Source organism: Triturus cristatus, chromosome 5_1 (genome assembly GCF_964204655.1).
Source record: "Triturus cristatus chromosome 5_1, aTriCri1.1, whole genome shotgun sequence".
Classification (NCBI taxonomy): Eukaryota; Metazoa; Chordata; class Amphibia; order Caudata; family Salamandridae; genus Triturus; species Triturus cristatus.
The window spans coordinates 596717129-596861307 of NC_140587.1; positions in this window are offsets into that span (position 1 = coordinate 596717129).

Consider the following 144179-nt stretch of genomic DNA (forward strand, 5'->3'; position numbering starts at 1 on the left):
TGCATCCGACAATGTGAAGAACAAGGCACATTCTGACACATAATCTGGCAATGAGTAGAAATTGCTACATACTGGAAAGCAATCACGCACACAATTTCTCAGGTCACAGGTATAACGGTTGCGCCGGAGCCGAAAAGGTGTATACTCAACATCTAGGAACTGACAGATCTCAATCATGAGGCACAAACCTGGGTAGCGCTTGGTATGGCCTTAGCGAAAAGAAATATAGCACAACTATGGGGAGCCAGACAGACCCCCACAGAGAGTAGATGGTGTCGAGATATGGACGAATTAATGGTAGCTGAAAAATCAGTGTACATACATAGGAGATGCCCAAAAAAATGGACATGGGTGTGGGGAAAGTGGAATGAGTATCGTGGAAACATCTGTGATCCCCCACTGGAAGAATCACTATCAGAAGATACCGATTAGCTGAGGTGTAAATAGAAGGTGTTAATATATTGCATATTAATGTGGGCAAAGATGCGGTTGCACAAAAAACCTGACTTGTATACGGAGAAATCCTTGAAGTTCGTGGTTTGGTTACAGTTTGTTAATGTGATATATGCAACACCGAAACCGTATGGTACTGCAGATATGGTTGTAACTAAAAATGTCAATAAAAAATTGTTAAATAAAAATGAAAACATTGTTATTTAAGCAGAACAACATCATATCTAGGAGCATACGTGTATGACCAAGGAGACTTAATGATCGTGTTTTTAGAAAGCCATTATATCTTCAGTTTTCCATGGTTTACCACCAATTCAATTCAGAAAGTCGAAAGAGTTTCGTATACAGGACATTAAGCGAGCCACATAAGGAATAAGAAAAATATCCACACTCTGGATGTATTCTCGAACAGTGAGCCACAAGAGCTCACAATGGGGCATCCCGGGGATTCTTAAGATATTTATGCACTTTTGGGAGAACATATATTGTTGGAACAATGGGATGTTGAGTCTTAAGGTATTGCAGTTCATCATCGTCCAGCAGTCCTTGTTCATGCCAAGTATCCAGTTTACTGTGGAAAATTTCTGTAATCTGTTGGGTTGGGTATCCCCTAAGTCTCTAATAACTGTTGGAGTCATTTTGCTGTCTTTTTACTTCCTGATGATATGTGTGGCAATCTATTACTACAATATTGCCAACCTTATCTGATAGCTTTATGATGATATTTTCATCATAGCGTAGATCCTTTAGGGCCCACCAATCCCCAGCACTCACATTTTGTTTCATAGACTGACTGGATTTCCCCTCTCTTGCCAAAATGTCATGAAGATCTTCAATCATGAGCTCAAGGAAAATGTCCACTCTATTGCCTAGCGGATGTTGAGGGCAAAATTTAGACTTGAGATTACATTTACTCTTAACCGATTTATTAGTTTCAATGCCCATCAAATAACAGCATTCCTCATCTGTCATTTCTTCCACTGTCCCCATTGCTTCTTGATTATCGTTTTCCATATTTAGGCTATGGAGTGTTCTAATAGGAATTATGTCTTCACCTGCTAGTGATGAAATTTCTTGTTGTTCAATTTTCTTCTTTTCTATTGGGTGCTTGTGTTGCATAGTACTTTTTAAGTTTAATTTCAAAACTAATGGCCCGCTCAGGTCAGCTCCTGTTTTGAAAGTTTCAGGGTGATTCGTCAAGCGGGGGCCAAGAAAAAAGGGTGGGTCCCAAAACGCATTTTCTCCATTTGGCAGAAAGGTAGCTCTTGGTGCAGAGTGCACTCTTTTTGTTAAATGGTGTAAATCCGTTTGGTGGTTCCTGAGTAATTGATATATTTAAAAATATTAGTATCTGGTAAACGCGGTGGATCCGTGAACCCACCCGAGCACGAGCTTGACTCTGATTGGCTGCCAACACTTCAAACTAGGAAGTGTTAGCAGCCCTCTTGTGACTTGGTTGAACCGAGTCACAAGAAAAAAAAGTGAAAAAAGAAGAAAAGGGGCAGGGTAGAAACACCCTGACCCCCTTGGCCTGCTCAGGGGGTCCCACAGGGACCTCGAGGGCCCAAATAAGCATGTTTTTAAAGAAGTTTGGCGAGATTCACATAGGGACCGAGAATCCCACCAATGTTTTTTTTAAATGATGCGCAGGCTCCCGTGCTTCATTTAATTAAGCCCTCGGGTGGGCCAGATCCTGGGGGCATTGCTGTACTGTGATGCGGGTTCCCTGTGGGACCCCCGCAGCCCCACAGGGACCGCCACTTCCCCGGGGCAAATTAAATATATGTGGGGGGCAGGTAGCCCCTCCGCAGCCCAGGGAAGGTCACCTCCCTGAGACTTTCATTAATTAAGGGTAGGGGGCCTTGCTTCCCCCGCAAGCCCCAGGGACTGCCACCTCCCCAGGGCTTTAATTTATATAATAAAGTGTGGGAGCTCTTGCCCACCACACTTCCCCGGGAATACCACCTCCCCAGGGCATTTATTAATTAAATGGTTGGGGGTCCCACACAAGCCCCCACAAGCCCCAGGGACTGCCACTAAATTGGCCTCAGGAGGGGGCCCCCTCCAAAGTAAAAAATAAATAAAAAGGCAGGGCAGGCCCCGGGGGATGGGGTCCCAGTGCCAAAAGTGGCCGAGGGAAGGGGGGCCACACTTCCATAAAACAAGATTTTGAAGAGCACTAAGGCATGGGGTCCCCAGCACCGAAATCAGCCTGGGGAGTGGGGCCACATGCCCCCTCCCTTTTCAATATATATACATTTTTTAAATGGATCATATCTCAGGGGATGGAGTCCCCAGGGCCCAAAAGGTTCTAGGGAAGGGGGGCCACACAGCCTCCTTCCTAAAATAAAAAAATAGACTGGCAACTCACTGGATGCTCCCTCTCCTCCCTGTACCACTCTCCAAATGCGCCTCCTGGCATGTTCTGGGTTGGGAAATGAAGTCCCCTTTGCTGGTGAGTGTCCTTAGGGGCCAACTAGCCCACCAGGTACCTCCAGTAAGCCCCACACGGTGGGATTGCTGAGAGGTGGTCTGAGGCCACGCCCAGTTTTACAACACTCTGCTAACTTGCCTCTTGGTGCACTGCTGGAGGGTCAATGAGGTCCGCTTGCGCACTGAAGACTTCAGGACTAATGTGGACTATATTCCCCAAGCAGCAGTGTGCCAGGAGGTATGTTTGCAGAGTGGTGGAGAAAGGGGGCGTGGCCTATGTCCACCTCTCAGCAATCCCACTGTGCAGCACTTACTGGAGGTAACAGGTAGGCTAGTTGGCCCCTAAGGTCCCCCAGTAGCGAGGGGACTTCAAACCCCATCCAAGAGTGCACCAGGGAGAACGATTGCAGAGTGGTGGGCAAGAGGGCCTGGCTTGTTTGAGAACTTAGCAGTCCTGCTGAGTTGGACATACTGGAAGTAATAGGAGGGGTACTTGGCCCTCAAATGATGTCCTTGGGGCCAACTCCCCCTCCTGTTACCTCTAGTAAGTCCCAGACAGTGGGATTGCTAAGAGGTCTTCGGAGGTCATGCCCCCTTTTCTCCACCACTCTGCATACACACCTACTGGCACACTACTGGTTGGGGGTTTTAAATTGGTATTAATGGTGTGCAAACCACTCTTGCTTCTTTCTGCACCTCTCTTGCCTCTTTTTGCATTTCTCCTGCTTCTTTCTGCACCTTTCTTTCTTTTTCTGCACTTCTCTTGTCTCTTTCTGCACACCTCTTCTACTTTCTGCACCTCCCTTCATTCTGCAACTCTCGTGTTTCTTTCTGCACCTCTCTTGCTTCTTTCTTCTGCACCTCTCTTGCCTCTTTCTGCACCTCTATTGCTTATTTCTGTACTTCTCTTACCTCTTTCTGCACTTCTCTTGCTTCTTTCTGCACCTCTCTTGCCTCTTTCTGCAACTCTGCTGCCTCTTTCTGCACCCCACTTGCCTCATTCTGCATTTCTGTTGCTTCTTTCTGCACCCCTCTTCTCTCTTACTGCACCTCTGTTGCTTCTTTTTGCACTTCTCTTGCCTCTTTCTGCACCCCTCTTGCCTCTTTCCTCACCACTGTTGCTACTTTCTGCACTTCCATTGCTTATTTAAGCCCTTCTCTTGCCTCTTTCTGCACCCCTCTTGCCTCTTTTTGTACCCTTCTTTCCTCTTTGTGCACCTCTCCTTCTTCTTTCTGCACCCCTCTTGTCTCTTTCTGCACCTCCGTTGGTTCTTTCTGCACTGCTCTTGCTTCTTTCTGCACATCTCTTTTAAATCTCTGCACCCGTCTACCCTCTTTCTGCACCTCTCTTGCCTCTGTCTGCACTCCTGTTCCCTCTTTCTGCACCTTGTTTGCCTGTTTCTGCTACTCTCTTGCCTCTTTCTGCAGTTCTCTTACCTCTTTCTGCACCTCTGTTGCTTCTTTCTGCACACATTTTACCTCTTTCTGTACCTCTCGTGCCTCTTTCTGCACCTCTCTTGCTTCTTTCTGCACCCCTGTTGCTTCGTTCAGCTCTCATCTTGCCTCTTTCTGCACTTCCCTTGCCTCTTTCGGCACCCCTCTTGCCTATGTCTGCACCAGTTGCTTCTTTCTGCACTTCTCTTGCTACTTTCTGCAACCCCCTCTTGCCTCTTTCTGTACCTCTTTTGTTTCTTTCTGCACTTCTCTTCCCTCTTTCTGCATCCCTTTGGCCTCATTCTACACCTCTGTTGGTTCTTTCTGCACTGCTCTTGCTTCTTTCTGCACCTCTAAAGCTAATTTCTGTACCCCTCTTGCCTCTTTCCGCACCCCTCTTCCTTCTTTTTGCATCTCTTACCTCTGTCTGCACCCCTGTTCCCTCTTTCTGCAACTCCTTTGCCTGTTTCTGTATCTCTCTTGCCTCTTTCTGCAGTTTTCTTGCCTCCTTCTGCAACTCATTTGCTTCTTTCTGTACTTCTCCTGCCTCTTTCTGCACTCCTCTTGCCTCTTACTGCACCCCTGTTGCTTCAGTCTACACTTATTTTCCTTCTTTATGTACCTCTCTTGCTTCTTTCTGCACCTCTCTTTCCACTTTCTGCCTCCCTCTTCCCTCTTTCTGCACCTCTCTTGGCTCTTTCTGCACTTCTCTTGCCTTTTTCTGCACTTCTCTTGCCTCTTTCTGCATCTTTTTTACTTCTTTCTGCACATCTCTTCTTGCTTCTTTCTGCACCTCTCTTGCTTCTTTCTGCACCCCTGTTGTCTCTTTCTGCACACATCTTCCCTCTTCTGCACCTCTATTGTCTCTTTGTGCACCTCTCTCGCCTCTTTCTGCCCTTCTGTTGCCTCTTTCTGCACCTCTGTTGTTTCTTTCTGTACTGTTTTGCCTCTTTCTGCATTTCTGTTGCTTCTTTCTGTATTTCACTTGCCTCTTTCTGAACCTCTGTTGTTTCTTTCCACACTTCTCTTGCCTCTTTCTGCATTCCTCTTGCCTCTTTCTGCATCTCTGTTGCTTCTTTCTCTACTTCACTTGCTTCTTTCTGTACCTCTCTTGCTTTTTTGGCACCCCTCTTGCCTTTTTCTGAACCCCTCATCCTTCTTTCTGCACCTCTCTTGCCTCTTTCTGCATCCCTGTTCCCTTTTTCTACAACTGTCTTGCCTCTTTCTGCAGTTCTCTAGCCGCTTTCTGCACTTCTATTGCTTCTTTCTGTAAATCTCTTGTCTCTTTCTGTACCTCTCTTGCCTTTTTCTGCACTTCTGTTGCTTCTTTCTGTACTTCTCTTTCCTCTTTCAGCACCCCTCTTGACTCTTTATGTACCTCTGTTGCTTCTTTCTGCACTACTATTGCTTCTTTCTGCATCCCTTGCGCCTGTTTCTCCACCTTACTTGCTTTTTTCTGTACCTCTCTTTCTTCTTTCTGAACCTCTCTTGCCTCTTTCTGCACCACACTTGCCTTTTTCTGCACTTCTCTTGCTTTGTTCTGCACCTCTCTTGTTTATTCTGAAACTCTCTTGTCTCTTTTGTCACTCCTCTTGCTTCTTTCTACAACTCTGTTGCTTCTTTCAGCACTTCTCTTGCCTCTTTCTGCTCTTCTGTTGCCTGTTTCTGTACCTCTCTTGCCTCTTTCCGCACATCTGTTGCCTCTTTCTGCACCTCTTTTGCTTATTTCTGTACTTCTCTTGCCTTGTTCTGCACCCCATTTGGCTCCTTCTGCACTACTCTTGCTTTTTTCTGCACTTTTGTGTTTCTTTCTGAAATTCTCTTGTGTCTTTCATCACTTCGCTTGCTTCTTTCTGTACCTTTGCTGCTTATATCAGCGATTCTCTCACCTCTTTCTGCACTTCTCTTGTTTGTTTCTGCAGCTCTCTTGCCTCTTTCTGCACCACTCCGGCCTCTTTCTGCACCCCTCGTACCTCTATCTGCACCTCTCTTGCCTCTTTCTACACCCCTGTTCCCTCTTTCTGCCCCTCTCTTGCCTGTTTCTACACCTCTCTTCCCTCTTTCTGTACCTCTCTTGCCTCTTTCTTCATCCCAGTTCCTTCTTTATGTAGATCTCTTACCTCTTTCTGCAGTTCTCTTGCCTCATTCTGCACCTCTGTTGCTTCTTTCTGCACTTCTCGTGCCTCTTCCTGCACCCCTGTTCCCTCGTTCTGTACCTCTCTTGCCTATTTCTACACCTCTCTTCCCTCTTTCTGTACCTCTCATGCCTCTTTCTTTATCCCTGTTCCTTCTTTATGTAGATCTCATCTCTTTCTGCTGTTCTCTTGCCTCCTTCTGCACCTATGTTGCTTCTTTCTGTACCTCTCTTGCCTCTTTCTGCACCCCTCTTGGCTCTTTCTACACTTCTGTTGGTTCAGCTGCACTGCATTTGTTTCTTTCTGTACCTCACTAGCAAATTAATGCACTCCTCTTGCCTCTTACTGCACCCCTGTTGCTTCAGTCTACACTTCTTTTCCTTCTTTATGTACCTCTCTTGCTTCTTTCTGCACCTCTCTTTCCACTTTCTGCCTCCCTCTTCCCTCTTTCTGCACCTCTCTTGGCTCTTTCTGCACTTCTCTTGCCTCTTTCTGCACTTCTCTTGCCTTTTTCTGCACTTCTCTTGCCTCTTTCTGCATCTTTTTTGCTTCTTTCTGCACATCTCTTCTTGCTTCTTTCTGCACCTCTCTTGCTTCTTTCTGCACCCCTGTTGTCTCTTTCTGCACTCATATTCCCTCTTTCTGCACCTCTATTGTCTCTTTGTGCACCTCTCTTGCCTCTTTCTGCCCTTCTGTTGCCTCTTTCTGCACCTCTGTTGTTTCTTTCTGTACTTTTTTGCCTCTTTCTGCATTTCTGTTGCTTCTTTCTGTATTTCACTTGCCTCTTTCTGAACCTCTGTTGTTTCTTTCCACACTTCTCTTGCCTCTTTCTGCATTCCTCTTGCCTCTTTCTGCATCTCTGTTGCTTCTTTCTGTACTTCACTTGCTTCTTTCTGTACCTCTCTTGCTTTTTTTGGCACCCCTCTTGCCTTTTTCTGAACCCCTCATCCTTCTTTCTGCACCTCTCTTGCCTCTTTATGCATCCCTGTTCCCTTTTTCTACAACTGTCTTGCCTCTTTCTGCAGTTATCTAGCCGCTTTCTGCACTTCTATTGCTTCTTTCTGTAAATCTCTTGTCTCTTTCTGTACCTCTCTTGCCTTTTTCTGCACTTCTGTTGCTTCTTTCTGTACTTCTCTTTCCTCTTTCAGCACCCCTCTTGACTCTTTATGTACCTCTGTCGCTTCTTTCTGCACTACTATTGCTTCTTTCTGCATCCCTCTCGCCTGTTTCTCCACCTTACTTGCTTTTTTCTGTACCTCTCTTTCTTCTTTCTGAACCTCTCTTGCCTCTTTCTGCACCACACTTGCCTTTTTCTGCACTTCTCTTGCTTTGTTCTGCACCTCTCTTGTTTATTCTGAAACTCTCTTGTCTCTTTTGTCACTCCTCTTGCTTCTTTCTACAACTCTGTTGCTTCTTTCAGCACTTCTCTTGCCTCTTTCTGCTCTTCTGTTGCCTGTTTCTGTACCTCTCTTGCCTCTTTCCGCACATCTGTTGCCTCTTTCTGCACCTCTTTTGCTTATTTCTGTACTTCTCTTGCCTTGTTCTGCACCCCATTTGGCTCCTTCTGCACTACTCTTGCTTTTTTCTGCACTTTTGTGTTTCTTTCTGAAATTCTCTTGTGTCTTTCATCACTTCTCTTGCTTCTTTCTGTACCTTTGCTGCTTATATCAGCGATTTTCTCACCTCTTTCTGCACTTCTCTTGTTTGTTTCTGCAGCTCTCTTGCCTTTCTGCACCACTCCGGCCTCTTTCTGCACCCCTCGTACCTCTATCTGCACCTCTCTTGCCTCTTTCTATACCCCTGTTCCCTCTTTCTGCCCCTCTCTTGCCTGTTTCTACACCTCTCTTCCCTCTTTCTGTACCTCTCTTGCCTCTTTCTTCATCCCTGTTCCTTCTTTATGTAGATCTCTTACCTCTTTCTGCAGTTCTCTTGCCTCAATCTGCACCTCTGTTGCTTCTTTCTGCACTTCTCGTGCCTCTTCCTGCACCCCTGTTCCCTCATTCTGTACCTCTCTTGCCTATTTCTACACCTCTCTTCCCTCTTTCTGTACCTCTCCTGCCTCTTTCTTTATCCCTGTTCCTTCTTTATGTAGATCTCATCTCTTTCTGCTGTTCTCTTGCCTCCTTCTGCACCTCTGTTGCTTCTTTCTGCACCTCTCTTGCCTCTTTCTGCACCCCTCTTGGCTCTTTCTACACTTCTGTTGGTTCAGCTGCACTGCATTTGTTTCTTTCTGTACCTCACTAGCAAATTTCTGCACCCCTCTTGCCTCTTTCTGCACCCCTCCTCCCTCTTTCTGCACCTCTCTTGCCTCTGTCTGTACCCCTTTTCCCTCTTTCTGGATCTCTTTTGCCTGTTACTGCAACTATCTTGCCTCTTTCTGCACTTCTCTTGCCTCTTTCTGCACCTCTGTTGCTACATTTTGAACTTCTCTTGCCTATTTCTGTACCCCTCTTGCCTCTTTCTGTACTTCTGTTGCTTCTTTCTGTACTCCTCTTGCTTTTTTCTGCACCTCCCTTGCTTCTTTCTACACTTCTATTGCCTCTTTCTGCACCCTTCCTTCCTATTTGTGCACCTATCCTGCCTTTTCCTGTACCTCTCTAGCCTCTTTCTACACCCCGCTTGCCTTTTTCTGTAACTCTGTTGCTTCTTTCAGCACTTCTTTTGCCTCTTCCTTTAACCTTCTTCCCTCTTTCTGCACCTCTCTTGCTTCTTTCTACACCCCTGTTCCCTCTTTCCACTCCTATCCTGCCTCTTTCTGCACCTTTCTTGCCTCTTTTTGCAGCTTTGTGTGTTCCTTCTGTGCTGTTCTTTCTTCTTTCTGCACCTCTTTTCCCTCTTTCTGCATCTGTTTTACTTCTGTCCGCACCCCTGTTGCCTCTTTCTGGATCTCTTTTGCCTGTTACTGCAACTCTCTTGCCTCTTTCTGCACTTTTCTTGCCTCTTTCTGCACCTCTGATGCCACTTTTTAAACTTCCCTTGCCTCTTTCTGTACCCCTCTTGCCTCTTTCTGCACTTCTGTTGCTTCTTTCTGCACTCCTCCTGCTTCTTTCTGCACCTCTCTTGCTTCTTTCTACACTTCTATTGCCTCTTTCTGCACCCTTCCTTCCTATTTGTGCACCTATCCTGCCTCTTTCTGTACCTCTCTTGCCTCTTTCTGCACCCCTCTTGCCTCTTTCTGCAACTCTGTTGCTTCTTTCAGCACTTCTTTTGCCTCTTCCTGTAACCTACTTCCCTCTTTCTACACTTCTCTTGCTTCTTTCTACACCCTTGTTCCCTCTTTCTGCTCCTATCCTGCCTCTTTCTGAACCTCTCTTGCCTCTTTCTGCACCCCTCTTGCCTCTTTCTGCAGCTCTGTTTGTTCCTTCTGTGCTGCTCTTTCTTCTTTCTGTACCTCTCTTGTAAATTTCTGTACCCCTCTAGCTTCCTTCTGCACCCCTCTTCCCTCTTTCTGCATCTGTTTTGCCTCTGTCTGCACCCCTGTTGCCTCTTTCTGCACCTCTCTTGCCTCTTTATGTAATTTTCTTGTCTCTTTCTGCATCCCATTCCTCTTTCTGCACCTCTTTTGCTTCTTTCTGCACTTCTTTTGCCTCTTTCTGTACCCTTCTTCCCACTTTCTGCACCTCTCTTGCCTCTTTATAAACCTCTCTTGCCTCTTTCTACACCTCTCTTGCCTCTTTATGTACCTCCTTTGCTTCTTTATGCACTTCTCTTGCCTCTTTCTACACCCTCCAGCCTCTTTCTGCAACCCTGTTACTTCTTTCTGCCCTTCCCTTGCTTCTTTCTGTATCTCTCTTGCTCCTTTCTTTACCACTCTTGCCACTTTCTGCACCCTTTTCCCTCTATTTGCACTTCTCTTTTTCTGTCTGCACCCTGGTTCCATCTTTATGTACCATTCCTGCCTCTTTCTGCAACCTTCCCTCTTTTTGCACTTCTCTTCCCTCTTTCTGTACCTTATTTGCCTCTGTCTGTACCCCTGTTCCCTCTTTCTGTACTTCTCTTGCCTCTTTCTGCATCCTTTTCCTCTTTCTGCACCTCTGTTTCTTGTTTCTGCACTTCTCTTGCTTCTTTCTCTACCTCTATTGCTTCTTTCTGCAACCCTCTTGTCTCTTTCTGCACCCTTATTCCCTCTTTCTGTACCTCTCTAGCCTCTTTCTGTACCTCTCTTGCCTCTTTCTACACCCTTCTTGTCTTTTTCTGCACCTATTTTGCTTCTTTCTGCACTTCTCTTGCCTCTTTCTGCACCCTCTAGCCTCTTCCTGCACCCCTGTCGCTTCTTTCTGCACTTCTCTTGCTCCTTTCTGTACCTCTCTTGCTTCTTTCTGCTGCTCTCTTGCCTCTTTCTGTACTTCACTTACCTCTTTCTACACTTCTCTTGCTTCTTTCTCAACTTCTCTAGCCTCTTTCTGCACATTTCTCCCACTTTCTGCACCTCTCTTGCTTTTTTTCTGCTATTCTCTTGCTTATTTGCGTACTTCTTTAGCCTGTATCTGTATTCAAATGAGAAGTGCAAGCTGTCAAGTTTAAAGGTCTGCGTGCTCTCGTGACTGAGGAATATGTCTACTTGTACATGTCTTCTCAAATGTGTTATGCATCTGAAGATGGTAGCTTAAAAAGCAGGTAGCTTCTCCTATAGGTGGTCAATACTTCTTAGCTCTGCTCTGTCATTCCGTTGCATAGGCAGACATGTTGTATGCATATAGGTGTTATAGAGCCTCTCAAATATACTGTTGAATACCCATGTTCCCTGTATTAAGAGCAGAAAGAAATACATACACCTTTTTGTACACAAATTTACAGAGTATGCTGTTTGAAACACAGGTATTCTAGTATTTGTATGTTTATTTTTATGTAACATGTCACTACGTAAAAGCAGAGATACACTCATGCACACCTTCACAATCTTGGTCAGACTTACAACAGTGATATGGTTAGTATTGCTGTTTTACATTTGGTATGCCTAACATTCTGAGTAGTCAATGAATAGTGAACCTTCAAGAGAAAAGTGAGGTTTAAGACATCATGGGAGAAGGCTTAGTGATTAGGCGACTTTGTATGAGTCTGTGGAAAGGTAGAGTCAAAATAGGCCTCTTTCAGCACCTCTGTTGCTTCTTTCTGCACCTCTCTTGCAAATTTCTACACCCCTCTTGCCTCTTTCTGGACCCCTCTTCCCGAACCTCTTTTGCCTCTGTCTACACCCCTGTTCCCTCTTTCTGCACCTCCCTTGCTTCTTTCTACACTTCTATTGCCTCTTTCTGCACCCTTCCTTCCTATTTGTGCACCTATCCTGCCTTTTCCTGTACCTCTCTAGCCTCTTTCTACACCCCGCTTGCCTTTTTCTGCAACTCTGTTGCTTCTTTCAGCACTTCTTTTGCCTCTTCCTTTAACCTTCTTCCCTCTTTCTGCACCTCTCTTGCTTCTTTCTACACCCCTGTTCCCTCTTTCCACTCCTATCCTGCCTCTTTCTGCACCTTTCTTGCCTCTTTTTGCAGCTTTGTGTGTTCCTTCTGTGCTGTTCTTTCTTCTTTCTGCACCTCTTTTCCCTCTTTCTGCATCTATTTTACCTCTGTCTGCACCCCTGTTGCCTCTTTCTGGATCTCTTTTGCCTGTTACTGCAACTCTCTTGCCTCTTTCTGCACTTCTCTTGCCTCTTTCTGCACCTCTGTTGCCACTTTTTAAACTTCCCTTGCCTCTTTCTGTACCCCTCTTGCCTCTTTCTGCACTTCTGTTGCTTCTTTCTGCACTCCTCCTGCTTCTTTCTGCACCTCTCTTGCTTCTTTCTACACTTCTATTGCCTCTTTCTGCACCCTTCCTTCCTATTTGTGCACCTATCCTGCCTCTTTCTGTACCTCTCTTGCCTCTTTCTGCACCCCTCTTGCCTCTTTCTGCAACTCTGTTGCTTCTTTCAGCACTTCTTTTGCCTCTTCCTGTAACCTACTTCCCTCTTTCTGCACTTCTCTTGCTTCTTTCTACACCCTTGTTCCCTCTTTCTGCTCCTATCCTGCCTCTTTCTGTACCTCTCTTGCCTCTTTCTGCACCCCTCTTGCCTCTTTCTGCAGCTCTGTTTGTTCCTACTGTGCTGCTCTTTCTTCTTTCTGTACCTCTCTTGTAAATTTCTGTACCCCTCTAGCTTCCTTCTGCACCCCTCTTCCCTCTTTCTGCATCTGTTTTGCCTCTGTCTGCACCCCTGTTGCCTCTTTCTGCACCTCTCTTGCCTCTTTATGTAATTTTCTTGTCTCTTTCTGCATCCCATTCCTCTTTCTGCACCTCTTTTGCTTCTTTCTGCACTTCTCTTGCCTCTTTCAGTACCCTTCTTCCCTCTTTCTGCACCTCTCTTGCCTCTTTCTATACCTCTCTTGCCTCTTTCTACACCTCTCTTGCCTCTTTATGTACCTCCTTTGCTTCTTTCTGCACTTCTCTTGCCTCTTTCTACACCCTCCAGCCTCTTTCTGCAACCCTGTTACTGCTTTCTGCCCTTCCCTTGCTTCTTTCTGTATCTCTCTTGCTCCTTTCTTTACCACTCTTGCCACTTTCTGAACCCTTTTCCCTCTTTTTGCACTTCTCTTTTTCAGTCTGCACCCTGGTTCCATCTTTTTGTACCACTCCTGCCTCTTTCTGCAACCTTTTCACCCTTTTTGCACTTCTCTTCCCTCTTTCTGTACCTTATTTGCCTCTGTCTGTACCCCTGTTCTCTCTTTCTGTACTTCTCTTGCCTCTTTCTGCACCCTTTTCCTCTTTCTGCACCTCTGTTTCTTGTTTCTGCACTTCTCTTGCTTCTTTCTGTACCTCTATTGCTTCTTTCTGCAACCCTCTTGTCTCTTTCTGCACCCTTCTTCCCTCTTTCTGTACCTCTCTAGCCTCTTTCTGTACCTCTCTTGCCTCTTTCTACACCCTTCTTGTCTTTTTCAGCACCTATTTTGCTTCTTTCTGCACTTCTCTTGCCTCTTTCTGCACCCTCTAGCCTCTTTCTGCACCCCTGCCGCTTCTTTCTGCACTTCTCTTGCCTCTTTCTGTACCTCTCTTGCTTCTTTCTGCTGCTCTCTTGCCTCTTTCTGCACTTCTCTTACCTCTTTCTACACTTCTCTTGCTTCTTTCTCAACTTCTCTAGCCTCTTTCTGCACATTTCTCACACTTTCTGCACCTCTCTTGCTTTTTTTCTGCTATTCTCTTGCTTATTTGTGTACTTCTTTAGCCTGTATCTGTATTCAAATGAGAAGTGCAAGCTGTCAAGTTTAAAGGTCTGCGTGCTCTCGTGACTGAGGAATATGTCTACTTGTACATGTCTTCTCAAATGTGTTATGCATCTGAAGATGGTAGCTTAAAAAGCAGGTAGCTTCTCCTATAGGTGGTCAATACTTCTTAGCTCTGCTCTGTCATTCCGTTGCATAGGCAGACATGTTGTATGCATATAGGTGTTATAGAGCCTCTCAAATATACTGTTGAATACCCATGTTCCCTGTATTAAGAGCAGAAAGAAATACATACACCTTTTTGTACACAAATTTACAGAGTATGCTGTTTGAAACACATGTATTCTAGTATTTGTATGTTTATTTTTATGTAACATGTCACTACGTAAAAGCAGAGATACACTCATGCACACCTTCACAATCTTGGTCAGACTTACAACAGTGATATGGTTAGTATTGCTGTTTTACATTTGGTATGCCTAACATTCTGAGTAGTCAATGAATAGTGAACCTTCAAGAGAAAAGTGAGGTTTAAGACATCATGGGAGAAGGCTTAGTGATTAGGCGACTTTGTATGAGTCTGTGGAAAGGTAGAGTCAAAATAGGCCTCTTTCAGCACCTCTGTTGCTTCTTTCTGCACCTCTCTTGCAAATTTCTACACCCCTCTTGCCTCTTTCTGGACCCCTCTTCCCGAACCTCTTTTGCCTCTGTCTACACCCCTGTTCCCTCTTTCTGCACCTCCCTTGCTTCTTTCTACACTTCTATTGCCTCTTTCTGCACCCTTCCTTCCTATTTGTGCACCTATCCTGCCTTTTCCTGTACCTCTCTAGCCTCTTTCTACACCCCGCTTGCCTTTTTCTGCAACTCTGTTGCTTCTTTCAGCACTTCTTTTGCCTCTTCCTTTAACCTTCTTCCCTCTTTCTGCACCTCTCTTGCTTCTTTCTACACCCCTGTTCCCTCTTTCCACTCCTATCCTGCCTCTTTCTGCACCTTTCTTGCCTCTTTTTGCAGCTTTGTGTGTTCCTTCTGTGCTGTTCTTTCTTCTTTCTGCACCTCTTTTCCCTCTTTCTGCATCTATTTTACCTCTGTCTGCACCCCTGTTGCCTCTTTCTGGATCTCTTTTGCCTGTTACTGCAACTCTCTTGCCTCTTTCTGCACTTCTCTTGCCTCTTTCTGCACCTCTGTTGCCACTTTTTAAACTTCCCTTGCCTCTTTCTGTACCCCTCTTGCCTCTTTCTGCACTTCTGTTGCTTCTTTCTGCACTCCTCCTGCTTCTTTCTGCACCTCTCTTGCTTCTTTCTACACTTCTATTGCCTCTTTCTGCACCCTTCCTTCCTATTTGTGCACCTATCCTGCCTCTTTCTGTACCTCTCTTGCCTCTTTCTGCACCCCTCTTGCCTCTTTCTGCAACTCTGTTGCTTCTTTCAGCACTTCTTTTGCCTCTTCCTGTAACCTACTTCCCTCTTTCTGCACTTCTCTTGCTTCTTTCTACACCCTTGTTCCCTCTTTCTGCTCCTATCCTGCCTCTTTCTGTACCTCTCTTGCCTCTTTCTGCACCCCTCTTGCCTCTTTCTGCAGCTCTGTTTGTTCCTTCTGTGCTGCTCTTTCTTCTTTCTGTACCTCTCTTGTAAATTTCTGTACCCCTCTAGCTTCCTTCTGCACCCCTCTTCCCTCTTTCTGCATCTGTTTTGCCTCTGTCTGCACCCCTGTTGCCTCTTTCTGCACCTCTCTTGCCTCTTTATGTAATTTTCTTGTCTCTTTCTGCATCCCATTCCTCTTTCTGCACCTCTTTTGCTTCTTTCTGCACTTCTCTTGCCTCTTTCTGCACCTCTTTTGCTTCTTTCTGCACTTCTCTTGCCTCTTTCAGTACCCTTCTTCCCTCTTTCTGCACCTCTCTTGCCTCTTTCTATACCTCTCTTGCCTCTTTCTACACCTCTCTTGCCTCTTTATGTACCTCCTTTGCTTCTTTCTGCACTTCTCTTGCCTCTTTCTACACCCTCCAGCCTCTTTCTGCAACCCTGTTACTGCTTTCTGCCCTTCCCTTGCTTCTTTCTGTATCTCTCTTGCTCCTTTCTTTTCCACTCTTGCCACTTTCTGAACCCTTTTCCCTCTTTTTGCACTTCTCTTTTTCAGTCTGCACCCTGGTTCCATCTTTTTGTACCACTCCTGCCTCTTTCTGCAACCTTTTCACCCTTTTTGCACTTCTCTTCCCTCTTTCTGTACCTTATTTGCCTCTGTCTGTACCCCTGTTCTCTCTTTCTGTACTTCTCTTGCCTCTTTCTGCACCGTTTTCCTCTTTCTGCACCTCTGTTTCTTGTTTCTGCACTTCTCTTGCTTCTTTCTGTACCTCTATTGCTTCTTTCTGCAACCCTCTTGTCTCTTTCTGCACCCTTCTTCCCTCTTTCTGTACCTCTCTAGCCTCTTTCTGTACCTCTCTTGCCTCTTTCTACACCCTTCTTGTCTTTTTCAGCACCTATTTTGCTTCTTTCTGCACTTCTCTTGCCTTTTTCTGCACCCTCTAGCCTCTTTCTGCACCCCTGCCGCTTCTTTCTGCACTTCTCTTGCCCCTTTCTGTACCTCTCTTGCTTCTTTCTGCTGCTCTCTTGCCTCTTTCTGCACTTCTCTTACCTCTTTCTACACTTCTCTTGCTTCTTTCTCAACTTCTCTAGCCTCTTTCTGCACATTTCTCACACTTTCTGCACCTCTCTTGCTTTTTTTCTGCTATTCTCTTGCTTATTTGTGTACTTCTTTAGCCTGTATCTGTATTCAAATGAGAAGTGCAAGCTGTCAAGTTTAAAGGTCTGCGTGCTCTCGTGACTGAGGAATATGTCTACTTGTATATGTCTTCTCAAATGTGTTATGCATCTGAAGATGGTAGCTTAAAAAACAGGTAGCTTCTCCTATAGGTGGTCAATACATCTTAGCTCTGCTCTGTCATTCCGTTGCATAGGCAGACATGTTGTATGTATATAGGTGTTATAGAGCCCCTCAAATATACTGTTGAATACCCATGATCCCTGTATTAAGAGCAGAAAGAAATACATACACCTTTTTGTACACAAATTTACAGAGTATGCTGTTTGAAACACAGGTATTCTAGTATGTGTATGTTTTTTTTTATGTAATATGTCACTACGTAAAAGCAGCGATACACTCATGCACACCTTCACAATCTTGGTCAGACTTACAACAGTGATATGGTTAGTATTGCTGTTTTACATTTGGTATGCCTAACATTCTGAGTAGTCAATGAATAGTGAACTTTCAAGAGAAAAGTGAGGTTTAAGACATCATGGGAGAAGGCTTAGTGATTAGGCTACTTTGTATGAGTCTGTGGAAAGGTAGAGTCAAAATAGGCCTCTTTCAGCACCTCTGTTGCTTCTTTCTGCACCTCTCTTGCAAATTTCTACACCCCTCTTGCCTCTTTCTGGACCCCTCTTCCCGAACCTCTTTTGCCTCTGTCTACACCCCTGTTCCATCTTTTTGCATCTTTCTTGCCTCTTTCTGTACTTCTCTTGCCTCTTTCTGCATCCCTTTCCTCTTTCTGCACCTATGTTGCTTGTTTCTGCACTTCTCTTGCTTCTTTTTGTACCCCTCTTGCCTCTTTCTGTACCCTTCTTCCCTCTTTCTCCACCTCTATTCCCTCTTTTTATACCTCTCTTGCCTTATTCTGCTCCTCTCTTGCCTCTTTCTGCACTTCTCTTGCCTCTTTCTACACTTCTTTTGCCTCTTTCTCAACTTCTCATGCCTCTTTCTGCAAGTTTCTCACTCTTTCTGCACCTCTCTTGCTTTTTTCTGCAATTCTCTGGCTTCTTTCTGCACTTCTTTTGCCTGTTTCTGTATTCAAATAGGAAGTGCAATCTGTCAATGGTAGCTTAAAAAGCAGGTAGATTCTCCTATAGGTGGTTAAATCTTCTTAGCTCTGTCCTGTCATTCCGTTGCACAGGCAGACATGTCTTATGTATATAGGTGTTATACAGCCCCTCAAATATACTATTGAATACCCATGTGCCCTGTCGTGTAAGCAGAAAGAAATACATACACCTTTTTGTACTCAAATATACAGAGTATGCAGTTTGAAACACAGGTATTCAAGTATTTGTATGTTTATTTTTATGTAACATGTCACTAGGTAAAAGCAGAGACACACTTATGCACACTTTCACAGACTTGGTCAGACTTACAACAGTGATATGGTTAGTATGGCTGTTTTACAATTGGTAGGCCTAACATTCTGAGCAGTTGATGAACAGTGAACCTTCAAGAGAAAAGTGATTTTTAAGACATCATGGAAGAAGAATTAGTGATTAGGCTACTTTGTATGAGTCTATGGAATGGTACAGTCAAAAAAGGCCTCTTTCTGCATCTCTGTTGCTTCTTTCTGTACTTCTCCTGTTTTTTACACCTTTCTTCCTCTTTCAGGATTTCTGTTGACTCTTTCTGCATTTTTCTTGCTTCTTTCTGCACTTTTTATCGTTCTGCACCTTTCTTCCCTCTTTCTGCACTTCCCTTGCTTCTTTCTGCACCTTTAATCCTCCTTCTATACCTGTTCTACTATTTAGGCATAGTTAGAAATTAGCATTCAAAAAACTTTAGAAATTCACTGAAAAAAACACAGGTTTGAGGGAAGTTATAGTTAGGAATTAGCATTTAAAAGCCTTAGATATTCACTGAAAAAAACACAGGTTTCAGGGATGTTATAGTTAGGCTGACATTTCACTTGTCCAAAACCAGAGAAATTCAGCCGTTATAGTTAGCTGAGCTAACTATAACTTATGCCCCCGCAATTCACTTCTGATGATGTCACATTTTACATCATTCATGACATGGTCAGTGGCATTACTGATGACATAACTGAAGACATCTCAATTGACATCACCAATTACATCATCCACTTAATATATGATGCATCTCCTCACACCCTAATATAACCTTTCATATACCCACTCTAGAATACAGACTACCATTTTTGATACCATAGACACACCAATACCAGTTAGTACATACCCACTCACTGATTCATAGGTCTACACACACATCCACTCACTCACCCATGCAGCTACTCATACACACAGTCACTCATCAATACAGCCACTGACACATGCACTCATATACCCATACAGATACTCACTCACTGCCACTCACCCATAGAGTTACTCACACACCTAGTCAGTCACCCAAAGAATCAAACATACTGCCATTTATTTACCTATACAGCTGTACACACACCACCTCACTTATTCATACAGATAGACACCCATGCACTCTCTTCTACAATCACTGATACAAGCACACACTCATCCATACAGCCACTCTCACCATGGTCACTTATATACTCCAACACTCACATATACTGCCTTTCACATATGAGGTTACTCACACATGTACCACTGAGACATCCATTAACTTACCAACACAGCCATACGCACACTCACTCACCCATACAGCCCCTCGTTGATACAATCATGAACCCATACACCCAGTGAATCACCCAGTCACATATCCATGCAGGGAATGACCCCCCACCCACCCTCACAGACCCACATAGGTACTCAGGCAACCAGTCATTAACCCATATAGACACTCAAATAGCTACTCTCCAACCCATGCATCCACTTATACACCAACTGACAGATTGATACAAACATTCATCCAAATTAGTCATTCACCCATGCATTCACTAACTCACTCACTTATACAGTCAGTCACACACCCACTAAAGTATCCATTCAGACCCTCATACACCAACTCATTCTTCAATACAACTTGGTATATATATATATATATATATATATATATATATATATATATATATATATATATATATAAGCAGAAAGTGTTCGCACAACGAATAGGACGCACTTGCAGAGGAACAGTAACGAGCAGAGATGGCTCTGCGATGAAGCACGTCTCAGCAATCCTGACACGTTTCGGGCCAACGCCCTTTGTCAAAGGTAAGCTGCTGGGAAATGATAGCAAGGGACCTCCAATATTTTTCCTCTTTTTATTTAGCAGATTCAACTCAGGTGAGCATTCACGCACAGCATTATGGGATTGGAAGTCCTTATCATTAAGCCCATGTGGGCTGTAGTCATTTCCGTGACCAAATGTTCTCCAATTATGCCACCCACCAACAGTAGTCCTCCCCAGTGCAAACACCCTCACCTCTGCTCTGCATAATGCTGTGTGTGAATGCTCACTTGAGTTGAATCTGCAAAATAAAAAGAGGAAAAATATTGGAGGTCCCTTGCTTGTTACTGTTCCTCTGCAAGTGCGTCCTATTCGTTGGGCAAACCCTTTCTTCTCATTTATGGCGGCCGTGCCCTCTCGCGGGATGCACTACCGCTTCAAAGTGGGTCTGTTACAGCTGATGGCAGGCTGTGTTATGCAGAGCAGAGGTGAGGGTCGATCTGATCTGCCGCCAGCAAGAAAGTCACATTTGCTATTTTTTTTTATTTTTTTTTTATTGCTCCCTGAAGTTCATTGTTTGGTATCTCCTGGTTTTTTTTTGTTTGTTTGTTTTGCAGAAAAACCCCAAAAAATTAAAAATTGTTCAGAAAACCCAAAAAAATTATAAAAGAAGAAAGAAGAAAAAAAAAGTTCTTGTAAGAACTAACTTTCCTGGTTTAAAAAAAGAGCTACATTTCTTTGTTAGTGTTAGTTTAGATGAATGTATGTGTAGTATGTAATTGACTGAATGAATGCATTAGTAGCGTATGGTGAATGTTTAAGTGCAGATCTATGAGGAAGTGCTGCAGCATCACACAGTAACCTCTTTAACTGCAGTGTGCTGTAGTACTTCCGAAGCACAGGGATGCAACATATGTACATAAATATGTTGCAAATCTATGCTTCTCTCTGCACGGCTGCTTAAACTGCAGCCATGTGGTGACACAGGCACCCTTGCACCATAGTGCAAGGATATCTGTGTCATGTGCTGTTTGTTTTTCTGCAGGAAGACACACCTTCCTGCACAAAAACAATGAGAAAATGCATTTTTCTTCTTCAATGTATGTTGAACATTTCAGCATGCATTGAAGATATAAAAATGTGGAGAAATTAAAACATTTCTCCTTGTTGTGCTTTCCTCCACCAATTTTAGAATGGTGCAGCATTCACACACATATCGAGATTTATGATTTCTGATAAATCTAGACATGTGTCTTGTTCTATGAGTATTAAGTGCAATCATGCACAACAACACTTATAGAACACCCTTTCAACACAAAGTGGTGTGCATGATGAGGTTATATTTACATGGAGTATAAAAAGTGCACAGAGTGCCTTTTCCTCTCTTTGTAAATATAAAAGAGTATCTTGCACAATAACTATGTTACAAAAAGTGACATATTTCCGTTTTTAAATTTCCTTGCGAATGATAGAAGGTAAGCACAGAGTTTTGTCTGCAAAGATGTTCAAAGAAGAATGATTGAAATGATTGCGGTCCTTCAACAGCTAAAAAGGTGAAATATTATGAACCCCTCAAGTATCTTTTTTTGCAGGTCACATGATATCTGATTATGGTCAGATTTCAAAACTACATAAACAGAGTGTTTTTAGAAACGTGTTTCAACTTTGTAGCTTCTTGCAGGCCTCTTCATTCTGCATATTGAGACTTAGTTAAACTTACCTTCACAATAATAGGAATAAAAAATGGTATACATTTTTTTCTGTTTTTCATTCAAATATAAATTCATATAAATTGCTTATTTTAAAATTTGGATCTGTGAAAGAAATGGAAAAAAATATATAACATGTAATAATACATTTTATACAACACAGCATAATATTTTTGCCTTTTTTGCTGTTCTCAGAATATATTAAATTTCACTAAAATAGTGATTTCAATCATACTCATCACTTAACAGCGGGCAAAAAAAACACAATCTCAAAGATTGTTAAAAAAAAAAGCATGCCATTCTCAAAATACAAATCACAGAAATCTAAAATGCACACAGCTAACACATTTTTTTAACTTTAACTTACAAAAACTGTAAATGATGTTGCTATAAAATATTCACCAAATCTAAAGTTGAATTGTTAAAGGATGCACCACGCCCACAACGTTTTCCTTCAGTGATGTGGAAATTTTCTACTTTTCTCAAGGGGTAAACAAAGACCAATACCACCTTTCTCATGCACAAGATTTTCAAAAGAGTTCTGTTACGAGGGGATCCTAACAAAAAATACTCATGCGGCACAGCAAGTATGATGAAACACCTAAGGACCCTTCATACAAACAATCTTCCACGAGAAGAGTGCAAACAGATGAGAAACACTCCTGTTCTGTATCTGTAAAAAAGATTCACAAATAAATGTATATTAATAACTTTCAAAATTATACTATTCCATTACTGTACAAACACATTTTATATAAATACTGACTAAGAAACTATGTCCCTGAACCACAAGAGTGACGATGGTTAAAACACTGCATGCATAGTGCACACTACTTTGAAGCAGTTCATGCCCTAAAGCCTACCTCACTAAAACTCTACATGCTAACTGACTAAATGATTACAGTACTATAAGGAGACACACTGGGTGAGCGACAGGGTGTTTGCTAGAAGAGTATGAATACAAACTAGGGAATTGAAGGTGTGAAACACAACTGTGTAGGTGATTAGAGGACTGCATCCATACTGCATAGGCATTTAAATCAGTCCTTGTACTAAGGCCTGGCTCACTGCATGACTACTTGGGTACTGAATGAATGATTGGAGTACAGCAAGGTGAGTGCCTAGGTGAATTTATAAGTGCTAAGCTTTTCACACAGGGAATGGATTAGTACTTGGTACTGAATGGGTCACTAGAGGAGTGCAAAGGCAGTGACAAGATGTTTGCTGGACTGTATGGATACTGACTAGGAAATTGAAAGTGTGAAAGACAAGTGTCTAGGTGGTTAGAAGACTGCATGCATAGTGCATAGGGGTTTCAAGCAGTCCATGTGCTAAGGCCTGGCTCAGTGCATGAATACTTAGGCACTGACTGAATGATTAGAGTACTGCAAAGATACTATCTTGGTGAATTTATAAGTGTTTGAGTTTTTGCACAGTGAATGGATTAGTACATGATGCTGAATGGGTCACTAGAAGACTGCAAAGGGAGTGACAGGGTGTTTCCTGGAAGTGTATGGATACTGACAAGGGAATTGAAGGTGTGAAAGACAATTGTGTAGGTGGTTAGAGGACTGCATGCATAGTGGATAGGGGTTTGAAGCAGTCCATATACTAAGGCCTGGGTCACTGGATGAGTACTTGGGTACTGACTGAATGATTAGAGTACTGCAAGGAGAGTGCCTGGGTGAATTTATTAGGGTTTGGCGCAGTGACTGGATTAGTACATGATGCTGAATGGATCACTAGAGGAGTGCAACGGGAGTGACAGGGTGTTTGCTGGAAGTGAATGGATACTGACTGGGGAACTGAAGCTGTGAAAGACAAGTGTGTAGGTGGTTAGAGGACTGCATGCATAGTGGATAGGGGTTTGAAGAAGTCCATGTGCAAAGACCTGGCTCAGTGCATGAATACTTAGGCAGTGACTGAATCATTAGAGTACTGGGAAGAGAGTGTCTTGGTGAATTTATAAGTGTTTGGGTTTTGGCACAGTGAATGGATTAGTACATGCTGTTGAATGGGTCTCTAGAGGACTGCAAAGGGAGTGACAGGTGTTTCCTGGAAGTGTATGGATACTGACTAGGAAATTGAAGGTGTAAAAGACAATTGTATAGTATATTAGAACACTACAGGCATACTGCATAGATATTTGAAGCAATCTATTTGCTACTTAGAAACTGACTAAATAATCAGACTACTTCTCGGACAGTGCCTAGGTAAAACTTTTAAATTTTCAGTTCTGCCACAGTGAACAGAATAGTACATGGTACTGCACCTTAGTGTCAAACCCTGACTCATTTTATCAATGCATAAGCAAAGACTAGCTGCTAATGCTACTAAAACTTGACAACATGACAGGTTTTGAAAGAGTTATCTGCTAAAAAATACACGATGTTACCAAATGCTTCTCTCACAGTGGTTCCCAAATGCACACAGACTCACAGTGTGATTCTAGACAACAACCACTATACCTAGGAGTTTACCAACAATCATTCACTACTGTGGAAGTGGTAAGGGAACTGCACAGAATCTTCATATTTCAGGACTGCACTTTTGTGTCAAAGCCTGACTCATTTACTCAAAGCATAAGCAAAGACTGGCTTCCAATGCTACTAAAACTTGACAACATGACCGGTTTTAAAACAGTTATCTGTCAGCAAATACACGATGTTACCAAATGCTTCTCTCACAATCCTTACCCAAATGCACACAGACTCACAGTGTGATTTTAGACAATCAACACTATCCTAGGAGTTTACCAAAACTCATTCACTAGTCTAGAAGAGTTAATGGTACGGAACACAATCTACATATTTAAGTACAGCACATCAGTGTCAAAGCATGACTCATTTAATCAACGCATAAGCAAAGACTGGATTCTAATGCTACTAAAACTTCACAACATGACAGTTTTAAAAAAAGTTATCTGTCAGCAAATACATGATGTCACCAAATGCTTCTCTCACACTGATCCTAAATACACACTAACTCACACTGTGATTCTAGACAAGCACCACTATCCCTAGGAGTTTACCAAAACTCATTCACTACAGTGCAAGTGGTAAGGGAACTGCACACAATCTCCATATTTCAGGACTGCACTTTTCTGTCAAAGCCTGACTCATTTAATCAAATCATAAGCCTTAACTGTCTTCTAATGCTACTAAAACTTCACAACATGACAGGTTAAAACAGTTATCTGCCAGCAAATACACGATGTTACCAAATGCTTCTCTCACAGTGGTTCCCAAATGCACATAGACTCACTGTGTGATTCTAGACAAACAACACTATCCCTTGCACTATACCAAAACACATTTCTTCATCTAGAAGTAGAACTACATTTTAGTCTAGAAACATAACATAACTCATTTCAAAAATTCATAAACAATGACTGCTTTCTAATTCTACCAAAATATAAAAACAGCACAGTTATCTGTCTGCAAACACATGAAAAACACAAATGCTTATCACAGAATGGTTTCTACATGCACACACACTGTCAATAAGATTGTAGAGAAAAAAAGTACTCCCTACACTTTAGCAGGAGAAATACATTAGTCTGATTAAATTCAAAATAGTCTACATACATCCCCTCACAATTAAATAACTCATCTTTCAAGTTCTTTTGTAGATTAAGAAGTATATCAGTCACTCACCATATTTTCTTTTACAGAATCTCTGCACTGTGCACCTCTCAGCAAAAACAAAGAATGGAAAAGTTTCCCTTTCATTTTCCACACATATACATGTAAACATCAAATCACAATCCTTCACACATAAACTCAAAAGCAAACACACATTTCTATTGGTTAAACATTTCAACCCTTTCCAACTGAAAGACATTTCAACCCTTCCCCCAATCTGCCTTCTGCCTGTTACCATAGAAACAGGTCATGGAACACTGCACTAAGTACACAGGTCAGAAGTTCAGCACACAATGTTCCTACACAAGAGAGGAAGTGTGCTTCACTTTTCAACATATCAGCTAATCATATATAATGTTCCTTACAATCTGTTTTTGTTAACCAATAAGTATCATACCTTTAAAAAACAGAAATATGCACCCTACCTTTCAGTGTACAAAGTAGTCATACAACCAATGATTTCTTGTCTTTTTAAAAAAAAAATCCATGGATCTGCGCACCCAACGCGATAGGATGCGCGCACCGTGCGCACATTTCGCCGTTTAAAAAAAAAAAATGGGGCCCCAGGTGGTCCTTCTGGGACCCCCTAAGCACCTCTAGAGGGTCAGAGTATTTCCACTCCACCCCCCCTTTATATGTTTTACACACTTATTCCCCTTGCTTCTTCAGCCTCGCTTCTACCGAGGCAGAAAATGGCCACCAACAGTTCCTGGTTTTGAATGTAGAGAGACACTCGACTGCCAATTAGCATTCAGCGCGCAATCGGGAGGGTGCGCGCTCGGTTCGGGGAGGACGCGTGTACGGTGCGTGAACTGTCCGCAGATCCTCCGCGGCCATAGATATTTATGTACATTTAACTCTAATTTTCTCAGGAACTACTGAACGGATAAACACCATTTATGCAAAAGGCTCGAGTCTGAACTGAGGACTAACTCTTTGCCAAATTTGGTGTCATTCCGTTCAGCGGTTCGGGCTGTAGCTGTGACAACAGATCGTATGGGAAATTGCATGGGGAAAACGCGTTTTGGGACCCTCCTTTTTTCTCGGCCCCTGCTTGACGAATCAATACAAACCTTTCAGGGTAGGAGCGGTGTGGAGCTGGCCAAAAGTTTGGAAAATTTCGCAAGGATTCGTCAAGCGGCGCCAGACTTATTGGGAATAGAATGTTGCAGGTTTCCTATGGAAAATAGGTCCTAACTATAACTACCTACTGGCCAGTAGGTAATATATATATATATATATATATATATATATATATATATATATATATATAAATATATATATATATATATATATATATTCACTGAAAAAACCATAGGTTTCACACACGTTATAGTTAGGAAATAGCATTTAAAAAACCTTGCTAATTCACTGAAAAAACCATAGGTTTCACACATGTTATAGTTAGCTGGACATTTTACTGATAAAAAACCAATGAAATTCCCCCGTTATAGTTACTGTAGGCAACTATAACTCACGCGACCGCAATCCTCTGCTGATGCTAATACTGTATTTAGACACTTATTTGCCCATATCTTCTTCCATTAAATTTTAGCTATACATATATTACAAATATTTTTTTTTCATAAAGACACATATGTCATCAGCAGAGGATTACGGTCGCGTGAGTTATAGTTGCCTACAGTAACTATAACGGGGGAATTTCATTGGTTTTTTATCAGTAAAATGTCCAGCTAACTATAACATGTGTGAAACCTATGGTTTTTTCAGTGAATTAGCAAGGTTTTTTAAATGCTATTTCCTAACTATAACGTGTGTGAAACCTATGGTTTTTTCAGTGAATTTGTACGGTTTTTTAAATGCTAAGTTACTTTACGCCATTTGTGGCGTGCGCGCCCACTTAACGCAGTTCGTTCCGTGCACGGTTTTTATCAACTTTAATAAGCCCTGTACATTTGGTGGCCTTCGGCCACCAAAAGCACAGGGGGTGAGGTCAATGTGGATAGTGTTTTTTTTATTTCGATTTTATAATTTCATGTTGCCAAAATTACGTTTTTTTTCTCTATTAATAAGCCCTGCACATTTGGTGGCCTGCGGCCACCAAAAGCACAGGGGGTGGGGTAAGTGTGGATAGTGTTTTTTTTATTTTTATTTTTTTACCGTAAGCGTACGGTAAGCTTACGGTAAGCGTACGGTAAGCGTACGGTAAGCGTACCCCGCGAAATTGCCGAAAAAAAAAAAAAACGTTTTTGCTCTTGGGGGATGTTTGGGGACTCCCTCAACATGACTATGTGGGAGGGAGTTGTCAAAACAGCCCCGTAACATGTTTTTGGCCATCATGTTTGATAAACAACACTCAGTGCGAGAGACAAAATGGCGGACGCCGCTTCCTGGTTTCGGCCGATTCGAATGTTTACTAAGATCTAAGAGCCAATCAGAATCGCGCTCGCGCACGCCACCGTAAGCTTACGGTAAGCGTACGGTAAGCGTACGGTAAGCGTACCGTAAGCGGGCTCAGATATATATATTGATTTAAAGGCTATTTTCTCAGAATCTACTGAACAGATTTACACCAAACCTACAAAAGGCACTTCCTTGACCTAGGGACTACCTCTCTGCCAAATTTCTAGTAATTCTGTTCAGCCGTTCGGGCTGTAGCTCGTTCTAAAGGTCCTATGGAAAAATGCATGGGAAAAACGCGTTTTGGGACCCCCCTTTTATCTCAGCCCCCGCTTGACGAATCCCCCCGAGACTTTCAGGGTAGGAGCGGAGCGTAGCGCCCCACCTATTTTGAGAAATTCGCGAGGATTCGTCGACCGGCGCCAAAGTTATTCAAAATAGAATGTTGAGGTTTTCCTATGGAAACGTGGTCCTAACTATAACTACCTACTGGCGACCGCCAGTAGGTAATTTATCTATATATATCTATATGTATATACAACATTCTTAAACATTTTGGAAACACTCACACTCACAAGATGATGTCATCAGTGATGTCATGAGTGATGTCACTTACCATGTCACGGGTGATGTAATATGTGACGTTATCAGCAGTGCTTGCGGTGCTAACTATAACAGCTGAATTTCTCTGGTTTTGTACGAGTGAAATGTCTGCCTAACTATAACGTCCCGGAAACCTCTGATTGTTTCAGTGAATACATATTTTATTTTTTGGGGGGACACCCTTTTTAACTTGGGGGAACCCCTTTTTAACTTACCCCTAATCACCTTTCATCTCTAACCACTACCAAACCCTAAAAATATCCTTACCACCTTTAAACCCTAAACATTACCCTTACCAACCTTTACAGCTACCCACCCCAAAACCCTAAATTTACCCTCCCCACCCTTTACCACTACCCAACCCTAATCCTAAAAACTACCCCAAGCACCCTTTACCACTAACCACCTATGAACCCTCGAATTACTCTTACCACCATTCCCCTCTACCCTACCATAAACTCTAAAACACATTGTCTGGTATAGACAGTGTTCTAAAGGCTGTTTCCAATTGATCAGAAAACATATATCATTCAGAGCTCGAACTATGACAGCAGAACTGTCATGTGATTGACGAAGATATTTCAAATATTTGGTTTTAACGCATAGTTATCGCTGTAGGAAGGTGGAATCTGACTATATGGTTGCCCCCACTTTTTTCCTGGTGTTTTACTGGTTTATGACTTAGTTGGACTGGGATCCTGCTATTCAGGGCACCAGTCTATCTGCTTTCTCTGTAAAATGCTTTGCATGTACATTAGGTGCATATCTAATTGGATCCTGGAGTGCTTTATAAGCCCCTAGTATATGGTATGCTATGTACTTAGGGCATAGGTACCTCAGAGGCCTACCAGGGACTGCAGCATGTATTGTGCCACCCTTGGAAAGCACTCCAAAATGACACCACAGGTCTGCTACTGCAGCCTGGGTAGAGGTGTGCTTGCACCCCTTACTGTGGTATAGGCTACCTATATCACTACCTTATACAGACACATATAAACCTATAAGCCACTCCTATGGCAGGCCTTGACAATCCTGAAGGCACAGTGCTTGGTTTTATGCTAGAGGGTGCCCAAGGATGAGCTGAGCCTCTCTGCAGCATTCTGAAATACACTCCTTATGGCTGTTCTGTGATACAGTCATATCATATACTCTTAAAGTGCATTTTAACCTCGCGGTAAATGCTAACTTTGGAATGGCTGCATCAAAACATGTCGTGTTTGGTGTCAAACATCCTGCAATACTACCCCCTGCCAGTTCTGGCGGCGGGGGTAGCATTTCACCCTTCTAGAGGGAGAGACATGTTCACACTGGCTAAACACGGTAGGAGTTTCCTGAGCCCTGACATCACAACATGGATGCCTCTGCCACAGACACAGGTCTGGCCTCCTGCTGCTGACCGAAACTCCGGCAGGGGAGGCCTGGACAATAGGGTTCCTGTCGAGGGGAGGTGTCCCCACCTCCCCAGACAGGCTGATATGAATTGGGGCTGGGCGGGAGCACTCTCTGGTGCTTGAAGTCCTCCACTGGGGGCACATTTGGTGACCCTGTGCATACTCCAGGTCAAACCGGTTGCTGGGGCTACCTGCCCCTGCTGTGGCATGAAACTGGACAAAGGAAATGAGTGTAACCACCCCTCTTTCCTGGCCCCCCCATAGGTGGGGCCTTAGAGTTAGTCCATCCCCTAAACTTAGTATAAGTATAGGAATCTAGTCCCTAGGACTTTAGATTACCCTGGACGAAACTCTGCAATGTACATCCTGGACCTTTGATGTTTTATCCTGACTAGAAAACTGAAGAAATCTCCCTTGGGGTCAAGGAGTGACTCCCCTGCTTGGCAGGCACTAAAGAAGCAACTGACCAGTCTGCAATTCTGAAGCTCCCGCTGGATGCCAAAGTCTATGCCTCCCCAGAGGTAGATTTCCATACTTGCCCGGGGCTACCCTGAGTCCACAGCAAAGCTAAGGCCCGTGGCTATCGTGAGTTTTCTGATTGGGCTTCCCTGGTTGCTCCAGATGTGCCCTGACTTACCCTCACTGGGTAAGTCCCCCAGATCTTGCTGGTCTGCACCGCAGTCCTTTCTCTGAATTCCAGTGACTTGCCATTGCCAAGGCTTGTTGGGTCCATTCTGGTCGCCGACACTGCAGCACTCGACAGACTTTGCGGAGCAGCTCGAATCCGGCTCGTGGACTTCATCAACGCCTCCTGGACCTCGTGGCTGAAGAGTCAAGACACCCATCAACTCACCTGAAGCACCCGACATCTGTGGGCATTGGTCCATCCTGCCCTCGGTCACTGGCTAGTGACCCAGACTCTGTCCCCTCTTCTGTCAGGTTCCTTACATCCTAGATCCAGGCTTGGATCTCTTTGGACACTTCTTCTCTTCCCGGCAGCAGCAGTTCTTTGCAGGCTTCCATTGAAATCGACGACGCAACCCGACACCAAAAGACACCTATGGACCCGGCTTCCCTGGGTGAGGTAACTCGAGTACTCCGGTGCTCTCGTGGGTGCTAGCCCTAGAACTTCTTAAATCCAAAAGGGTTTGGTCCAGACTCGATTAGACGTGTCCCTAATCTTTAAATTTCCAACCTCGACATTGCTCGTAGAAGATAATAGGAACCCACGGTTGTGTTTTCACACTGCATACAGCTCCCGTGGGTCCCCTGTGTCACTACCTTGGGTGGTTCCTTGGGGTCCAAGCGATTCTAGAGGCAGTAGGCCTAGTGCCTATTCCAGTCGTGGTTCTTATACCATTTTTTTGGTATATGGTTTGGTACGCCCCTAGGGCCCAAACGTGTATTTGTGCTTTTACTGATGATTGATCACTTGTAACTAAAGTACTTCGAACTCCAGTGTCATAAAGAGACTAGAGGGGTGTGTGTTAACCTAAATACATATATTTTAAATATATACCTCGTGTGGTTGTCTTTTCATTCGATCATTCGAGAGATTATAGACTGGTAAAACAAGCTGCTTTACATTCCTTCAAAACTTAGCCGGAAGGCCGCTCTCCATAGCTACCACTAGGATAGCTTTCATATAAGGTTGTCTTTAACCATTCACCATAAGGGTTTGTTTGGACTGATACAGGGTGCCCACTAGAACTAGTGGGCAGCATATATCAGGCCACCTTTTCGCATTGGTGTTAGTGGTGGGATTACAGCTTGCTATTGTTTTACCAGATAATCTCAATTGAATTGATCAACTGAAAACCACTAAAGGTACCTGAGGTACATATAATATCAAGTTTAGCTACAGTAAGTTCTGCTGAGCTTAGGGTTGTGTGTTAAGGGATAGCACACCCTTTCTACAACTCAAGAGAGTTTAGTAAGGCCACACTAGTGTAGGTAGTGCAATACACCACGCCACATTAGTAATGTCTAACCAGCCAGGAACCGGTGGGTCCCTAACAGGAACCAGCGAGCTCCTTCCCTATAAATATGAGGATCTCTCCTTTGCACAGCTTAGGTCCTTATGTACCATTAGGAAGCTGAAGACAGGCAAACGTCCATCCACCCAGCATCTCATAAAGATACTGAAACTAGATGACATCACAGGTCCTAGTGGGCCTGATGAGGTAGACAGTGTGGGTGGGGCAGCACCTGAGGGTGGGTCCAGGGGTGGCAACTCCCCTGACCCTAACTCTAATGCTGACTAGACTGGTGACAATGACCAGACTCTGGTGAACACAGACCACCAGGATGAGGATGAGGAGGATGACAATGATGCCACTTCCTTTATTCCTCCTGGTAGGCCTGACAACAGGGCTAGAAGGGATAGAACTCTGTCAAGGGGATCTATCCAGTCTAACTCCTCTATTGGAACCTCTGTTTCTTCTCACAGAGGGAGGGAAACCTCCCAGGAGAGGCGTGAGAGACTGCTGAAGTATGAGCAAGACAAGTTCAACCTCAGAAAGCAGCAGATGGCCTTAGATAGGGAAGCCCTGGAGCTCTACAGAGCTAGTAAACAGGATGGACTAGAGTCCATTGGTGGCAGCAATTTCCCTAGAGATAGGGAGAGGTCTTATGACAATAGAAACCTAAGTAAGATTGTCCCTCCCTACCAGAGTGTGGATGACATCCACAAATGGATAACTACCTTGGAGAGGGCTTGTAAAGTACAGAAGGTCCCTCAAGGTCAGTGGGCAGCAATCTTATGGCTCTCATTTGCAGACAAAGATAGAGACAAGCTCCTCACTGTAAGAGAAGAGGATGCTGATGATTACAAGGTCTTGAAGAGTGCTCTGATTGATGGGTTTGGCCTAACCACTGAACAGTATAGGTTGAAGTTCAGAGACACCCAAAAAGCTCAGACTCAAGACTGGGTAGACTTTGTTGATTGTGCTACTAAGGCTCTGGAAGGTTGGATACATGGCAGCAAAGTGCACGACTTTTCAGGATTGTACAATTTGATTGCCATAGTCAATATCAGCTGGGGAGGGGTCACAGGCCCAAAAGGAATGGCAGTGTCCCCAAACTTGCCTGTAGATTGCCTGATGGGCAATGATCTGGAAATTTCACCCTGGGCTGAAGTTGAATACCAAACTCATCTAATAATGCTGGGCATCCCTGAAAGAGTTAGTGAGGCTGTGATGACCACAGCCCAAACCCAGAAAATGTTTGGAGTGATGGAGCCTGAAATAATGGCCCACTCTTCTCCACAAGAGAGCACAAGGGTTGAAGAAAAGTTTTCTTCCCCCAGACAATAGATAAGGGTCAGCCTCCTCAGGGAGCTGATCCTACCCCTTGTGAAGGAACTGCCCCAGAGGTAGTCAGGCCTGGCCTTGCAATACCCCTGATGGCAGTGGAACATTCCAAGGTGGTACCCAGCCTGGAGCAGGTAACTTGCCCCTCTCTACCCTGCCTCAGTCAGCCCAGGGCTGTAGAGGTCAGGAAGGTCAGTGGACACCACAGGGCCCCCTCTCCAGAGGAACCCCCCCCATTAGCAGATTATGGGTACCCAGTCTAGTAGCCCTAGCCAGGTGAAAATTCCTCAACACACTGAGGGATCCCCATTACCATTGTGTAGGGACCTCCCCCAGCAGGGCTCTGTTGGGCAAGGGCAAACATGGGACTTAAAGGTTCCAAACCTGCCCAGCCCCTCCAGTGTTCCATCCAAAGGGACCCAACCCCCAGCTGTAGGCAGCCAGAGGTTGACCCTTAGAGCAAAGTACAACTCAGTCATGGAAAGTAAGGCATCCATGGTGACAAGTGATCTGAGGAAGCAGAGGCCAACTTTACTAGGGCCTCACTTCTCTACTCAGACACCTCACCAGCCTTCTACTTTGCCCAAAACACACCACAGGTCGTAATTCCCCATGGTGGAGATCCTCTAATGCCCTTAGGGTGAAGAATAGCTTAGTGGACCATAAGACAGGGGGCAACCATGCTAGTGCAGGTGCTTCCTTATATGGCCACTTAGTCAATAAAGGCTCAACTGGCCAAGGTTAGCCTTATCTCCTTTAGTTTGGGGGGGTTATGTAGGAAGGTGGAATCTGACTATATGGTTGCCCCCACTTTTTCCTGGTGTTTTGCTGGTTTATGACTTATCTGGACTGAGATCCTGCTATTCAGGGCCCCAGTCTATCTGCTTTCTCTGTAAAATAATTTGCATGTACATTAGGTACATATCTAATTGGATCCTGGAGTGCCTTATAAGCCCCTAGTATATGGTATACTATGTACATAGGGCATAGGTACCCCAGAGGCCTACCAGGGGCTGCAGCATGTATTATGCCACCCATGGGAAGCACTCCAAAATGACACCACAGGTCTGCTACTGCAGCCTGGGTAAGGGTGTGCTTGCACCCCTTACTGTGGTATAGGCTACCTATATCACTACCTTATACAGACACATATAAACCTATAAGCCACTCCTATGGGAGGTCTTGACAATCCTGAAGCCAGAGTGCTTGGTTGTATGTGAGAGGGTGCCCAAGCATGAGCTGAGCCTCTCTGCAGCATTCGGAAATACTTCCTTATGGCTGTTCTGTGATACAGCCATACCATATACTCTTAAAGTGCATTATAACCTTGCGGTAAATGCTAACTTTGGAATGGCTGCATCAAAACATGTTGTGTTTGGTGTCAAACATCTTGGAATACTACCCCCCGCCAGTTCTGTTGGCGGGGGTAGCATTCCACCCTTCTAGAGGGAGAGACATGCTCACACTGGCTAAACCCGGTAGGACTTTCCTGAGCCCTGGCATCACAAAATGGATGCCTCTGCCACAGACACAGGTCTGGCCTCCTGCTGCTGACCGAAGCTCCGGCAGGGGAGGCCTGGCAATAGGGTTCCTGTCGAGGGGAGGTGTCCCCACCTCCCCAGACAGCCTGATGTGTATTGGGGCTGGGCGGGAGCACTCTTTGGTGCTTGAAGTCCTCCACTGGGGTGCACATTTGGTGTCCCTGTGCATTCTCCAGTTCAAACCGGTTGCAGGGGCTACCTGCCCCTGCTCTGGCACGAAACTGGACAAAGGAAATGGGTGTAACCACCCCTCTTTCCTGGCCCATCCATAGGTGGGGTCTTAGAGTTAGTCCATCCCCTAAACTTAGTATAAGTATAGGAATCCAGTCCCCAGGACTTTAGATTACCCTGGACGAAACTCTGCAATGTACATCCTGGACCTTCAACATTCTATCCTGACTAGAAGACTGAAGAAATCTCCCTTGGGGTCAAGGAGTGACTCCCCTGCTTGGCAGGCACCAAAGAAACAACTGACCTGTCTGCAATTCTGAAGCTCCCGCCAGACGCCAAAGTCTCTGCACCCCCAGCGGTAGATTTCCAGACTTACCCGAGGCTACCCTGAGTCCACAGCAAAGCTGAGGCCCGTGGCTATCGTGGGTGATGTGGAACTGTGACCCCTGGACACCGTGAACTTTTGCAGCAACACTATCTTCCTGGTCCTCCTCGAAGTTGTGCTTTGGGCTCCAAGTAGCCCCAGCGTTGAGAACCTCCTGCGCCGAAGATTGTTGGCCTCCACTCCACGAGTGACCCGTGGGCCAGCTTCAAGTGCGAACGCTCAAGGCTCCTTTGTGATCACTAGCCCATTGGCTAGCAGGTCCCCACGAAGGTGACTCCTTTTCTGATTGGGCTTACCTGGTTTCCCCAGATGTGCCCTGACTTACCTTTGCTGAGTGAGTCCCCCAGACCTTGCTGGTCTGCACCACAGTCCTTTCTCTGAATTCCAGTGACTTGCCGTTGCCAAGGCTTGTTGGGTCCATTCTAGTCGCCGACAACACAGCACTCAACAGACTTCATGGGACAGCTCGAATCCGGCTCGTGGACTTCATCGACGCCTCCTGGACCTCGTGGGCGAAGAGTCAAGACACCCATCAACTCACCTGAAGCACCAGACATCTGTGGGCATTGGTCCATCCTGACCTCGGTCACTGGCTAGTGACCCAGACTCTGTCCCCTCTGCTATCAGGTTCCTTACATCCTAGATCCAGGCTTGGATCTCTTTGGACACTTCTTCTCTTCCCGGCAGCAGCAGTTCTTTGCAAGCTTCCATTGAAATCGACGACGCGACCCGACACCAAAAGACACCTATGCACCCGGCTTCCCTGGGTGAGGTAACTCGAGTACTCCGGTGCTCTCGTGGGTGCTTCTTAAGTCCAAAAGGGATTTGGTCCAGACTCGATTAGAACTGTCCCTAATCTTTAAATTTCCAACCGCAACATTGCCCATAGAAGATAACAGGAACCCGCGGTTGTGTAATCACATTGCATACAGCTCCCGTGGGTCCCCTGTGTCACTACCTTGGGTGGTTCCAGCGATTCTAGAGGCAATAGGCCTAGTGCCTATCCCAGTCGTGGTTCTTATACCATTTTTTTGGTATATTTTTTTGGTATATGGTTTGGTACGCCCCTAGTGCCCAAACCTGTATTTGTGCTTTTACTGATGATTGATCACTTGTAACTAAAGTACTTCGAACTCCAGTCTCATAGAGGGGTGTGTTTTAACCTAAATACATATATTTTAAATATATACCTAGCGTGGTTGTCTTTTAATTTGATCAATCAAGAGATTATAGACTGGTAAAACAAGCTGCTTTTCATTCCTTCAAGACTTAGCCTGAAGGCTGCTCTCCATATCTACCACTAAGATAGCTTTCATATAAGGTTGTCTTTAACCATTCACCATAAGGGGTTGTTTGGACTGATACAGGGTGCCCACTAGAACTAGTGGACAGCATATATCAGGCCACCTTGTCACAATCCCTTAGAATATACTTGGACATTCTAAGATCAGATCTCAGAAAGGAGGAGTATCCAATGGGCTACAAAGCAATTGCTTCCCAATTTCTCAGACAGGAGAGCTATCCCACATGTTACATAGATATCATGGGCCCAGGATTGGGCAGAGCTGTCCTTCAGGTTACATGGATCTTGCAGGCTAAGTGTAAAGAAGACAGTGTTTTAGATATACATTTTATGTCTTTGGCCAATTCAATTATACCTACGTTTACATCTAAGAATATCTTGAGACATTGTTTCTCATATTGAACTATTCACAGGTTATAATATCTACCACATACATTAGCAGGGCTAGCACTTTTGTAATGGGAGAGAATATGGTGTTAAGCCAGAGCTGTCAACATTGGACCTGGGGAACAAGGTTCACATCTCAGCACTGCTCAACATCCTGTAATAATGGGCAGTTCATTTAATCTTCCAGTGCTAAAAAAAAGAATGTGACCTTGTGTAATGTAATTGTTAATGTAACACACCCTAATACCTTTGAGTTGAGTTTGTGCTTTATAAAACTCAATCAAAAAAGAGGTGAAATAAGGCAGAAGTGTTCATGTGTCATCTATTGATTGTGTCAAATAAATACAAAAGGCCTGTAGACAACCTTTTTTTCCATTTATGGTTGCTCATGTAGACAAATGGCATTATGCCGGGAGCATTGGAAATTTTAGCAATATGTTCCTGCACCCAGGCTTCAGCAGAGATTTAATTTCACCCAGGTTTCATACATTTACTGATGGAAGTGATAGAACTGTCTAGTGAGCCCTAAACAATACATTAGTGTACATGGGTCTTATAGCTTGAAAAAGAAAACTTGGGGCCTGATTAAATTCTTGGTGATAAGGATACTCTGTCTCAATGGTGATGGAGTAGCCTTACTGCCAAGAATGTGGTGCGCCCACCAACTTTAGATGCAGGCGGACCTTAGGGTTAATCACAGGGGAAACTACTCCATCTCTGCCGTGATTAACCCCCTTTGATGGCCCTGAGGAGTAAGGGCTGTCGGAGGCTGACCTATCATTTCACCCACCTAATTTAGATGGGCGATATTACGGGTCAGTTTTCACTGCCCTTCGCTGCCAGTAAAACCCTAAGCAGTAAGGGGCAGTGAAAGCTACTAAATGCTCCCCTCGCCATGGAAGAGAACTCCCATGGCAAAGGGAACATTGCATCTTTCATTTTCAAAAAGAAAATATTGCTATAAAGAAACAAACCTGTTTGGTGCAAGGTTCTGTCCCCCTGATGTAGCCCCATACCAAACAGAAAAATGTATTGACAGGAACTGCTGTGATGGCAGTTCCTGCCAATGCATTATAAATTACCACCATCTTGAGTAGTCTCCACTTGGCAGATGTGAAGTCCTCCACCAGACCAATGTAGATTACTTCATCTACCAAAATCAAAAGTGGGTCCTTAATTTTTAATTTACAAATCTTGGGTGTTTAGATTTCAAAGTTATCCCTCAAGTTACATGCAGCATGTCAGGCCACCACCAACTGCTTCAAGCAGAGAGTACGGCCAAGGTACAAATTGCTCCATAGATATTTTGAAATCAATCTTATTTTGCCAAGTGTCAGGTTTTGTTTGTAATAGGATTAGACAGAAGCATCAAAAACAATCAACAATATATCAATTTAAGGATTTATAAACAAGCGAACACTTCTTAATTAGAGCGTACAGTGGTGACATAACCAAAACTTGGATGTCAGAGTATCCTATCTGATAGAGACATTTTTTTCTTACTGAGCATCTTTCATTGTACAGAAGTCCAAAATGATTATGGCACTGACAAGTAAAGTGACAACAGGAGTGAGACCACATTCAATAAAGACCTCATACTTGAGCTGTGCTGCAGAACTCTTTTTCAAAGAATGCCAGTCAATGAGGACACATGCAAAGTGAGAGGAAGCAAGCAACAGTTATACTGACATCACTATCAGTGCTTAATTTGAACCAGTGGTTGCCAGTGAGGGCCCAGTTCTCATTTTTGGTGCCTGGCACTTATTTTTCCTGATCGGACATATTCCGAGAGCAAGTGTGAGAAAAAAATATAAAGGGGAAAAACAAGTCGAAGAAAAAGATGGAAACGCCATCATAAAAAGAGAAAGAAGAACCCTGCAAAAGTGAGATAAAGGAGAAGGAGGTGACTGGTAGTGGATTCAAGAGACGTGAGGGGGATTGCAGATTATGCAGCCTTGGTATTTGGTGCGCTGACATTTAACAGCTCTGGTCTCGGGCTTTTAAGCAGAGCTTTGGACCTCAGCTCTCTTTGCTTTACACATTAAGCACTGGGTATTGGCGACTATAAGCATTTATATGATTAATTTATTGTTACGAAGGAAAGGCATGCTCTCCTTTTCATCCATTTATTGTTTCCGTCCCTCTAACATTTCTGGAAAGTAAAAACTAGAGAGGCACTTCTAACTCTTTTAGTACTTTGCCAATGGTGTACATCTTCTTTCCCTGATACCAGATATGCGCTTTTTCCATATTGCAACACTTTTGCATTACATACTGTAGTCAGGAGGAAAACAAATCCAATGACTTTTATCAGATTTTTTGTGGATAAAGTTATTTTATCTAAAATGAATCTAAATGTTATTGTATAACCAATTTTAATATGAACATGCTTTTAACTTCTGTCTCTGCTTAGTGTCATTTTAAAGCGCATAACTATTTGTTTCTGTAATGTGTTTGTTGCACAGAAATGTTGAGAGAATGTAAAAACAAAAAAAATCTCTCAGTGATAACGGGGTACCTTTCATTGCACTCTGTGGAACAGGACAGCAACAAACACAGCTGATCATACCTTCAGGTCACAGAGAGCACCTTCATGGATGTGAAAAATAAACATGCACTTATTTTGTTTTGTAGGTTGTATTCTGTTAGACTTGGCTTTTTTAGCGGGTCGGCCCCCTGTTTTTTTACACTTTTTTGTTGGTTTTAGGACTCTGGGCACTTTACCACAGCTATTCAGTGCCAAAGTGCATATAGTCTCCTGGTAAATTACGTAAATGGATTAGTGTTTCCATGTTTGGCTTATTTGATTTACTAATAAGTCCCTAAAGAGTGCACTGTGTGTGCCCAGGGCCTGTAAATCAAATACTGCTAATGGGCCTGCAGCAACTATTGTGCCACCCACACAAGCAGCCTTTCAGTGGGTTCTCAGACCTGTCACTGCAATGTCTGCGTGCAGTTGTGACTGCCATGTCGGCTTGGCAAGTGCACCCACTTGCCAGTCCATAACCTTCCCTTTTCTTACATGTAAGACACCCCTAAGGTAGGCCCAAGGTTACCCCCGTGGGCAGGGTGCTGTGTATGTGAAAGGAAGGACATGTACTGGTGCGTATGACATGTCCTGATAGTGAAAAACAGTGTATTTAGTTTTTCACTATTGAAAGGCTATCTGTCCCTTAGGATAGAATGGGAAATACTTTGTAACATCTTACAAGTTTAAGTTCCCATGGGGACAAGATAGAAAGATGGAGTTTAGTATGCCCAAACTCAGAATATAGAAATGCATCTTTTAGTAAAGATGGTCTTTATATTGTGTGTTTGAAAATACCACTTTTAGAAACTGAGTAATTTCTTGCTTAGTCATCCTCTGTGCCTCTGCTGGTTTGTGGATTGACTGTCTGGCTTTGGAGTGACATGGGCTGGGGATGTGCATTCACTGTAGACTGCCACGGGGGGGGGTGGTTTGAGGTGTGTCCTGCCTTTCCTGGATGAGTCAGGACTGGGCTAAATAGACATTCATAGTAGTGGTAGGAGTTTCACTAGCACCTGAATAGGCCTGGTCTGCATTTAGAGTGGTAGGAGGAGATTTCCCTTGCACCTGAATAGGCCCTGTCTCCCTTGCACAATGCTGTCTCCACCTCCTGCTGGGAAGCTGGGCCAGAGAGGACAAAACAGGTTTGGACTGAGATTAAAGACATTTGACACCAGAGAACAAAGGGAAATGTGGTATAAATATTGGGGCTCAGACCCCTGAACTTTAGATTACTGCTGAACTAAGGAATCTGTCAGGAAGAAGATCTGGAAAAGCTGCCAGGAGGAACTTTCACTTTGCTGCGTGCTCTGCTGTGTTGGCCTGCTGCTTGCTGCTTCTGTCTTGGGAAGGGAAAGGATTGGATTGTACGTTCATCGTCCTGCTGCTAAAGTTTTTGCCAAGGGCTTGAAGTAGAGGATGCCTCCTTTTGGAAGTCTCAGGGAGACAAAAGACTTCAGGGAACTCACTTGAATCAAGGAACTTGCCAAGAAGAAGTTCTGGAAGAACTGCCAAGAGGAGTACTGCTGCTTTGCTGTGTTGTTGCTTTGCTGGGTTGGCCTGCAGTTGCTGCTTCTGCCTTGGGCAGTGAAAGGACTAGACTGAACTTTCTTTACTTGTTGCTGAGTATCTCCATGGGCTTGAAATAGAGCTTGCCTCCTGTTCATGAAGTCTCAGGGACTGCCACTGTTACTGGCACATAGGAAGAGGGTGGCAAGCAAATGCTATGCCTTTGCCCATTTCCCTCATTTGGTTGGTGCCATTGACATCATTCACGTAAGCTACGCACACCTCCCCACACACCGCACCTTTTCCCCAACAGACACTGCTGGAACTCTATCAACATGCAAACTGTCTGCAATGCCAGGGACTGCTTCAATGATGACTACGCTGACTTTGCTGGAAGCACACTTGACAGCTAGATCTTCTGTCAGTCACCTGTTACATGTTGCTTGGTTGCTGGGGATTTTGGTGACATGTGGCTAATTAGTAAGTAACATCTCAAATGGGGGTTACATGCACATCACATCTGGGGGTGACATCTCAAACATATTCATTAACTTCTACAACACAAAACAGACATTACCTTGATACTCACTGCATGTACATAGACATGATATGTTACATTAAAAATAGAGACCCCTTTTAATACATTTTGCATGGGGAGATCTGGTATGCTCTTTCTCCCCATTTCCTCACACCCGATGGTCTAACAACACTGCCTGAACAGAGGTACAATAGGGCACAAATACGTACCTGAGCTCTTATTGAACCCTCTTTTGGTATCCTTAAGTCGCATTTCAGATGTCTTGACCATACTGGGGTGCTTGTGTACTCCTCTGAAGTTGTGTGAAAGTTTGCTGTGCCTGTTATATGTTGCACAACATTGAATACGACAGGTCTTATATATTGCTATGAACCTGATGTATGTCACCATCCAGGTACCTGGAATGGGACACAACATTGATGTGAGGGTATACCTGTGTTAAATCGAATAGTTAACTCCTTTTTTGGAGCTGCTAGTTTGATTGGGAATTTATGTAGATCAACACTCTTTTCAATGATGAATGGTGGACTACCACACTCTCTGTTTATACAATCTGTCATGTGGTCCCATTAGGCCCAAGCAGGAACACTAGGGGTGGGCGGAATTTGCGAAAGCGACTGTTGCAAATTTTCGCGAAAATGTTAAAAATCTCCGCAAACACGCGGAAATATCGCGAAGATGCGGAAGTTTTTTTCCCGCCCGTTCACGGTATTTTCAGCGTGGTCGCGGCTCGCCAACTTACCCATGCGGTTGCTCGCGGGCGCGGCCATCTTGTTTTCACTCTTCTCGCGGTGCATGATCGCGAGAAGAAAGACGTGATAGCGCAACGCATGACGTTACTGCGGGCGCGAACTGTCGCGAGACAGCGCAAATTGCTACCAACAATCCAACATCTCGTGGAGAACGCGACCGGATCGGGAAAACTTGTCGGCGAACGCGGGGATTCAGGTAAGGCGATCGCGCACGCGAGAATGTATTATTTTACACCGCGAGCAAGAAACAAATTATCGCTAAGCTGCGGAATGTGGAAATTTTGACATTTTCGCGCTCTCTGCGGAATGCGAAAATGTCCAATTATCGCAATTTCCACGAGCGGAACGGAAATTTAGCCCAGACCTAAGGAACTCCACCATTTTCCGTGCTCATATTTCAAATGGACATCTTTTCTTTAACGTTGACATTTGAGACACATTTGCTTGTATGCTTGTATGGATAATGTACCATGAAATAACTTTGCTTACCTTTGCACATCTTCATAGGCATAATATCAGAGCCTTGAATATTCTGTATGAAAGGTAAAGTTTACCGTGCAAAATGATGTTGTTTATTATGATTGCTCTGCTACAGCTTTGTCATGATAGAATCGATAATCACAGCCTGACTGAGACTTCGACATCTCGACATAGGTGAAGCTTATTATATAAACAACATCACTCCTTTGCCTAGTTAGGGGAGCACTTGGCTGACACCATTGAGGTTTGGCCCCATGCCGGATTTTCAGCCTAGATGATTTCCGTTTACCTCCTTAGAAGGATGGTGCCCAGCTCTACACCAAGACGGCTCCCAGATTAAACATACCCACAGGTAACTGGGGAGTTAGATCACCCTGAAGGGGTTCTGGCAAATGTACCAACCATAGGCACACTAGCATAGGGAGCACTGAGTAGGAGCATGACTTTCACTGTACTTATATGCGATCATATATTCTATGTAACAGCACAATGGCTGAATTGTTCATTTCCTTTACCATTCTCATGATGCTGAATACTCTGTTTTGTTTCCTTCTATTGATTACTGCAGAACACATATTTTAAACAAGAATCTTATTGCTTCAATAAATATTTAAATGCCAATTTGAGTACTTCTTGTGTCTCCCTTCTAGATACTTTTCCATGATTTCCTTGGGGAGTCAGTGTTGTCATGTTCTAAGGTTGCACATACCATCTGATTACTTGCTAGGTTAGGGGTACAGATGGTGCACTGTGAGCTAACCAGAACTCAGGTCAACATTTCCCAATGGTGTGTGTAGAATCAGTCTTGCACAGTTTCGACGTTTATGTTGTCCAACAAATGCACATTTTTACTGATAACGTATGAACTGTATGACACATCCTGAGACATCTCTTTTTAATTTCCATAATATCATCAACAAACAAGCATCATTCATTTAAAACAAATTGCAACTTCATTTCCTGTAACATTCAAACACTTTTAGTTAATTACACTTAAGTACAAGCTTTCACATAGTACACTTATGCTTAGGGATGGGAGTAATTTGATGGAGTGTAATTGGAGGAAATTGCAGAAAAATAACATGAGATTATGTGGAATTGTGCGAGGAGTGTAATCCTGAATTTAATGCCATTAGTGCTAATGCTCCCTCACAACTAAAATTGACCCAAGGATGCATTTTGCACTAAGAAAATAGCACTAACTGCAACAGAACACAAATAGCTGCAGCCAACTGCACCTCGTTATTTGCTACTGTACTCTTACGGTAGGCATTTTTTCCCAAATTACTCTAATTACATAGGCACGCATAATAGAGAAACCTTCTGTCATTTTGCATCACTAGAGCAATGTGAAATTGCTGAAATTACTCTGACTACTCCAGTGTAATAAGAATGTTGCCCAGGCCTACTCAGAGCATACATACTCAAAAATGCACTTTTAAGACATAAACAACACACAGCAACAATCTCTATTATACTTGTTTGGATCCTCTAAATGTTTTTGGGTTTCTCTGAATGCAGAGGGCTTTCTCCTACATGCAGAGGTTTCTCTCACACGTTCAGTTGTGTCCATTCTGCAATCGTCCCACGTGTACAATCCCCACCATGCATGTGAGGTACCGATCAGAGTGTAGGGGCCCGATTCACAGAACAAACTTAAGACAAAATCCTAAACTTAGTACCATTTTGGTATTCACAGAATGCACTTACTACTTCTGGTATTCACAGAATGAACTTACTACTTTTGCGATTCACAGAATAAACTTACTACTTTTGCTATTCACAGAATGGATTTACGACTACTAACTTTACGTCCGCACTCGGGCCGGAAATTCCGGCCGGGAGGCGGAGCTTACGGCCGGGAGGCGGGGCTTCCGGGCCGGAGGCGGAGCTTCCGGCCCAGAGGTGGAGATTTTAAATCTCCGCCACTGGCCGGAATCCCCACCTCCGGGCCGGAAGCTCCGCCTCTGGCCCGGAAGCCCCGCCTCCGGGCCGGAAGCCCCGCTTTCAGGCCGGAAGCCCCGCCTCCGGGCCGGAATTTCCGGCCCGAGTGCGGACGTAAAGTTAGTAGTCTTAAATCCATTCTGTGAATAGCAAAAGTAGTAAGTTTATTCTGTGAATCGCAAAAGTAGTAAGTTCATTCTGTGAATACCAGAAGTAGTAAGTGCATTCTGTGAATACCAAAATGGTACTAAGTTTAGGATTTTGTCTTAAGTTTGTTCTGTGAATCGGGCCCTAGATCTCTCACTACCACAACAACCAGGAAACTACATACAGAAAGTGGAAACCATTCTGAGTTATCCTTTCACCGCAACAGTATCCTCCTCAGTTCTGCTTTTCCTGTAGAAAACCAAATCCCCCCAAACTTTTTTCCTCATTCTTTTCAGTGGCCCGAGCTGGCCAACCATCAGCATAGCAGGAACTATGGCATAGAAGAAGATTCTCAACTGGAAGGGGGGCACAGCAGCTGCTTGCCACCAGCGAGGAAGAGGAAGCACACACAAGCAGGAAACATGCACCTGCCCAGAGACAAACAAGATCAGGTACCAGATGACTCTGGGCAGAGGCTGTAGAGTCAACTGTTGAGGTAGGATATGTGGAAGCCTCTAGACAGGTAGAGACTCCCCCTTACCATGAGGAGGACCAACCAGTGCAGTCTGAAGAGCAGGTCCACCACCATTGGAGTCTCCAGCTGTATCTCTTGCCCAGCCTTCACCTTCACCAGATACACCAGGTCTATAAACACTAGACCTATGATTGATGGCCCTAACAATTTTGAAGCCCGCACGTCATCAGACGCAGTATTTATGCGAGGGTCGGTCAGCCCTCCCTTTCCTAATATGGCCTCCACATCTCACGTTGACTTCACCAAACATCAGATACTCATGTGTTAGACTACTACACTCAATGATGATGGCCGACATGCATTTGACCCGCATGCCTCTGTGCGCGTCGTTCAAATCAGGTTACAACCCCCTCTGTCCCCATAGGGCAATCATGCTCATGACGTTACCACGTCACTGAGCGCTTCTCCATATACCGCCCACAACCCCTTTGGCCTTCCGTGTTGCTACCACAGGGCATGTACAAATAGACTAGACAATACTGATCCCCGTTTACAGGCTATGGAGTAGCTATGGTCAGGTAATAATTTGCTTTACGGGGAGAGGGCAAGTGAATATTTTCCTTCTGGATCTCAGCCCTGCACCAGGTAATACCACTTATAAATTATAAGTGGTATTACCTGGTGCAGGGCTGAGATCCAGAAGGAATACCGCTAATGATGCGAGCATCAGATAATCCTGTCAAATGTTATACATAATCCACACACACACTTGGCAATGAGTGCACATAAATGTTGAAAAACAAATAATTTGAATATATCATACCCCACCAATCATGAAGGCTGGCTTCATCGGCGTGCATAGCAAAACGTGGCACAAGGATATCTATCAGTGTCATAATGGGCCACAAGTCAAAGCACGTCAATTATAAGTTACCCCCACGATGATCAAAACCCGATGATGAAGTATGACACCTGCGAGGGTGTGTGAGGGCACTTCTTCTAAAAGGAGGAATCTCCCCCGTGTTTCCTGTATCTTTTCAAAAGAAATTCCTATCTATTCAAAGAGATTTTTTCTGAAAGAACCAGAGAAGCAACTACATTTGGCCGACTTATTCTATTCATAGGAACTGCTACCCCCTAGAGTTTACTGCTTTGTCATAAATCCCTACAAGAGCATAAGACGTTATGCTTCACACTCTGCGGGTGTGTGTAAGCTGCAGGTGTGTGTAAGCCACTGCATGTGCCCTCATCTGTTTGGAGACTGAATATTTATTATGTGTTATTGGTGCATGAACCCCTCTTAATCTCTCACAGCAGCCTATCACATGAACTAAAACATTGCACTCACAAAAATGGGACCAGTGATGTGCAATCTGTCATTGGTGAGGGCAATGTGTTCAAAACCTCTTTTCTTGTTAAATGATATGATACACTTAACACATTTACGCGTTTCCATCTCCACACCTTTGTTCAAAGCGCCAAGGCTCTGCATCCACCACTGAATTGTGTAGTGCCAAAGTACAGTCCAATGTCAAAGTTATAATGTGCAGTTAATGAGACTGTTGGCCTCTATTGGTCAGTGACAAGGGGCAATAAACGCATTTTAATATTGCACAACATATTAGTCATTCATTCATTTAAATCTTTATTTCGACGCATTTGTGTCATAAAAGAGCAATAGAAACATTTGTTATCTTACATTTTGACATTTGCTAGCACAAAAAAAAAATAAGAAAAGCAGTAAATAAAAAGTCAAATAAGCTAACCTATTCGTGTATATCCATAGCATCCGTGTATACAATATCTAATTTCATAATCTTTGTCAAACACATTTTACCCGGGCGGAAAATTTACAAAGTTAAAAATACAATTTAACAATAAATATAATTTAAAAACTATTAAAATAGTATTAAATCAGTAACCGCTAGGACATTTTTTATATAAAAAGAATTCTTAAAAATTCGTATGAAATTCATAAAAAGCAACAACCACATATACCTAGTTGGAAAATAAAGCAGCAATTACATGTTTTAATATCATGGTCTTTTTGAGAATATCAAATAATGCATCGCCTCGATTTATCTTTTTCTTTAAAAATGTAGACCCAACTTTATTCTAATAAAATTAGCAGCGAGAAGAAACCTACTAACTCCAAAAACTATCACCTGGCTGGTGTCAGTTTTTAAAATTCTGCCAGCCTCCTTGTATGATCTAGAGCCTATTTTATGGCAGAGTGGTGCTATCCACTTTTTCCTTGGTATTACATAGCTGGAGCAGAATAGAAGTATGTGTAAATCATCTTCCTTAGTACCATGAGTACATGAGATACAGAGATCACTTCCTGATTTCGCCCAGCTTTTTTCAAAGGCCTTAGTTCTAAGGGTACCATATCTAAATTTTAGGTACAAGGTTTTTGATAAAGGCGGATGGATCTCGTCTAAAAATGGTTCAAAAGATGCGACATCCTTAAACAATAGGAACTTTTCAGTTAGCGGTCCATGAATTCTTGCATATACTAATTCGTTGCTCACGTATGACCAGAAAGATGATTTAACAATTTTCTTGGAGCACGAATTCATAGCCTCAGGATCATTCCAAAAATGGGCCAATCCAATTGTACCTAACCAAATTCTTACATGCTTGAACCAATAAACTTTGTTACAATTGTCAAGATCCATGACTTCTTTCAGGCCGTTCTTGTAATTGAGTAGTTCTGGGGTCGTCCACAATCTAACCCACAGCAATAATGGTCTCAATATTGCGTGTTGATCTGTTCGTTTCAGGTTTAGATCCAAGAGAAGTGGTGTTAAAGGGGTATTTGTAGGTATTTTTATCAGCCCCCTAAGAAACTTGTTCTCAAGGTTTTCAAATGTATGTCTACATACAGGACCCCATAATTCCGCCCCATATAATACTGCTGATTGGACTTTATACTTGAAAATCTCTATCGCAGGGGTCACTGCCTTATTCAAGCATTCTTTGTGTCTCTTAAGAATTGGTAAACAGTTTTGTTTGAAGATGATCTTATTCTTTTCTAGCTGCGGTCTCCAAGCTAAGGAAGAGTCTATAGAGACACCTAAATATATAAAATTCTGCACATAATCAAGCTTCTGGCCATTTAACATTAAATTTTTCTTGAAGTTCCTATGTGGGCTCAGTGCCATGTATTTCGTTTTTTTTGTATTAATTTCTAGGCCCTTCAAGGAACAGTACGACTGGAATCTATTTAACAAATTTTGAAGGCCCCGTGGTGTTTGGGAAATGAGAATGGTGTCATCTGCAAACAAAAGGGAAGAAACCCGTTCACCCCCTAGTCTTGGAGCGTCGTTATCACTACACTCCATATAAGATGGTATATCGTTAACAAACAGGGAGAATAGGGTTGGCGCCAGTACACACCCCTGGCGTACTCCTCTTTTTATGGGGATAGCTTTTGTGAGTTCCCCAGTAGGACCCCACCTCACCTTTGCATAGTTGTCCATATGTAGTCCAATAACCAATTTTAGTAGACCTAGCGGGATCCCCTGGGATTTCAAAGATACCCATAAAAGGTCTCGCGGTATAAGGTCAAATGCGGCCCGTAAATCTACGAATGCCACATACAAATGACCTTTACGAATAACGACGTATTTCCAATACAAACAACAGAGCCTTAGGACTTGGTCAATGGTTCCTGTTTTTACTCTGAAACCTGCCTGATATTTCGTTAAAATTTGTTCTTCTTCCAACCAGGTATTTATGCGGTTTAGTATATGCCTAGCATAAATTTTTTGGGTAATATCTAAAAGACTTATGGGACGATAGTTAGCAGGATTGCTTCTATCGCCCTTTTTAAAAATAGTAATAATTTCCGCCCCGTTCCATGTGTCCGGAATTGTCTCCCCAGCAGCAACAATGTTGCACAGATGATTAAGGTAGGGAACCCAGACATCTAGTTCATGCTTGAACAGATCACCTGGTACTTTGTCCAGCCCAGGAGCTTTCCCATATTTGACAGAGTTGATAGCTATTTTTGTTTCCACCAAATCAAAAACTATATGTGTAGATTCAACCTCTGTAAGCAACACAGCATGATCTTCCTGCACTGCATTAGCAGTCCCTTGGGCGGCGTACAGGTTCGTAAAATGGTCTATCCAGGTTGCTTCATTAAGATAAACTTCTCTCGAACCTTTCTCTCTTTGATTACCCTTAGCCACTGTTTCCCAAAATAGCTTTTGGTCCTTCATTTTAGCTGCCATCAGCAAACCGGACCATAATTCCTCATCCCATGAACGCTTTGCATTGGTCAGCACCTTATTATATAATTTCCTATTTTCTTTAATTACCATAGTATTTTTACTTTTGACCGAATCTATCAAAGCTGATTTTGCTGTTCGGCATTCTTTGTTGAACCATGGTTTACCTGTAGGCTGCAGCTTCACAGCACCCATTCTTTTTTTTGGTCTTCTAGTCATGAGTTCTAATAGTTCATTAAAGAACTCTTTATGTAATTTAAGAAATAAACCGGGTTCGCTTTCGGAGGGATTATAGATGTCAAATACATTAGTAAGGCAATTATAAATATTTGCCACTAAATCTTCTTGTCCCAGTATGTATGCCCATTTAACGGACCGACGATTATTACTTAATATAACATTATCTGGGACAGGTTGGTGTCCTCCCTCATCTACTTCCTGACCCAGTATTAAGCTCTTTGCAAAGCTGACTTCCAAGGAATGGTGATCACTATCAAATCTATCTTTGACCATCAAGTCTTTTGTATATGGCCACAAGTCCATGGAAATAATAACATAATCAATTAAACTTTGGCAATTACGTCTCGTGAAAGTGGGTACCTTGGGACTGTCAGAAGGAAAACGCCCGTTACATGCCCTCAGTCCATGGCTTACCAGTACCCTTGTAATTTGGAAAGCTAGGGTAGAACCTGCAACTGTCCCATTACTAGATAAGGATGGTATGCCATTAGCATTATCTTCATCCTCATACAATTTATTCATTCCGGCAATGGGTTCAAAGTTGCAGTTCATATCCCCACATATTATCGTGCTTGCTTCCGGGTCCAACGTATCCAGTATTGATTCTAATTTGTCAATACATGGTGACTCCTTATATGATGGGCATGGTCGATTATATATATTAAAAAGATGGATCATCCGATTATCAATGGTAACCATTTTTAGACCGAGTATATCTAAGGAATCGGTTCTTAATTGCTGTATGGCTATATTAATGGACACACTAACCCATATTATTAGCCCTCCTGATGGACGCCCTCTTACTGATGGAACTGCTTCCAACTGATACGTTCTATATCCAACCCTATGCCTAGCTGTCGTAGCCCATGTTTCTTGTAGAACGCATATTTCAAAGGAGTTTATATAAAGGTTCCATTCGGGGTCACTTGTTTTTGAACCCACTCCTGCAACGTTCCATGAAACAATCCTGGCCATAGAAGGGCCTTGATTTGAGCTGCAGCTAGCAGCCGATGAAGATTTACCTAATCTTCTCGGTATGTCTGATCTATTGCTATTAGGATCGTTTGCCTCTTGATGCTTTGTTTGTTCCACTTTGAGTGTGGGTTCAGGAGCTTCCAAGGGTTTTTTTTTAGATATAGTGTTTCCCCCCTGTATACCAGTTGATAGTAATTGAAATGAACCATTTGAATAATCAGGCGTCCTAAGGGGACTTATTAAAGCCACGGGTGAATTTACGGGTAAAACAAATGTACAGAGTGTGGATTTGTGTCCTTCCCCATGTACTTGGAGTCAATCAATGCCCTCCAGTCCACTAAACCTATTGTAACAAGAAATTAAAGGTTGAGTGTACTGTGGGCCCATCCATTCTCTGTGATACTGAGAGTTGGCATGTTGGGGCCTCCCTGCCCTACGTTGTATTAAAGTCCAGCCATCATCCCCCTCCCTTCCCCATCTTTTAGGATATGTGTTCCCGAAAAATTCACACCCAATTCCACCCCTATCTGGATTTGAGTCCCTTAACCAGCTCCATGCATTATCTTGGTGTTCCATTGGTGGATAAAAATAAGCCAGGGGTCTTGCTACAATCAGTGAACCATTATTCCTTGGGACTCCCGAACAGATATGTCCTACTGACCGAGGGTCCTCAAATGATACAATCACACAGTCCCCTTGTATTTTTTTCCTATTATGGCCTACCCAGGGGACCCTCTCTACCATTAAGATATTGCTTCTTATTGTTGGTGGTAGTGGATGATTGTTATTCAGCCAATGTGACACTTTGTTTTTGAGCGCCACATAAGGTTCGAAGACTGATGAGCCTAATTCCGGAACCCCAGTTAGAATAACTACATAATCACATGCTTCAGGAGGTAAATTAATATTCCTGCGCTTTTCTGTGTGCGTGATGACGTTATTGTTTGTAGAGATACTACAAGGAGTCAACTTTTTAGCTGTTTCACATGACGTTATGGACTTTGCACTATTTTCATCTACGTCAATAATGATAGGATTGTTGATAGAGACCTTTAGGGCTGTATTCCTTTCCTTTTCTATGTCATTGTTAAGTATTTTTGGTACCTGTGCATTGATAATAGGGGCTGGAACCTGAGTTACCTTTTTTTGATTGCTAGTATATTCATCTTTTTTCTCTTTCCTCAGTTCTATAAGTTGTTTTTCTATCCCGATTAGTCTTTCTTCTATAGGAATGAGCAAGGTCTTGAATATTTTTGACAAGGTCAATATAAGGGAATCTTCGTTCCCTATGTTTATGCCTATACTTTCAGCTGATAGATTAACAGATAAAATGTCAGCTAAGGAGTTATCTAAAAATCTGTCATCTACAATATTCATGGGTAGTGTCTTAGGGGCAACTCCTCCTTTCCCCGGTTCTTGGCCCTTGCCTTCCCTTGACCCTCTTGCATTAGATATATTATTTTCTTTGCACTTTCCTGACTTAGAAGCCTTAATAGATTTAGTAGCGGGATATTTTTTATTTAATCGTCTACTTGTTATTTTTTTGGGAATTGCTCCCTCCCTTATCCCTTTTCTTGAGATATTATTGTTTGCTGTCTGGTTTTCTGTCTGAGGGGCTAGCGAGATGCTTTCTATAATAGCCAAACCCTGTGGATCAGGAGTATTACAATCTTGAGTATCGGAGAGTGCCATTGTAATACCGTGAACCTCTGCATTAATATGCCGTGTGTTAGAATTGGTAGTAATATTCTCAAGGGTTCGCGTTGGGGTGCGAGCTGTAGCAATATGGCCCATTGATGACCTTTTTGCTTGGGCAAGATCTTGGGAGACCCTCCTTTCCATAAGGACAATACCCTGATCTATCAGTGTATTTGTACGAACTATAAAATCATCTAAGGTTCCAGTTAATTTGGAACTACCTGACATAGCTTTACTACTTCTGGTTTCACGTGACATTTTATCAATATGGTCTAGGTAGCTACGCACAAATGGATAATGACGAATTTTTTTATACTTGTTTAACTAATTACCATAGCATTTATAATAGTTAGTCAATAAAATTCCTATTACGGCAATGGATGGGGGATAATAACATCTATTGTGTATGTAAAATTAACCCACATATACATATAACACTATTGCCTAACTGTCCGAATAATAATAATAAGTATTAACAATGGTGTGCTTACAATGTCCTGAAGTTTATCCGACGAAACGACCAACGTCCCTGGCCCAGTCCAGTCTCCTCAGGCCTCTGAGGGCCTAAGAGGGCCCGCCCTTTGCCCGGGCTTAGCCCGGCTGCGCCCGCGCGCGTCCCGCGTCGCGGGGGTGGTCCGAGAATAAATGCGCCTCCAGGCGCTGGCGTGGATGGTGCTGGCGGGCTTCCGGCGCGAAGGAGCTTGGGGGATGTAGTTGTCTCCTCCTCCCCTCCCCTCTGCACACTGCGGCCGCTCCTGAAATCAGCTGTGGCGGCGGCGGCAGGGAGGATTCGCGTTCCCTCGATCAGGTAGGCAGCCTGAAAGTGTCTTTCTGGCTTTGGACGGACACCCGCTCTGCCGGGGTGGTCCGAGAATAAATGCGCCTCCAGGCGCTGGCGTGGATGGTGCTGGCGGGCTTCCGGCGCGAAGGAGCTTGGGGGATGTAGTTGTCTCCTCCTCCCCTCCCCTCTGCACACTGCGGCCGCTCCTGAAATCAGCTGTGGCGGCGGCGGCAGGGAGGATTCGCGTTCCCTCGATCAGGTAGGCAGCCTGAAAGTGTCTTTCTGGCTTTGGACGGACAACCGCTCTGCCGGGGTGGTCCGAGAATAAATGCGCCTCCAGGCGCTGGCGTGGATGGTGCTGGCGGGCTTCCGGCGCGAAGGAGCTTGGGGGATGTAGTTGTCTCCTCCTCCCCTCCCCTCTGCACACTGCGGCCGCTCCTGAAATCAGCTGTGGCGGCGGCGGCAGGGAGGATTCGCGTTCCCTCGATCAGGTAGGCAGCCTGAAAGTGTCTTTCTGGCTTTGGACGATATGGTCTCCAAATCCAAAGCAAGAAACCAATGTACCATTGCTTCTGGATATAGGCTAGAAAATACTCTGGTCTTCAGAGTTGCGAAATGTATTCCTCCCTATTTCATGAATTTATGATCATAGTCAAAGTTTTCAATCCCATTCCTAATGTCATGAAATTGTTCAGTAAAGCTAGGGAGATGCCATCTGACATCATTCATAGATTTAGAATGACTGTTGAAACTGATGTTTGAAGTTTGTTTTTCTCATCTGGGCAACAGGATCATCATGGACACTGGGCAGTTTATTTGTTTGTGATAACCTCCCACACAGGCTTCATCTGTGATTTCACTCTATTCCTCAGGTTTAGGAGAATGCTCCATGGACATGTAATGAATGGAACAGATTTATCTTCTTCATAGGCTGTTGAGAGCAGCAGGTCTTCCTCCAGAGTCATAGCCTTGTTACCAGACTCTTCCTGGCCAGATGTTTTGCTGTGGGGGTGCACCTCACCTTCTCCAAAGGTGCAAATGAATACAACCTACTGACTTAAAGAGGGCAATGTTCATCTAAAAAGTAGGAGCCAATTATTTTGCTTTGCCAGTCTAAAATATCTTAACAATAGCCAAACACAGTCAAGAACATATAGGCAGGCATTCAACCTGAGCTTTGTAAAGGGTTGTGATGGGCTGGTGCCAACGGGTTATAAATATGGCTTCCCAGGGAAGGAGATCATACTCCCTGAAAAATGTGTCAGATATTTCCAATTTTCAAAAAACCTATGCCAGAATACCCTGGTGGGAGGCCACAGAAAGCCACAAAATGTGGATGTGGCCCCACACAAGCCAGTGACTGCGACCAAGGGACAGCAATCTCCAGGCAGAGCAGTCACGGAGCCCCACTGGTTTTGTTTTTAGGCAATGCTTTGCCTGAATTGGCCACACATTCTGAAACTGGTAAGGGATTACACCGCTATGGGGTCTCTGAAGTACATACCCAGGGGCATTTCCTGGTAGTATGGGATCAGAATGGCCATACAGTCCTCAGGGAGCCACCATAGTAATGCATTACATTGGTGTATTATGCTTCCTAGTCCAGTGCATTGTGTTCTGAACCTATTATAACACAAGCAACAATTAAGTTTCTCATTTATTTGACTTCAAGAACTGGCTGAATATATCAGTACATATTATGGTATGTATTGTTTCTTTCAAAATGTCACTATAAATAGGAATTTGTATTTTTTGTGAGTTAAGTGACTTGCTCGACAGACTGTGTGTGGGTTTTTACAGGCACCTCTAGAGAAGTTTGTGTTTTCATAATTTCATAGATGTTATTGTTTTAAATGTTGGCTTCAAAGGAACGCAAGCGGAGAAATTTTAATTTAAATGCCAAAAAATCATTCACAAACATATGTGCAAAATAGAAAGTGCTAATATTGGCTTTTGGGAAGAAAGTTCCAATTCTCGTAGTTATTTCGAATGAGACCAGATGCCAACTTGCAGAATAGCCTGCTGCTGTGATTTCAAAGTTGCTGTGTTTTTAAAGTTGCCGTGTTTGATTATTGTAAAAATACACCGTGGCTTCACAATTCAAGTGCCTGATTCACGAAGCTGATCTTAAAAAGTAAGATTGACTGCCTGTGTTTGGAATAGGTCTCCAAATCTAGGGGGTTCACTGGATTCCCAAAGAGTACTCTTGGAACTTTACCAAAGTCAAAGATGTCAGACAGTACTGTTTTGCCTCTTCACTTGGTGGAAAGATTGTCCACTAGGAGGACTATATATTTTATGTGCATAGTTAACTTTTTACACATTTCCTTTTGCACATTTTCCCCCTACACAAAGGTTAAAATTAGGAGGAGTTGTTGTAAACCATTCTCATCTAGGAATCACAATGAACCCGATATTTTTGAGAGGACCTTTCCAAGTGTTTATCGGGTAGGACTGGTCATGGAAAATGACTAAGAATTAACACAAATTCAGACTGTGCATTTTGCTTGGCAACCCTCAATGACACTCACACTTTTACACCGATGACCCTAAATGTGACTGACAAGATAAGCATTTTTGTATAAACACTAGGGGGCAGATTTACAAGCCTCTTGCTTCACTTTTGCGCCGCCGTTTTGTCACTTTTTGAGATGCAGCGGAGGCGTAAACAACGTGCCACGTTGCGGTCCATTTACAATAAGGGCGGGCGTAATGTGCGTAAGGGACCTACGCGGAGAGGCACGGAGATGGAACCAATCTCCGCACTCTCCATATAGATCCGTTACGCACATCCCGCAAGCCGCCTGCCTCCCGCCCGCCTCCCGCCCGCAGTATTAAATACTTTAAAAAAGCAATTTTTAAATAACCTTACCTTATCGGTGGCATCCCTGGGCTTCCATCCTCCTCCAGCACGTCTTCTTCTGGGAACTGCGCCAACTATCGTTGTGCCTGAGTGTGCGGAGATTTGCCCTGTTTCTCCACCTATTATCGCGGAAGGTGGTAGGGTAAATCTCCGCACATTCCGTGGGCGGAACGGAGTTGTCCGCCCACCCTTAATTTACAACGCGACACATCTAGGGAGATGCGTCACTTTGTAAAGCCTTGCGCCACATTATACCTGTGTCAGGTATAATGTATGCATGGTGGGCATTCCCACGCAGGAAAGCCTCGTAGAAGTGACGCAGTGAAATCTAAAAATAATTCTACAAAATGTCACTGCGCCACTTCTATGATGCCACTGCGTCAAATCCAGGCGTAAGGAGTGACGCAGCACAATAAGAATAGGCCTCCTCATGCATTGCTAGAGTTGCGTCGTGCTTGCGACACAACTCCAGCAATGCGTGACTTTTTCACCAAAAGATGCGTCAGAATTTCTGATTCATCTGTCAATTCTTGGCCATGATGCGGTGTATTGTAAATACGACACATCTATGGTGGTGCAAGGGTTTTGCACGCAGGCGCAGGGAAACTGATGCATCTCTGCTCTAACGCAGAGATGCGTCAGTTTCTTGTAAATCTGCCCCTAAATTCTCAGGGCCTTATTTATAAGCCTCCCTGCGCCGTCAGAACATCACTTTTTGTGACGTTCTGTGGTGCAGGAGTCTGCTCCATATTTACGAGGCAGCACTAAACCACTTTTTTGGGCTTAATGCTGCCTTCTAAATATTGTCCCCCTTTAATGCAGTTGAAATGTGTACACATGTGGGAGTCCATCACACCACAGATGTGTGTACATGCACAACAATTTCATAAGTGACATGTGAGTGAGTACATGCCTGTAATCGTATGCACTGACATGGCATGTGTAATCATCAGTGTGCTAAATATCACACTAGAATTGCTTAGCACTATCTGGTGGCATGATTCATGTATCTACTGTACACTGTTTTGAACTGGCCATTGACACTGCCACTGCATGATGTGTCCATAGGTGCCATAATCGTGCACCGCCACCACAATCACGGCCATGAGCACCAATCTCAAGCGACCAAATTAAAGTAGCGACCGCCTGGCTCCTGCAGTGTGTCACCGCCAATGCCCACCGCAATCGCGGTAGTGATATACACATTGTAAAATAGCAGTTGGTGTGGTCCGCCAACACAATCACGGCCATGGGCACCAATATCAAGCAGCCAAATCACGGTAGCGACCGCCTGGCCCCTGCGGTGTGTCACCGCCAATGCCCATGCCCTTAAAGACAATGGGAAACGCAATCGCGGTAGCCAAATGCATTATTGAAAATAGCAGTAGGCGTGCTCCACTACTGCGGGGCCGGTCATTGGATGCAATTATAAGATGCACGATCACAGTAACAACTGCCTGGCCCCTGCGCTGTGTCACCGCCAATGCCCATGCTCTTACAGCCAATGGGAAACGCAATCACGGTAGCCAAGTGCATTTGTGAGAATAGTGGTAGGCGTGCTCCCCTGCCACTGGGCTGGCCATTGGATGCAACTGTAAGATGCACAATCGCGGTAGCAACCGCCTGGCCCCTGTGGTGTTTTACTGCCAATGCCCATGCCCTTACAGCCAATGACAAACACAATCATGGTAGCCAAATGCAATTATGAATATAGAAGTAGGCATGCTCCGCTACTGCGGGCTGGTTATTGGATGCATTTCAAAAAAGCTGACCTGGAACACCAATTGCAGCAGCTTAGTACCACTGAAACAACCCCAGGGGGTTATATATGTGTAAGAGAGAGACGCACATTTCCACTGCTTCCAGACACTGCTGACTCACACCCTTCACCACCAACTGCTGCTGTTCCTGTCTCCTGGAACCAGTGATGGCGGGGACTGAGAACAACAGAGCCCGTCCCTTCACCATGGAGGAGCTGGAGGTCCTGATGGACGAGGTGCTCATACAGTATGGGAGGCTATATGGTGCTCCTGATGTCATAGTAAGTGTTTCAAAGTGAAAGTAGGGGAGTGCACGGAGTGCATGAATGAAGTTGATCTGCAGCAGTATGTGCCTGAGAGTGAGGGTATGTGTTATACACTGCCTATCATGCTGACTTCAGAGGAAAGGGGTTTGTAGCCTATTGTACACGTTTCCCTGGCTGCATATCAGGATGGGAGGGACATGCAGTGTTTTTGCAGCCATACAGTGACACTGCAAGTTTGGTGAGTGGGAGTCAGGACAGAAATTGCCTGTGCTAATGGATGTTTGGGTCCATGAGGTTCTTCACAGGCTCATCTGTGACATTACAATGGGTTTCACTCCAGAGGGTACTGATGGAAGTGTGTTTGACTTAATATTGCCACCATGGATATGTCAGCAGTTTGCAAAAGTGTGAAATGCCAGAGGGTGACACTCTTGGTGGAAATTCACCTATGAAACTGCAGATTGTTGTACTTTTGAAACGTTCCCCTCCCATTTTCATCATATTGTGTACTGACTCGCATGTGTAGGCACTGTTTGCCCTCTCATATTGTACATGCATGGGACAGCTCTGATGGCCCACGTTAGGCCGCAGTGTGAGACCCCCTGGCCTGCACAGTTACTGCAAAATTTGTAAGGGACCCATCACTGAATGGACAGAGTGAGACATATGGGTTGTCTGCTACCCTATTCCTCAATGAGCTATCTTAGGTATGTGTATTGCACATGACAGACTTTGGGAAAAGGGTGTGAGATTGTAAAATCGTCCCCATATGTGACCACCATGACACAGGTAGCCATTCACAGGCCAAGGACATTGAGGGGTGTGCAGTGTTGGACACAGTGAGTGTGCCCCAAAACATCCTTTGCAATGTAATGTATATCTTGCTCCCTCACATAGTGCATTGCAGATCTGGGCCATTTTCACCTTGTTTTCTGTGCTGGCATTCTGCTTGTGTATGAGATGGCCATCCTCATACCTGCATGCATCTATGTATGATTATCTCATGCATGTATTCCAACCCTGAGCCAGTGTTGAGCTTTGTGATGTTGCCAGTGTGATGCAATGGCTTATAAGTGGCCTCTGTGTTGGGTGCAGCTGTCATGTTTTTTCGCTACATGTACTTTTTCATGTCATTGATGTAATGGCCCTTGACCTTGCATTCTGAGTTGTGACCTTATGGCATCAGTTGCATTAGGGAAGTCAGGGAAATCTCATGGCAGTAAACTACAGTGTACCTCATCTGAGGGTGCTTTCGTCAATGTGTGCAGTGCATGAGGTCTAAATCGTGAGAACTACACATCTGACACCAATGTGCAACTGTAGTTGTCCACAAAAGCATGACATGGTGGATGGCAGGAGCTCATGGCCATTGCTAAATGACACTTTGGAGTCTGTATCTGTGTTGTCCCCTTATATTGACTCCATATGTGACTGTGACAACATGTTGGGATGTGCATATTTTTCACCCACAGGGACCTAGGTATGCTCAAAGTGATCTGTATGTCAGGTTACATGAGGCATGGGCAAGCTATTTGGTTGTGTGGACATCACATGGGTCAATAATGCCAAGTATGCATGCTACCAGGCACCTTTTGAGTTTTGAATTAAGGTTGCACAATGTTACTGCACAGGGTGTTGTGCAACTTGGGGGTATCATCATCTTGTTTTGTGCTTTGCTTGCATATGATGTTTGTGTGTATGGCACTAAACTGAATCTACGTCTCTGTCTCTTGCAGCATCTACCAAGGGCCCAGAAGGACATGGGACAGACACCAGCGGCGAGGCATTTTGCATGACTGCTACACATGATCTCACTGACACTGATGTGACCAGCGCCTTGGAGGGGGACAGGAGTGTCCTTGAGGAATTACGCCCAGAAACACCATCCTCTATGTCATCTGACACCAGCCATGAATCCTCGATGTTGGCGGGCACAGGGAGTGGGAAATCTGCCTCCTCTTCAACCACACATCGTCCAGTGCCCACCCTCCCAGCTACTTCCACTAGTGCTGCACGTGCTTGCACCAGTAAGAAGTGAAGAGTGTCCTTCCCCCCCCAGGCACCGTTGCCCCTGCCCCTGTCTCCCCTTGCTGCCCTCAGTGTTGAGGCAGTGGACCTTTTGCATCAAATGTGTGTGGGCCAGACAACTTCCTGAATGCCTTCCAAGACCATGACAGGAAGTTGGCACAGGTAGTTGCCTTCATGGAGGGAATTCATTCAGACATGGGTGGGCTACACAGAACTCTCCAGTCTTTGTCCTCTACAGTGACGGCAGCCATTCAGCTGTCACAGGCTCAGAGTGCAGCTCCAGTCCCTTTGACAACCCCCCTGCCAGTGGCTACATCTGATGAGAGTGACCACACACCACAGCCTACAGGCTCCAGGTACATCACACAGCAGCACACAACAGCTGCAGCCCAAGTGGGCCAGAGCACAGACACCATCCCCCAAACAAACTAAAGTGACACAGGAGCGCGAAGGCAAAATCCCTTCAGGTGACACTCAAGGGCATCAAGCCAAGAAGCAGGCTCCAGGCTCACATGCCTCAAAATCAGCCCCATCCAAGGACACTCCCATCCCAAAAGTGTCTCCCAAAGACAGGCAGACAGTTGCCGTGCCGGCTGTGAAGCTGGTGCCTGCCAAGAGTCCGCAAAAAAAAGCCCTCTAAGGCAGATTCACCCACAACCTCAACTCCCACCCACACCCCCATGAAGCTGGGAAAGGAGGGCACTGTAGGGCGTTCACCTGGTCAACAGGGGATGGAGGGGAAAAGGCAAGGCCAGGCCAAGCGTACCGGCCGATCCAGCAGATCCCCAGAGGGAGCACACCACCTGCACCTGATGCACCTGTGGTGGAGATTGAGTCTGTTGTGCCCGCCACAATTCCTACTCCATCGGAGACACTCATTACCTATTGAATCCCCAAGAAGTGGAAAGGCACCCCTCAACAATCTCCCTCCCACACTGTGTCTCACGGCAGCATGTCTCCATCTCCACGTGCCACCACACCACCCGGTCCAAGCAGCACTCCGGCTCACAAAGCCACTGATGCCTCTACCTCAGGTGGTCCTCTCTCTCCCAGGTCCAGTCCTCCAACTGTCCCTGACGGTCAACTACCTCCCCGTCTGACTGACAGCCAAGTATGAGGCTGAGTCCCCCTCCCACCCCTACTCTCCCACAGTGGTGCCTGGACTGCCCATTGTTATCCCCCTACCTGTGTTGCTTCCCATGGCAGTGTAAAGTGTCACCCATTTCCTGTGCATCTTCTCATGTACACATCAGCCTACTTTGAACTATGGACTGGCCACTGGCCTTGCTGTTTGTCACTTTGTTTGCCCATACCCTGTGCAGCTTCTCATGCATCCATGTGCCTACTTTGAACTATGGACTGGCCTTGCTGTTTTTCACTTTGTTTGCCCATTCCCTGAGCCTCTTCTCATGCACACATGTGCCTACTTTGAACTATGGACTGGCCACTGGCCTTGCTGTTTGTCATGTTGTTTGCCCATTCCCTGTGCAGCTTCTCATGCACACGTGCCTACTTTGAACTATGGACTGGCCACTGGCCTTCCTGTTGTCTGCTTTTGATGCCTATCTGGGTAATATGTAATAAAGACAGTTCCTCCTGTTGTCGGCTTTGTCAGTGTCCTTGATTAATAAAATCTTTTCTGTATGGGTATGATTTCATGTGACACATGCTCAGTATGCCACTTTCTTTGCCAATTGCTTCTTTTACTTTTTCAGGGTTTGCCAGTGGTGAGGGGCCCTTTAGTTCTTCTTCATTCTGATGTTTGAGGGTGCAATGATGTGTGTTTGTGATGATCTACTATTATCATACTCATCATATGGTCAGGTTTGCTAAATTGTACACGTCATGTTAGGGTGCACTACTAGCACAGAGGGGAATTCTATCCACAGGATTGCAGGCAGGCTGGCCAGGGTCCATCATGTCTGTGTTATCTTTCTTGATGTGTGAACAGCAGTGTTGATGTATGGTTATCTTGTGATGGCCTGTCTTCCTAGTCACATGGGTATATTTGAATGTGTGCACTTCAGTGGTCATGAAGTGTGAAGGGGGTGACTTGGTCAGTAGTGTTGATGTGTGTGTGCCCCTGCAATGCCAACTGCACACATGTATGACCCAGGAGCTGAGTGCCTGTTTGTTTGATTTGTCAGCCCTGTGCTTGTGATAGTGTGCACATGTAGGAGTTGTAGGTTGTGCACTGTGTAGTGTGTTGGTGTGTCCTTGCCCTCCAGGGGGATACCTACTTGTTGTTGCTGCCAGTTGTGACTATACAGAGTGTGTGTCAGCCAAGTATGTGTTGTGTTTTGTTGATCAGCCATGTGTCTTGTTACTGTTTGTGCTCACTGTGCAGACCTGCTCAGCCACACTGACATTGTTGGTGAGTTTTCCCATGCATTGCTGTCACTTGAGCTATTTTTGGTTCCAGTATGATAGTGGGATGTGGAGTCATACCATCCCCTACCTTTGCTTCTGATGCCTACCCATTGTGAGTGACTCCTCCATGTATTTGTGTACAGTACACTCCTGACCTGTCCACTACTGACGCACACACCACTTCACTCTCATGTCACCTATCCCCTTGGGTTGCCAGTGTGTGAGCCTCCCCGCCGCTTCATTTGTTACACTATGCTTTGTGGTGCTGATCTGTGCACAGGACCAATGTGGCACACAGGACAGTTTCTCAATTAGTTATGTGTGATTTGCTTGTACTGGTTTGCAGTCATGGTTGCTCATGTGCAGTGCAAATGTTTGTGCTGCACAGTCCTCCGGTCATGTTGTTTGCACCTGGGTGTCCCTGAGTTGTGCATCTGTGAGTGTTAGGTTAGCTGTAGGTGCGTTTGCTGAGGTACTGCTACCCTTCCTGAGTGTGATGTTGTCTGTGTGCTGTGCTGATTTGTGTTGTGGGAGTACATGGTGTGACACTGAGATGTGTGTGCTACTGATTTGATTGGTGTGCACACACTATTTGGCCTGCATGCAGTTCTGTCAGTGTATGTTGCCTTGTACTTGCCTGGTGTGCATCCCCTGATGTCCAGCTGAGTTTTCAATGTGATGGATTGGCATGTGCAACTGTTGTGTTTTTGTTGTGGATGTATGCAGTGTTTGGCCTGTGTTGGCTGTGTGTGATCTTCTATTTGCATGACATTGCGTGTAAGTAGTTTGTGCATTGTGATACATTCTGATGTGTGTTGCAAGTGTGGTGTGCATTACATGTGTGGGTGTCACATGCAGCAAGGTGTGTTCTGGTTACTGGCCTTGTTTTGAGGGCACACTAGTGCTATGTTTTCCTATATTTGGCCTGTCACTTGTAAGGATTGTGCATGTGCATGCATGTGGTACACCATGTTGACTTGATGGGTGGTGTGGTGTGACTGTCTGTGTTAGCTTATTGTCCCATTGATCCCAGTTTGTGTTCATGATTGTTTTGAGATGATGCACTTCTTTTTTTTTTTTTATAAGAAACCTTTATTACACATTAAAAAAGATACAAACAAGGGCCTACAACCACAAGGGCCGGCCGCTAGAAAGCCCGGGAGCCAGCAAGGCAACGCCATACATTCAAATGAGCCAGAAGCAAAAGCTCCCGAAAGTTCGTAAGCACATATAACAGGCCGCGGCCACAGTCCAAGGGCGATCAAAAAGGACGGTTTCATATTTTCTATTAAAAAACAAACAATAACACACAAACAAGGCAATGAGAGTCCGAAATAGCAGCGTGCGCTCCCCAGGATGGGGGAAGACCCATGTTATCTGGAATAACTCTTGACAGGAGGTGGTAGTGGGGGGCAGCGGAGAAAATTGACAAAGCATACACAATTGCGTAGAATGTGCGGCTAGGGGGACAAAGCGACGTCGACCTCCCGCGGCAGAGGCGGAGCGCAGATATTTCCACGGTAGGAATTCCATGGACCCCACACCTTAGTCCACCTCCCAGGCTTGCCTCTCGCCACATACACCGTCTTTTCCCTGAACATACACCAATCCATATTCTCCTTCCATACCGAAATCGTAGGCGGCCTCGGGGAACCCCACAACTGTACGATATTGCGCTTAGCCACCATGTACCCCAAAGTCACCCACTGCGTCTGCGCCGCATTATAGTCATTTGGTTCCCAGGATGATGCACTTCTTGTTTGTGTTGGGGTATGGTGTCTGTGCATTGGTCCTGAGTGACAATGTTGTGCACTCTTGTTCTGTCTGGGGTCCCATTGCCATTCCACTGTTTGGCTGGCCATACGTGGGCTTATTGGACTTCTGTGTATGTTGTTTGAGAGGTTTGTGTTTGGCTATCGTTTTTGTGTCAGTATTGGTTCAGGCATCCCTGAATGTGTGTGTGATGTTTATAGATGCACCCCAGGGAGTGTGATTGGTTGTCAGTGTACTCAAAGAACATCATTTGCACCATTCTGTGTGTTTAACACTGCTGTTGAGTGGTGCGGGTGTGAGGTGGGTAGAGGAGAGGTCTGTATGAAGGATCCAACTTGTGTTTGACAGTCAGGGAGTGTGACAATTAGCCATGTGTGTTGTGCTGATGACATGCACATGTCACGTAAGTTGAGAAAGGTGTGTGGCTGATCACTGTTTGACTTCAGACACTTCCTATCATTCCCGTGCCTATGCATGGCTTGCCTTGATGTCTCCCTGAGTTGTTGCACAGAGGTCACGTTGGTTCAATTCCACTCACTGTGCCACCCATGTCTGATTTGATGGCCTAAGGATGGTGTGATATGTTCCTTCTCTTGCATGTGATGTGCACATGCTTTGTGGCTTGCTCCATGGCTTTCCAGCACTGTCCACTTTACTTTTGGCTAGCCTATTTATTGTCCTCCATTGCTGCTAACATCTGGTATGTGTATGTGGCTGTGTGTCAATGTGGTGTGTGTCTGAGTGACTTGACAGGCAGTATGTACAGTTAAGTGGTTGTTCATATGCAGTATGATTGTTCATTTTGTGATTGGACTCAGTTTGCTTGACATGAGTGGAGAGTAGGCGTGAGGAGGAGGAATGCCCTTCGCCTGAGCTTCTGTGCAGGGTGTTCCTCTTCACCCCCACCTTCTGAGACAGGCTCCCTGGTTGTTTGGTGTGTGTGGTGCAGGGTCTGGGTACACCTGGCTGGTTAAATGTGCAGGGGGGGGCACTGGAGGAGCACAAAGCATGTCCCCAAATGGGTGTGGGGGCGTAGTGTGTGAAAGGTGGAGGTGGGGCCCTGTTACTCTTTGTGGACTGCCCATGTCTGGCGCTGGCCCTGCCTACTACATTTTGCGCAGGTTTTCCCGTGTCTGCACCACTGATGGGACCGGGACACTGCTGTGATTTTGCCGTTGAATGGTGACCCGGATGCGGAGGGGTGATTTTGTGACAGGTAGGACATGTGTGGGTACACTTGAGGATGTGTTCCTGTCCCCACCAGAGTGTTTGATGTGCACAGGAACCGTATGTCAGCCCAGGAGTTGTGTGCTGTGGTTGTGTGCAGAGTTGTGTGATTGTGTACCTGCGGCGTTGTCCGCTATGGTCTATTATTTGCTGGTAGTGGATCAGGTACAGCACCAGAAAGGCTTGTAGAGCTGGATCCATTGCGGGCCGGGTTGAGGGGACCGGGAGACTGGTTTTCGCTTCACTGTCGTGCTTCCGCCGTCTCCGATTGGGTGGTTTCTCTGCTGCGGTGTGCCGGGCTATTTGGGGCATCCTGCTTTGTATGGCAGACGGGACGTCATTCGTGGATCTCTATTGGCTCCCACCGCCAAGGACGTGGGTGCATTTTTATGGCGGTTCACATCGCACCGCGGCGGACGGGAAATGGGCTATGTTTGCCCATCATAATATGGCGGGCATGAGGACCGCTGCTGGCGTGTGGAAAATTACATTTTCTGCCAGCACCGCGGAGGTGCCTCCTCCCGCCATCCTAATGAGCCCCTAAGGGTACTGCTAACTATTGGTTTTTAAAGTCATTTTATCTTTTAGAGCGCTTTTACCATAAAACATAAAAAATATATTCTCTGGTTTCTGTAAACCTCTTTTAAAGCACTTGGTATGTTTTTACTCATCTCTATTTTCTTCAGTGGTTTGGAAATGTTATTATGTTGTGTTCTTTACTTTAAAATTGTTGCCACTGCATCAACTTAATACATATTTCTCTGAGGATTGCATGCTATTTGTGCCATAGCTACTGGAGGTTGAGCAGAGATTTTCTTAGAGCTGTGTTTTGACTTAACCAGAATCATTGAGGTTTTGGAGGTCAGTCAGTCAAAAATACCTTATTTGGTTACTTAAAACGATAAAACCACACATATACATTCTTAAAAATAATTCATATTATATTTTCACTAAACAAAATATTTTACAAACATAGACATAAATAAAACTGTTCTGAATCAGCTACATATCACAGACAGTAAACATCAGCATAATATTTCACTGAGTTGCCTCTTCTTAAATCTAAGGGCTCCTACTAAAAAACCTGCGACATTAAATCATAGTAGAGGACTTGAGAGCATTTGTAAATACACCAAAGCTGGTCTTATATACTGGAAGTGTTTCCGTCTTAACAAAGGTATTCTGTTAGCCTAGAGAGGATCACTCTACCTATGACCTTAGCCGTTGCATCTATAAGGGAGATAGGTCATTAAAATTTTGGGTCTGATCTAGAACCCTTCTTAAAAATGGGGATGATTATGGACATTTACCAAGAGGATGGAGGCCCTTTTATAGATGCATCAGTAAACACACGGTTTAGAATTTTGAGGGATTGCCTGTTTTGATTTATATATATATATATCCACCAGGACCCCATCAGGGCCAGGTGCTTGATCTTTTGACATAGTTGCAATTGCCTTTTATATCTCCTCCTCAGAGAAAGTGAAGACATAGTCTCCTCTAGGGGATTTCACATCAGGAGTCTGTAGCTCTTCTGATACATTACCATAGATACTTTGAAAGTCTGAGCCGAATGTGCTGGGGCAATGGTGCAATCTATCACACTATAACTCGACCCTGAACAAAAAAGGCTGATTAATTATCTCCCAAAATTTACCACTGTTATTCGCCTGGAGGAGATCCTCCCATGCCCTCACTTTAATTTCTTTCTTACAGGCTTTCTTGGCTTGTTTATATATTTTCCTCATCAAGGTTATCTCACCCCTATCTCTGAGCTTTTGCTTTAATGCTGTCATCAAATTCTGGTGGGACTTTGAACATTTGAGATCGAACCATCTCTTCCCTACTTGATTACTATTTTACAGGGGCCTGAGAAGGTTATTTGCAACCTACCTGCATATCTGATTAAAACATCCATATCATTACTGGCATCACCTAAACAGGTACCGATGTCATAACCACATTCAGTATAATTTTTTTTGAGGTATTCAACTCCCAAAATAATTTCCTCATTCCTGACTATGTATACAACGGATGCATTTGAAAATGTTGTAAATCGTTTTATAGCTGAGATAACATACACAATTACCCTTACCGCTTTAAAAGAGATGAGTGTGAATGTGGTGTTATTTATTGATTTGAGATTGTCTTATAGTGTAATTGCATTTTGTTTTTAATTGTTTCTATTTATTGATATGAACATTGTGAGGTCATAAGCATTGCATTTTGGGTACGAGTTATTTTTGCGTGGCTAGTGTGTGTGTTATAGTCAGTGGTCTTAAACATAACTTGCTAATGTTAGTGGTCTGTTGGTTTTAATTCATAGCCATATCTGCAGTTCAACTATGTCTATGTGATTTTCTGTTTTTAAGAGAATTATAGCTTTTTTTAAACATATGGTAATGTGTTCTAACCCACACTAACCATAACTTCACTTTAACATTTGATTTTTTCAGCAATTATTTAGATTTCTTTTATCATATATCATGTGCAGCAGTTCTCTGCTTCCACCCAATCATGAGCAGTCATTTTCCATCAGAAAAAGTACCTCTTTTTGCATGTTCACTCCTACATTTTTGTACGGATGCTGCTGGTTTTTCGGCACTGAGAGTGCACTGAGGCCTGCTAGCCAGACCGCAGGGCCAGTGTTCTTACCCTATACAAAGGATATGTTGAATTGGATGCACCCAATTGGCAAGTACTGTTTACTTATAAGTCCCTAGTATATGGTACCCAGAGCATGTAAGGCAGAGTGTTTACCCAGGGTGGCTTCAGCACTGTTTGTGCCACTCTAAATGTGACAAGGACGGAATGGACCACAGCCTGCCACTGCAGACTGAAAGGGTAGTGTTTACACTGCTAGTTTGACTTTGCCATTACAAATAATGGCAAAGCCCCCACTTCCCTTGATGTTATATGTAAGTCTCTCTAAAGAAGGCCTATGGAGCCCTATGGCAGGGAGCTATATAATATTAAGCAGGACATATATATATATTTCCTATGCCTTAACAGCATCACTTCCAAATTGTACTTATTCTGTGGAAAGGTTAGTAGCTCCATTTGTTAACACAGGATTGCTGACTGGCATCCCAGTCTGGCTAACCTCTGAATGGGACTACTTAATTGGGTCAAGTAAGGTATCAAATGAATCATTGCATTAAACCCACCCTGATGCGAAGTCAAATTTAATAGCAAACACAACAAGATGATGGACGGAAAGCAGAAACTTTTCAACCACTCACCCCCAGTCAAGAGATCTGGGTTTATTCCTTTGTTCTTTTGCTCACTAGGCCACCCCAGTTTGGATCCAGCCATATGCAAATCAGTCATGACCCTGCTCCTCATGGGAACAGTCAAGCCCAGACTGCCAGGCCAGGTGCTCCCTGCATCGGAAACAAGCATCCTGGACACTGGTTTTGGGGTATTACTCCTCATCAGCCAGGCTAGCTTGAATCCAGTGGCACAGTGAGTAAGGAACCCACATCTGGGCATACCCTTGGCTACTTAGCGAACATAGCAAACAAAACAAGATGATGGACGGAGTGCTGAAACTTTTCAACCACTCGCCCCCAGTCAAGAGATCTGACTTACTATGCCCCTCCAGTTTAGTCAAATTTAATGTCAGTTTCAAAGAAAGCAACTTTTAGAAAGCTGTCACTCTGCACTCTAGCTAGTTTAGCAACCTCACAATACTACCAATGGCCCTGGCACACAGACAGCTTTCTGCCCGCATATATGAATGATTCCTCGATCTAGGAACAAAGGCAGATGCCACAGAGAGAGGTGTGACCTCCTATCTGAGGATGGTCACTTAGGGTGTTAGCCCAAAAGGTGAGCTCCAAATGGGTAGCCACCTTTGAAGAGCTGACTGCAACAACACTCCTGAGCAGGATGAATTTATTTCTGCATACAGGTAGGCGACAGAGCCAGATAGGGAAAACCCATCACCAAACTGGTGGTTTTCCCATGGGCCTGTAGCCCAGTGGTAGCCACACCACTAGGGTGGGTTATCATGCTCCTGATTACCAAGGAAGGGTTGTGCCATTTTGAAAGGGACACGAATGGGGCACTCTGAAACAGCTATATGCCACACATTGCAGAAAACACATCACTAGGTAGGAGGAGAGCCAGCAGCCCATTGGCTAGTGGCTGAGTGGTCCCCTTGGGGCTCTTTCCTGGGATAATTGTAAGACCCCTGGCACACTGCCCCTCAGATCATACTGGAATCACAGAGCCGACTGAAAAAGGACTGGCTTGCTGCCCTTTAAAGTGCACAGAGAGATGCTGCACCCTCAGAAGCGCTGCACCTTCTGCACTGTGGGCTTCCGAAGTTTGAACTGTGCCTGCAGCTGAAGAAGCCCAAACTGACAAGTCGGTAGCCACCGCGTCAGTTTTGCTGCTACCAGTCCCTGAGTGCACAAATGAACAAATCCCAGATAGCCAAAAGCTGCACCATGTCTGCTGGACCCAGGAGTGCTATCAAAGCCTAGATTTGTCTTACTTAAGGGACACTAGCCCCATCTAAGAATTTCGCCTCAAATGAGGTGCAAGGAGGCAAATATGGTAGCATTGACTGGCCCACCACTGCAACGTAGAGGACTTCGAGAGACCCCAATTTCTGTGGCCAAAGTCACCCCTCTTCACCCGTGTACCAAGGGACCACCACAAAGACATCCACATCAACCACACCACAACCAGAGCATCCTTTGGCCATTGTTAGCCTGTATTCTCAGCATCAGGACCACTCCATTGAGGTCTATGGTGGTCGTCCTGTAAAGTTTGGCATTAGCCTTAAAAACACCATGGAGGCCAGGTAACTGTCCAAAGTATCCTCCGTGGCCCCCTAGACCTTTTCCCTACTGGATTTAGTTCCCCAATCCAATCTGGAGTACCCTCTCTAACTCTTTCAAGTTTTGAAAAGTTTACAAACTTTTTGTTGGCCAATCCTTTTTTGTGGGTGCATTTAAAAGTGAAACAAACTTCTAAAATCTGTATCTCTGGGACGTCTGGTGGATTTTGGTGATTAAGGTCTTTCAAAAATTCATGAAAGTATTCACTATCTTTATTGGTATGTGACTTTCTTATTTCGGTGTTTGGTTCTATCAAATGCTTTAAACTAAGGTCTTTTACCAAGCCTTACTTGTCACAGCCACAGCTACCCAGGGTTGAGCTAAGATTAAGTAAACGAGACTGACTGGACCCAGGATGGTATTTGAAAGTGTACTCCACGATAAGTCCCCACAACCATCTCATATATAACACCCAATAACCTTACCAGTCTTGTGCAAAGGTGTTTGGCTGCAAGGATTGGCCATTGACCAGGCCCTGCACCCAACCCTCCAAACATGGTCTGTCCCCTCTTTGCATAACCGTTGGCCCTACATATCACGGGTGCTACATCACACTTGCTCTGAGCTCAGGCCTGGTGCATGCCACTTCACAGGAGGCCAACTCTGCTCTGCACCTAGATTTCAACCATGCAAAGTGGAGGTTGGCCACAGGCGGCCAGCTCTATACCATATTGCAATGTGCAGTCAACCTCTGCTATACAAAGCTGAATGGAGCTGGGTTTAGTTTCAGGGAACCAATCTGTTTATAGTGGCTAAACCTCACCTGCTCACAGCCTTTATCTGTGCGCAATGGGTGTTAGCTGCGGGACTGGAAAGTGGCCAGGCTGAGCTGTCAATCTGCCACACGGGTCAATGCCCATGTGTAGCCTAAGTGAAGCTCAGTAATTGTGCGCTGAATACTTTTTTTCATTCCTTTAAAAATATTTGAGAATCTTATGCTAGATATAAAAAATGATTTATTGGTTGCAAACGGGCCGATTCACAAAATCGGAACATTTGCAAATGCAAAAACGCATTTGGATATGTATGAATCCCAAATTGCGATTCGGTAGCGTGTTACCGAACCACAAGTTGGAATTACAAATACATTGGGATTCTATATTTGGAAGGGCTGGGCCCGATTCACAGAACTAATTTAAGACAAAATCCTAAATTTACTACCATTTTTGTATTCACAGAAGGCACTTACTCATTTTGGTATTCACAGAAGACACTTACTCATTTCGGTATTCACAGAAGTTAGGAGTCCTAACTTTAGGACTCCTAAATGACTTCTGTGAATACCGAAAGTCTTAAAATTAGGATTTTTCTCAGTTTAGGAGTCCTAACATTGGGACTCCTAACTTTACTACTACTAAACTGAGAAAAATCCTAATTTTAAGGCTTTCAGCATTCACAGAAGGCATTTAGGAGTCCTAAAGTTAGGAGTCCCAACTATACTACTACTAAATTGAGAAAAATCCTAATTTTAAGAATTTCAGTATTCACAGAAGGCATTTAGGAGTCCTAAAGTTAGGACTCCTAACTTCTGTGAATACCGAAATGAGTAAGTGCCTTCTGTGAATACCAAAATGAGTAAGTGCCTTCTGTGAATACCAAAATGGTAGTAAGTTTAGGATTTTGTCTTAAGTTAGTTCTGTGAATCGGGCCCAGCTGTATTTAGGGCATTCTTTCCTAATACCAAATCTGAATAAGTGTATTAATGTTTTGCGTACAAATTCCGGTTGCAAAGCATTAATACTTTACCGACACCTCAAAGGAGGTGCTAACCCATTTGCAAATGAGAAGGGGTCCCCATGGGATCCCCTTTACCTTTGAGAATATTAAAATAAATATTTTTATGAGCAGTTAGACCTCTGCCTGCTCTTAAAAAACTAAACTTAAACGCTTCATTTCATTTTTTGAAATGCATCCCATTTCCCTTTGAAGAAAAGGGACTGTATTAAAAAAAATACATTATTGAAAAGCAGTCACAGAATTAGTAGTCTGCTGACCATAGCAAGCCACCATCCCTATGATGGAGATCATTCCTAATGGGTCACAAACTTTGACCTACTTCATTAATGTTCATGAGGTAGGTCTATTTGTGACCCACTAGGAATTGCTATTTGATAGTTGTACATTTTCTTATATTAGGAATTGAGATTTCCTAATTGCAATTTTATAGGAACTGCAATTAGGAAATCATAATTCCTGCTTTTTGGACATCTGGCCCCTTATGCTGGATCTGAAAGCATTTTTAAACAATTTTGTTTAACATTGGTGTTGATTAATTTAAATGCTTTTACCTTACTATTTGGTTATTGATATTTATTATTTACATTTTAAAAACTTATCTGTTAAGGGTTGAAAGTGTAGATGTTATTTCTTACTTTAATTATCTGTAACTGTATTATCTTATGTAATATAGTATTCTGAACCGTGACATGTAGTTTACATTTGATTATCAAAACTGAAATGCAATGAAATTAATTATAGCTGTAAATTGTTTAAGATTCATTTATAAAAGTCCCAGATCAGCTTGTAGATGTGTTGGTTTGGTCTATTAAGAGCCCATTCCAGGTTATGATAATGTTATGCTATGGAGGAGTAATCTAGACATAGAGGCCCTCATGTATCTAGCTATTTTTCAGTCGGTAAGGCTCTGATTCATAAAATAGGAGCCTTTCTGACCACAAAATGGCATTTTTGAATTCACCAAACCAAATTTGCAATTTGTTAAAATATTACTGAATAACGATTTGGGTTTAGGAATAGATAACGATTCGGGAGGAAGGAGCATGTTTAGTGTGTCCTTTCCGGATACCGATTCCTTTAGGGAGTTTTTACTGTTTTGTGACTGAAATCTGGTCACAAAACATTCTAAAATGAGAAGGGGTTCCCAAGTGCCCTATTCTCCTTTTTAAATGTTCAATAAAATGTTTTTTAGTAGCAGTCAGTGGTTCATGGGACTACTGTCTGCTCCTAATGAAGGTTTGTGTAATTTCTCTTTTTTTTAAAATGCATTCTGTTTTCCTCTGATGAAAATGGGCTGCATTTAAAAAAGGAATGCTTTTAAAAACAATCACAGACATGGTAGTCTGCTGACCCCAGCAGGCCATCATGCCTGTGAATGTCGCTGATCGTAAAGGGTCACAATTTGTGACCCACCTCATACATATTAATAAGCTAAGAAGAGTTGCGAGCCAGTAGGATTCTGTATTTTGGGAACTGTTCTAATAGTACGGAGGTCAGTTTGCAAAATAGAAATGCATTTGGTAAAAGTCTGTGTGCTTTTATCAAATACAGTAGTTTGTACATTTCTTTTAAGAAATCACAAAATACGAATTGTGCCCTAACCAGTGCATGTATTTTCTAAGTATCCCAGGCAGGGACTTTGTTTTCCTTTCTTATTTTTGTAACATTGGGAGCCTACTAGTAAATCAAAGTGTTTTTTTACTTCAATAGGTTTACAAAGTCTAGGACTATACATATTTATGCCTTTAAATGTTTATATAAATCATTGAGATACCAATCATATGAACATCTCCTCAAAGTTATGAGAGCAAAGTAACAGCCAACTATTAAATATAGCTCACCTATCACCAGGGGGAAAGATGCACAATTATTGGACCTATTAGTAATTAAGGCCTAAAAATCAATCTTTGGGATTCCTATGTCAAATGGCCACGCAGAAATGAGACTGGAGTTTGGCCTCTAAAGGCAGTCCAAGGTGTTGCAAGGGTCAGTTCTGAAATGTATCTACTCTTTGTTTACATCTTACCCAGATTCTTTAGCTAAAACCTGTTGGAATGACATAATTTGATCTGTCTATATCGATAGCAAGTGATCCCACATTTCAACATTCCTCCAGAGTTTTGATCTGCAGATAGGGCTCTCAGGATTGACAATGTCCAGTCTTAAACAAATCCTAAACAAAATAATGAAAACAAACTCATTTAATGTGGATAAGATAGCCTTAGCGGCAAAAACCCATGCATGGTTTGTGGTTTATTCACACCAGTCTGCAAATTCAGCCTAATCTGAATGCTCATTTCTTGGTTCAAATTGAAGAAACATTCTTAGAAATAAGATTGGGTATAAATTCAACCAAGGAGGGTACTCCGACATGGATCCAACAATGGCCATGTATTAAATGTAGACTGTGTGGGTGGCCACATGAAACATTATTGCACATACCATGTGAGTGTCCTAAACTGCTTATTAATATGTAGCACACTTTTAAAACCTCTATTCCTTAAGGCTGGGAAAATATCAGCCTTTCAGGCCCTTATTTTATGACTATCGGGCCAGTCGATTCCATTGTTATGTCAAATGATAAAATTTTTAGCTAATGCTGAAAAATTACTGGTGTCTGCAACCTAAGGGTTGTTTTAATGAGTTAGAAATGATAATGGCTGTTTTTAGGTTGCTGACACCTTGAATGATCTTGTGTCTAAGCTACTATGTTAATCCGGCTCTAAAGAATATACGAAAACACTGAAGCACTTTCATTTAAGGGTGGGCGTAGTTCGCGAAGTAGCACTTTGCGAAGCTACGCAAAGTGCAGTTCGCACTACGCGAGCTTCGCGTAGCACTTCGCGAACTGCGTAGTAACATGTTCGCACTGTGCAAGATGTTGTTTTCAATGATTGCACAGTGCGGACAAGCAACCGGCACTGTGCAATCATTGAAAATGGCATCTTGCACAGTGCGAGCTGTAGTTTTCTGCTGCTCGAGGAGATTTTTACTCGAGCGGCAGCTTTCTCAACGCGAACTGGTAGTTTCTCATCGCGAGCGGTCGCGAGCATACGCGACCCCTCACAATGAGAAACCTGACCTCCTCGCGTTGGGAATCTCGCCGGGAGGTTTATTTTCCTTGTTCGCGATCGCCAACTTGATGTTGCTGATCGCGAACAAGGAAAAAGTCTCGCAGGGATGTCATTTTGCTTGCTCGCGGTCGGCAACTTGACGTTGAGGACCGCGAGCAAGCAAAAAATGACCGCAGCACTACGCAAGACTACGCTACACGTGTTCGCACTGTGCTACGTGCAATTCGCGTAGTGCGAAGTAGCGCGAACTTCGCAAACTTCGCGAGCGTAGCGTAGTGCTTTGCCCAGGCCTACTTTCATTGCTCGTTTGCACATTGGCATACATTGTTCAAAGCTCTGGCCCTCAATTTCAGATAACAGGCTTCAAAGTATATAGAGACACTTTATTGCTCATTTGCACATTGGTCCATCACGTTACAGTTTGTGAACCTAGGCACCTTATAGCATATTTTCACAATGTAACATAATGTTTATAATTTCAATTGTAGATTCCTGGGACTGTAACCATAATATGTTATCAATTTTATTATTACAGTGTGTTTGTGATAAAAAAGATTTTTATATGTGGTATCAATGTTGTAGTATGGCATGTAACATAGAAACATTCTTCTTGTACAGATACACATTGTTTGAAGAAACTGGGAATTGTGTTTTTTTATTCAAGATTTTAATATTTTAATTGCAATGATTTTTGTTAATCAAGCAATAAAGAATTAATTACAATTATACATATTTTTAATTTGAAATGGAAATTGGCTATTTTCTGCATTCTCCTTAAATACAGTGGATTTCTGAAGGTCTCGCCAAAGTACCTGATTAAAATTAACGTCTAAAAGTGTAATGTGAGCCTAACTCAAAGTGGGTCTGTGAGTGGGTGCATGAGTGTCCGAGGCTCTGTGAGTGGGTGCATGAGTCTCTGAGTGGGTCTGTGAGTGGGTGTGTGAGTCTGAGTGGGTTTGTGAGTGGGTGCATGAATGTCTGAGTAGGTGTGTGATTGGGTGCATGGGTGTCTGAGTGGGTCTGTGAGTGGGTATGTGAGTGTCTGAGTGGGTCTGTGAATGGATGCATGATCTCTGAGTGGGTTTTTTGAGTGGGTGATTGAGTGTCTGATTGGGTCTGTGAGTGGATGTGTGATTCTCTGAGTGGGTGTGCGTGTCTGAGTGTTTGATGTGTTGCCCTCATACTGCTCTGTTTTGCATATCCTGCTTGTTTTTCTGCCCTCTGTTTTTCCACTTAAAAGCTCTGAGAACCACTACCTCCCCAGGGCTTTACTGATAATATGGAGGGGGACACTGGGACCCCTTCGCTAAGCTACAAGAGCCCATGGGGACCTCTATCTCCCCAGGGCTTTGTTTTTACTAAAGGAGGAGGGCTGCACAGACTCCCCGCTTCCTGGGACTTTCATATGTCCTGCGGACCATGACCTTCTTGGGGCTACCTTAATATTATGTGTGCCGGGTGAATTTCTTGGACCATAGGGACCACAACGTCCCACCTGCAAGGCTCCATCACCAAACCATACTATCACCAGCTTCCTCTATTGCTTTATTGCCCCCCACTCCGATGCCTCACCCTACCAGGGAGTACTTAGAAACCTGTCCCCTGACATAATGCCTGACGCTATAAACTCAGAATTGCATCAGATCCGTGCAGACATTCTCAAACTATTTCGCATCACCTCCAACCTTGAACACACGTGGTCCCCACACTTTTCTTAGCACCTATCTAATGAAACCCCCAGAATTTACAGCCACTACTGGACCATGTCCCTGCCTATTCATAGAGCACACAACCTGGCTACATGACTTCACACATCCAGAATCACTTCTCCCAATACAATACACTAGTCAGAGAGCTATCAGACGATGACCTACTTGATGGCCTAGACTCCTATAACCCTACCCCAGCCGCTCTTATTCAACCCACCACCAAAACTATTACTTCCCACTCCTTCAGGTCTTGCCGCCCCAATTTTATGTCTATAAGCAAATCGAACCTCACTAAGGTTCCCCTCTCTCATTCACCTTCTGATAGGACCACCTCTAATTTTAACCCTGATTGCACACTACTAAACTGCCGCTCAGCTATTAAACATGCAGCTAATATAGCTGCTCTCATCCTCTACCAGGACCTCAAAATTCTCATTCTCAGGAAATCCCAATTAGCGACTCTCCTGGGCCCTCTTCGGACACCCTGGTCCCTCCTAGTTATGGCATTATTAGATTAGACCGCCCAGGACATATAGGGGGTGGCTTAGCCTGTATACACAGAGCATCACTCTGTATGAAACAGGCACACACCACATCTCTGCTCATCTGTGAATACCTCTTGATCGATATCTCCACAACTAACAACACAAAGTGTTCCCTCCACACGTTCCATCATGCTCCTAGCAGTAATCGCTTGTTCACTGAAAAGGCCATGGAGATTATCTTCTCCAACATTGACAATATTACTTCAACATTCACTAGAACCATCCCACTGACCTGCTCGTGAACTTCTTTTAATTCTTCCTCCTTGTCCTCAACCTTGTACAAGTCTGCCATATCCCTACACATAAGAAAGGAGTCACCCTTGACCTAATCATTGGTAAAGAGAACACCCTACAAGTTGATTCTATTCTCCCATGTGACTGGACTGACAACCACTATGTCACCTTCTGCCTAAGTATAGTGGCAATCACATCTAAAGGCCAAACAAAGAATGCAAACACTGGATCGGTGACACCAGAATTATTAACTCGCACACTTTCTCAATTATCTGCAGCAAGACCCTAGTCCCCCTCCCACCATGACCATGCCCAGGACCTCAAGGATCACTATTTCAATTTCATGTCCACAATCATGGACACCATAGCCCCTAAGCAACTAAAAAGAATCCCCTCCAAATGATCCAACATCTGGTTCAACAGTAACCTTAACAAAGAACAGAGACACTTCAGACTTGCTAAAAGAGCATGGATACACACTCCCTCCCTGGCCAACCTCTTAATCCTGCATCAAAGGTGCAGCGCCTCCAACAGGCACATTAGAACCTCTACAGCAGCCTTCCTTCAAATCCAACTAAACCAACTCTTATAGGCCCAAGAAACTGTTCAAAATTCTCAGAAACTAATTGTCTTGAAGAAGCGACGTTGCTTCTACGAACTATATAGCAGCCCCTGACTGTGAGACATTTGCCTTCCCTTTTGTCGAGAAAACATAGCAAATCACCAACGAAATCCATATCGCATTTACTCAATCTACTCCTGCACCAAACCTTCCAACACCCTTCCACATTGCATAATGAAGCATGTCTGTATAATCGCCCTATCTCACTAAACAAAAAACGCCTCTTGGTCTAGTTTCTTAATCCTCAATGAGATTGGCACTCTCAACCTTTTGATCTCCATGAAATACTCAAACCACTTTACTGTTCCCCTTCCTACCAAATGCCATAGTGAGTCCATTCATCTCACACTCTGAACATGGACCATAGTAATCAATGTTTCTCTCACCTAAGCTCACAACCCGACTGTCTTAAAATTGGTTAGGTTACACCCATCCTTTAAAAAGCCCAACTCTGACCAGTCAGACCACAGCAATGTCTGTCCCATTTCCAACATCCCAAATCTGTCCAAACTCCTGGAGAAAGGTATAGACTTGCAGCTCCTCAATCACATTGAACAATGCCTACTCCTCGACCACTGTCAATCAGGCTTCCGTTTGGGTCATTGCACTGAAACTGCCTGATCCACATAGTCAACGATGCCCTTTGCTCATTCAAGCAAAATGAACCTTGCCTCCTGATCTTGCTGGATATTTCTACAGCCTTTGACACCATCAACCATGCTATCCTACTTGAGCTCCTAGAACATAGGATGGGCCTCTCCGGCACCGTGCTAAAATAGTTCTCCTCCTTTTTAGAGAGAGATGTCAGTATAGAAGTCAGTCTTCCCCACACACTACTATGCACACCCATCATCTGATCCATGGGTGTCAGTGGAGAGGCCAGTATCTCCTCATACCCTACTATGCCCACCCATCATTGAAGCGAGGGCTCTCATTAGAGGAGAGGGCAGTTTCTCTCAACACCCTACTATGGACACCTGTCATCTAAGAGAGAGGTTTCAGCGGTGAGGCTAGCCCTCCCCACACATTACTACATAGGTTTATCACCCTGTGGAGGGGTGTTTTGTGGAAAGGTTAGCCCTTCCACATACCCTACTATGCACACCCATCATCCGAGACAGACGTGTCAATGAAAAGGCAAGTCCCTCCCCATACCCTACTATTCACACCTGTCTAAACTGTACTACGCACATATATCATCTAAGAGAGAGATCTCAGTAGAGAGGCGAGTCCCTCCAGATACCCCACTATGCACATTTGTCATCTGAGACCGAGGTTTCACTGAAGCGGCCAGTCCCATTATATAACCTCCTATGCACAGCTGTCATCCAAAAGAGAGATATATGCAAAGAGAGTAGTCTGTCCCCATATCCTAGTATTGGCAGAGAGGCCAGTCACTCCCCATACCCTTCTACATACATTTGTCATTTAAGAGAGAGGCATTAGTATAGATGCCAGTCCTCCACACACCCCACTATGCACACCCATCATTTGGTCAATAGCTGCTAGTGGAGCGGTCAGTCTCTCATCACACCCTACTCTGCAAAGCTGTCTTAGAAGTTAGGGGTCTCATTAGAGGAGAGGAAAGTCTCTCCCCACACCCTACTATGCACACCCGTCATCCGAGAGAGAGGTCTCAGCAGAGAGGCCAATCCCTCTCCACATCCTACTATTCATACACGTCATCTGAGAGAAAGGTTTCATTGGTGAGGCATGTCCCTTACCACACACTACTATGCATGATTATCAACCTATAGAGGGGGATTAGTGGAGAGGTTAGTCCTTTCACACACCCTACTATGCACAAACATCATCTGAGACAGAGGCCTAAGCAAAAAAGGCCATTCCTCCCCAGACCCTACTATTCATACCCATCGTGTCAGAGAGGGGTTTGAGCAGAGACACCAGTCCCTCCCTATACTGTACTAAGCACATCTATCATCCAAGAGAGGGATCTCAGTGATGAGGTAAGTCCCTCTAGCACATCTGTAATTTGGAGGCCAGTCTCTCTATACATCCTCCTATGCAAATCTGTCATCCAAGGGAGATGCCTCAGTAAAGAGATAAGACTTTCCTCATATCCTAGTACAACATCAGTCATCCAAGTGGGATATCTCAGTGGAGAGGGCAGTCCCTCCTAATACCCTACTACTTACACCTGCCATCTAAGAGAGAGTTGGTAGTATAGAAGGCAGTCCTCCACACACCTTACTATGCACGCCCATCATCTAGCTGTTAGTGAAGAGGTTGGTTTCTCCCCACCCTACTATAGACACGCGTCAAGTGGGAGAGAGGTCTCAGCAAAAAGGCCTGTCCCTACACACACCCTACTATTCACAGCTGCTGTCTAGGAGAGGCATCTGAGCAGAGATTCTTGTTCTTCCCATACTGTACTATGTACATCTATCATCCAAGAGAGGAATCTCAGTGGAGAGGCAAGTGCTTCCAGACATCCTACAACGCACATCTGTCATCTGAGAGAAGGGTTTCATGTAAAAGTCTTTTTTTTATATGTTAGGATTATTAGTCTTGTGGAGTCAGCTGTTGGGTACTCCCACCCTTGTGAGAGTCCTATGGGTGTCAATATACTAATGAAAAGGGAGTTATTAGATGCAAAATGTATTGGTTAAAGAGTGTCAGTTTTATAAAGGAGTATGGTATTCAATAACTTTGCAATTCTGTTATGACCCTACAAGAGCCTTGCAAGAGTAGTTTGCAAGCTTCAGGGAGTGAAACTTGCCACTTGAGCCTTGTTCGACCAGCATGGAAAATTATGAAGTCTGCCATGAGGTGTTTTACAATCTCTCAAGAGTCTTGTGAGATCTTATGGCGAGACGTAGAAAAAAAGAACAATGCTATATTAAGGTCAGCCAATAGTTAACATTGTCACTGCATGGTTAAAGAAATGCTGTGATGTGAATGGCTGCACAACCACAGATAACTGAGATTGTGCTTGGTGGTTTGGAGGAGAAGGAACTCTCTTCAACTTGTGCTCAGTAGAGCAGATTTTATTTGGAAGTAAGAAAGACTGGTGTCTTCAGCTGCATTTAAGAAACGGCTCCAACTTCAGGTAATTAAAATGATAGTTTATTTAAAGAATAGTGTTTGTGAATGCAGAATTGAATAATGTTCATTTTTTAAATATATTTTCAAATTGTATGCATTGAGAGATTGGTGAATATTTTTTCACTTTACCTTGTGGATAGTAAGAAAATTAGTAATTAACAAAATTAAAATAATGTAGAGGACCTACATTTTCTCTGACATATTGAACACATGCCCTTTACTTAGGAAGCCTAGGGCCCGATTCACAGAACTAACTTAAGACAAAATCCTAAACTTACTACTTATGGTATTCACAGAAGTTAGGATTTTGTCCTAAGTTTGACTTAAGGCAAACTTAAGACAGACTTAAGACAAACTTAAGACAAACTTAAGACAAACTTAAGACAGACTTAAGACAAACTTAAGACAGACTTAAGACAGACTTAAGACAGACTTAAGACAAACTTAAGACAAACTTAAGACAAAATCCTAACTTCTGTGAATACCAAAAGTAGTAAGTTTAGGATTTTGTCTTAAGTTAGTTCTGTGAATCGGGCCCCTAGTGTTTCTAAACCTTTACTACATCATGTTTAGTGTTTGAAAAGCTGTTTATAGAGGTGTAGGTTTCCTAGTATAGACTTTTACAAGTGGGCATTGAAATGTAGAGAGATGTTAGTAGGGATTTCATGTTGTGTAAAAAATAAAGTGTTCACCCTGTATACAGTTGTAAATAAAGAAGGTAGTGTTTTTCAAATTATGAAGCAAAGAATCTGTAGTGTGTTAATAAAAGGCATAGTCTCTTCCTAAACTCTACTGCACACGTCTTTTAACCATATCAGAGGGTTCAGTGGATAGATTGACGTTTCTACAGTGAAACACCCTGTTCTCTGTTAGGAAAGGTGTGTCCAGAGGAATGTGATACTCTGAAAACTATTATGGAAACAGCTTTTACCTTCTATGGAGATGTTAATAGTTAAGTGAATGCTATGGAACGTAGGTGCATTCACCTACTTTGTCAGTTTGAGCTGTGCATTACATGTTTAGGATGATCTTAAAGAGTTTCTCAGGCCAGATAATTTAAACATTACAGATATGCATTATAAAACTCTTGGTTAATTGTAGGGTACTGATCTTGCAAATGTTTGTAGGTAGCTCAATCACAGATTTGTTGCCATGCTTCAATGTATCTGGAAAAAAGTAAAGGTGCACTGTGAGAGAGGCTGTGAAACTTATATAACAAGTTAGTGGTATACTAGGTACAATTGCTATTGTGAGTGAAACAAGTAGAAACGTTTGGACAATATAGTGATGACTCACTGTTATTATTTATTGAGCAGTGTGTAACTTTTAACTTTTTGGTTATTTTCTTTTTTTATAGGCGGGAAATGGAAAACAAAGCTTGTCGAAAAGGAAACTACTATTTGAGAACATATATGGAGGAGAAAAACAAAACTTTTTCACTTTTGAAGAGGCAGCAAACAATACTTTTGTTGAAAATCAGGGGAAATAAACTATTATTTGGGGGAGTATTTAATTTCCTCTCAAGTCTATCTGGAAGGCATAGTTGTTTCATAAGAACAAATAATGTGCTTACAGAAGGAGATAAATTCAACTTTCTTTAAAAAGGCTGGATTGGTAGCAGTGTGACTGGATAGTACTTGAGGTGGTAGTGAATGTGCAAGAGGAAAGGATTTTGAAGCTTATGAAGTCTGGACTATTTCAGAGCGGATGTCATCTGAATACTGGCAAATGTCTGTGGATGTGAAGATCTTACATTGCAGTAGTGGTTACGTTGCTCTGTTTCTTTGTCACTGTGCTCAATTCTTTATTTCAAAGTTTGCAGTTTATAAACTTGGCAGATACCTTTTTTGTTCATGCTCTACCACTGCTGGTGTCTACTGATCAGACTCAGAAAAAGATATTATAAATGACTGAATTTGGCTTTATTGTTTGTTTTAGAGTTGTTCAAATAATTTGTTGGTATGGTTGTTGTAGGTTTGTTTGGTAAATTACTAGTGATTTTATTTACTTACCAGTTGTTTTAGATTTTAATATCATTACAGTAATTACATGTTTACTGAAACTGGCAGTTCCATCTGCTCGGACTGCATGGGTGCTTCTGCATGTGTGTGTATTTATACAGTACTATGCACATCTTTTCTGCCAGAGAGAGGTGTTCATAGTGTTAATACTTATCAAAATTAATTTTACAACGCATATGTCTTTAGAATGCATTCCTTTAGCACAAAATGTAAGTTATTTACACGTATATACAAACCCATTAAACACACACACATATATATATTTATATATATGTATACATATCCAGCCATAAAGTCGCGAAAGATCAATCCTCTTCCAGTGAGGAGTGGTCAGCGAGGTAGCGAACCTCTTAACATCCAACACCAACTGCTACACATCACAGTATAGGTCACCCAGGAAACAAATGCACCAGAGCTGCCACTCGATTTCACCAAAACGGATGTATTTATTTCACACACTGGCTACAAAGTAACAAACCCAACGCATTTCGGAGTTTCAACCACTCCTTTCTCACTGGACCGTGAGCAAGGAGTGGTTGAAACTCCGAAACGTGTTGGGTTGACTGTAGTTGTTCAAGTGATCATTGTTCCATCATACAACCATCCTACCATGTATGGGCATTAATCTGGTAAGAGGTCTCAGCTGAGAGACCAGTCCCTATCTACACCTGCTATGCATGACTGTTACTCTTGGGATAGTTCTAACTAGAAAAGATAGGTTTTCCTCACAACCTACTGTGCATGGCTGACATCCTTGGGAGAGGACTCAGAAGAGAGACCATTTCCTCTGCACAAAGTACTATCTATACCCACTATCTTGTGGAGAGGTGTTAGAGAATAGGTCTGTGTTTTCTCACACTCTACTACTTTGGGATGTGAGCTTGTGGAGAGATGCCAGCTCAGATGCAGTTGTTTGACACAATGTACTACCCATGCACATTACCCTGTGAAGAACTGTGAGTGGAGATGACTCTATTACACTTACCTCTTATTCTGGAGAGAGAAGGCAGTTTCTGTCTCTACCTTACAATATATAACTATCATTCTGGATAGGTAGAGCCATATACTATGTATATCTGTTACCAGAGGAGGTGTGATCAGAGATAGCACTGTCTTTTTACATCCTAATGTGAACACCTGTTGTCCTGGAGAAAGATCTCAGTAGAGAAGTTTCTAATTACTTATGCCTAACATGGATGCTCCCTCATACCCTCCTCACTTTGAGGAGAAATCTTAGTGGATAAATAACTCCCTTTCCACATGGTACTATGCATACCTGTCTCCACGGGGAGACATCACAGTTAGAGTTTAGTCTCTCCCCATATTCAAGTATGCAAATACACCATCCAAGACAGATTTCTCAGCATAGATGTAATATCCTCTTTACACCCTACTTGCATATATGTCACCCTGGGGAGAGCTGTTAACAGAGAGGTAAACCCCTCCTCACATACTAAGTTGGAAAGACCAGTACTTTATCACACCCACCATGCAATATAGAGGCTGCAGTTGTGAGGCCAATCCCTCCCCACAACCTACCATACAAAGTTGTTGCCTTGGAGAGAGCTGTCAGTGAAGAGTCCAGTGTCTTCTAGCACCCTACTATGCACTCCTGTCATACTGTGGAAAGGTTTCAGTGGAGAGTCAACTTTGTCCACATACCCTACTAGTGGGGGCTATAAAGGCATGAGAACTGTAATGAAGAAGAAGGTACATTTTTTTCTCCAAAAAATATTTACGATCCTGTGAGACTCTCACAGGATCATAACAAAGTAGGGAGCAGTAGAGAAAATCTGTCTCAAGAGAGAGGTCTCAGTGCAAAGGCTTGTGTGTTTGCACACCCTACAACACACACCGTATGATGCACGGCTGTCATCCATGGGATACAAGTTAAATGTTTGAGCTCGAGAAAGTCTTGCAAGAGTCGGACAAATATAGGAATGGAGAGGGGCATTCAGTCTCGTGAGAGTCTCGCGGGTGTCAGTATACCCAAAAAAGGGAGTTATAACAGGAAAGTATTACAGAATGTAGGATTAGGTTGGCTCTGACAAGAGAATTTGTGTTATAGTGTATGGTGTTTAGTAACGCGTAGAATTGGATGCATTCCTTGGAGTTATTAAGGAAGATCCTGTTCCCTTCTGCAGTGCACTCCATCTCGCCTATAGCCTGTCATATAAAAAAATAAATATTGTTATGATAAATAGAGCTCATGCCATGGTCACAAAGAAATGCAGAAATTGTTTTATTAACATGCTTCCTGGACTTCTCAATCTTAGGAAAACACTCTTTTGACCATTGCCATGTTTGCCTTTGACATATATTAGAATACTCAAAGTCTATGTAAGGAAAGAGAAATATCAATTGTGAAAAGGTCTCCTTCATTTAGATTTCAAAAGCAACTCCTGTGATTGTGTCTACGTCATTGCCACCACAGGGCATTGTCATCAGGTCTGGGTGTTCACAACAATCCAAAATGCTCTCAACCATTGGTAACAATTGATGCCACTTCATACCTCTATGGCCAATCCAAGTATTGTCCAAGTTTAAAAATCAAAGATTTTTGTCAATACCACAACTATTGACATATTTGCTAGCCCAGTGGATGAAGTTGTGTCACAAAATCCAGAGGTTAGCAATGGTATAGTGTGGAGATGTCAGTCGAAAGAGGAGTGCATAGCAGTATGAGTAAGCTTCAGGAGCAATATGGAGTTGCATGAGAAAAGAAAATATTAGAGGGTGGCAAAAGTATACATGTAATTGGTAGATTTTTGACAGTTAAAAAGGTAGGTAAAGTTGTGACCAACTATTGTTTGTATTGGAGCAGAGTTACTGGTTGAAGAGTATGAGCTTTCTTATTGGATGGCTTTGAAATTATGTATGATCCCACAAGAGTCTCATGAAAGTCATGTAAAAGCTTTTGCAGGTGAGGCTTGCTGTGTGGCCTCGTACAATTCTGCAAGACACTCGTGAGAGTCACATGGAAATTCACAGAGTGGGTCTGCCATGAGGTCTTTTCACGATCCTGTGAGAGACTTCCAAGCTTAATTATACAGGGAGAGAAAAAATGTGTATTAGCACAGTACAAGTGTCATTAACTGTTTAAAATAACCATAAAGGAAAACAAATAAACCACAGGTTGTCAATCTTATTAATTAAGCTAAATAAAATAGACAAACTATCAAAGGGATTGTGGTATTTATAGTACATGTACTGTGGAAGAGATACATTTGTTGTGTGAAGAATGAAAGATTGAGGTTATATTAGGTTCAACCAATAGTTGACATTCCCTCTACAAATTTAACAAAAGCAATGATGTAAATGGCTGTAAGACTTTAAGATCTGGATACATATATCTGTTGCATTACCTCATACACCTGAGATTCCCTTTGGTGGTTTGAAGGTGAAGGAAGTGCAATCTTTTTGAGTAAATGAGATTGGTGTATTCAGCTGCCTTCAAAATGCAGCAGCTTAATTTGCAAGTAATTAAAAATAGAGCATAAAATGTGATTGCCAAACTGTTTATTATTGAAATGTTTTGAAAATATGATAAGAAATTAATATTGTAAGTTTTACAGTAATATTGTTATTCTGGTGATCATTCCACTTTTGTGCTTATTGTCTGAGTTAATTTTACAGTGCTAGTTACTGTTGAAATTTCATAATTTGTATAAACTTAATTCAGATTTATAAAATAAGAATGCTTTCTATTGAACCTTAATATTTTGTTTGATATGTTGTTGAGTTCATAGGTGGTTATTGAGATTTCTTGTATTGAGGTCTACATAACTCTCTGGAGTACTTAATGTATATTCCAGGCATTGTAGTTAATATATAATTTTTTTTTCGACAGTTCATGCCCCAAACACAGTGATAAAGCATGTTGACTAATATGAAAAGTGTACTCAGCCTCTATAGAGTGTTAAGATAAGGAGCTAATGTATGAACATGTACTGTGGAGATTATATACTATGCTATAATGGCAAGCACAGGGTATGGTGCTTCTATTATACCATTTACAGAGTTTTTACTTTGTAGTGATATGTTATTGTGGAGGCTGTTTTGACCAAACCATATTATTAACCCTGTTTACAGAAAGAAAAGTATCTATAGAGAGCTCAGATCCTCACTAAAGGTTTTTATACCCATTCTTTAATTGCAATTAGTAGAAAGGGATTGGTTTCTAAAACTCTGCCGTACTGAATGATAGCATATTGAAATGTACTGCACAGTACCCAGGTTTTGTTTTGATCCTTTCTACTCAGACTGTCTATTCTATTCAGAGGAATCAATAGGGAAAGTGTTTTACTGGAGTGAACCAAACACTCTATTCAGTCATAGAAAACATCCATACCGAGGGATGACTTACTCAGTAAAACCTTTTATAGGCAGCCTTCATTTTAATGAGAGATGTCACCAGATAGGCCATGTTGTCATAACAAATAAGCATTTATTCTGCATAGAGTTATCACAAAAGAGCCACTCTTTCACCAAACTGTAACATATAGAATCTACACCCTCTTGAAATATGATCAAGCAAGGCCTAGTGTTTCCGTGCACCCTTCTACACAGATCCTCTGTCGTTTGCAGAGGTGTCAGTAGACAGATTGGTGTTTGAAAACTGAGTCAAACACTCTGTTCACCTTGAGGAAAGATCTGTAGAGATGGGTTCAATAGTGAAGCCCTTCACACCCATCGTTTAACCTGTAGAGAGGTGACATTTAAGATGGTGTGTTTTTGAGTTGTCACTTAGAAGGCCTGCTGTTAGAAGGTAGTATGAGATAGGATCACTGTTTGATCAAACTCTACCATGCAGAACGTATACCATGCTGAAACATATTTGCACAGGGTCTACTTATTCTCTCAGTCCTCCTATATGGACACAGTCTATTCTGCTCAGAATAATCTTTACAGAGAGTGGTCTTACTGTAGTGAGCTAAACATCCTATTCACTTAAAGAAAACATCTTTAGAGAGGAATACATTTGTCAGAAAGGACTTTCACACTCAGCTCTCACCGTGAACAGATGTCTCAACAGAGAGGCTATGTTTTTATCAGAAAAGAAGCATTTGGCTTGTATACACTTAAAAGAAAAGGAGTCCTTCGCTCATTAAACTGACCACGCAGATTCTGTGCCCTGCAAACGTGATATGACAAGGCCTAGTGTTTCCATGGATCCTTCTACACAGACCCTTTGCCTTGTTCAGAAGTATTACTAGACAGATTGATGTTTGCAATCACCCTGCTCACTCTGAGAAAAGACTTGTAGAAAGATATAGATTCATTAGAAAAACCCTTCACACTCACCGTTTAATCTGTAGAGAGGTATCAGTAGAGATGGAGTATTGTTATAAAACTGTACCTTTCGTACTTCATGTTCTCTTAGAGAAAACATCTTTACAGAATGTGAATTACTCACTAAAGCCTTTTACACCCAGCCTTTAACCAGTACAAAGCTATTAGTAGAGAGAGAATGTTGTGTTAGAAGTGAGCCATTCAGTCTGTATGGAATTATATTAGAAAGGTTTACTTTTGCATCACATGCTATCATACTGGATCTGCGCTCTCTTAAAATGAGGTTGCATAGGGCCTAGAGTTTCTCTGATACCTTTTTCCCACACCTTTTACTCTGCTCAGAGATTTCAGTGGAGAGGTTGCTGTTTGTAAAGCCAAAGAAGACAGTACAAACTAGTTCATTAAGTTGTTCTAAACAGACCATTAGGTCTCTGTTGAGCTGTCACTAGAGGGCTGCTGTTACTGAGTACTATAACATAGGATCACTGTTGTATCAAACTCTACCATACAGAATGTATATCATGTTGAATGTACTAGGACAGTGTCTAGTTTTTCTCTTAATCCTTCTACATAGACTGAGTATTTGTAGTAATAACTGCGAGAAGCAGTAATAAATATCATGTGTCTTTTATTTTCTCTGTAGGGCTTGCAATCAATTGTAGATGCCAACCAAGACCACAAACTGTAACATTTTGGAGGAATCAAGTTTCAGAATTTGCCTGTGAATAGGCCTGGATGGGCAATTCTAGAGCTAGTAAGACGCACGAAATTAAGAAACTTTGCACCTCTGACGTGATGGATAAACTGTGAAACATTGGAATAAATTGATGAACTTTTTCAAGAATACGGAGTACGTGTTTAATTTTGTTCACAAATGTCAATAAGGCTGTGCAACTCCTTCGTTGCACGTAAAGGGCGAGCCACAACTGATTCATCACATGGAAAACCATCTCATCGGGCTCTGGGAGCTCACAACCAGGTGATTACCAAAAGGTTGCTGCCTTTAATGGTCTCTCTAGATCATCAATACTAGGGGTGGGTGAGGAATTCCACTCCACTGGCAGAGTTTGTGGAATTTTGCCCACACAGAGCAAAGAGCGGAGTTTAAAAAAACTCAGCAAAATGACAAAGAATACAATTTTTTTCTTTCAAGCGGCTCGTCAGCGTTAAGTTGGTGAGCGCCCACAAGAAAAAATCACGCGTTAGACCACCTCCCGGCTCATGTAGAGAAATCTGCCACTCGCGTTGAGGAAGCTGCCGCTCGAGTAGAATGTCTACTCGAGTGGCAGAAAGCAACAACGCCCTCTGGCACAACGTGTAGTGCAGTTTCTACTAATTTTACAGCACAGGACAAACTCCTGGTGCTAAAATCAGTGCAAGCAGCTTGACTTAACAGACTCCGCCGCTGGCAGAGATCCTCAGAGCGCAGCAGAGTATTTCCTGCAATTTGCGGAGTTCCATGGATTAAAATTCCGTGAACTCTACCCAGGCCTTATCAATACTCTCCTATTTAACTTCAGTGTGGGGCAATGAATGATATAATTAACACCTGTGAGGAGAGGCTTGGTATCTGATCCACATCTACCTCTCCCACCCATTAATTTGCAACCCCTAGGATGGGCTCTGATAGTCAGGCCATGGCAGGTGGTCCTAGAGTACTGGTCTCAGTACCTGTCTCAGTCGCCGCCCTGACTGCTACTGCAGACATTCATAAACCATCGGAAGAGGCCAGGAACTCCCCTAAAGCTTGTGGTCCCCTAGCATCAAAATGCAAGAAAGGAAACACGGCAGACACAGAGTTTGATCGTTCAAGGGCCAAAATAATGGACAGATTGGCACAGTAGGCCCCAGTGATGGGTGATGTTCAGAAACCACTTAGTGACTGCAGCAGTAATTTTAATGTTAACGAGCGTGCTCCAAACACAAGACTATGATTGTGGTCCATAAATGTATAGACACCTTTTATAGGTAAGCTCTTATCAATTGAGGCAAGCTTAAACAACTGATTGTATTTCTCTAAAGGTAATCTGTCCCCAGAGGGTCATAATGTGGACACTGTGAGTCCTGTTTTAGAAATGCCTAGGCAAGAGGGCTCAAAGATTGGGAGGGAGCTGATATTATGCTTGACAGGCACACATCATCTACCCAAATTGGCCCTTCTTCACGTTGTCCACATTCCACCAATTTGCTAGGCAATCCGGCTCACCCCGGAAATCAACTCACGAGCTCTGGCACTCATAGGCACCCCAAGACATCAAAAAGGCAGACAGTGGTCAATTCTGGGAGATAGTCAATCAGCCTCTTCTGAAGGATAATGGAACCCATATTACCTTGTTAGACTTGGGGGTCTCTAGTTGGCACAGGTATGCACTTGTGACAAATAGAGACCCTTGCCTCTAGTCAGGGTAAGGGGGTACACTCCTAAAATAACAACTGCTCACCCCCTTGGTAGCTTGGCACGAGCAGACAGGCTTATCTCAGAGGCAGTGTGTAAAGCATTTGTGAACACATACAGTAATCAAGTGACACACTACAGATGGACACCACACAGGTTTTATATCAAAAATAAGTTTTCTTTATATAGATTTACCACAAGACCATAAACGACAAAAATCCACAAAACTGTTACTTTAAGATGGTAGAATTTAGCTTAGTTCTCTTTAGTTCATAAATGCGACACTTTAAGTCAATGTACCTATTAGATGCGACACGCAGGGCAGCGAAAGTGTTGCAACGATGTTGATGCGATGAAAGTTTGGTGCAAAGAAATAAAGACGTGAAGATCTTCCAGATGCGGCACGCTTCTCCGATGTTGCGAGAAGACTCGATTCGATGCATCAGCTGCAGCGGCGACACCACTCTATGTGATGTGACGACAGCGGCTTTGGCGGCGACACTCTTCTCCGGCTTTGCGAGACACTTCCGCTCGATGCGACAACTGCAGCGGCGACACACTTTACGCTATGCGACGACAACAGCTCCGACGGCGGCACGCTTCTCCGTGGATGTGAGGCGCTTTACTCCGTGGATGTGAGGCGCTTTACTTGATGCGGTGCAATGCGACAGCTACAGCGGCGTCATCCAAGATGCGATGGCAGCGGCTGCGACGGCGACACGCTTCTTCCTCGATGCAAGACTCTTCTCTCTGGGGAGCTGGTGGTTGAAGTCTGTTGTTCAACACTCCGTTCATCATTTCCTTTGGTTTTTGCTTTTTTCGCCATAAGTTGGCAGGGTATGCTCAGACGTGAGTCCCTTGCTCACTTTGCCACTGGATTCAAGCAAGCCTGGCTGAAGACGGCTGAAATGTCAGAAACCGGTCCTAGGAAGCTTGTTTCCGGTCCAGAGAAGACATGGCTTGGCAGTTCGGGCTGGACTGTTCCCATGAGGCACAGGGTCAGACTGATTTGCATATGGCCATGTCTGAACTGGGGTGGCAGAGTGGGCTAAAGAAAGTTGATGGATTAAACCCAGATCAGTTGACTGGGGGTGAGTGCTTCCAATGTTCAACACTCCGTCCATCATTTCCTTTAGTTTTTGCTTTGTTCGCCATAAGTTGGCAGGGTATGCTCAGACGTGAGTCCCTTGCTCACTTTGCCACTGGATTCAAGCAAGCCTGGCTGTAGACGGCTGAAATGCCAGAAACCGGTCCTAGGAAGCTTGTTTCCGGTCCAGATAAGACATGGCTTAGCAGTTCGGGCTGAACTGTTCCCATGAGGCACCGGGTCAGACCAGTTCGGGCTGAACTGTTCCCATGAGGCACCGGGTCAGACTGATTTGCATATGGCCATGTCTGAACTGGGGTGGCAGAGTGGGCTAAAGAACGGTGATGGATTAAACCCAGATCAGTTGACTGGGGGTGAGTGCTTGCAATGTTCAACACTCCGTCCATCATTTCCTTTGGTTTTTGCTTTGTTCGCCATAAGTTGGCAGGGTATGCTCAGATGTGAGTCCCTTGCTCACTTTGCCACTGGATTCAAGCAAGCCTGGCTGAAGACGGCTGATATGCCAGAAACCGGTCCTAGGAAGCTTGTTTCCAGTCCAGAGAAGACATGGCTTGGCAGTTCGGCTGGACTGTTCCCATGAGGCACAGGGTCAGACTGATTTGCATATGGCCTTGTCTGAAATGGGGTGGCAGAGTGGGCTAAAGAACGGTGATGATTAAACCCAGATCAGTTGACTGGGGGTGAGTGCTTGCAATGTTCAACACTCCGTCCATCATGTCCTTTGGTTTTTCCTGAGACTTCAGCAGGAGGCAAGCTCTTTTCCAAGCCCTTAGAGATCCTTCACAAGTTGAGCAAAAGTACACACACAGTTCCTTTTTCCTCCCTTTGGCAGTAAGGCAACCACTGCAGGCAAATCCCCCAGTTTCAGGGATAGCCTCTCCTCAGTTTCTTCTTGGTTCCTCTCCTCAGCAGAGGTTTCTTCTTGTTTTCCCAAAGTGATCTAAATTCTTGGGATCAGGGTCCCAATACTTATACCCCAAAATCCTTTGTCCTCTGAGGGCAGAGGGGCCGTTGCCTTGTTCAAACCGGTTCTGGTCAGTCCTAGAGCACTTTGTTTACCTGACTCCTTCTTTTCTTTCAGAGAACAGGGCAGAGACATCAGACACACCACAGGGGGTGGTGCCAGCATTGTGGAGGGAAGGCACAGCCCTATTCATGTCCCAGGTACAACTCTTCCCTCCCATCTAGATGCAGATCTCCCTATTCACCACTGGGCTACCTCACCCTGTCTCCTGGAATTCCCCAGCCCTGTCACTCAAACTCCAGACAAGGAATACACAGCCTAGCAGAGGCAGGTTTGAATTGTTAGACAAGAAAATACCTACTTTCTAAAAGTGGTATTTTCAAACACAGAATGTTAAAACCAACTTCACTAAAGGATTTATTTTATCATTCTGAGTTCAGGCATACTAAATTCGAATTTCCACCATGTTCCCTGAGTCAGTTAGGACTGTAAAATGTAATAATCAAACTGCCCATTCTGGCCTACGGAGAACAGGAAGCCTTGCAATAGTGAAAAACAAAAATGGCTGTAATTCACTATTAGAACCTGTCACACACACCAGGGCATGTCCTACCTTATCCTTACAATGCACCCTGCCATTGGGCCTACCATAGGGGTGTCTGATATGAAGAAAAGGGAAGGTTTAGGAACTGGCAAGTGGGTGCACTTGCCCAGTCAGCATGACAGTACCAGACTGCACGCAGGCTCTGCAATGGCAGACTTTGGCCACATTTTTACAGGCTGCTTCTGTGGGTGGCACAACCAGTGCTGCAAGCCCACCAGCAGCATGTGGATTTACAAGCCCTGGGCACTCCTGGTGCACTGTACTAGGTTCTGACAGGTAAACCAAACCAACCAATCATGGAATCACAAATTCATACATTCATTTACAAGAGGGAGAGCATATGCACTTTAGCACTGATCAGCAGTGATAAAAGTGCCCAGAGTCATAAAACAGCCAACAACAGGTCAGAAAAAATAGAGAAGGAAGGCAAAAAGTTCAGGGATGACCCTGCAAAAAGGGCCAAGTCCAACACACCTCTTCCCACATTGAGAAAGGGATTGAGTATTTCGAGGGCATTTAAGGTTCCGAGGATGGTGTTGGCACACATGAGTTATAATCATAGCTTCAGAACCAGAACAGAGAATTTTAACAATCACAGTGAAGGAGATAGTCAGCTATCAAATGTATGACAAGCCATAAAGCCCCTGTCCCTGATGGAATTGCCACCAACCTGTTTAAGATGTTGCCCAGTTTATGGGCCTCAACCTTAACCCAATAATTTAACCTGGTCATTTGTACAGGGTTAAAACACTCTTAGTCTGAGTCTATCATTATTCCTGTCTACACAAAGGGATCCAAGGAACTCCCCATCTGTTATAGGCCCATTTGTTTGAAAGACTCAGTTGTAATGGTAATGAGCAAGGTGATCTTTGAAAAGGTCATGATTTGGGCTGAAGATGGGTCTATCCCATCTGACTTGAAGTACCGTTTTCAACCAGGTTTGGGGACCTATGATAAGTGTCTTAAATTCAATGTGCCAATCAACATATATACTGTTATCAAACCAGGTTCACTATTCATGCATATATTGACTTATTCTCTGCCTGTGACAAGGTGAACAAATCTATATTGTGCAGATTTTGCTGGATATGGGTATGGACATAGCTATTGTTGGTTTTCTCAGTGATCTGCATAGAGATATTGGGACAGTGGTATTTTACAATATGGCTAGATCTTGTTCTAGATCCTTTAGACTGAAGAGTGGAGACAGACAGGGATGTATAATGGCTCCTTTTCTGTTCACTTTGTACATGAATGACCTTGGAGCTGGGCTGCTTCATAAGCCAGTGGTCTACCGGCAAATAGGTTCTCTTCAGATTCCTGCACTAATATATTGAGACAAAACTGTCTTGCTGGCAAGAACAGCCCTGGGGCTCGAGACATTACTCAATGGTTTTGTTCAATGCATGAACAATTTAGACTTTTCTACAAAATATGTAAATCACAGGTGATTGTTTGGTACTCAAAAAGACCAAGATGAGATATTTCATGTTCAGGACAACAGGTGGTCTACGATCCAGACATACACCTATGGGGTCCTTTGATTAAATTGAAGAAATTAGCATTGTCAATAACTATTGGTGCCCTAGTTTCTTTTCTGCAAGAATAGGCAGCAGGGAGAGGAGATGGGAGAACATGGCAGCCGGCTAATGGCTAGTCATGGGACCTTGGACAATCGAGGGCACATAAGATAAAATGTGAGGTCTTTTTAGTAAATGGGAAATCAATAACTCACCGTTATTGTATTGCGGTAGGAAAGCAGAGGGAAGGAAAGGAATCTGCTGGACTGTCAGTGAGCCAGTGCTGCGGCTTTGCTCCTATCCCAACACTGCACATTGAGAGCCCAGGAGGGATAGAGCCATGTTGGGTGAAAGGCAGGTACTAGCTCTGTAGAGGGTGCAGAGCCGCAGCAAGGATTCCCTTCCGGAGGAAGGGAGGGAGAGACAATACCAGGAGCTCAAGGGAAAGCAGAGAAGATGTGACAGCACTTGTAGCACACCCTGCTCTGTCTGAATTATCACAAGTCACAGAGGAGTAAGGAATTGACTGCAGGGCTGAAGCAACCTTGCAGAGCAGAGGAGCTTTATGGTCTGGGGTAAGAGCGAAAGTGGCCAGAGTGGCACTGAGGCCCAGGGCTAAAACCACGGGGTCTCATGAGTTGATTAATCAGGATAACAGAGAGGGACATCTAAGATGCGCATTCAGAAGTACTGGAAGAGAGGCTCCCTCACTAGTTTTCCTCTCTGTACTAGAATATCCAGCTCAGGCAGAGGCAGTAAAACCTAGAACTGAGGTCCGTTTTTCCCTTGCAGCCCTTGTCTCTGCTAAAAAGCCAGCATCTAGGAGGAATGGTATTTAGGTGAGGGGGGAGCAAACAGCTTGAGAAAAAAGAGCCGATTGATAAAATTACCCACTCACTAAAGACATTTTTCGAAGTTATGCTTAAGACCTTAATACTGAGAGAAGGTGTGCAAGAAGGGGTGCAAGAAGTAAGCCAGGGGGAGTTGCAGGAGGGGGTCCCAAATCTAGATGTACCACCCCTAGGTAACAACATGGCTGCAGGAGGATCCCTGGACTTTACTAGTCCAAATAAGTTTCAATCACTTGCAGTAGAAGACCCAGAAATAGATACTGCCATTCAGCTCCAACTGGGCTTTCCGGTAGTAGGTAAGTCTTGTGTGGAGAATGATGTCGCTGATAGTGGAAGCCCTCCAGCGAATGTGCAGTTAACAAAAAGTTTAGCAAGCTTGCAACACTCCAAAACAGAGGCAGTGACAAGCCAGTTGGTTGGAGGTCTGATTCAGGCCCTCACCACAGAGATCGGGAGCACATTTGAAACCTCCGAATTGAATCAAAAGGAGGTTCGAACTGTATGCAACAGTCTGGAAAAAAGTTTGATGATTTAGCAAACAGAACTACTATTTTGGAGGGCTCTGTTAAGGAACTAAAATCTCTGCTCGAGACAAAGATGATATCTGATATCTGAAAGCAAAGGATGAAGGATAGCAGGAAAAACTAGAGTCACTGGAAAAGAATCAGAGGAGAAACAACCTCTGTTTATTGAAAATTCCAAAGGGGGCAGAAGGAGACAATCAGAAAAAGTGGTGGCAAGGTTGATCAAATTGGGGACACAAATCGAAGTTTTAGAACGGGACATTATTAGGAAGTTCAGAGGGTACATAGAGACTCCTACAGAATAAATCCAAACTGAGGCAGGTCTAGGAAGATCCTAGTTAACTTCTACACCTACAACACAAAGAAGCACATTCTTTTAAATGCTCTGAAAATGAAGTCCCTCAAGGTCAATGATATGATCTTTGAAATAAGATCAACTGTTACTCAGATCACCCAAATTAAGCAGTGGGAATTGGGGAAAAGGTTGTACCCATTAAAAAAGTTAGGCGCCACAGCCCAGCTGAAATTCCCTGCCTCCGTCTGAGTGATGTACAAAAAGCAAGATTCACACCTTCAGATGATACAAGGAAGTTGATGAATTTATAAAAACTATTTCAGACGCCGGTAGTAGTTCAAGTTAGAGGCAAGGGCTGGCATTAACTGAAAGCGAGTGTACCTTGCAGCTTTGTGATCCTTAGCTCCACTTTCCTTCTTTCCTCTTTCCTTTTTTCTGGTTTCTTTCGGATAATTTAAATCACTGTCTGTTTGGATGCAACAGGGTATATCTCGATGATAGTGCTCCCCTAGGCCATCGGCCATGAGAAAGCTTGCTTTGGTTCTACAGGATTGGGGCTACAGGGTTAGGGATAGGGTTAGGAGTAGGGGCACTGGGTGGGGATTATTAGGGAAAAAATATATATCTTCAGACACTACAGGTTCATTTGAAAGCCTGATAGGATACTATACATTATTGGTTAGAAGAAAATGGATGGTGTTGCGGCAACTCATACATTGTTGGTTAGAAGAAAATGGTTGGTGCTGCGGCAACTCATATAAAAATCCCGCCCCGAAACATTAATGGTTTGTGGGTGAAAGGAAGAAGCAAGAGGCTTCTGCAGTATCTAAAAGATGTCCAAGCATACTTTATTATTTTGCAAGAAACCCACTTAATGGAGAGATAATGTTTAGAGCTATTCAGATCATGAAAATGGGCACAGACAGTGGTCTGCACAGGTCACTATTCCAACATAAAGGGGGTGGCTATATTGATAAAGAATAATCCATATATTATCTGGGAAGAAAGTGTAGTAGATAAAGCTGGTAGATGGGTCATTGTGAAAATCTCGATGTATAATCAAAGGTTCACCAAGGTGGAGTACTACGGGCCAAATATGGACAATGTGGGATAATTCAGGGAAATGTTGACAACATTTCTAAATTTCCCAAAACCTGTTATTCTGGTGGGGGACTTTAATGTGGCCTTGGATAATACACTGGATAGGTCAGTTAAAAGTAGGTCAATCACTAACATCAAATTGCTATCGCAAATATAGTTCACTATGAAACAGTTAGGGTTTTGCGATAAATGGACGGAGGGATGGAATCTAAAAAAGGTTTCACATACAATCATAAAACATATGGCCACCAATCCAGAATTGACTGAATCCTAGTCGATCAGAGAATAAAAGAGCAGGAACAAGAAGTTATACATATAGGGGCCCATTTGTTAAACCATTCGGCAGTACTGTTAGACATGATTCCATGCAGTGGGGTAAGCCAGGGAGAGTGGGTCGCATCCTGTTACTGGATGAGAAATCCATAGAAACAATCCCATTTGAGATTGAGGGAGCCTTCCATATTAACTCAGGAATTGTCCCCCCCACCCCCCAGAGTAGTTTGGGACACATATAGGGTGCTTTTAAGGGGAAGAATCATCAACATAATTTTGTTTAACCCCTTCGCTGCCAGGCCTTTTCCCCCTCCTGTACCACGCCCTTTTTTGGCTATTTGGGGTAGTGCGCGCTGAGTCCCCTGTAACTTTTTGACCACATAAGGTATCCACGCCAAATTTGCGTCCTTTTCTTCCAACATCATGGAGATTCTGAGGGTACTCAGGGTTTGTGGATTCCCCTGGAGGGGTCACAGAAATGAGCCAAAATACAGCAAAATTTAGTTTTTGGGGGGGAAAATGGGAAAAACGGGCTGCAAATGAAAGCATCTGGGTTTTTCCCTGCAAGTGTTATCAAAAAAGGGTTTGTGGGGCTGAAATCACCATTTTCCCAGCTTTTAGGGGATACCAGACTTTTGTCAGAAACCCAACATTTTTTACACAATTTTTCTGGGACATAGCCTATTTTTGCTTTTTTTTGTGCTTTCGACCTCCTTCCAGTTAATGGTAGAAATGGGTACAAAAGGAATAATGGATCCTGGAAAACTATACATTTTAGAGAAGTAATCAAAATTCTGAATTCAGCAAGGGTTCATTTGTGTAGATCCATCAAGGTTTCTTTAAAGAAACTAACAGTTAAATATAGGATAAATTGAAAATTTGTTGAAAAAAAGCGCCTTTTGTGTCAACATTTTCACCTGTAACTTCTCCTAATTTTGACAGCTCTTTGAAAGCAATATACCGTTACATCCGCCGGACATTTCTGGTTGTTGGGATATATAGGACTTGTAGGTTCACCAAGAACCCGACGAACCCAGAGCCAAAAACAGAGCAGCAACTTGCAATGGTATTTTATTATGTACCGGGTCTATAGTAATTATTCTGTAAAATTGTGTACATGGAAAAATCGGTATGAAAGACACCTATGTATTTCTGAAATGGGAACAAAATATAGAGTTTAGAAACAGTAGATATTTGCACATTTCCGAAATTGTGAATACTCATACTAGCATGAGAATTATCAGTCATTTTTTACAATGACTTCCTTTTTTACACAATGTCTTTCATTTGGAAGGCAGAAATGCATGCAAAGTCAATAGGTAATAACAGTTCCTTTACAAATCTGAATTACCCTAAGTCTCCCGATAAAAATGGTACATCACTTGTAGGGGTAGGCATAGTGCCCACGACAGGAAATGGATCAAAACCCAACGTGAACACACCACATTTTCACAATGCAAAAGTACCCTTTTTTAGCTAAAGTGCCTAGCCGCAGTTTTTGAACCATAGCTCTGCCGGCACCTAGGGAAACCTAGCAAACCTATACATTTTTGAAAGCTAGACACCCAGGGGTATCCAGGATGGGGTGACTTGACTGCCTCCCACCAGGTTCTGCTACCCAGAATCCCTTGAAAACCTAATTTCTGTTGTGGAAAGTTCTGGAATCTGCGTGGATCCACAAATTTCGCCCCACCCCGCGTTCCCCAAAGTCTTCCGAGAAAAATGGTACCTCACTTGTGTGGGTCAGCCTAGTGCCCGCGACAGGAAATGGCGCAAAACGTAACGTGGAAAACACCTCAATTTTGTAGCGAAAAATGAGGCTTTTTAGGCAAAGTGCCTAGCTGTAGTTTTTGAACCATAGCTCTGCCGGCACCTAGGGAAACCTAGCAAACCTATACATTTTTTAAAACTAGACACCCAGGGGGATCCTGGATGGGGTGACTTGACTGCCTCCCACCAGGTTCTGTTACCCAGAATCCCTTGCAAACCTAAAAAATGACCAAAAAAAAACACATTTTCCCCACATTTCTCTGGTAGAAAGTTCTGGAATCTGCGTGGATCCACAAATTTCCACCCACCCTGCATTCCCCAAAGTCTTCCGAGAAAAATGGTACCTCACTTGTGTGGGTCGGCCTAGTGCCCGCAACAGGAAACGGCGCAAAATGTAACGTGGACACACCTCAATTTCACAGCGAAAAATTACCCTTTTTTGGCAAAGTGCCTAGCTGTAGTTTTTGAACAATAGCTCTGCCGGCACCTAGGGAAACCTAGCAAACCTATACATTTTTGAAAGCTAGACACCCAGGGGTATCCAGGATGGGGTGACTTGACTGCCTCCCACCAGGTTCTGCTACCCAGAATCCCTTGAAAACCTAATTTCTGTTGTGGAAAGTTCTGGAATCTGCGTGGATCCACAAATTTCGCCCCACCCCGCGTTCCCCAAAGTCTTCCGAGAAAAATGGTACCTCACTTGTGTGGGTCGGCCTAGTGCCCGCGACAGGAAACGGCGCAAAATGTAACGTGGACACACCTCAATTTCACAGCGAAAAATGACCCTTTTTTGGCAAAGTAACTAGCTGTAGTTTTTGAACCATAGCTCTGCCGGAACCTAGGGAAACCTAGCAAACCTATACATTTTTGAAAACTTGACACCCAGGGGAATCCAGGATGGGGTGAATTGACTGCCTCCCACCAGGTTCTGTTACCCAGAATCCCTTGTAAACCTAAAAAATTGCCAAAAAAACCACATTTTCCCCACATTTCTGTGGTGGAAAGTTCTGGAATCTGCGTGGATCCACAAATTTCCACCCATCCCGTATTCCCCAAAGTCTAGCAATAAAAATGGTACCTAACTTGTGTGGGTCAGCCTAGTGCCCGCGACAGGAACCGGCACAAAACGCATCGTGCACACACCTCAATTTTGCAGTGAAAAATGAACCTTTTTTGGCAAAGTGCCTAGCTGTAGTTTTTTAACCCTAGCTCTGCCGGCACCTATGGAAACCTACCAAACCCACACATTTCTGAAAACTAAACACCCGGGCGATTCCAAGGAGGTATGGCTTGCGTGGATCTCCCAACGTTTCCTTACCCAGAATGCCCTGCAAACCTCAAATTTAGCTGAAAAAATCACCTTTTTCACACATTTTTGTGTGGGAAAGTTGTGGCATCACCGGGCTGACACAAATTTCCTACCACCCAGCGTTCCCACGGGTCTCCAGATAAAAACGGTGCCTCACTCATGTGGGAGGCCCAAGTACCCACGACAGGCAAGGGCCCAAAACGTATTGAGGCGACATGAAAATTGCCTACCTCAAAACGACCTGGTTTTGCAAGGAGGGTCACCTGGGTTTTTGGCCCGGTGCTCGGCGGCCACCTAGGGGAACCTACCAAACCCACACATTTCTGAAAACTAGACACCCGGGGGATTCCAGGGAGGTATGGCTTGCGTGGAACCCCCAACGTTTCCTTACCCAGAATGCCCTGCAAACCTCAAATTTAACTGAAAAAATCCCCTTTTTCACACATTTTTGTGTGGGAAAGTTGTGGCATCACCGGGCTGACACAAATTTCCTACCACCCAGCGTTCCCCCGGGTCTCCCGATTAAAACAGTGCCTCACTCATGTTGGAGGCCCAAGTACCCGCGACAGGCAAGGGCCCTAAACGTATTGAGGCGACATGAAAATTGCCTACCTCAAAACGACCTGGTTTTGCAAGGGGGGTCACCTGGGTTTTTGGCCCGGTGCTCGGCGGCCACCTAGGGGACCCTACCAAACCCACACATTTATGAAAACTAGACACCCGGGGGATTCCAGGGAGGTATGGCTTGCGTGGATCCCCCAATTTGTCCTTATCCAGATTGCCCTGCAAACCTCAAATTTAGCTGAAAAAAATCACCTTTTTCACACATTTTTGTGTGGGAAAGTTGTGGCATCACTGGGCTGACACAAATTTCCTACCACCCAGCGTTCCCCCGGGTCTCCCGATAAAAATGGTGCCTCACTCGTGTGGGAGGCCCAAGTACCCGCGACAAGCAAGGGCCCAAAACGTATTGAGGCGACATGAAAATTGCCTACCTCAAAACGACCTGGTTTTGCAAGGGGGGTCACCTGGGTTTTTGGCCCGGTGCTCGGCGGCCACCTAGGGGAACCTACCAAACCCACACATTTCTGAAAACTAGACACCCGGGGGATTCTAGGGAGGTATGGCTTGCGTGGATCCCCCAACGTTTCCTTACCCAAAATGCCCTGCAAACCTCAAATTTAGCTTAAAAAATTACATTTTTCACACATTTTTGTGTGGGAAAGTTGTGGCATCACCGGGCTGACACAAATTTCTACCACCCAGCGTTCCCCCGGGTCTCCCGATAAAAACGGTGCCTCACTCGTGTGGGAGACCCAAGTACCCGCGACAGGCAAGGGTCCAAAACGTAGTGCGCCTCAACAGGCAAGGGTCCTAAACGTAGTGCGCCTGACTACGTTTTGGGCCCTTATCTGTCGCGCCAAGCCCGGGGCCAAAAACTCATAGGACCCCCTTTGCAAAACCAGGTTGTTTTGTGATAGGTAATTTTGATGTCTCCTCAATAGGTTTTGGGTCCTTGCCTGACGCGGGCACTAGGCCTACCCGCGCAAGTAAGGTACCATTTTTCTCTGAAGACTTTGGGGAATGCAGGGTGGGTGGAATTTTGTGGACCCACGCAGATTTCAGAACTTTCCACCACAGAAATTTGAGGAAAATGTGTTATTTTGGACACATTTTTAGGTTTGCAATGGATTCTGGGTAACAGAACTTGGTGAGAGCCAGTGAAGTCACCCCATCCAGATTCCCTTCGGTGTCTAGTTTTAAAGAATGTACAGGTTTGCTAGGTTTGCCTACGTGCCAACTGCGCTAGGGCCCAAAATCCACAGGTATGCACATTGCTAAAAAAAAATCGGAGCCCAGTGGGCTTACTGCCACCCTGGGGGGGAATCGGGGAAGGGGGTTTCATCCTGATATACCCCTAAAGGGGCAGAAAGACTGTGGCTATTTTTTGTGGGGGTGGGGGTATTGGTATGACCATTTTGAGCAGCCCCCACCCCCACGCATAAAAAAAGCCTGCGTACTCGCTGGCGCCTAGTGGGCTGTCTGCCCCCCCAGGGGGCACATCAGGGGCCACTGCCACCATCTGCCCTCCGGGGGGGGGGCAGAAAGACTGGAATTTCTCTGGGGGTGGGGTGGGGTATTGTCATGCCCATTTTGAGGAGCCCCTACCCCTACACTAATAAAACAAAAAAATCCATGGTTTTTAGTGGGCATTCTGCGCCCCCAGGTGGGGCCAGATTGGGGGCTACAGCTCCCATCTGCCTCCTGGGGAGCAGAAAGACTGTCATTTTTGTGGGGGGGAGGGTTGGGGCATTGGCGTGCCTGTTACAGGCAGCCCACTCCCTAAAAACAATTGCGCTAAAAAAAATCCCTGGTGTTTAGTGGGCTTTCTGCCCCCCTTGAAGGGGTAAATTAGGGGCCAATGCCCCATCTGCCCCCCAGGGGGGCAGAAAGACTGTAATAATTGGGGGGTGGGGTGGGGGCATGGGCCTGCCCGTTTTGGGCAGCCCCCACCCCTATTTTCATTTTTTTTGTAAATTCCCTGGTGTCTAGTGGTCTTTTTGCCCCCCCGGGGGGGCAGATTGGGGGCCAATGCCCCATCTGCCCCCCAGGGGGGGGAAGAAAGGCTTTAATGGTGGTGGGTTGGTGGGGGCATTGGCGTGCCCATTTCGGGTAGCCCCCACCCTAAAAAAAACTGAAAAATATTCCCTGGTGTCTAGTGGGCTTTTTGCCCCCCCGGGGGGGCAGATTGGGGGCTACTGCCCACATCTGCCCCCCAGGGGGGGCAAAAAGAAAAAATAATGCCCAAAATATTTGGCGAGAGTAAAGGCCCTTGCCCAAGGGGCCGCTCCCCCCTCCCTGGTGTCTAGTGGATGGATCCCTGCTTGGGGATCGCCTTCCTGTGGTGATCCCAAGGAGGGATCCACTGGGGATGGGTACCATTGAAAAGGGGAGATTCTTCCCTTTCCAACGATACCCCTCCTGTCTTTCTACGTGCTCAGGGGGCTGAGATAGCCCCCTGAGCACGTAGAAAGTGAAACTGAAATGAGCCTCTTGGCTCATTTCAGTTTCACTTTCACTGTAATGACGTCGGCGCGACGTGCGCGCCAATCGTCATTACAGTGAAAAGGGGGGGCCTCGGGAGCTAGGGAAGCTCTTCCCCAGCTCCCGAGGCTATTTTGCATGAAAGGGAATCCCTCTGGTGCCCGCACCAGAGGGATTCCCCAGGGTATGCCTCATGACGATCTGGACTCGTCATGGGCACAGCACGACTGTGCTCCATGACGAGTCCAGCTCGTCATGGGCATACAAGGGGTTAAAAGGAAAAGGTATACTACTGAGGTTTGAAAACTGGAAACCCAAATTGAGGATGTGGAAAGGAAACTGGCTCAATTGGTACTGGACGATAAGGAGATAGAGGTTTTTCAAACCTCTTTACCAAATATAAAAGCTCAATTAGTGGTGGTCGTGGAGGATAGCTTAAGAAAGAGGTGGGAGGATAGCAAAATATCTCATTTTGAATATGGAGAAAACTGTGGTGGAGCTGTTGGCCTGGAAAACCAAGGTAGACCAAGTAAGACATATTATTAAAAAGGTTAAATGCAACGATACAGGGGTACTGTCAAGGGCAAAAGAAGAGATTGAGAAGGGTTTTTAAAAATTTCTTTAAGAATCTGTATCAGGAAACTTTAGTGACAACAGAGGAAAGGGTGACATTTTGGTTGAATCAGGATGATCCAGTCAGAATAGTAGTATAACCCTTTTAGAAATCAAACTTGCACTGCTGGGTAAATCAGGCAACACAGCAGGCCTGGATGGTTTACCACATTAGATATATAAACTTCTAGATGATATCCTCCTCCCAATCCCGACAAAACTATTTGAGGAGATATTTGAGAAGGACTCAGCATTTTCCCGCAACATGGAACCTGGCCAAAGTGACACTAATTTTAAGGCCGGGAAAATGCCTGAGAAATTGTGAGTCATATCTCTTTTAAATAGTGATTACAAGATATTTGCAAAAATTTAACCGATAGACTTTATGGAGTAGTTGGGGGCCTCCTGCATAAAGATCAGAAAGGCTTTTTAAGAGGGAGGGGATTGCATGAGTGGATGTTTTTTTGATTGGTGCAATCGATCTTGCCACTTCACATAAAGTTCCTCTGCGAGTAATAACTTTAGATGCTACAAAGGTGTTCAAACTGGTCAATTGAGCTTACTTGCAAGTAAGCTCTATAACCTAGGCAATCAATCATTTCTTCTGGGTGTTGGCATCGCTATACCAAACACCTTGTGCCAAAGTCTCAGTAAACGGAAATCTAACCGCCAGCACCTAAAATTAGAAACAAGGAAGCTCTACCCCATCTAGATATAATGGATGGGAAAAGAAGGTAGCTTTATATGCTGATGACCTTATGGTTTATACATCAGACCTACAGGTGACAGTGCCATTAGTTAAGAGAATGACTCGGACATTTGGCAAGGTAGCTGGATATTCTGTCAATGATCTTAAAACAGAGGTCATGGCCTGGAATATCGGGGAAAAAACAAATCTAGTCAAGGAAGAAATGAAATATCCAGGGATTACAATTACACAAGATAACAAGAATCTCCCAGAGGCAAATTTTCTAAAGGTAATGAAAGAGGCTTGTAATTTGATGACGAGCTGGGCCCATCTACCTTTAATTATACTGGGGAAAGTAGATCTAATCAAAATATCTATCCTCTCCAAATTTACTTTTCTATTCAATGCAATTCCCCTAACTTTTAAGAGTGAATGGTTAGAAAAAAATGCAAGGCAGTACAAACAGCTTCAGTTGGGCCTCAAAAGGACCACAGATAGAGTGGAAGTAATTACGGAAGAAGAAAGATAAGGGTTTTTTTCCTTGCCGGACTTACACTATTATGTCTGGACCTTTATGCTAAGAAAAATGGGAAGATTCTTTCGCCTGAGCCTGATTGCTCTGAAATTGGTAGGATGTTCAATGCTATGCTGGTGGGCACTCGAGATGGAGATATTGATTTTATGTATAAGTTTGGTGATCCTAAATATTACAAAAAGGTGAGAGTAAAGATATTACAAGGTATGGTTGAACTATGGTGTCAGATGAAGAAAGAGGTCAAACCCACCTAATATAGCAAGTTTACACCTATCTGGGTCTCACCAGGCTCCCCTGAATGGGCTAGGGATAATCTGGCACCACCGGTTAAGGCAGCAGGCATCCTGACATGGGGTCTTCTGGTGGAGGAGGGTAGGTTGATTCTTTGGGACAAACTCATTGAATATAATTTCAAGGTTCAAGTATCTCCAAGTTAAAAGCTGGTTCTAGACAACAGGATCAGAGATAGGAGCATCCAAGGACCTAGAAAAAAGTTTGAAGCAGGGGATAACAAGAGCCAAGGAGGTTTCCAGATGGTACTGGCTGTTGATCAACTTGGCATTTAGACTGCCGGATGAGCTGTGGAAAGGTCCCTTGCTAGAGATGCAACTAGATAAATTATGGCAAGTATCTTTTAATATTCTATACAGACCCGTCAAACATGCCAATTTAAGGAGAAACCATCTTTTCTGCTCTCACAGGTCTTATTGGACCACTCTCAGGCTGTTGAACTTGGGTAATGGAGCAGTTGTGAGCTGCGCAAAGTGTGGTCTAAAAAAAGGAGACAATGGTCACATGTTTATGGAATGCTCAGAAATTGAAATGTTTTGGGAGGACGTGAGTAGGTTTTTGACGAACATTCTTCATGTGGAAGTTCAGGTAAACCTATCCCTCATTATTTTGGGACTTTTGGGGTATCAGGAAAAATTGAATAATGATGGAATAAAACTGCTATTTCACTTGTTCTTCCTTGCCCATAGGGAGATTTGTAGGAAATGGATAAGTAATCTTTCACCATTGGATATGGATTGGGTAAATTCAATTAAATACACTCTTAAATTAGATAGGACAGAATTGGAAAAGAAAAATACATTTTGGGCTCCAGTAGTGAAGTGTTTTGAGCAAGAGGGATGGTAGGTCACCCGAGAGCCACCCACCAGGGAATGGTAGAATGATTATGTCTTTTCTTTTTTTTTCTAACATCTTTTCATGCTTCATTACATGGTTTTTGATTGCTGTGATATAATAAGAAGAAAATGCAATTTTATGTCTTAGGTGTTGGAGATCTTCTAAAACAATGGTGCATACAGAGGAAGATTTCAGAAGGCTAGCCTAAGGTGAATAAGGGCAAATAAAAGAGTTGGCAGCAGGCCATTTAGGGCCTTGGTGAAGATTTATCAGGCAAAATCTGTTTCAGTAGCTACCTATGGAAGCAATGTATGGGGCTATGTTATTAATAAGGAACTTCAAGTGGTTGAAAATGGATTCTGTAGGCACTTACCATATGGGTCACAAAGAATTAGGGTTATCGGTGTTGTCGGTCCTTATTGGCCTTCGTCCTCTGATTTTGTGGCTGACCATCTGGGTGAGCACTAAGACCATTAAAGAGATAATAAAGGATTGTTTGGAGCTTGACAGGTGGAGATCAGTTATTTGGCTGAAGTATATCAGGGACACTTTTGTTAAGGCCAGCACGGTTTGAGTTGCCCCTTTCCCTAACAAAGGCAGATATTGTTTGAACCCGGGACAACTTTCTGCTGTGAAGGAAAATTGAGAAGAGGCAATTGAGCTTAAGAAGCCTCTCGTTCATGGCCATGCTTTGACTGTAACTGGTCCCACCACTGAACCCTACCTGCTCAGCACTCTCAACATTAGGCATCTCTTCCTCCGCACCAGATTCAGGTTTAATCAGTATCATATGCTGTTGGCAAACTCAAAACCTGTTTTATGGAGTGAAACGCCACGTCCCTGTACCTGAGATAATTTTTCCCCACAGGATCTCGTACACTTTAATTTTTTATGCAGTTTTTATGAGATCCTTCACAGAATGTTTTTATTGTCTCTATTGAAATCTCTGCATTTTTTACAGGTTAGGCTTGCCCTCCTGTTTTTACAGCTACTTCCCGATGTTTATTCAACCAACGCTTTTGCTTGTTTCCTCGCCTCATCACTGAGGTTGAAAAAGTCGCTAAAAACAGTGGGAGAGCCTATTTGAGTGTCTCTTTTTCCTGTCATTTTCACAAAGCACTTCATCATGTTACTGCTTTGGTTAGAATCATGTTTTACTGCTTTTAGAAGACTATTACCTGACTGAGAAAATATTCATTATATGGTTTATCCTGATGAACTTTTATATTAACAGTTATTGTCTGCATCATTAGTGTGCAGGGTTGATAATGCAGTGTTTATCTATGGTCTTATTGCCTTCTAATCAGTATCTTTTTTATGTGTTTCTTTTGTTATTATCTTACACGTAGCCTAAATGTTGTCAAGATTACTTATGTAAAGTATGTTTCATTTTTTCATGCATTTTTATGGTCTCATGTAGACCAAACAAAGTAATTCTTGACTTGACCTGATTTAATTAATAAACTTATATGTTGTGTTTGCTTCTAAAATATATGTAGGTAATATGTCATGCCCCTTTTTTACTATGTATTGCACACAAACAACACACACACACTATTGAATGCACACCCACAGACACCACAAGCACAACACCCACACCCACAACACCAACATTAATTTTGTTTTTAAGTATTAACACCGATGTGTTCATTTTATCTCAAGTTGTAAACTGAACACTAATGCATTACACATAAAAAAATGCATATAATAGCAGTGTTAAAGTACATCAGGCCAAAGCAGTTGTCAACACAAGATTAATAGTAAGCCAAGTGTAAAAGATGCTGACCTTAGATCCCAGCTACAATAGAGTTGATTGCCTACATGGTCAGGTAGATTAAGAAAAGAAAGTACCTGGAGAATGCTGTTCAAGATAGAAACTGAAGTGAGAAATCATAAAAAAAGGTGCATTTCCACCTCATTTACTTTGATTTCACCAACTCAAAGCAGGAGGAATTCCTGTCATAGTTGCAACAATGGAAAGGCGCATCGTGATGGGCCCAGTGGTAATCTTGGCTGGATTCCCACCTACAGTTACTTCTACCTATGATGCCATCAATGCGGTTGATGATTTCTGAGAGAATCGGTGGCACCTAGACAAGCTTTCATCCATAGAAGCACCAACATCTAAATAGAGCGGGCGAACGCCCAAGTGGGCAGTCTGTGAAACCGTCAAAAAAGTGACGTCGGGACCAGTTCCGCCAAGATATAAACCAGGCCATAAGAATTGTTTTTTTCTGTGAACTCCAAAGGAAGAGTGAACAGTTTTATGTCTGCAGTCAGACACGCTTTTACACCTAAAAATACATATAACCTAAAAGAAAAGTGAGGCTTCAAAGCTTATCAATGATGACAATACAATTATTGTGTCAATGTTGAGTTCCAACAAGGATATACAGTTTGTAGCAGACAATTCTATTGCTGTAGCTCGATACATCACTTCATATATAACAAAGTCAGAAAAGACAAAATGAAGGCTGTATGGAAAGAGATGCAGCAGAGAAGTCTTTAAGTAAAAAACTTTACAATTTCAGTTTAAAGATGCTCTCACACAGAAAATGTGGGCCTTAAGAAGCTTGTGACAAGAAATCCAATTGGCCGCACTCTGTTCGTCTTACCAGCAAGTTGCCCCAAGGAACTGTGGTCCAAGTAGTGGCGACGGCGAGTACGCCTGTGCCACAGTGTTCGAAGAAAGTAAGTGTTGCATTAGCCATCCCTGGACACGTGTTTCGAGGTAGTTGCCTCTCGTCAGCAGGGAGTAGGTGAGTGTATGGGGGTGCCGCGTAGACTGGCAAAAAAGTATTAACAGGTAAAGTACCACTCATGGCGCGCAGGTGCTGGTCCAGGGCTCGTCAGCCCAATGGCTCAAGGGAGCCTTAATACAACAAATCCAATTGGCCGCACTCTGCTCGTCTTACCTGCAAGTTGCCCCAAGGAACTGTGGTCCAAGTAGTGGCGACGGCTAGTACGCCTGTGTCACAGTGTTCGAAGAAAGTAAGTGTTGCATTAGCCATCCCTGGACACGTGTTTCGAGGTAGTTGCCTCTCGTCAGCAGGGAGTAGGTGAGTGTATGGGGGTGCCGCGTAGACTGCCAAAAAAGTATTAACAGGTAAAGTGCCACTCATGGCGCGCAGGTGCTGGTCCAGGGCTCGTCAGCCCAATGGCTCAAGGGAGCCTTAATACAACAAATCCAAATGGCCGCACTCTGCTCGTCTTACCAGCAAGTTGCCCCAAGGAACTGTGGTCCAAGTAGTGGCTGACGAGCCCCGGACCAGCACCTGCCCGCCATGAGTGGTACTTTACCTGATAATACTTTTTTGGCAGTCTACGCGGCAACCCCACACACTCACCTACTCCCTGCTGACGAGAGGCAACTACCTCGAAATACGTGTCCAGGCATGGTTAATGCGACACTTACTTTCTTCGAACACTTTTGGCACAGGCGTAATCGCCGTTGCCACTACATGGACCATAGTTCCTTGGGGTAATATGCTGGTAGGACGAGCAGAGTGCGGCCAATCGGATTTTAAGCTTGTGACAAGCTCAGTTCTTTTAGTTTATATGGGAAGTCCAAATCAAAAATGTTGGCCAATTTAGGTCTGTCATCAACACAAAAATGTATGTTGAAACCATTTCCCGAAATTGAGTATCTTGCTCAGTCTGATCCAGAAAACACTGAGATTCTTAAAACAAATATGATACACACTTATTACCCAATTTGGAGTGTCCATCTAGAAAACCTTTATTTGTATGAAGTGCTGCAGTACTATACATACAGAAATAACATAGAGGAAAATATTGAACAAGGACAGTTTGGGGTGACTGGCTGTAACAGATGTTTAGTAAGGCATTAAAAACCAAGTCTCATCAATCATAGTAAACTTAGCTGCTAAACAGGTGAGCAAAGATGAGTCTTTTACTTGACTCTTTTGCAAGTTTTTAAACCTTGGAGTTCAGAGACTAAACTTCTAGGTGAGTATGACTGTTATGAAGATGCTTTTAATGCAGTCAAAGATAGTATTCAATTTGAAGTATTTCAATCATATAAGAAAGTGTTAAATGATGAAATTCAACAAGAGGAGACAATTTCTATAGAGGTTGCAAAGGACAGTTCACAAGATAGCCAGTGCACAGGGGCCAAATAGTCAAGATCCCATTCGGCAGTCTATTATTGAAAATGAGGCGACCATAGCTATGAATGAAGTAGAAAATGTCATGGGCCAAGTGAGGCATGAGACCATTGATTTAGACAAGTTGGTTTGTCTACTGAATCAAGAACAGCTAACACATTTTCAGCTAATAGCAAAATCTGTAGAGCATGGACTCCTACATAATAAATCTGAATGTTCATGTTGAACATTCAAGCCTAAGCTTCTCTATGTCAGTGGTCAGGCAGGTACAAGAAAAGGGTTTCTATTTAAAGTGCTGACTGCATTTGTGCACCAGAAGGCTAAATGTGATCTTTCATGTGTTGGGACTGCTACAACAGGACTAGGTGATCACATTAAGGGAATCTAGTTGGCAGGGGTATGCACCCTGCCAAACAGGAACCATAATCCAAGTCAGGGTAAGTCAGATACACACTATAAATTAAGCTGTGCTCACCCTCTGGTAACTTGGCACGGAGCCGTCAGGCTTAATAAGAGTTAATGTGTAAAGTATTTGTGCAACACCTCAAACAGTAACACAGTGAAACACCACAAAAGGCCCCACATCATGTTAGAGAAATAGATTATGATTTTATAAATAAAGCTAGACCAAAATGACACAAATTCAATAAGTAGAAGTTGAGATATGAATTTTTAAAGATGAAATGTAAAAATATTGCTTAGAAGCAATAAGCGTCTATGGGGGTTAACTGGTTGTGCTGGGCTGGGGTTAAGTCAAGAGTTCAGGCTGACCAGGATGGAGCATGGGCCAGATACAGGAATTACGCAAGGCCTGCTGAACAAGGTACCTTGATCCTGGTCGCAATAGGGGTCCAGCTGAGTGATGCACTAATGTTGTTCCTGCAGTTGAGGTGATGCGTCGATTTTCTTCAGGCAGTGGTGGTGCTTCACAGGTACCAAAGATGATACAATGGGCCGGGAGGCATTGTTTCCGTATATTTATATAAAATTATAAGTACCAGAGCACACATAGAAAGTAATCCTGACATAAAGTCCATCAAATTCCTTGTCCTTTTTTGTGAAGTTTCTTTTATTCCATTTGTCCAGAAGTGTCTGATTTGGTGATATACGAAACCCAGTACTTATAGCTAGTTGTGCCTTTGAAGTGGGGGTGACTTTAAAGAAGTGTCTTTGAAGTGTACAGATGCCCCTTCATGAAAGCCCTGGCTCCAGACTCACGGCAGGGTAGTACTCTTTTGTGTGGGGACAGGACACTGCCTATTCAGGCGTAAGTGTCAACTCCTCCCTCCCATCCTGCCCAGGGTGAGCCATCAGAATGCAGATGGGCACTCTAACACACATAACCTTCCTTTGTCGGTGGCTGTCAAGAGGGAATGCACAAAGTCAAGCTGTCACCCACGCCAGACATGTATTGGAGACAGGCTGCAGGCACACAGAGGTTTAAGAGGAGAGAAATGCCACATTTATAAAGTGGTATTTTTAAAATAGTAATGTTAAATCAAACTTTACCAGTAAAGAGTATTTATCATTACCATTCTAATGATATTAAACATGATAGAGCTACTCCTTCTCAATCAGAAATTATAGCTTAAAAGTGTAATAAGGAATTCCCAGTGTTAACCAATGAGAGGAGTAGGCCTCACAGTAGTGAATAACGAATTGGAGTGTGTTTACTACCAGATCATGCAAAACATAAAAGTACATGTCCTACCTTTTACGTACAAAGCACCCTCCTCAATGTACTACCTTGATCTTCTACATTCGACTCCTATCAAAGGTCAACCAGTTTTTCAGAAATTGCTTTATGAAGAAGCTAAAAAGACATTAGGGTGTATTGGAAATGTTAACATATGGTTACATTTTCAGTACACTGATTTGGCACAAAATATGAGACAGGCTGCAGGTGTGGAGTATAGGAATATCTTAAAAGACATTGGAATAGGAATTATTAGCAAAAAAGCAAAGAAAGCTGTTGCTTCTTTCATGGTTAGGTCTATGTTCCCACACAGTGACTCACTAGCTTCTATAATGCAAGATCTTATGAAACTCAGAAACAGATTATGTGCCTCATACCAACATTGGATCAGTGAACTCATTTCAACTTGGAAATGCTTCATTTGGAAAAAACAAGAGATTATGGGACATATTTACAAGCCCCTAATGTCACCTGAGTGTCTGCCCCGCCGGTGGAGCTGCTCTTTATCCCATATTAGAGTCAGGCCCCCAATTTAAACACCAAGAAAATTTCCCCTATTTCTTGGGGAGGCCTCAGACCCTGGTAGGGCCGTCTGACGTTATGGGAACAGGGCATCCTGTTAGACAAAGTACAAATCACAAAATACACCAAACAACAGAATCCATTCGCTATAATAATGCTATGTATATAAATTGGAGGCCTGTCCTGCCTGCCCCCACCGACCACAAAAAGGATTTACCTGATACACATGGGATGTGGAAGTTGGCAAGGGACTGAGCGGGGACATTCAGATTTCCCAATTGCCAATCTTGAGTCATGGTGCTTTTTTGCGGACAATATTCATGAGGCGGTACCGCTGAGTGTGGGGCATTGACCAATATGCCAATTGGAAAATTTTGAAATACAATAGTTGACTGCAGTACTTATAAACTGTGAGGATTTATTGCACTACAGCCTAAAAAATTCAGTTACTTGTTTTTTAGACAACATGACAACAGAGGCCAAGGTACACCTATTAATGATTTAAAATGCATGTGATCCTGTGGCCTCACTAAGAATGCTCACCTGTGATCAAGGCAAGAAGCTGACCGCATCAGGGCGATTCACTACTGTGGAGAGGTGTGGCTCACTGGTTAGAGGCGGCAGACCCGTAAGCAGAGAATCTGCCAGGGACCAGGGTTCAATTCCCGACGCGGCAGGGTCGTGGACCAGGGTCAAAACGGACTCGATAATTCTCGCCTCGGTACCTACTCTAACCAGGAACACACTCGGCAACTCTGGGCATTAAGCTTGCCTCATCTCTACAACGGCCCCCCACAGACACCGGGGATGCCTGGTTTCACCTTGGAGATACCCAGAAAGGGACCATCTCACAGGGATAGCCAGGACGGGTTCCCCAGCGGTCTATAGCGCCGGGACGCCCTGTTGCTGGGGCAGCTGTGCGCTTTACAAGTCTACAACATTTACATTTACATTTTACTGTGCTATAATAAAGCACCTGGATTTTCATGGATTCTGGTGTTCGGCGTATTTTGAGGTTTGCACCTTGTCTGAAGGGACTCCATGTTTCCGTAAGGCCAGACTGCCCTGCCAGTGTCTAGGGCCTCCTCAATAGGGGACATTTTCTCTGATATATTTATGTATATATATATATATATATATATATATATATATATATATATATATATATATATATATATATTATCTACTGGCGGTCGCCAGTAGATAGTTATAGTTAGGACCGTGTTTCCATAGGAAATCTGCAACATTCTATTTGGAATAACTTTGGCGCCGGTTGACGAATCCTCACAAAATTTTCAAAATAGGTTGGGCGCTCCGCTCCGCTCCTACCCTGAAAGTCTCGGGGGGATTCGTCAAGCGGGGGCTGAGAAAAAAGGGGGGTCCCAAAACGGGTTTTCCCCATGCAATTTTCCATAGGGACCTTTAGTCCAAGGTACAGCCCGAACGGCTGAACAGAATTACTTGAAATTTGGCAAAGAGGTAATCCTCAGGTCAGGCATGTGCCTTTTGCACATATGGTGTCAATCTGTTCAGTAGTTCCTGAGAAAATCAAACGTAAAATCATATACATATCTGGGCGGAGCCTAACCACACATCTCATCGTGAGATCTGATTGGCTGTCAGTACTTCATCCAAGAAGTGTTGGCAGCCATCTTAGGACCAATATACATGAGAGCACCTCATTAAAAAGCATTGCAGTTAATAGAAGGTTTTAAGACTTTAGTTACATTATAAATCATTTGTTGATGGTACCATACTCATTTTAGGAATTGTGGTGTGTTCTAAGGTGATTTTACCATGTGAAAAAGCCTTCTGCTGTGATATCACGAACCATGTTTGAGAGAAAACTATTTTCTCATACTTTCCCACAGAGGTTTGGAAGGTGATCTATAAGCTAAACTGAGAGCATATTTTCTGTAAATTCACATTATTTTTCTCAGTCATGTAAGAATGAAGTCCCACATTCTCAGTAAAACATGTACATCCAACAAGGGCAGAGACTGTCAGTTGATTCCTTTGTGTTCTACTGCAGCTTCCCAGAGTGCTCTAAAGAACAACTAGAGCGCTAACAGTCTTACTAATGACAAAAGTATGGCACACCTGAAGCCATCTTGATTGGAATAAAGTGGTAACACTTAAAACATTTAATTTACAAAGGAACAAAATGAGGTGGTTCATTTTGCCATATAAATTATGATTAGTGCTGCAGAAAGAAAAACTAGGGCACATGTTGACTTCTGAAATCCTCTTTTATTTCATAAAAACATTCTGACATGCAGACTGAAACATGCACTTTGAATACATGCAGCAGACTTGCCTGGTGAGCAGTAGCTTTACTACAGTGATCTAATAAGCAACTAGAGTGCTAACATTCAGAATTTATGGAAAATGTGTGACACATCTGAATGCCTTCTTGATGGAATCAAAGTAAAAAACTGAAAGTATTTCCTACTGAGGAGACTGCAGTAAATGAGGAAATTAGGAAACTTCATAACAAATAAATCTCCCAACATGGCCACCAGAGACAAAAGAGCCCAAATGTAGCCCAAATATCACCCAGATGTAGCCCAAGTATAGCCCAATGACAGAATGTCCCAGAGTGTTTTTAAGAACAACTAGAGCGCTTACTGTCTTACTTTTGACAAAAGTTTGGCACACCTGAAGCCATCTTGATTGGAATAAACTGGTAACACTTAAAACATTTAATTTAAAAAGGAACACAATGAGGGGCTTTATTTTGCCATAGAAATTATGATTAGTCCTGAAGAAAGAAAAATTAGGGCACATTTTGAGTGACTTCTCAAATCCTCTTCTATTTCATTAAAAAATTCTGATATGCAGACTGAAACATGCACTTCTAATACTAGCAGCAGACTTCCGTGGTGAGCAGTAGCTTTACTACAGTGATCTAATGAGCAACTAGAGTGCTAACATTCAGAATTTATGGCAAATGTGTGACATATCTGAATACCTTCTTGATGGAATCAAAGTAAAAAACTGAAAGCATTTCCTACTGAGGAGACTGCAGTAAATGAGGAAATTAGGAAACTTCATAACAAATAAATCTCATAAAATGGCCACCAGAGACAAAAGAGCCCAAATGTAGCCCAAATATCACCCAGATGTAGCCCACATGTAGCCCAATGACAGAAGTGTGCAAAACACTTATTTTTTGTGTATTTGCAGTTTTATATAGTGCAGACTTGTCAGGTATTGGAGTGCTTTACATGAACATTGGTTACATCACACAAGATCAAATTCATTTTGGTTGTAGACAGGGGGGAGATTAAGTGATGTGACCAGAATCACAGAATGTTGAGCTGAAACAGAAACTCCAACCTGGTTCCCCAGTTGCAAAGTCTGCAGCTCTGGAAGTAACACCACACCCTCTCCCCTTGGATGCAACATTTAATCAAGTGGTCAACTGGATAAAAAAACTAAGATTACAAATAATTTAAAAGTTCTTTGAAAACTCAGAAAATATGTCCTCATTTTAGTTTTTTAGAGCACTAACCATAATTTTGATGAAAATAAGACCCTCTCATATATGTAATTTCTAAAGGAAATGCTCTAGGCATTACAGTTTTGATTACATCAAGATGACGTCAGGCATTCCACACATTTGTAATAAATATAGAATGTTAGCAATCTAGTTGTTCATTGGGATACTGTTGAGAGGCAGAGGCCAGGGGCACGGACTCTGAAAATTGAAGGCAGGTAGGAGAGTGCAGAGGCAACAATTTGACCACACTAGGCAGGCAGGTAGGGCAGTGGCAGCACAACAGACTATGGAGGGCAGTGGAAAGGGGGGCAGGGGCAACAAACCAACAATACAGGACTGGCAAGAGAGGCTGTGGCAATATAATAGACCATTGTGGGCAGAAGGAAGAGGCAGTGGTCATACAACCATACATGCCAACAGACCCGTTTCAGCCAGGAAACGTCCAATGTTTTTAAGCTCAAATGGGCTTTACTTGATCTGTTTCCTGTCTACAATCTTCTCTTTTTCAATGTAACTCAAAGGGGAAAATCAATACCCCAGTTTTATTTCAAAATCTCCCTCTTACCAAGTTCAAAATGTTTGCAAGTATGGTACATTGGATCATGGTAGGCAGGAGGAATTGGGGTAGGGACATGGACTCGGATAACAGAGGACAGGAAGGACATTGAGAGGTGCACCAAACTGACCCTACAGGGCAGACATCAGGGTTTGCAGCAGCACAATACACCACACAGGGCATGCAGGACAGGAGTGCAGCACAACAATCCATAGAAAGCAATAGGGAGGTGACAGGACCATGCACATGGACAACAGACAACAGAGGGGAAAGAGGCAATGGTAGCTAGCTGACCATAATGGACAGACAGGAGAGAAAGCTGCAGCATAACAGACCATAAAGGGCAGGAGGGACGGATCAGGGGCATTACAATGGAACCGACAATCCAGGAGGGAGGGAATAGGGGTCTGCACATGGAAACAGAGGGCTGGGGGCAAGGGGGCAGGGCAGGAGCAGCAAGATGACCATGGAGGTCAGGCAAGATGGGCACTAGAAACAAGACACACCATGGAGAGCAACAGTGAGACTATAATGGCATACACACAGACCATGGAGGGAAGGTGGGAGGGGGTCAGGAGCAGCTAGCTGACCACACAGGGAAGGTGGGAGGGGCCATGGCAGCACAGAAGACCATGCATGGCAAGCGGGAGGATTAGTGGCAGCACAATGGCTATGATGGGCAAGAAGGAGGGTGCAGGGGCATGCACAAAGGACCATGGAGGATAAAAGGGAGGGTCAGGACCTGAGCACAGACAAGAGAGTTCAGGGGAAGGGGCCTCACAACAGACCACACGGGGCTGGCAGGAGGAGCAGTTGCAGCACAACAGACCAGGGAGGTCAGAAGGGTGTGGCAGTAAAATGGACCATGGAGGACAGGAGGAAGGGGATAGGGGCATGGCATGTGGACAGGCAGGGTGGAGGTGGCAGGGACAGGTTACAGTCATCTGACAATTCTAGGCAGGTGGTAGGGGAGGGGCAGCTCAACAGAACACTCAGAGTAGATAGGAGTGGCAGGTCCATGGAACATGGTGGTCAAAAAGGATGGAGCAGGGGCATGGACAAAGACATCGGAGGGCAGGGGGAAGGAGAATAGGAGCAGCAAGCAAAGCACAGAGGCTAAGCAGGAGGTCAATGATGGGCCATAGAATTGGGCAATGGAGGGCAGGATGAGTGGACTGGTACATAATGCTAAATGCAGGGCAGTGGCAGCACATCAGACCATGCATGGCAGGAGGGAGGAGGCTAGTCCATGGATTCAGACAACAGAGGATAGGGAGGAGGTGGATGGGGCAGCAAGCTAACTGTTCATAGAAGGTGGGTATTAGGAACTTTATTGTTTTTAAAATGTGTGTCTGTGCGAACTACTTAAAATATGAACAAGTATGCAGCATAATCTCACTTTTATTCAGGAAGAAGAGGACGTTTGGGACTGTGACTCCGGGCTCACTTGGCAGAAACATCCCCTGACCCTCCACCCCCCATCGCAAAATGTAATGCCCGTGAAAAGGGTAGGTGGACGCAGTGTTATATAGAACATAGTCCTGAGAGCACGATTGAAAATGAAAACTAGATATAGTATATGGTATAAACTATGTACCAAAAAGTGTGATATAAGATGAACCGGGGCGTGAAATAAAATATGCAATACATTGTGCGCAATGACAGATTCATTGGAGAGCGCGAGATAGCACAGGAACTAGCGCTTGCTATGTGATATGCGCCTTGGAGTGTAATATGCACAGGGCAGTGTTGTGTAACCTAAGTAGTCTCTAAAGTTGTAATATAAAATATGTGCTGGGTAGTGTAACATTGCATATGCACTGTGACAAAGATATGGATCCCAGATTGTAATATGTATGGCATAGCGCTGTGCTTTATAACATAGGCATCGAGGAAGGCACGTTAGATGGGGCAATATAACCCGTGCGAAGGCAAGTGTGGCATGACATATTCACGGGGTGGTGTTACAGTGCACATGGGTTAGAGAGTGTCATAGCATACGCACTAGCTGGTGGAATACAACACAGAGGTGTGTGGCACTCGACGGGCACTGGTGGGTGTAACACAACATTGGGCCCAGCCAGGAGCACGCTGTGACTCTCAAGTGAGGTTTGTCTCCTTTCCAGAGAGTAAAATAAAAAGTATTACACATCCGGCGGTGGATGTGTGTTTTATTAACCGTGAGGGGGTTTCTTGCATAGTTTTGTCGAATTTTTGTCGAATCCCCTTTGAATGGCTTGGTGTGCATGTGTATTAAATGTGCCCGTCAATAGCTACCCATGTTTGTATAAATAAACAACAAGGGTGTCTACTTGGAGAGTACCCACCAGCGGGGGCGCCGGGATTAGGCACGGTAGGGTGTTAGACATGTCAGAGCTTCACTAGCGGTGTGAATACATTCTACGTGGATTCATTGTATGCATAGTCGCCTTTTAATGAATATCACGCAAATCGTCATGGTGATAGGTACATACGGTTTGTCCAGCATGTCCTAGGTGTTTCTATAAATATATATTTTTTTAAAAAGAATAAAAAACAAAGGCCGGCCCCGGGGGATGGGGTCCCCGGGGCCATAAGTGGCCTGAGGAGGGGGGCAACACAGCCCCCCTCCTAAAGAATAAAAAAAAATATAAAAGGCCATGACCTGGGGGTTGGAGTCCCCGGGGCCGATTAAGGCCTTGGGAGGGTCAAATTAATTATTTTCAACAAAAAAAATTAGGGTGCAGGCCCTGGGGGATGGGGTCCCAATGGCTAATAAATTAGAAAACGAAAGGGGGTCACACAGCCCTCCTTCTTAAAAATAAATAAATAAAAGACCGGCATCGCGCCGGAGGCCACACCCCCTCCTTGCAGCACTCTGCAAACGCGCCTCTGGCCAGTTGTAAGTTGAGGAATTAATTCCCCTTCAATACTGAGGGTCCCTCAGGGCCAACTAGCCCAACAGATATCTCCAGTATGCGCCAGGGAGCTGCGTTGCAGACAGGTGTTCTGAAGCCACGCCCCTTTTTACACCTCCATGCAACGCAGCTCTGTGGCGCTTACTGGAGGTATCTAGTGGGCTAGTTTGACCCTAGGGACCCTTAGGATTCAAGGGGACTTAATCTCTCAACTCAGAACGCCCACAGGCCCTGTGGCGCATTTTTAAGTTGGGGAAATAATTCCCTTTCAATCCTGAGGGACCCTGGGGTCCAACTAGCCCACCAGGTGCTTCCAGTAAGCACCACTGCTCTGCGTTGCAGAGAGGTGGTGCAGGCCGTGCCACTTTTTACACCTCTCTGCAACGCAGCTCTGTGGTGCTTACTGGAGGCACCTAGTGGTCTAGTTGGACCCTAGGGACCCTCAGGATTCAAGGGGACTTAATCTCCCAACTTAAAACGGCTACAGGGCGTGTTTACACAGTGGGAAGGGAGGGGACGGGGCATGAGGTGACGTGTTCAAACACGCCCTGTGGTGCATTTTAAGAGGTAGTTTTAATCCCCTGCCCTATTATATACTAGGGGCTTACAGAGGAGGTCATGCTAATCACAGGTTGACCCCAACACATAGTGTGCCCTAGTGTATGTAGGTGTTTTCACTGTATTCTGAGTGTCTTTTAACATAGCACTGACTCTAGGACTGGTTAGTCAGACTCAGTTACCACCAGTATCCGTGTGAAAAAGTTGAGGGTACAGGATGATTTTGCAACAAGGCTTGTTTCTGCTCTTCTGTTTGTTCTTTCTGCACGTTATACTTCTTCCTGCACTTTTCTTCGTCTTTGAGGAATTCTGTTGCTTCTTTCTGCATTTCTTTTTTTTCTTTCTGTGCGTTTTTCCTTCTTTCTTCACTCTTCTCTGTAGGCATAGCTAGAAATTAGCATTTAAAAAACCTTTGAAATTCACTGAAAAAAACATAGGTTTCAGGCACGTTATAGCTAGGAATTATCATTTAAAAAACCTTAGAAATTCACTGAAAAAAACATAGGTTTCAGGGACGTTATGGTTAGCTGGACTTTTCACTCGTACAAAACCATAGAAATTCCCCCGTTATAGTTAGTTCAGCTAACTATAACTCGCGCGCCCGCAATGCACTGCTGATGATGTCACATATTACATCACTCATGACATGGTCAGTGACATCACTCATGACATCACTGATGACATCACTGATGACATCATCCTTGTGATAGAGTGGCAGACCTCCTCTCCCCCTAATATAACCTTTGATTCACACCTTCAAAAATAGAAATTAAAATTTTCAAAACAATGGACATACCAATACCAGTTACAACAACCTATTCAGTAATTGTAAGATCCACATCCACATCCACTCATTCACCAACAGTCCTATACAGTCACTCATACATGTACTCACTCATCATATGTACTCCTACACCTATACATCCTGTTACACAACGCCACTCATCCATAAAGTTACTCACACACATAGTCACGTCATGTTAATAAAGAATCAAACATCCGTTTACCTGCATATACAGTTATACACACACCACCACACTTACTTCTACAGAAACTTACACATACTTAGTCTTTTTAACAATCACTTATAGAAACACATACTTATTCCTACAGGAACTCTTTCAATCTCTCACTCTCACATATACTCACTTATATACACCAATAGTCACATATACTAGTTTACAACATGTGTAGTTACTCATAGAGACACTATTGAGACAGTCATTCACTCACTAACACACCCATGCACACACTCATCCACCCATACAGTCCTGCACACATGCTGTCTTCAACACATACAAACAGTGAGTCACTCATTCATGCACCTATGCACTACGTAATACCCCCCACCGAACCATACAGACATCAGACACATATACTGATACTCAAAAAACCAACTAATAACCTATATAGACACTCATGTAGCTACTCACCAACCCATGCAGCCACTTATACACAAAGTGAGAGACTGATACAGATATTTACATATTTAAACATTACTCACTAAGCCATGTATTCACTAAGATACACTTAATCAGTCAGTTATACAATCAATTTTTCAAAAACAAATCATCCATTTAGACACTTATATACCCATTTATTCTTCCATCGACCTTGAGATATACATATATAAAACATATGTAATTTTCAGGAAAACACACATTCACTGGATGATGTCATCAGTGATGTCATCAGTGATGTCATTTGAGATGTCATCAGTGATGTAATGAGTGATGTCACTGACCATGTCATGAGTGATGTAATATGTGACGTCATCAGCAGTGCATTGCGGGCGCGCGAGTTATAGTTAACTGAACTAACTATAACGGGGGAATTTCTATGGTTTTGTACGAGTGAAAAGTCCAGCTAACTATAACGCCCCTGAAACCTATGGTTTTTTCAGTGAATATATATATATATACATAAACCTCTAATATAACTATAAAAATAAAAAATATACATATATAATAAATTTAAATATGAATATTTATTTAAAAAAAAATATTTTACACTACATTAACTATAAAAGTAGGGAAATGTTGAATAGCGTGGGTGATAAAATTACTATTCCCACTAAAGAAAGTGCAACAGTAGGGAAAGTGTTGGATAGCGGAGGGGAATAATTTACTATTCCCGCTACAGCAAATGCAACAGTAGGGAACGTGTTGGATAGCGGAGGGGAATAATTTACTATTCCCACTATTGCCTCTCCAGTGAGTGCAACAGTAGGGAAAGTGTTGGGTAGCGGGTGGGTAAAAATTACTATTCCCACTCCAACGAGTGTTACAGTAGGGAAATTGCTGAAAAGCGGGCGGTTAAATTTACTATTCCCACTCTAGTGAATGCAACAGTAGGGAAAGTGTTCGATAGCGGGTATGTAAAAATTACTATTCCCACTCCAGTGAGTGCAACAGTAGGGAAAGTGTTGGATAGCGGGTGGGTAAAAATTACTATTTCCACTCCAGCGAGTGCAACAGTAGGGAAAGCGTTGGCTAGCGGGTTGGAATAATTTACTATTCCCACTCCACCAAGTGTAGCAGTAAAGAAAGTGTTGGATAGTGGGTATGTAAAAATTACTATTCCCACTCCAGTGAGTGCAACAGTAGGAAAAGTGTAGGATAGCGGGTGGGTAAAAATTACTATTCCAACTCCAGTAAGTGCAACAGTAGGGAAAGAATTGGATAGCGGGTGGGTAAAAATGACTATTCCCACTCCAGTGAGTGCAACAGTAGGGAAAGTGTTGGATAGCGGATAGGTAAAAATTACTATTCCCACTCCAGCGAGTGCAACAGTAGGGAAAGTGTTGGATAGAGGGTATGTAAAAATCACTATTCCCTCTCCAGTGAGTGCAACAGTAGGGAAAGTGTTGGATAGCGGGTGGGTAAAAATTACTATTCCCACTCCAGCGAGTGAAACAGTAGGGAAAGTGTTGAATAGCGGGTGGGAATAATTTACTATTCCCACTCCACCAAGTGTAACAGTAGGGAAAGTGTTGGATAGCGGAGGAGAATAATTTAGTATTCCCACTCCTGCAAAATAATTAACATTAATTAACCAATAATTAATTTTTCAAAAATAATTTACCTCCCACTATATTCCCGTATAAATGTCACCACCAATATTGTAAAATATTACACAATTAACATAATTATTTTAGCTCACACAATTAACTCTATAAAATAACTTTAAATAAATATTGTACATAAAAAAATAATAACAATTTTATTAAAATTAAATGACTTCCCACTTACTACCCTATCAACCCACAACCAACTCATACAAAAATCACACAATTAATATATTTACCAATTATTTATTCATAATTAACACAAAATTAATAACTAATTAATAAAACAATTAACACACTTAATATAAAATATTAATTACATAAATATTAATTAATAAAATTATTAATTAATTAATTATAATTAACTTACTTCCCACCCTTATTCCCAATAAACCCACAACCAACTCCTAAAAAATGACACTATTAACATATTTACCAATTATTTATTAATAATTAATACGCAATTAATACCTAATTAATAAAAAATGTAACACAACTAACAATATAAAAAAATTATTACACAAATATTAATTAATATAATTATTAATTAATTAATTATTATTACATTTCTTCCCACCCTATTCCCCTATAAACCAACAACCTGCTACGGAACTAAAATACGCAAACCTTAATTAACATAAAATTAATTACTTGTAAAAAAGTCAAACATAAATTACAAAAATAAGCTATACTTATAACACATATACTAACATACAAAACACACCAAAAAATTGATATTACTAACATCGATATTAATGAAAACAATATTTCTTACCTGCATGTCGATATTCTGGTCGACCATATTCTTGATGTTCGATATTCTGTCATATCAATATTTAAACATCGATATAATTGGTATATTGATATTTAGACATTGATATTATGTCTGCATACCAGTACTGATAGCAGTAGTACTGGCGGGCTGGACTATTCCAATGGGCCAAAAACTAATCTTCATATGACTGCGTACAATCTGAGGTGAGCTGGTGTGCAAAATAGTGACCGAGTAATTACTAGTTGATGAAAATAATTCATTCCATCCATTGCTTTTTTTTATAGTTTAGTGTGTCACCCTAAGTGGGATGGGAATGTCTAGACATGGGTAACATGCACACCATGCCACTGTAACCAAGCTGTAGCTGGCTGATAAGCTCATAACTAGAGTGAAACCGGTCCTGGGTTACTTGTGTTCTGGTTCAGAGAGGCCATGGCTTAGCAGTTCAGGCTGGACTGTTCTAACTTGGGCAGGGTCAAGATTGATTTGCATGTGGCTGGCTCCAATCTGAGGTGAGATGGTGTGCAAAATAATGCTGGATTGGGATGCGGCCCGAGTAATTACTAGTGGCTGAGATTAATTCAAGCATTCCATCCATCGCTTTTTTTGTATACTCAAATTGAGGCGGACATGTTACAGCAATGAATAAAGTGGTCTAGAGAAGACAACAAAAAAGTTACAGGATCGGAATCAATTAAACAGTAATTGGCTGACTCAGTTTTTTTTTTAAACTTTATTTTTCCTTTTTTATGCATATAAACATTACAGTATCTATATATGTGACAGTGTGACATTCTTTAGTAGGAATGAGCATCATAGAATGAGAAATTGCATTCACTGCTACCTTGTTTAGTTCAGTAAGACGCATGTCAATAAGGTACATTCAATAATTACAATGTGCTATGCAAGGTAAGGTAAATTGACAAACAATGGGCTAATATCAACAGTATAGTACCCTTGGGTGCTCTTCTTTGGGGTACGTCTTTGCCGCTTGTGGTTTAATGTAATATGTGGTGTCTACATGTTCCATCCCTGGTCTAACTGACCCCTGATTTGTTGTGACTTTCCTTTTCCTTTTACTCCATAACTTTATGGGTAAGATATGCCTGATTTGGTCCCCAAATGTTCCTAGGTCTGCAGAGTGTTGGCATAAGGACATTGTAGTTATCTGACTGTTTTTTGCAATAGGACAAGTCAGTACACCATTCTGGCAATATGGGTACAGGGGCTTTCATCCAGCACATGGAAATTAATCTCTTTGCCAATAATATGCCAAGCGCTATCAATCTACGGGTTCAATTAGGCACATCTTTGACGTATCCCAGAAGGGCTACTAATGGTGTTTCGGGCACGGGTGTCTCAGCCAAGTCCTGTAGAGCCGTGAACAGTGCGGCCCAGTACCCGTGGATTCCTGGACAATCCCAGGCTATATGTGTGGAATATGCCCATGCAGCCCCTCATCTTGTGCATTTTTCATCTTCTTGCAGCCCGTATTTGTATGGTCGGTCCGGAGTATAATATACTCTGTGTAGATATTTGAAGTGTATTATTAGCCAGTGCCTTCCATTCTGTGAGATAGATTTCGAACCCGAGCAGCAATATGACAATTGCTCCTTGGTTATGCATATACCTAATTCGTCTAGCCACTCCTGATATGACTTCATCAATGTTAATTTGTTTCCTCTCCTTGAGAGTTTGTATAGTATTGAGATCCCATGCTGCTGGGTCTGGGCCTGCAGTAAATATGTCAGTGAGATGAATTTTTGCGGTTCTGTCATATCAATCCCCAGCAGCGCACACAGTGACTGTCTTGTTCGGTTATAGTGATCCCTGATGAGCAATGGTCATCTATGAAATAGTCCCCCATATATCTTATATTTAGTGTGTGCATTGCCTGTATAAATGCCATCTCCTTTCACGGTGGGAACCAGCTGCACCACTCAACGGGTAGTTTTAGGGAGTAACGGAGTTTGATCTTTTGCATATCTGCCACTTTTCGTAATTGGTATCTTGTATTCCCTACAGGGTCTATGATTCTTTGCTGTTGCTTGCTCAGCAAGAACTGCGGTAGAAGGAGAGGACTCACTTTGTCTCTCTCTATATACAAGTGTGGGAGCTCGCGAGGGCCGTGCAACCAGTAGTGTGCATGTATGTGCTGCACTGTACTATAATATCTTTCTAGATCTGGGGCATTAAGCCTTCCCGGAAAGTATGGTTTTGTCAACGTCTCCCATTGTACACAGGGCTGTTTCCCAGCCCAGGCCAATCTGATTAATAGAGTGCGAAGAGTACGAAATAGTGTCTTCGGTAATAGGATCAGTATATTCATGAAGTAAAACAGAGAGCGTGGGACGATTTTCATTTTCATAAGTGCAATTATCCGCAGCAACAATAGTGGCAGTCAGATCCATTTCTCAACGGCTTCTTGGAGTATTTGCACCGCGCGGCCATAATTCTCCCGGATAACCACTTCGGGGTCAGTATGTATTTGGCCCCTAGGAAACATACTGGATCTGCGGTCCATGTTACAGGATATTCCATTTGCAGATGGGCGGTGTTAGCGGTGATGGGATTAATGAGTGACTTACTCCACTTTATACGTAGACCTGAGTGACGGCTAAATCTTTCCACCTCTTGTAACGTTTGCGATAGATTTTGTTCTGGGTTGAGCATATATAGTAGCATGTTGTCTGCGTACACAGATATTATTACATTGTAGTGTGGGAATCTTATTCTGCTATGCCTCTGGTGTTCTCGCAGAGCGCAAGCCAAGGGCTCTGTCACTAATGCATATAGCAGCGGAAAAAGCGGGCATCAATTTTTCTGGTGCCTCTAGTAATCACAAATGAAGTAGATAGCCAAACATTCCCCCAAACCTGCGCTACGGGCTCTGCGTATAGCACTTCAACCAATTTAATGAACACTTCTCCCATCCCAACACGCCACAACACTGCCATTAAAAAGTTCCACTCTACGGAGTCGAATGCTTTTTCGGCATCCAAGAAGACTGTAGCAGTGCGCATGTTCAGGTCAATGCGTGTAATTGTGCACAACAGTGTGCGTAGGTTGCTAATGAGAGAACAACTAAGTACAACCCTGGACTGCTCTGGGCCCAACACGACGGGGAGTAAGGGGGCCAGTCTGTTTGCCAAGGTTTTGGCGAACAGCTTAGTGTCAGTATTGAGATAGGACAGTGGCCTGCATGAGGAGCATTGCTCCAGAGGTTTACTGGGTTGTAATAGAGTAATCAAGATGGCTTCTCGCATAGTTGGGGCATTGTGCATTCTCATGCCATTTGTTTGTCAAGATTGACCAGGTGTGAAGTTATTCGATCCTGATAGGCCTTGTGGAAGGCAACTTTCAGGCCGTCCCAGCCAGGCGCTTTATCATTGAGCATGTCCTTCAATGCTGCGGTGATCTCAGTTGGGCAGAGTGGGGCCATTGGCCACTCCCTATGAGAGTTAGTCAGCCACTTCATGGTTATATCAGCTAAATATTCTTCTGTGGATTCTTCTGTGTGACAGGCATACAGGCCTGCATAATAATTAAGGAATCTGTCTACTATCTGGGATGCTTTGCACACCTGTGCCCTATTGTCGTCTTGCAGGAATAACACTTCATTTCCACCCCTTTCAGGCTGAGTCAGGGCTGCTAGAGTGCCCTGGGCCTTTCGCCTTCACCGTACGCTCTAGTGGTAGCGTATTTCCCTAGGTGTATTATTTCGACTTGGGACAATTCGTTGAATTGGTTTATCTTTTCCCTGATCTGAGCTAGCACCTAAGACTCAGACACACCCTGTGTAATGCGTTCTAGTGTGGCTAGCTCTGTCTCCAATTTCTGTAAGTGAACTCTAATACAGCGGAGCACCCCTGCGTTCTTTGCAATAGGTATGCCACGGATATAGGACTTAAACGCTTCCCAAATAGTGGCCATACTGGAGACACTCCCTAGGTTGGTACTAAAATAGTGGTCTATCACTTGTGAAGGTTCCTTGTGGAACCCTGTGTCTAGTTGTGTGTACGGCGTGAAACGTCAGGCGATTGCCTTGGGTTGCATATTGCCAATCCCCAGTTTCAGTCTTACTGCAGAATGATCTGAGTATGTGCGTGGTAAATGTTCGCATTCAAGTCAAGTCAAAATGAGCTATATTCGAAATCACATAGTGAAGCATAAAAGCTACAGAATATGACAAAAGATTAAAAATCAGTTACAATTATTTTTTTATAACGCGTCTTAAAACAAATATGAATACAAATGTACGTCCCCTACATAATCAATAAGGTTTCTACAGCTGCTTTCTATTTTTTCTTCTGAAGTTTGGATGGACTTGGGTTTGGCAGGGAAAGATCAATTAAGGGTATGGACGTTTGATCGCTCATTACTCCTCGATGAACCAGAAGTCAAGCACTTATCTCAAGAAACAGAGTGCTTTTTTAAGACGAAAATTGGTTTGGCAGAGATTTCTGTGGTTTGGGATACCTAGAAGGCCTTTCTGAGAGGTACAGTCACGAGCAGGGTATGCTATAAGAACAGGCAATATAGGGAAGAGGTGGCGCAAATGGAGCCTGCGATGAAGGTAGTAGAGTTAAGGTTGAATAGGGAGATTGCCCTGAAAAACATCAAGAGCACATGGTGGAATTAAAGACTCTGAAAGATCAGCTAGACACCACCATCCAGTTAAGGATCACAAAAAGATGGGAGGCCAGCAAGATGGCCCATTTTGAATATGGAGAGGGACCCAGTAAACTTCTGGCATGGAAAGCCAAGTCAGATAGAGCACGAAACATGACAAAATGAATTGACAGCAAGGATAATTCCTCTTCAGCATCTACTGATGAAGAGATTGGAGAAGCTTTTTTTGCATTGTTTCAGGAGTTATACAATGAAGATAAGGAAGTAGACAGAACTTGTGCGCAAGAGTGGTTAAGAAGATACACGCTAGCCTCCCTAAACCCTTCTCAGCGGGAAAATCTAGAGCGGGATATATCCCAGCAGGAGGTTAGTATGGCCATTGCTGCTTGTAAGAGGGGTAATTCTGCTGGGCCGGATGGGCTTCCAGCCAAAATATATAGATCCCTAGGAGAGACAATAATCCCGACTATGACTGTTCTTTTTAACAGCATGCTATCTAAAGGTGCTACACCTCCTGCTTCATGGAGAGAAGCTACCATCTCATTAATTTTGAAAGCAGGCTAGAATCCGGCAAGCTGTGGGTCCTATAGACCCATCTCTCTCTTAAACACGGACTATAAAGTCTTTACAAGGATCCTCGCAGATAGGTTGGGAGCAGTAGCAGGTAGGCTGTTACATCCGGATCTGAAGGGTTTAGTAAAAGGCAGAAGCCTATTTGATCTTACCCATGATTTTATTAGAGCTATCAACCTGTCCTCTATCTTTTCTCTACCTCTGGCAGCAATGACACTAGACATCACCAAGGCCTTTGACAGGGTCAATTGGATATATCTCTCCGCAGTAATGGAAAGGTTCAACCTGGGAGAGAAATTCTCCAGAGTCATACAGCTTATTTATCAAGACCCCACAGCAAGACTCCTGGTTAACGGCAAACTGACTACCCCTTTTAAGGTCACTAGGGGTACTAGACAGGCCTGCCCATTCTCCCCGCTCCTCTTTGACTTGCACATAGAGCCTTTTGCTCAGCGTCTGAGAGACATATCGAGTATTGCATCATTTAAGTTCGGAGCGTGGGAGAGGAAGGTTGACCTGTATGCGGATGACGTTTTGATCCTGTTATCTGAGCTGGAGGCATTCTTTCCTCCGGTCATCAGACTAGCACAAGAATTCGGTCGGGTCTCTGGCGATGAGGTGAATGCAGAGAAAACAGAGATCATGGCGTAGACTCTGCCGGGGTGCCGGCACCAGACCAAGAGTGACATGAGATATTTGAAGGTTAGGATTGTACAGAATGTAGATAAGATCGCTGGGACTAATATTGCAATCATCTCCAGGGAATGTCAGAAGCTCATGAAGTCCTGGGCCCATCTCCCACTGACTATTGTAGGTAGGATTAATCTGATTAAAATAATTATACTACCGAAAATGACATTTATTTTTAATACCATTCCCTTACATTTTGAAAAACATTCAATCAATAAATTACAGCAAGCTATTAATTCATTTTCATGGGCATACATGGCTACGAGGATAGCGTGGAAGAAGCTACGGTGCAGGAGGGAGAAAGGGGGCCTCACGCTCCCTGATCTTCAGTACTATGCCACGGCTTTCCAATTTTCACACTCAAGGATGCAGTTAAAATCCCCAGACAACTCGGAGAGGGGGTTATGTTCTCTGCTGTGTTGAAGGGTGTGGGGCTGCCGCTCAAGGGGTTTCTTTTTAAATAGGGCAATCAAAAGTACTTCAAAAAGATTAGGCTGAAAGTTCTGTTGGGAGCCGCCCAAATATGGGCTAGAATTAAGCAACGCAGTGGCCTAAACTACTACTCCAGCCTAGCTCCTTTGTGGGACTCTCCAGGGGGTCCAGACTGTCTGAAAAATAAGTTAGCCAAACCACTTAGAACAGCAGGGTTTATGGTATGGAGGGATCTGGCTCCTGATGGGTCGCTTTTACTTTAGGCATCCTCCCACAATAGGCTAGAGGAGGGCATGTCTAGGTTTAAGTACTTACAGCTGCAGAGTTGGTCACAGAATCTCAAAAAAACGATAGGCATAGGTAACACTCTGGAGGAGCAACTGGTATCAAGGCCTGTGGGGAGCAAAGAGGTATCTTTCTTTTCTTGGTCCATAGAAGAAACTGTTGACAGAGACTTCTAATTGGCAGAAGAATTGTGGATAGCTTCTATGCCAGACCAGCATTGGGAAGATCTGTGGCAGACTTCTTTTCATACATTGTTTGCTACCGTAAAACCAGCCTGGCTTAGGAGGAACCACTATTTTACCACTCATAGGGCCTCTTTATCCCCAGCAAGACTTTCTAAAATAGCGAAGGGTCCCCCAGTCAGATGTAAGAAATGCGACCTAGTAAATGCCACAGACATACATATGTTTAGTACATATGTCCATACATATGCCCAGTGTTAACAGAATTTTGGGAAAAGGTAGTGGCAACTCTAGCTGAAATCATGGGCACCCCAGTCCAAATGTCTCTCGCCTTGATTATTTTTGGTATAACTAGTGAAGTTACAGGCCCAGCAACGGGGTTCCTATTTTATGCAATCCTGCTGGCTAGGAGAGAAATCTGCAGGAGATTGGTGGAGGCCACACCCCCACGTATTCAGAATGGCTGTCCTCCCTTTATAAGATTTCTAAGATAGATCTGGGTAGACTACTGAACAGCAAGGAGAAAGTATTATGGGACTGTTTGCTTAATAAGTCTCAGCGTTAGTCTTTTTGCAGCTAGTCTTCTTGGGTACAGGAGACGTTTTGGGATTTAAGTTGTTTAAGCTTGTAATATTGTTTGATCCTATGATTATGCCTCCTTGAAATCTCTCAGACTGGTTCGGGCCCTGCTCTCTTGCCCAGCTTCTATCCTATATGGGCCCGCACCTACAGTCATCGGTTACCTTCCACCAGAAGAGAGTGAGACCACCCCTTTTCTTGGTAAGGGGCTAGCGACATTCTGTGGGATTGTCTTATACCGGTAGACGGGCGTTGCCCTTGGGTCCCAATCCGATTGCCTATGTCTCCTGAAATCAAGCAATGGTATTGTTATTCTACTCACTGTCGACTGCGGTCTGAGGCGGATGAGGATTAAAATAATTTTTTTCTGCTTTCTACATTTTATAACAGCCAGTAGAAACGGAGACAATACAGTACATATATACAAGCTCGGAAGCGATTACAAATACATAAAAGTTGGTCAACCTTGTACAAAACCTAGTTGTAATAACAGGGTTGTAATAAGGTGTTAACTCAGGCCAGAATAATGTTTACAAAAAACGGACAATATGAATGTTACTCTGCGTGGAGATATCATTGAATAGGCATTTCACAAGATTGGGTGACCAGTTATTAATAGTAAGAAAGCTGGTTAGATGATGGAAGATATCCAGCCAAAACCAGGTCAGTACGAATCTATGGTGCGGATTGTACCATTGGCTAAATAGGGTTGCATATTGTAGCTAGTCAGAATCATCTGGTTCTTCAAAACAAAGAATTTTGTAAGCTCTATGGATAGCCTCGATTCCTCAATTAGGGATAGGCATTTCACATTTAAGGGCTTTCTTTGGATGGTAATCAAGAGCTCAGGATGATCAAAAAACTGAGGTTGGCCAATGTCTACCAAGAAGTTAGGCACAAATTTGAGCCAGGGGATTTTGAGTGCGGATGTAGATCTTAGACAGTCTTCAATGATAGAGCGGTTAAGTGCAGTGTGATCAGAGGACCAGATTTTATGCCAGAGTAAAACTGGCTGTATCTTGATCACATCTTCTAAACAAGGAACTCCCAGTTTAGAGTGTCAGACGAAGGTTGAGGAGCTTTTCAGGAGAACAAGGAGATTCCTTAGGAATGTGTTTTCTGCTAGTTGAAGTAAATCAGCATTCGCATATCCCCAAAGCTCAGATCCGTTGGTCTGTATTTGGCCTTATAGATAGTCATCATCTCCCTGTTTCCAACCAAAATTAAGCAAGGCCATGATGGTTTTGACAAATTAGAGACTCTTTGATGTAATTGCACACAGTCAGTTCCCAGCTTGATTGAATGAAATGCTTAGAAATGAGAACGTAGATGTAAACAGAATTTTAGAGCCCTCGATTACCATATCGCGCCAACGTTTGGCCTTTTTCCCAAGTTTAATTGCAAAAGTTTTACTGATGTTAATTTTTAAACCGTGATTCTGCATGAACTGGGCAAATTCATCAACTAATCGCTGAAGGCCAAGTGGAGTGCGAGCCATTAAAATGGCATCGTTGGCATAAAAAAGTGCCGGAATTGAATGATGCCCAACCTTGTGGTAAGTTTGTACACTTACTTGCTAATGTACTACCAATGCTGTTATGGTAGAGATTAAAGAAAAAGGGGTCAAGTATGCAGCCGTGGCATACGCCTCTTTCTATTTTGAATGACTGGGTGCAATTGCCATTTAGGCCGTAACGTACTCTGCCCAGGCCTGAAGCATAAAAGCCTCTGAGAAAGTTCCCAATAGTGCAATCTACACCCATGTTAACCATAATTGACCATAATTTGTTATGTACCACAAAATCAAAAGCGGAAGTTAGGTCTGCAAATACTAAATACAAACTACCACTTTTGATATGCATGTATTTCCCAATAAGTACATTCAGATTAATGGCCTGTTCTGTAGTCCCCAAGCCTGGCCGAAATCCATACTGCAGATCCAAGATAATATTGTTGGACTCTGCCCAGTCCTGCAGTTTACCTAGAACAAGGTGTCTAGTCACCTTAACTAGGGAATCCAGCAAAGAAATTGGTCTATATAGCATCTATATATCCTGTCTATTTATCCCTTCCTCAATATGGGAAGGATAGGAGACTCAGGCCAAGTGGACAGGAATCCTTCACTTCGACAGGCTCTGAAAAGCAGAGTTAGAATGGGGCCCCATAGATTGATATTAGATTTAAATAAGTCAATGGGGATCTTGTCAGGACCCGGGGCTTTACCTCCGTTACTGACCTTCAAGGCCTGAACTACTTCTTCTAAGGTCAGTCTGGGATTAAATTATAGCGGGAACGCTCATAGTGGCTATATTGGGAGGGGTAATAGCGGTAGCTTCCTGAGATGAATACAGATTAGTAAAATGGGTTGTCCAGTCGGCCTCTGTGATAGCAATTTCTAATCGAGGACTGTCAGCTGAGTTAAAAAAAGAGGAGTTAATAATGTGCCATAAAATGGTGTTATCATTTGTCAAACTGGCCTCAAGTAGTTGGTTCCAGGACTTTTCCTTTAGACTTTTTTCTGTTGTTTAATTGCGAGCATGTACGTGTGTCTACACTCCCGGACCACCTGGATAGACCTGGGTTGTTTGGCTACTGTTGATTTCAAGTTTCTTGGGGGTTTGGGGCAGGCTGAATCAAACCAGCCACAGTACCCTAACCCTGCTTTGTTCCGGGTGACAGTAAGTCCTTCTCTAATACCTGTTTTTATCAAATCAAATGCCATAATAAAGTTGTGACCCTCTGTAGTCTCATCTAAACATGTGTCAAATGCCGCCCTCTGTTTAGAAATTTGTTTTTCTAAAAAAGAGGATGTGTTCACCAAGGACCATCTCAAAGCATACCCATTACGACAGGAAATATAAATGTTCTCCACTGTAGAAACGCTATGTGTGCCCCCGATATGTGATAAGGTTAATATTCAAAGCAACACTTAGAGGAAAGTGCTTTCTGATTGCAGTATCATGGATAACAAAATCTAAAACCAGCTCTGCATAACGCTGAGGGAACAATAAGAAGTCTATAACGATATACTCGCCCCTGCCATTATAGGTACTCCTAACTACAGCTGGGGATCTGGTAAGTTTGTTGCAGAAACACAAATTGTGTTTGAAGAGTAGGTCATTTAACAGATCTCCATACTCTGAGTGGAAGAAGTGGGTAATCTCGCTATTATCAGGAGCCACCATCCCACAGATCTCATTGGAAGGCTGCTGACAATGACGTATGTTAAAGTCGCCGCCCCATAAAATAATTATGTCCCAGCATCCGGTGGGGAAAGGTGACTCTACATCTGAGTCTCATTGATGGAGGGCTGTAATGATATCCCGCGTGCAGGCATTGTTGTAAAAATGTTCAAAAACTTGGCTGGTATGCTGTGTAATCCAGAGAGTGATAATGTGGTAATACACTCTGGTTGCGATCCATGCCAAGGGGCCAACATGTGTGACACGTAGATACACAGGCCCCCTTTGGGTCTCCCACAGATGGATGGAATTGCTGGAGAGTGGTATGTTTTGAAACCGTTGAGGTGGAATGGGTCCACAGACCAAGTTTCCTGTAAACAAAGAATGCGAAATTTGCTTGGAATTGAAATCAATCCACTTGGCAACCCAGCAACATTCCAAACTAGAACAATATTACCTACCACAGGATTGGTGACCTGAGCAAGGGATGGCTGTGTTACTATAAGATCCTTATCTATACAAGGCTCAGGGGACTCACATTTCACCACTACATCTAAACAGATATCCAAATCGAGCGCTGAAGAAGTGGAAATTCCACACTGTGTGACCTCAGTTGGATAAGTAAAGGCCTTCAGTCAATCCACAGTGGGGAAAGGCAACCAAACCTATTATAGGTTTCGATTGGAAATGGTGGCGCAATGGGTTGCGCCCGGTGGGGATGTACTAGTTGATGAAAAGTTAGGGAAGGAGCGGGAGGCTGGTAAGAGAAGCCAAGAGGTAAAACTGCAATCTGCTTTATAGTGAAGGATGGGGAGTTGGCTCTCTCTACTGTGAGTCTGACTAAGTTGGGGGATGTAAATGAGAGCACCACACAGTCTCCCTCCAATGTTTTGCTCCCCGGACCAACCCATTTAACTATCCTAATCATTTTCTGGTCTGCTAAAAGTGCCCCACCTAGCAATACCCTCGCATTCTGCCAGTTTAGGGATTTGTTCCTAAGTGACACCCATGAATCATGGACAGAGTGGAAGCGAGAGGGACATTAGCTACGATTACCACGTAAGGTGTGGCAGCCGACGGAAGCTCCAAGCGTTCCAATTTTGAAACAGGAAAAGAACGTGGTGGGTCAGTAATGATGTTACTAGATGGAGGTGGGTTAGAAGGAATGTCGTATGTTGTGGAAAAAGGGTTCCTGATAACAAGTTGGGACTGTTGAAGCAAGGGAGCAAGAGTTAGGACTACAACCTGATTAGTTTATAATGGAGGAGAGAGTGGTCAGGGTCCCGGCCCCTTCTGAAGCTAAAGGCTGTGGGAGATGCTCATGTTGCACTGGTCGGGATGTGCTAGGCAATGAAGAAAGTCGTGTTGGTGTTTTATTTTCCCTAGCTTGGGGGAGAAATACTGGTGGTGCGTGGCCCTTCCCAACGTGTCCAGGTGAGTTAAGTCACTCCTCTCAATTACTTTTAGTGGCACAGTAAGGGTGATAAATGCAAGCCTAACCATATCCTGGAGGGCCTGTACCATAGCCATCAGGGAAACATGGTCCTCATGAAGAGAGGATAGGTTATTGGCTAGTGCGTTAGTGGGCTTTTTTACTTAAAATTTGGTTTGGCTGAGAAGTTTTCTTTGAATGCCAACCTCCCCATTACCAGGGCAGAAGGGGGATCTGGGTCAAAGTAGTGGGCAGTATTTTAGGGTGTTTTTTCTGAGTTGAATGACTGGTTGGCTTGAGAGGGGGGATTTGGCGACACTGTCCTCCGATTCCTTGTTTTCCGGCTGCCCTCTGCATGTTGGACTACCATGTTTGGGAGTGGGGCTTAAACCTGTTTCAATTGGAGTTGAACAAGAGTTGCTGGTAGTACAGTTGGTTAGGGTCTCATCAACACTCATTTTCTGTTTTTCGATCACCCCCATAGCGCCTGTGATGTAGTTCAAAATAAAGGAGGAGGGACAAGGTATTTTAGGCAATTTAGCTGCCGCCCCCCCCCCGGTTGTTTCCTTTTTATCATGACCAAGGCTTTCGATGTTCAGACCTTATATAAACATGAACGCAGACCTTACAGAGACATTGAACACTACAACTGGAAACCAGTGCTAAAAGTCAAGATGGTAAAACACCCTGCACCCTGTCCCCAGACAAATACAACAGATTTCGATGTCTACTGGTGTATACCGGGAACAAAATCTTTAAAGTCAATAGCTGTAACCAGCTCCATGTCGAATAATGAAAGCGGAAGTACAGACCTCAGGTACAGGCTGCAAACGCACAGGTTTAATAAAAACCAGGGTCTCGTCTGGCGAGCCAAGGGGGGTGACCCTGCCCTGCCTCTTCCTGTCACTGATGGGCGCACGACGGGCCCGCCCTTGTCCCGGGCCTTGCCCGGGCAAGGCCTGCGCGTGTCCCGCGCATGTCCTGTGCCGCAGGAGCACCATGCACCTTAAATAGAACAATGAATGAGGAACAGCTGGCATCAGGGACCATCTCCTGGGGCCCTGGGCTTCTGGAACTTGTAGTCCTCGTTCAGTAAACAAAACTAAATGTCAAGAATCCCGCACTGCTGGAGCACCATGGTCCTTAAATAGCGCAATGAATGAGAAACAGCAGGTGTCAAGGACTGGCTCCTGGGGCCCTGGGCTTCTGGCACGTGTAGTCCTCTATCAGTAAACAAAAGGAAATGGCAAGAATCCGGCACTGCGAGAGCACCATGCTCCTTAAATAGCACAATGAATTGAGGAACAGCTCGTGTCAGGGACCGCCTTCCGGGGCCCTGGGCTTCCAGAACATGTAGTCCTCGTTCAGTAAACAAAATTGAATGGCAAGAATCCCACACCGCGTGGGCACCGTGCGCCTTAAAAAGCGCAATGAGTGAAGAATAGCTGGTGTCAGGGACCATCTCCTGGGGCCCTAGGCTTCTGGAATGTGCAGTCCTTGTTCAGTAAAAAAAAACAAAATGGCAAGAATCCCACACCATGGCAGCACTGTGTGCCTTATATAGCACAATGAATGAGTAACAGCTGGTGTCAGGGACAGCCTCCTGGGGCCCTGGGCTTCTGGAACATGTACTCCTCGTTCAGTAAACAAAGCGAAATGGCAAGAATCCCCACATTCTGTTATAAAGGGTGTTAGATCTCGTGAGGAGAACCAATAATCTATGCAAGTGTGTATGTTGTGTACTGATGAGTAGTGAGTATGCTCTCTGCCATGAGGCAAGCGATGGTACCAAACATCTACTAGCCCATCTGCTTCCGCTATTGCAACTTTGGCTCTGGCTGCCACTGAAGGTCTGCTGGGAGGGTCCCTAGATATATCCAACTCTGGGGATTGAACACAGTTAAAATTGCCGCCCCAAAGTTTTGGCATGTTAGTAAATGTGGTGAGTTTATAGTGCAAGGAGCAATAGAATTGAAGGTCGTCATAATTAGGCCCATAAATCCCTATCACTAGCACATCGACTTTATCTTTTCAGCAGTGAGCCACTACATTTCTTCCCTCAGGGTCAACATCTACTTCATGAATATGTAAGTCTGGGCCTTGGTGCACCCACACCAAAACCCCTGTGCATGCATCATGAATCCCGCTGCACAACAAGTACCTTTCATTCTGCATTGCGATAACAGCCAGGTGTAGGGTGCCAAGTGTGTTTCCTGCAATATGGCAACATCTTGTGGTGTTTCTGTAAGTATAATACCACCTTGTGGCTTTTCAATTGGTCGTTTAGTCCCCTGACAGAAAATGTATCAAGGCGCCACCTAGTATAGGCGTTGCAATATAATCGTTACCTTCGCTTATAGGATGTATCTAGAAATTACCATATCTACAATGCTAATCAAGCTCCTCCTGCTTCCATCATCTTGGCTGCTTATGAAGAATGACTGCCTATATAGAATTCCCCCATCCTCTACCCACGCCACATCGCCCAACAAATGACATGGCTTTGTAGTTCCAACCCATTGGTTCCCCTTTTTAACGGTCCAAAATACGCTCCCAAAACTGTGTGTTGGTGATTACCCCGAAGCTGCTCTCGCTACCTGTTTGACTGTCTATCAACATGTATGACATATCCATGGCTTCCAACTGTTATTTGTTAGCCTAGTTATGAGCTCTAACCCCAGCTACTGTATACTAACTATTCATTCTGCTCACTTATAAATTCTGAGAATGAAACAATTCAATGTGTATGAACTGTGCTCCCTTCCCTTTCATGGCCTTATTGAGTATTTCAGCAAGTTAGCCGCAACAAACTACACTGTTACTGTTTACTTGATTCTGAATGACTTGTACAAAAGTAATTACTAGTGGCCTATCATAGTTAATTACCACTTGAGTAGTCACATGACAATAGCCATGCTTGACTTTTAATCCTGCTGGTCCAATTCTCTGTGAGTGGGGGGTGCGATCCTGCGTGTGCCTGCTGGATTTAATCTTAGTGTAGGCCTTAAGCGTCTGTTGTAAATTGTTAGGGTCTGTGTAAATCTTCGATTTACCATCCAACGTGACTCTCAGATGTGCTGGGTAGAGCATTGCATAGTCAATGCTGAGCTCCCGCATCTTCCGCTTCAGCGGGGCAAACTGTCTCCATGCCCCCTGCAGGGTAGAGAGAAAGTTCATTACCCTTGTAATGTAGTGTCTGAAGCTCTCTGGCATGCTGCAGTGGTGTGTCCCTCTCTCTATAATTAAGGAGTCCGGCTATCAGTGGGTGTGTGTGGGCTCCAGGGGGTCGCTAGCGATGTTTGCTCTCCAGTATAAACAAGGACATGAAGGTGTCTCGACCCAGCAAGGTAGTAAGTAGCTGCTCCACAAAGAGCTCCATATTTCCAGTCACAATGGATTCAGGCAGTCCCACTATGTGTAGATTGTTACGCCTTGATCGCGCTTCAAGGTCTTCAGCCTAGTTCTGCAGTGTTGCCATTAATTTCCCCATTTGTTTCTGAACTTCTGTGGTCTCTGTCTTTAAATCTTTGGCTTCTGACACCCTTCTCTCCACCATATCTAGCCTCTCTGTGTGCTTCTCCATACGCTCTAATATGCGATCCATGTGGCCAGAGAGAGAATCAATCTTCCCTTCTATTGTAGTGAGACTTTGCTGCATCATTATTAATACTTGGCATAGATCACCCCCTAGCTCAGTGACAGTGGCCCCCTGCTCCATTGTTGCCGTCTCTGTATAATTCTCTCTCATTCTGGTGGATTTGCGCTGTTCAAACTGCACTTTCGGCTTACTTTTATCCGGCTTCCCCATTATATTGCAGGTTATGTGCCGTGGATGTAGTGCCTGTATTTTCAGTGAGTTATAGCGTCTTAGTGGGGTGCTGTCAAACTGTTCTTGTATTCACCCTGCTAAGGTGTCATCTCAGTTGCGCCGCAGTGACTGTGCATTGGTCTTGCACAGGGTAGGGTAATGATTAATATCTCTCCTGGCCCTGCGGGGGTTAATATGTGCCTAGCCTATAGGACTCACCGTCTTGAGGACCGTTATACAATCTGCTGTAGTTACAGCCCTTGATTTGCTCCAGCAATGCTTTTTACTCTGTTCAGTCCACACTCTGCTCAAATTCGCAGTGTTTTTGCTGGTCTGGGAGTAGAGTGCAAAGCTTATGCGCTCCGGGAAGGGTACAGCAGGCGGAGAGAGGCCGGCCACACTCCACACGAGGAGCGAGGCAGGATCAGCAGTCCGCCACATTCTCAGCTCAATTTGCATTGCCTCAGGGGTCCAAAGGTGTACAAGGTCCTCCCGTGCTGCAGCCGAGGTCTGAAGCTTGCGGGAACTCCCTCTGCCCCAGGGGAAGCTGCGATCGCTGACCCAAGGCTGCCAGGTGTATCAGAGCCACTGGATGGGTGTGGCAGATGGAAGTAGGACAGCTGCACCCGGTGCAGCAGGCCAAGCAGGGTCGGTAGACTGCCACACACAGGGCCCAGTCAGCGATGCCCCCAGGAACCAGAGATGGGACAAGTCCCCTTAACATCATCATTGGGTGAGGGGGTGTGCCAGAACTCGGCAGGTCCAGGGACAGCCGCACATATAGACCCAGCGCTGCCGGCAGCCAGGCTCCCGCACGGCATTCACAGCAACTCGGCCTCACCGTGAGGGAGAACAGGTAGGCCGCACAGCCAGGGGGATAGCAAACTTCAAGTGGTACACTTGGTGTGGGTCATCAGCGGCTACGAAGGGCAGTGTTCAGTAGCTACTGGCAAGTCTTGCCCAGCGCCTCTTCTTTATTGTGATTATGGCCATGGATTGCATTTATTCCTGCAGAATTGCTGTGACGGTCTCAGGAGCTCACCTATGTTGCGGCCATCTTGAGTCAAGGAAAGCTCCGCTCCTGAGTGAATCCAAGTTATACAACATATGTAGGGCTTTTCTGCAGATCTGCAATTGTGTGATATTGATGTTAATTTTGCGATATAAATGTAGAATGTAAAGATTTAGGTCCTAATTTATGAGAAGTGTCAAATTACTGCGACAAAGCTGCATTGCAACACTTCTCAGTGCACCCTCCTTGCGACATCATAGATGTGCCGTATTTAATGTATGGCGCATCATGTCGCAAGGAGTTACAGATACCTCAGTATTCCTGATGTATCTGAATGCGCAAAAGTGGCGCATTGCTGGGGTGTGTCTGAAAAACAGATGCAACTCTAGCAATGTGCCCTTTCACATCAGGCAAGCCGCATGTGAAAGGGCCTGCATCACCCTTACACCTGCCTTGAGGCAGTCGTAAGTTTTTCACACAATGGCGTCCTAGAAGTGGGGCACTGAAATCTTATAGATTTCAATGCACCACTTCTACGAGGCCTTGATGCGGGGGATTGCCCACCCTGCATACATTTTACCTGATGCAGGTATAATGTAGCGCAGGGGTTTACAAAGTGACGCATCTGCCTAGATGCGTCACTTTGTAAATAGGGTGCAACATGGCGCATTTATTACGCTGCCGGTGCATCACAAAAAGTGACGCATCAGCGGCGCAAAAGTGTCGCAAGGGCTAATAAATAAGCCCCTAAATTTCCATAACACCAGGACATATAAATAGGATGTTTGAAATCAATGTAAATTGTGGTATTTTGGAATTTTCTGATAGGCACCCAGAGACCATTTAATGTTTAATTCCCCATTCCGGAAGTTGACCAATAGATGACTCATATCAGATGAGAGAGGTTCCAATCAGTGAAGTTAAAGGTGGATAAAACTAACAGAAGAAAGAGCAGATGTATCTTTAGATGGCACTGCTCCAAACCAAGGTCCAGATTTACGTTTGAGTTGCATCAGTTTTTTGGCACAGGCCAAATGCAAAACCTATTTTGGCATTTATGAAGCCATGCAAAGCCCTATTTGGATGGCTTTGTACAAGGAAAGTAAAAGCACTTGTGTTACTTACATAGGCATTGCAGACGTGGGGGATGGGCAATCCGATGCACCCACTCAAGTATTCTGAAGCAAAGCCATATTACTTACTAAAGTCAGTAAACATGGGTTTTTACACCAGAATGGTGCACCTAACCTTCCCTAGGCTTGCGTAACAAGAAGAAATATATTTATTTCTCCTTGTTACTTTCTCTTGTTGCATTCTGCAGCACACATACAAAGAAGCATTAAGAATAAAAATATTGTGTTGTGGTGCAAGAGTGAAGGTTGATGGCGCTAGACAGCCAGAAGTGCACCACACTATGAGAGAGGAGAACTGTGCAATATCTCACTAGGTATGTTGCATTTCTGCTCTCCTTTTTGATGCAGCCCAGCCTAGCAACTTCCTTTCCTGCATTTCGCCAAAGTTTAGTAAATCTAGTTCCAAATGCATAACTTTTGTAGAACAAAATCGAGTGAACCCCTTGTTTCAATTTCGCTTTACATTACTTAGTTAATATCATTTTAGCAAAGCATAACCTTTTTATTCAAGAAAACAAATTAAGAATTGGGGTGTATCATAATCAAATTGTCTGTACTGTGCAAGTTCAGAAGGAGCCTGTGCACTTCTTTTTCGTGTTAGTGCATGAGCTGCAGACAGCAGAACTCTAAAATACAGAGGAATAATGGCCTCTTTGTTTTTAGGAGCTCTGCTGTTACGTAAAAATGCAAAACCTTGGAGAATGTTCGATTTAGTGTATGTGCTAAATATGCAAAAAAGAAATGCACCGACCCCGCTCGGAAAGCAGGATCATGACATGGTCCCAGGATTGTTTCTTTCCCGGTACGCATACAGGAAATTCAGTATGATATATACCATAGCTCAGTCAATGCAAAACTGGCATCTACTGTAAGAGGCCTTGAAACCGCTTCCATAACATAGCATGAAGTAGTTTCTTGAACATCCTAACTGGTGGTCAGCATTGCTTAAGACAATGGGGCATAATATCAAGGACGGCGTTAAAAATTATCGCCGGATTAGCAGCAGAAAACTGCCGCTAAAGCGGTGATAATTGGCTTAATAATATGCCCTTGAGAATTCCAATAGAAGTCAATGTTCTGGTGTGAACATGGGCTTCTATTGGAATTCTCTGCGGCATATTAGCAAGCCCATTATCGCTGCTTTAGCGACAGTTTTCTGCCGCTAAACCGGCGATAATGTTAATGCCGTCCTTGATAATATGCCCAAAAGTGAGTTTCACTCATTTCACCTAGAAAAACAACAATTTCAAAGGCTCAACGCTGGGGAGAATGGCCATAAGTAATGGGCTGCAACATGTGAGAGCTAAAAAATGTCACTATTTTACGCATTGAAGACCCAAACTATTAATAGGGCCTCAATATATTGGCTATGTGGTAATTGCACACCTGGTAAATACTGAATCTAATAGGTGCAGTATTTACTGGTGGCATCATTGCACTATTATTCAAGTGTTCTTTATCTGAGCATGGAACTAAGGGGCATATCTACAAGGATGGCGATAAATAAACGCAAAGCGCGCTTAGCGCTTTGTTATTTATCGCCGTCCATCTCTGGAATTTCTCGCCCTGGTAACAAATTATTAACAACGCGTTACTCCAGGGCGATAAATATTCCAGAGATAGTGGGGAAATCGCAGTTTTGCAGGGAACACCGCTGGTTTTCAAGCGATGTTCCCTGCAAAACGGCGATAACCTTGCTGATACGACCCACAGGGTCGTAT